This window comes from Dendrobium catenatum, unplaced genomic scaffold (assembly GCF_001605985.2).
Source record: "Dendrobium catenatum unplaced genomic scaffold, ASM160598v2 fragScaff_scaffold_1271, whole genome shotgun sequence".
Taxonomy (NCBI): domain Eukaryota; kingdom Viridiplantae; phylum Streptophyta; class Magnoliopsida; order Asparagales; family Orchidaceae; genus Dendrobium; species Dendrobium catenatum.
Genome location: NW_021319733.1, coordinates 392,691 through 511,304, shown reverse-complemented (window position 1 = coordinate 511,304; position 118,614 = coordinate 392,691). Strand labels below are relative to the sequence as shown.

The 118,614-nt window shown below is 35.8% G+C and overlaps 7 protein-coding genes across 11 annotated transcripts in view; 5 read left to right on the top strand and 2 right to left on the bottom strand.

Moving 5' to 3' along the window:
• Positions 1-12,084, top strand: part of LOC110100861 (kinesin-like protein KIN-14F) — a 24,818-nt gene extending 12,734 nt beyond the window's left edge. The window contains exons 14-19 of one of the 2 annotated variants that reach the window (XM_028699391.1): positions 3,868-4,121; positions 4,205-4,368; positions 4,474-4,662; positions 5,561-6,033; positions 6,737-6,868; positions 11,866-12,084. In XM_028699391.1, the coding sequence (XP_028555224.1) occupies positions 3,868-4,121; positions 4,205-4,368; positions 4,474-4,662; positions 5,561-6,033; positions 6,737-6,868; positions 11,866-11,875 (1,222 nt within the window). In that variant the 3' untranslated portion in view covers positions 11,876-12,084. Of the gene's footprint in view, positions 1-3,867; positions 4,122-4,204; positions 4,369-4,473; positions 4,663-5,560; positions 6,034-6,736; positions 6,876-11,865 lie in introns of both variants that reach the window. The other variant, XM_020828565.2, reaches the window with a different exon arrangement.
• Positions 12,085-13,415: 1,331 nt separating this feature from the next.
• On the bottom strand, positions 13,416-23,590 carry LOC110100850 (GTP-binding protein SAR1A). The gene is made up of 3 exons (XM_020828543.2): positions 23,320-23,590; positions 22,662-22,793; positions 13,416-13,954 (listed from the first exon to the last, which is right to left on the bottom strand). The coding sequence occupies exons 1-3, from the start codon at positions 23,446-23,448 to the stop codon at positions 13,634-13,636; spliced, it is 582 nt and encodes a 193-aa protein (XP_020684202.1). The 5' UTR covers positions 23,449-23,590; the 3' UTR covers positions 13,416-13,633.
• An 8,134-nt stretch (positions 23,591-31,724) lies between these two features.
• On the top strand, positions 31,725-39,833 carry LOC110100862 (NADH dehydrogenase [ubiquinone] iron-sulfur protein 5-B). 4 transcript variants are annotated; one of them, XR_003702354.1, is made up of 3 exons: positions 31,725-31,950; positions 35,590-35,760; positions 39,603-39,833. XR_003702354.1 is itself a non-coding variant. In XM_020828568.2 (2 exons), the coding sequence occupies exons 1-2, from the start codon at positions 31,801-31,803 to the stop codon at positions 35,695-35,697; spliced, it is 258 nt and encodes an 85-aa protein (XP_020684227.1). In that variant the 5' UTR covers positions 31,725-31,800; the 3' UTR covers positions 35,698-35,954. The 4 variants fall into 4 exon arrangements, 1 of the variants encoding a protein (XP_020684227.1); XR_003702353.1 differs by having other exon boundaries at positions 39,587-39,833; XR_003702352.1 differs by having other exon boundaries at positions 39,547-39,833.
• An 11,508-nt stretch (positions 39,834-51,341) lies between these two features.
• Positions 51,342-57,179, top strand: LOC110100884 (probable beta-D-xylosidase 2). Its single transcript, XM_020828595.2, has 6 exons — positions 51,342-51,894; positions 54,689-54,982; positions 55,056-55,225; positions 55,334-55,431; positions 55,619-55,969; positions 56,083-57,179. Exons 1-6 carry the CDS (start codon positions 51,478-51,480, stop codon positions 57,117-57,119), a joined length of 2,367 nt encoding a protein of 788 aa, XP_020684254.1. The 5' UTR covers positions 51,342-51,477; the 3' UTR covers positions 57,120-57,179.
• Positions 57,180-58,656: 1,477 nt separating this feature from the next.
• Positions 58,657-59,413, bottom strand: LOC110100881 (pectinesterase inhibitor-like). Its single transcript, XM_020828591.2, has one exon. It carries the CDS (start codon positions 59,411-59,413, stop codon positions 58,733-58,735), a length of 681 nt encoding a protein of 226 aa, XP_020684250.1. The 3' UTR covers positions 58,657-58,732.
• Positions 59,414-59,506: 93 nt separating this feature from the next.
• Positions 59,507-107,138, top strand: LOC110100859 (importin beta-like SAD2 homolog). The gene is made up of 20 exons (XM_020828563.2): positions 59,507-59,554; positions 69,253-69,423; positions 76,072-76,182; positions 76,261-76,338; positions 79,114-79,307; positions 79,395-79,455; positions 87,339-87,413; positions 87,701-87,778; positions 91,786-91,848; positions 91,932-92,015; positions 92,299-92,459; positions 92,615-92,654; positions 92,752-92,895; positions 96,050-96,169; positions 96,251-96,469; positions 100,740-100,916; positions 101,188-101,881; positions 102,043-102,239; positions 102,436-102,568; positions 106,787-107,138. Exons 1-20 carry the CDS (start codon positions 59,507-59,509, stop codon positions 106,942-106,944), a joined length of 3,006 nt encoding a protein of 1,001 aa, XP_020684222.2. The 3' UTR covers positions 106,945-107,138.
• Positions 107,139-108,960: 1,822 nt separating this feature from the next.
• LOC110100886 (universal stress protein PHOS32) lies at positions 108,961-113,098 on the top strand. Its single transcript, XM_020828599.2, has 4 exons — positions 108,961-109,273; positions 110,208-110,317; positions 110,397-110,515; positions 112,821-113,098. The coding sequence occupies exons 1-4, from the start codon at positions 109,096-109,098 to the stop codon at positions 112,906-112,908; spliced, it is 495 nt and encodes a 164-aa protein (XP_020684258.1). The 5' UTR covers positions 108,961-109,095; the 3' UTR covers positions 112,909-113,098.
• The last annotated feature ends 5,516 nt before the right edge of the window (positions 113,099-118,614 follow it).

Sequence of the window (118,614 nt, the reverse complement as noted above, 5' to 3'; positions counted from 1 at the left end):
GATCGTCTCTCTCTCTCTCTCTCTCTCTCTCTCTCGGTTTCTCTGGTTCGGACAAAGAAGAGGACGGGGTTGAGGTAGGGGTTCGGCTGGGCTTCGAGATGAAGAGGTGAGGGTCGGAGGTGCTCTGCAGGCGGAAGAAAGGAGGTGCGGCTCGAGCTCCTGCAGGCGACGGGATCTTGCGAACCTGTTGAGGATCGCAGCTTGGGGAGTTTGGCTTTGTGGAAGAAGGGATGAGTTCGGGAGTTGGGGGTCGTGCGGGTAGCGAATTGGAAGCAGCTACGGGAGTCGAGAGGGTAGCGAATGGGGAGAAGAGTCGTGGGCAGAAGCAGAAGCCTCGACCGGTATTTAACGAAGAGGATGGAGCTACGGATCGCATGATCCTCGCAGGAGTTCCGGGAAATGACGCAAACGGCGCCGATTTCAGCTGAATTCGCGGATCTAACGGTTTACAGGTATTATTTACGGGATTTTTACCTCTGTTTCTTCTGGATTTTATATAAAGGTCAACAAAAATATTCAAATTAGAGGTGTAAGTGAGCCGAGTCGGCTCGTGAGCCGGCTCGAACTCGACTTGATAACGAGCTCGCGAGCCGAGCTTATCGAGCCGCGAGCTCGAGCTCATTTGTTAAATGAGCTCGAGTTCGAGCTCAATGTCGATTCTAAATGACAAAGGCGGGGACATGGGCGGGAATTCCAAAAATCGGAAGCGGTAATTCAAAAAAATGAAAAAAAAAATTATATATATATATATATAACCAATGAAAACTGATTACAGCTGCTTTTTTTTTTGGGAAAAGTGAAAACTGATTACCAGCTTACTTTTCCTTCTTTTGTTGACAGCTGCTGACAACTCCTCTCTTCTCCCCATACAAAAAAAAAAAATATTATTTTATTTCAACGCTCAAGTTCTTCTCCGATGGGATCGAGCTCCACGCGGACTAGGAGGAAGACTCGCGCTCGAAGGCTGACCGGACCGCCCAGGCTCGTGAGCCGGCTCGAACTTGTTAACATTGGGACTGACGAACTGAGCTCGATAGTGTCAAAACTCGACTCGACTCGACTCGTTTACACCCCTAATTCAAATGGACATTAATGAATGAGTAACAAGTATCCAAATGCCATGATGATCATCATTGATTAATAGGAACACAATCTAATTACAAAATGATAAATAAGAATATTCCAACAAACATTACAACTCATATGCAAGTGATAATGACGTCCATATAAATCTTGCAAGTAGTTACACCACCAGGCAAATGAAGGAACTCCAATGCACAATAATTTATCTATGAGTGGTGCAATGATATGCTTGTGAGTGACGACAACATAGAGGTTGTGAATGTGACGATCTCTCTCCAGTCATTATCAACTTGCAAGTAAATTCATTAAACATCTGCAAGTGAGGAGAGACAACACATGGTGAATGCGATAGACTCTTGTAATAACTTCTACGCAGTCAAATGTACCAGCTCATCGGCAAACAAAACATTGTTTATGAACATATAACAAATACAATAATATCCTTATGATCAATGTCAACTAAGTTTGCAAGTAAACAAGTCAGTCCATTATAGACGATTGAGTTTGACGTGCAATGAATACAGTGTCGACATCAATGTAAGCAAAACAAGCAAGTTATGAAGCGGTTAATTTCCTTGCCATCCACGTCAGTTAATTGGCAAACGAACACATATTAGATTCTCGTAAATGACAAAGGCCAGTCTGCAATAGATGCGAAAGATAGGTGGTGAATGTGATCACACCTTGTCGTCCATGACAAAGTACAAGTAAATGTACTTGACCCTACAACGAAACATGGAAGGGATATATGAGGATGAAGCATGAAGGGTATCAACGAGTTGCAACGCACGTTGCATATTGCATACAAGCATGGTGCGATGGATCTTCTACAAGAATGGAATAGAATATTGTAGTGGATCCAAGCACTTACTGGCAATGATAGAAGATGCATCATATGCACAATAATAAATATGAGTCAATGGTGATCAATAATTCGTGGATGTTACAACGCCCCTACAATTAACCACTACTCAATGGTCGACATATACATCGATCCCGTGCGAGCGGAGATGGCGAGCGGAGATGGATAATGTGCAGCATATACAAGGTTATGCGAGCTGTCGTAGAAGATCAATCAAATATTCTAAAGAAAATGCCCCCACACATGCATTGTGATATGCATACACATAAACACATAAGTGCACATGCAAGTATATTAACTTGTATACATGCGAGAGTATACACCAGCATGGGCCCTAACGAGCGTGTTACGGGTATACGGGTGACGTTTAGGGATGCTGCGCTGGTCAAATGATAAACCCAAGTTCGAGTCCGATCTGCGAGTAGATAGGAGTCGACACAGCTCGAACTATCAAACAAATATATGGCCACAACGTCGTCTGAGATATTTATTTAAATACATTCATATTAGGACTTCAATGCCCATAACCAGGAAAACTCACTAATAAAAACATAAAGCCCATGAAGAGCATGATCCTCTGTCGACAAGTAGACAGAGTCGACAAGGTTCAATTAACAAGTAAAAATGCCCATAAATTCCCTGATGATGGCAGTGTTGAATTAGATATCAATCGGAGGTGTTAAGTACAAATACTCTACACCTTCAAATGCCCATAAAAGCTCAAAATTCCAAAAATGCTAAAATCAAAATATTTAGAATTAAAATTCAACCATCAAATACTTAAAGCAAAATTCATCCACAATCTGCATTAGTTTGTCGGGGTAGGCAAATTTCAATATTACTTCAGCTCACAAAGAGCTAATGTCTAGTCAAGAATATCATTAAAATTCATTTTCAAACAATCTCTTGCCAACAAGAATGTGGTATGTGTCATCTAACTGGCGATTTTGCCATCAAATGGCACCACAAGGAAACAATTATGATCCTGGCGCTCTGAACCCGCTGATTTGCCGCCAAATGGTACCACTAAATTACGGTCATAGTCAGAGCTCGTATGCCCCCAATGATACTAAATCCTTGAGATATAAATCAATATGATATGATCGATAAGGAACAAAGCCTTCTGTCAGCTAAGGTGGATTCAAATTTGTCCCCTTAGACAAATATTCATCATAGGTCTACAAGGCACCATTGGACGAAGCCGATAAGGATCCTTCTGTTAGGTTGGGTTAACTACCTCCTCTAACTAAGTAGACCATGGACCATGATGGGCCGGGACGACGAAACTATGAGATCTTGATTGGGTCCATCATCCATTCCCCCACCATTTGTTTTAAGTGCAAGATGGTGAAATTTCTAATCTCATGCTACTACTATATACCAGATACACATATCTCTATGTATCTGATTGACGACTAGCCTTAATCAAAAGTTCTCTCTCATTATCGGGAGGGGTAATTAAATATAGATGCTTTCTCCTATAGGAAATCAAAACTCAGATCATAAAGTCCTTGCAAAATGAGCGTGAAATCTCTGGGTAGTGACTTATCTTCAAACCCAATCTACCTTCTAAAAATTTACCCCACAATTTAATCCGTTAAAACTCCCCTGAAAGCGAGGGGAGGCCGGGGTGCGAATTTTTTGAGCCCACACATCCTTATCCCATTTCTTTTTTTAACTTCACTATCCAATAATTTATAATCTTCCCCAATATTTTTAGATTTTTCTCATTTCCCTTTAGTTATTATAAACAAATCATGTCTTTTCTACTAATTCTTGCGTACAAAAATTCTAAAACCATGGAAAAACTCTCTTGAGACTATGACAATCTGCAATTTGCGCTTTTAGTTTTCTCAGCCTGGAAACAAACTTCCCATGGTGAAACCATGACTCAATATTTGATACCGCCTAATTGTTTGCAGTTGCTTGACCATTCACGTGCAAGGAAAAGAATTGACATCTGGTTATGCGCTTCGAGGATGCATGCACCTTGTTGACTTGGCGGGCAGTGAAAGGGTTGATAAATCTGAGGTTAAAGGAGAGAGATTGAAGGAGGCTCAATATATTAACAAGTCACTCTCAGCTTTAGGAGATGTGATAGCTTCCCTTGCGCGGAAAAATGCTCATGTCCCATACCGAAATAGTAAACTCACACAATTGCTTCAAGATTCACTTGGTAAGATTCAACTCTGCATGGAAGTAATCAAAAGAAACTTTGATTTCTTGTATTGTTAGCTTGTTTTTATTTCTTATATGCAGGAGGACAAGCAAAAACTCTAATGTTTGTTCACATAAGTCCAGAAGTTGATGCTCTCGGGGAGACATTGAGCACACTCAAATTTGCCGAGCGAGTGGCCACTGTTGAGCTTGGGGCTGCTAAAATAAATAAAGACAACGGTGAAGCTAAAGATCTTAAGGAGCAGGTCTTCCCCCATCCCTCTTTTCTCCATCCGCTCCCTTTATCCATCTTGCAAGGAATGTACGTGTTCTTGCAGTTACTGATTTCTTCTTTCATAATTGCACATCAGGTAGCTTTTCTTAAAATGGAATCGGTAAGAAAAGGCGCAGGAGAACCTATAAGGCCTACAATGTTCAGTCCCGACTTATTAAGATTGAAGACGGATGCTGTTTGTTCTACATCATTAAATGATGAAGAAGATGAGTTGGACTATCCAACCAGCAACAGGCAGTCAATGGAGGAAGCCGACCACATTGAGGTAATTGTACTCTTTGACGATTTTAACTCAATCTTCTCCTTCGGCAAATAAACATGTGAAACTATACGGACTGCACTATTTCAGTGAATGTTTTAAATAAAGCTTCATTTATTAATGTGGAAACCAAACTTATTCTAGATTATATTCATGTTGCTCATCAAGTAATTCAAACTTTGATTTTTAGTGCTAAGATTTTAACAATATTTATGTTGCTGTAAGTAGGGAATGATCCAAGTCCTATGTATGGTTGGGCTTCAGTCTTCTCCTATGATTTTCAAGGATAAGAGCTACAAAGTTTTGATGTTCAAATCATAGCAAGACATCTCCAATCTTATATGATTCACACTTTTTGATGTACAGCTTTGTAAAGTAATATTTAATTGAATCAATGTCTGAGCTTGGAACAAAACATCTTTACGAACAATTTGGTATTTTTCTTTCACTTCATGATTATTTACAAATAGCAATTCTCAATTTATTGATAGAAATAATGATATCTGGCTTTACCTATAAATTTGTATTGTCAAAATTCTTAACAGCGTAAAGAATCTATCATAATGAAACTCCTTTTTGGATACAAAAGATTGCTATTTTCACAAAGCTTCAGAGACCAAAAAAATCTAGTTTTCCGTGCAAGTAAAATGTTGTAATTTGGCGAGAAATTTGTTAAAAGTTATAAAAGGACATTACATTGCTTTCCCAAGAAAATTTGTATTTGACTAATGTGCAAACAAGTTAGCAATGGATATCTGTGGCTGATGCTTACATTTTAATATTTTTTGTGAACCTTAATATTTTTTAAGAACCTGACATTGAAGTTACATGTCCATTGGCCGGCGTGTTTGACATGTAGTAATTTCATTTGATGTGAATTGTTCTTTTATATTTTTAACTGCAGGCTATAAGCAATGCAACAAGGCAAAATAAGCTAAATTACCATGATGAAGAATTGCAAGTCTCCATGGACTTACCTTGGCATGAGAGTTGCCCACGGCTAGATGAAAATAACCTGGAGAAAAGGTCAGGAGAGTGGGTTAACAAAGTGGTTGTGAACAACAGGAACAGAGCTACTTCTGGAGAAGAAGATGGGATACAAGAACAAGTTTTCTTCCAGAGATACTTAAATGAAATGAGAGTTTTCCCTGACCAGCAGGTGAACAGCAGTGCTGGTGGTAAGAAAGTAGAAAAACATGATTTGCAGCAGAACCGGTTGGATTCCGATTCAGATGATTTTGAAAATTCTGCAAGCGATTCATCAGAGGTAGAGCTGCTGAGTCATTTGAGTGTTTCAAAGATTCCTAGCATAGCCGATGTGGGCATGTCAAAACTTAGGAGACCACAAGCTAAGGGCATTAAGAGCGTGGATGGAAGGTAAAACGTTTTTTTTTCAGCTTGTTGGTGACATAATTTAGAACTATTCCATTTTATGTTAACTTAATGATTATTATTTTTTGTCATGCTAATAACTTAGATCATTTATTTATTTGCATTTTAGCATTCAAAGAACAATTGAAAGTTTAACCATAAGTACACATTGATGGAAATTATAAACAAGTTGTATCTTTACTTGAATGATCCTAGTACTAGTACAAACAAGATTATATAGGCAAGAGAATAGAACTATAAAAAAAGTATAATAAGTGAGAATATCTTCCCTAATTAGAATTGAGAATATATTACAATAATAAATATTATAAATTTCTAATAAATATTAAGCACATGTGATAATATTAAAATGATAACCTAATAATTCTTAACACCCTCTCACAAACTCATGATGGTACAACAAGGAGCATCAAGAATTTCTATAGTGCAAGAATCAATAAATCCAAGCCAAGAGCTATTTAATAGCTTTGCCAAATCATCGATTTAAGCCAATCGATACTAGAATGAGATGTTCTTCCGAGAACAACCAAGAGATTAACATAGGATATTTTAGCCAGTGAATTCCTGATATTATCGTCTTAATACTTGATTATGTGAGCCTCTAGCAACAAAATGTTTTATTATTCAATTAATTTGCTTCGTACAGTCTAATTAAACGTTAATTCTTTCTTCTGCTTGAACTAATCAGGAACTTGAGCCATGGAAATATCCCTTCTCCATCAAGAAAAATGTTGAATGGGCCAAGCCAGATACCCAACCGGACTGCAAGACAGCCGGGTTCAGGTGATGGGAAACGGTCTGGTATCAAGAGCAGTGGAAAGTAAGAGGTGATTATGTTGCTGTTATATTTTTCTTATATTGATCTTATTCTAGTTGCTTCTTTGGTGCTCGGCATTTAGAGAATTACACCTCATTATCTTTTAGCAGCAATAATCCTTTTTCTCGGTAAGATGTTGATCGACGAACGTTTTTTTATAAGCTGAGAGCTGGTAAAATTTATTTTATTTTTTTACACCAGAAAAGAAGGAAGAAATATAGAAGAAACAAAAAGGAGGAGATTTGGTTGTTTTCACTATGTTTTCATTGCCACATATGTAACTCGTACAGAATTTTAATTTTCTGCACAGATAATTTTTTTATTTGTCATTGATCTGTGTAATACTTACACTTAACATTGCAAATATTCAGTTTTAACAATGGACATATTAGAAACTGTATACCTGAATATGTCAATGACCTGAGTCAATCAAACTCAATCTAGACAAGAAAGGTTAAGGGTGCACTTGTTGAAGGCGATGAAGAACTTGCCAGGGACATAAGAATCACTTGTTACACGGCGAGAAGTACTCTCAATGTGAGTGTTCACTGTGTGAGTACTCGTTATATGAGTACTTGCCATGTGAACACTTGCCTATTGACAATCCACATGTTAATTGTTTGTGTATATTTATATTTTTCTAGCTACATATTGGGCTACATGCCTTTTGTAAATGAATATATTCTTTATATAGGTTTTGATGTATCCTCATAACCATATAAATAAAGAGTCATAGGACAATTTCAAGAGAAGGGGAAGTCATTTCAGAGCACTTGCCCTTTTTCTCATCTATCACTTTTCCCCCTTTTTCTATGTCTACTACTATGTTGTGAGAATTTTAGTCTTAGAAGTAATGTTTAGGTATCACCCACGAATATATTTGGATCCAACATTTTGAAAGATGCGGTGATCATGGACTGATATTACAGATCCGAAACTAAGCGTTGCAAGAAATAGAACAGTAGACCATAAAAGTTGCAAATACTCGAGGAACTCACCCTAGGAACTCAACAAGGACTTGTCAGGTGCACTCACCAAGGGTCAACAATCACTCATCACTCGATGGGTAAACAATCGTCACTCCTCACTTGATAGGTGAACACTCAGTAGAATCAAATAAAAAATTCCAGGCTTGCCTATCCTTATTCCAAGTAGCCATAACCACAAGATTCCAGGCTTGCCTATCCCTATTCCAAGTAGTCATAACCGCACACAACCTACAAACTCCAGGAAAACTCTCGTCCAAACTTCATTTATGACGATCAAATCCCGCTCACAGCCACAAACTCTAATCCAAACGTTTGATCCCTGCTCGAAACCTGTTGAAGCCGAACTCCCCTACCTTAATCGAACCAACCAATAGTTGTGTCCTATCCAACTCCAAGAACTACCACTTGACACCTGAGTTCCGTCCCCCTTTACAGTCGGCCAAATCCCCTCTTGTTCGAGTACAACTATACCCGAGCCCTCATATTCCTAACTTCACCCTAACAGCCACCACTTTACACCTCAGTTAAAAAAAAAAAGAAGAAAGAGAACAAAAAAAGTGAGTGAAAAAGAGAAGAAATGAAAAAAGAAAAGTATATGTACTTTGGTGCGTCAACCCTCATGCCACTAAAACTATTGTCGCCCTCGTCGCTAAGGTATAATGTCCCCAAACCCTAAAAACTCCAAATTCCGCTTTCAGTGCTCGCGAAGCGCCGGGGGGCCACGTATACACTCTCTTGTAGCATGGTGGAAGGAACCTGGAGCGATGCTTCCGGCAAGATGGGTAGGTTCTGTATAAGCTCTTGTAGCGTGGCGAGAACAACTTTAAGTACCCATGTACTTGCCTCAGTGCCTGCAGGGAAAATCTGCACATTTTAAACATATACCTCGAAGACCTATACACGCTCTCGTAGCGTGGTGGGATTGAAGAATCATGGCCGCGGTGTCACTCAACAACTACCATACACGCTCTCATAACGTGGTGGGAAGGCCCAGCTCCCCAAAATTCCCTTAAATAGGGGAGACGCAAAGAAGCTGCCGAAATTTTTAGTGAATAGATGACCTGAACTTAAACTAAATGACAAGGAAATGAACTTGCAAATTGGACCACATGGAACAGATCATGCAACTTAGATGACAGGGAATTGAACACTAAACCTTAACATGCATGGTTAAATTAAAAGTATAAATCCCAAATATGGTTCAAATCATTCAAATGAATATTAATGAATAACGAGGAGACTCGTGATAGACCAATTTCCAAGCATAAGCAATTTGTAGGCAACAACTTGTGATGAACAAAACTCCAAGCATGATTTCCTGCAAAAAATGATCAACAAGAACAAGAAAAGATGGTGACAATATAAATGCAGGCAATTGTGCACAATTCCCAACAGATAAATAACATAAATCTCACAATGCTCATGTCAATTAGCCTATAAGTAAGAAAATGAACATATGACACAATAATTCATCTGCTGGCGAAGGTTAAAGGCTCGTAATGAGCTTAGTTACTCTTCTACAATCACTACCAGTTAAATCTACAGACAAATACACTAACTCATCTACAGACGATGACATTGGATGCCATTCTACAAGTAACATCAGAAGGGTTCTAGTAAATGCAAATTCCTACAAGCAGCACAAGAAGACTTGCATTCAACACAGTTTGTCCACATATGATAGCGGAGAGCTTGTAATGCATACATCGATCATATCTATAAGCAACAATGGAGAATGTATCGCCAATATGACGGATCCTTTATATGCATGGGATAAAAGATCGTGGCAACTGGCAAATGCAAATGCCTGCCAACAATGACAGAAGAGTCGCAACGCTGAAGTACGATCTCGTAGGTCCATTGCAAGCAAAGGCAGTGAATGCTACAATAACCTTGCAGTCAATCACCATGCAAAGTAAGGCAAATATGCTGGTCCATTGCAAGCAAAGGCTAATGACAAGGAACAAGGCTAATGGCAAGCAGCAAATGCAGGCATCTACGAACTATTGCAATGATTCGTTAGTGCGCGATAATTTACATGTATAAAGCAGCAAATGATCTACAGCGCAACACTGTGATTCACATGTAAGCAAAATCTGTGAATCAGTAGTAAACACTAAGGGTCACTGATAAATTGAGACAAAAGATTTGTGATGCCAATCTACACTCCGGATAAATCAATTCACTTGCAAGTGAATGGTGGAAGGCTCCTGATGAGCCATACAACTTATTTGCAAGCTAAAGTATAATCCCACAGGCTGAATATTGAAGAAAATGACAGCAATGTATTGAGGATGGAATGAGCTAAATACATTGCTGATGTGTGATAAATAAATGTTGAATATGACATCAAAACATGTGAAAAAGGGCAAAATTGGTGAATCAAGTGACGCACGCGTTGGTGCGACAGTCACTTGAACGGTCAAACAACCTTTGATTGCCAAACGGACAACGTCATTGCAATCGGAGTGCCAAATTTTCCTTAGTGGGAACCCATCATGCTCAAATCAAGTGTAAATAGTCAAAGTGGACGACCAACACTCGAAATTAACACGCGATATTGCCCAAACAACGTCCGATCGTAAAACAGACATTGTTGTTGCATTTAGAGCATCATCAATACCCAAAAATGACTATAGAATTATTCAACGAAAGTCATACGAGGAGATTAGCATGGATCCCGAGGCAATGACATGCATATCAAGGAAATTGATATGCGGTGTCGCCCAAACGACTTCTGAGTTCTGATTGCAAAACGGACTTCGTCATTGCATTCAAAACGCGATGAATGTGACTTATTGAGTTGTGTTGGTTCATACCTATGCAATCAATATATATTTTCTGATTTTTGTACACTCATAACTACTTGTTGTTTTGTCATGTTCTGTGTTACGCCGGCCCAGGAGGGGCCAGCTGGACCGGTCCAGCTCGAACCGGTCCACTGTTACTCCAGGCGGAAAAAACAGAGGGGGAGCGGGATTTAGAGGAGGGCCACGTTGGCTTGGGTGATCTTAGGAGGGAAAAATTTGAATGTTGGGGGCTGTTTTAGGAAGTTTATTATTGTCCTTTGTGTTTATTTAGGGGATTGGGGGGGAATTGATTCCTAATGGGGAATTTGAATTACAATTTGAGATCTAGGGTTTCTTGCTTTGGGCTCTTGGCGTTGCCGGAGATTGGAGAGTTGTTTTTCCTCTCGGATTGAAGAACAAATTGTATCTTTACTATTTTATTCGTCTACTAGTAAAATACAAGTCTTTGCTTGCGTTTGCTCTCAGTTTTCCCGGATCTCTCACTGTTTTTTTGGGTAAAACTGCTGTCCACTGCTGAAAACAGCGGTTTTCTCCTGGTTCTACTCCAATTTTGGTTAGGAACTACTTGAAACCAAGTATTTCCTATCATTCTGATATGTAGTCATGCACTATAGTGTAGAGATTTTATTATATGCATAATTTTGATGATGACTGAAAAGAAATTTATTGATGACTTCATTTTTTAGCATTGGATGTTCATTAGTAGCTCTGTAGTCTTTTTTAAATAAAAGGAAATCTAAATAGTATCAAAAATTTTAATCTTGGATTTGGTATGTCACCATTCAACACAATGTAGCTTGTTATGTCTGTGTCATATTGAATTGGGTTGTAATTGCTCGCCAATCACGGATCTCTTTACTCTAGACTCATTAATAGACTCTCCTATACATACTAGTCTATAGGCACTTGGAGCTACTATTCTTCCCTCATGATATTATGTGGTAGGCATACTAATTTAGTATAGAAACAGCATTTATTTATTATGATGTATGTAACTGACAAAACATATTGATTTTATTGATTTACACTTTGATTAAGATTAATCATATATAGATTCACATTGTTTATAAATGTTATTGTTCATACTTATCTAGATTGAATGTTTTTATACATATTATTTCTATTATCATACATTGATAACAATAGCAGATTCTAATAGCACGCTAAACTTTTAGCTTACTCTGTGATTTTAATATTTCAGGTTTGGGTAGGGATCTTGATTTTGTTGTTTCAGATTTGGGTAAGGATTCACTGAAGTGAGGCTAATTTGATTTTAAAGTTTCATATTTATACTTCTATACATTTTTCTTTATTTTTGATAGTCAAGAGTACTGAAAGATAGTCTGATGTATTGATTGCACTTCTGGCTAGTGTAAATAAATTTTGGTAAATAATAATTATAGTGAAATATTTTAATGTGTATGATTGTTTCTGTTGTGTTTTATTAGATAAATGAATTTAGTAGTTCTAGTAAATTAATTAAAAGATAGAATAAATAATTCTTCGACTTTTAGGTCTTGAGAAATGACAGCAATTACAATTCCTTTTGGCTACTATATTCTTGTTGCTTTCTCACCATTTTAAAGAAACTTTTATAGTCGGAAGTTATTTTCTTATAACAAGAGTTGCTGATATAATAACTTTAAAAAAGCAGTTTGTTTTATTGAGGCCAAGTATAAAAAAACATATATTTATAATCTAGAAAAGTGCAAATATAAATGAGAGATTAGCAATGATGGCTTGTACTATTTTTGTCGTGATCATAGGCAGCATATTGAAAATAAGATATTGAGTTTTTACCCTTTGTTAATTTTTTTCATCTAAATATCAAACCAAATCAATTCGGTTTAAATTTTTCATGAAAAACCAATATCCTTGAGCTATTTCATAACCCATGAGGATGCATCTTTTCTGGGCTAACCCCACCTGTCCTCTAAACTCAAGCTACATCAAATAGACAAACCAGCCACAAATCTCTCCTCTTTAGAGAGCCCCTCAATGGATTAATTATTCTATGTAATCCATTCTATGTGGGCGCCAAATGTTATCCAGAGATCAGCCAAAAAAGTGCCACTTTGCTCAATACAGTAGCTCAATACTGCTCGGTACTGCTGACGTGACACATTCTAGTTGGCCTCCATATGACATTCTGTGTTCAATCTCCGCACAAAATAATTTCTCCCCTCGATGATAATATTTTTCAGAAAGACTTCTCCCTTCCATAGATCCTCAACAGTGACACATCTCAAACTTGGCTAGTACAATTTTATAATTATTGAATTAGCTTTGCAATGAGTATAATATATTAAATATTTTATTACACTCATCTTAAAATAAACCACTGACTAAAAAAACTAATCCTGCTTATATGAATCAGAACATTCTAACCCAAAAGTTCCCCTGTTCAATAAGCACAATCTTTTAGAGCAATTGCTTGGCAGACTTTTCTTTTACCAACTCGCATTTTATGATATAGATATGGAGTTCATAGATCATTCTTATTTCTCATATAAATACAGAGTGAGAAGAAAATTTTAAGTGATCACAGAAATAAAAAAGTAGAGAAAAATGTTGGAAAAGAAAAAAGATCAAGCTCCTATTTTAATTTAAAATTTGATCAAAAGAATTCTAATAAGAATCAAGTTTATTTTTGTATTACTATAATATAAATTTTAATTAATTAAAATTATATATTACACTGTTTTCAAATAAAACAAAAATCAGATAACTATAAAACTCATTCTGATCAAATTGAAGTCGTAATATCCTGAGCCAAATTTCCTCCCAAAATGTCTTTTGCAAATTACATCCATCTTTAAACTGTTTCCATTATTATCCCATCTATTAAATATGGTACCCATTAAATGCTTTTCGACATAAGGAATCAAAATCAAACAGAATTCTGAAACAAAACAAAACAAAAAAAAAGGTTCATTGCTGCAAACACTGAGTAAATAGAAAGATTTGATTTACTTGATGTACTGTGAAAGCCACTTGAAGCCATCACCATAGCCCATCTTGCGTACAATACTGCACATGAAGACTTCAAGAGGCCGGACATTGGATTCAGAAAGGTTGACCTTGCCCTTGCCTGTAGTAAAGTTGGTCAGGCCCAGGTAGTAGCGAAGCTCCTCCTCTGATGCTGCAGAAGGTATATCAATCTTGTTTCCCAGGATGAGGAATGGAACATTAGTCAGGGAATCATCAGAGAGCAGGGCATCCAGCTCCTTCTTCGACTCGGCAAATCGCTCCTTGTCATAGGCATCCACCAGGTACACCACTGCATCCACCTGTGCAATCAAACCAGATGAGCTGCAAAATTTTAATTCTGAAATCCAAATGGTTCTGAGATTGATTACTACAATATAATTTTTTTAATGATTTCCATTCATCTTAAAGTAAATACAACGGTTTTGAGATTGATCCTGATAGAAAACTTTTCCAACTGAAATGCTTCCATTCTTCCTCTCAAAGACGAGCCAGAAAATTAACCATTTTTTTCATTTCCCCGATGCAATAGATGGAATTATCCATAGTTGCTTCCTTTTTTTCTCTTTTCAAGCTGAGTGAATCAGCTATATAACAGAGAATTCTGTCTTTCAAAGTAAATAATTGACAAGGAAAAGGAGCAGAGAATCTGCATTGTTTACGACATGGCGAGTGCACATTTAGGCAAATGTAATAGAGCCACAAGCAACATTTATCCATGATTTTTATATCAATAGCAAGCCACCTTCACTTGAATATGGTTTGGAGAGCTTCGAAGTAGGAAATAAATGGCGAGGCTAAGACCAAAATAGTACCAAATGAACAAAAAATCTAAAAAATACCCCAAGCAACGCTAACAAGTAGATCAAATCATGTGCTGGTTTTAGTATCTTTCTAACTATAAAACATGGTAGAGTACATGCTAAAAAAATGTGCTGATAGCCCAAGATTAATATTCCTACGATAGCGTTAATCGATACCACAACAACATCAAGCATTTATCCCACTATGTGGGGTTAATCGATAAAGGGAAAAAATAATGAACAATAGAAAAATTAAAGGCAGTCGACAGACCAGCATAAAACTTATCAAATAATCATAACATGACTACTTTAATACGTTATGTTAATGCTAAGGCATTAATTAGAAGCGACGCATTGTATGGCCTGAATACAATGAGAATTACGCAAGGGGCCACTACATCAACTCTCGGGTACAATGTTAAATAAGCAAAAGTTTCCTTATCATTGACGAATGTGGGCAAAAAAAGTAGTCCATAAAACTAGATTTATGATAGTAACTTGAAATATATGTTCTTGTATAGGCAAATTAATATAATTAATAGATATTATAATTTATAGAAAGATAAATTTTCTACATATTTAGGAAATTAAATGGGTTGGAGAAATAGTTAAGGAGATTGATAGTTTAAGATTTAAGTTATGATATTTAAGTAGAAGTCGTAGAAATGATGTAGATGTGATTATAGATAAAAATTTGAAGATAATGTTGTAGAAATTAATAGAATTGAAGATATAATTATAGCTTTAAAGATTATTGTTAATGTTAAGATTATTAATATTATAAATATTTATGCTCCTCAAATAGGTTTGGATGTGTATTCAAAATTAAAATTTTGGAATGATTTAAAAATATAATACAAAAGATACCCCTTGAAGAAAGAGCTTTTATTAGAATGGTAGAAGATTTTAAAAGCATTTATGGTGGCTATGAATTTGGAGTGATTAATGAAGGTGACAACCATATTAGATTTTACTCTAACTTATGATTTTATAATTATTAATACCTTATTTAAGAAAATCGATGAGCATCTCATCATTTATAAAAATGAATATAGTAAAATTCAGATTAAATCTTTACTTATAAGAAAAATATATCGTATAAATTCCCAGGGAGAACCAAAATAGTGCATATAGTGAACAAGCTTAGTGTGTAAAATGACCTAGCATAATTTTTAAGTCTACCTCCTAGGGTTCTAGCCAGATCCAAGTTAATGCAAACAACATGCTGACTTAATTTTTAAGTTGGTTCCTTTGGAGATCAAACATGTGCATATAGCAACCCAACTTAGTCATGCATGCATCCGCCTTAATTTTCCAATAAACTCCTTAAGGAGGATCAAGCCAGCAGATATAGGACCCTGCTTAGTTAATGCATATAGTGGCCTAACTTAATTATTAGATCACCAGCTAAAGATGACTGAGCATGTTCATGTAATAACCCAATTTCAGCCCATACATACATTAATCTACCTTCAACTTTTTGGGAACATTAAGAGAGGATCGAGCCAATTTGTATATAATGAACTTGTCTTAGTATAAAAAACGAAATTATTTTTTATGTCAGCACCTTCGGAGGAACAAGTCAATACATACAAAAACCCATCTTAGTTAGTACATGCAAATACCTAAATTTTTTTTATTCTAGGTACGATCGAGCTAATGCATTTAGCGATCTAAAGTCTTTTCTTTATACCCTAGTCACATAAGACCTTAAATTCGAAAGCAATTTTCTGTCCACATAGTGACCTAATTTCAAGCAATACATCCAAATTCTTGTAAGAAAACTCAGGGAGGATTGAACTAATGTATATAATGGCTTGTTATAGTAGAACAAATTGACTTAATTTTAATGTTACTTCCTAGGGAGGATCAAGCCAGTGCATATAATGACCCGGCTGGGTCAATACCTATAAATACCTGAATCTTTTAGATCGACACCAAAGGAGGATCGAGCCAATAAATTTAGCAACCCAAAATAGTCGTTTCTTTATACTTATTTCGACCTTTCAAATTTTAAAGCAATTTCATGCTAGAAACAAAGCACATTGGAGCCGCAACTAGAAATCTTAATATAATTGTTTTTGCAATCATTTAATTGTAAATACATATTTATAACAATGAGTAAATCTTAAGTTGGACATTTTATCTTCTTGCTTGTGTCACTTAATATTTTTTTTCTCTCCATCAAATCTCAATAAGATCATCAAGATAAAAATGCCATTTTTAGACTATATAGAGAACCTATTGATTGAGATAAATCTTTGCATATTGAATACAAGAGATCCTTGGTTCCATTGAGATAAAATTCAAACTTTAAATAGAAGTCTATTATTTTAATGTTCTTCTTATACGTGAACAGTTATGTTGTCACCCACATATCCAAATAAGGATCAAATTCAACATATTTCGAATTATCACCGTTTCCTCTTAGGAAGTTCTGTGATATTTATTACCTCTCTTAAGATTCATCCACAAGACATGTTATAATTTAAAAAAAAATCTCTTGCCTATGCCTTTGCTATATCATGCCTTGAATATCATTTAGTAATTTTAAGTTCATTTCATGAAGATAGCACAATTTCAAAGAAAAAATTAGGCACATGTCCCGGTGATGTGTTATTTCCTGGCTAGATAGCGATGAATACATCAGCCCGAATGGCAAATCATATGGGTTGTTGATCAAGATTCAAGTTGTGATTAAATAAACTCTTGGATTCATGTGCAAATCTTGGTCGGCCCAATAACTTTCATATCAAATTTAAGGGATACATATCAATTCATTATTTCCCAAATTTCATGAGATGTGATGTGGGTTTATATAAGTTGAGCAATCTACAGGCATGACGCCTAAGGAGACTAAAGATCAAGGGCAATACCTAAAACTAACTACTTGGAAATGGGTCGAACCTAAGAACCTCTTGACAGACAGTACCACGATACATTCTAGCAAACATATAAGCACACGACATTCATTATAACATCAGCCTACTTACAAATCTCATAGATCACGGCCTAAAAATGACCAGAAACCTTAATGTATGATGCATGACATCTCCATCTAGCATTTATGGGAAAGAAGGGTGTATGATACCCCTCCTATCATCACAGTTCTACTCAATCAACAACCATCTCTCGAGGCCAACTGTTGAACACATGTCGCGTGGCCAACATCCCATACTGTCATTACATGGCCAATAAGTAAGCATGCCTCCTAGTCTTTTACTAACATAGAGGCGATAGAATAAATGGGATAAGAAATATCATTATTGAGAGGAAGCATCCAATAATATTACATGACTGTGGAGCCTTATCTGCAACAAAACCCAAAACCTCTAATAAGTAATCCCATTTAGCATTACATTTTTAGTCTTCTTGTCGCTTCGGGAACCCAAACCACACTTGAGAGAACCATGAGCATAAACCATAACAAAAAGAGCTAAAGTGTCCCCATTGTAACTTTTTTTTATCAGTAAAGAAAAAAGAAGAATTCAATGCTTCTCCTCTTGAAGTTTTTTGTTCTAGTTCACCTATCTCTTTCCCTCTCTCTTCACCATTCTACTCCTCCCAAATTCTATGTTCGATCAACACTACTCAAATTATTTCCTCAACCTAAAGAAATATATGACTCATATATGTTGATTTTTTTGTCTTCAGTGCTCTCATTGTAATATACTTAAAGAAAAAATATTAGACATTTGAGGCCCTCTGAAGACCTCACATGATAGATGACATATGTCACCTAACCACAGTTTGCACTTTGCATCAATGAAGTTGTACATTGCCAAGCTGACTCAATTGCTCCTTATGAGTCATGACAATTAGCCATTATCTACTGCTCATTGTTTAAAATTGCGCAATATGAGGCTCGCCTCAGTGCAATTCCAGTAAAAAAAGCCTCAAGGCTTACGCCTCAAGCTTTTTTAATGAGGCTTATGCCTCATCTTGGATGATCCCGGCCTTGAGGCATGCCTCGCCTCACTGGCATGAGGCATACGCCTTACTCTATTTATATATTTTTTTATTTAAAACTTACCTAAATCCTATACAAAAGCCCCAAAAATAATCATGCCTTCTTGCAGCCCAAAGCCGCATCAACTTTCTCTTAACAACCTTCACCATAGCCACCACCATCATAGCCACCGTAGGGGATCACTAGAAAGCCGCACGCAACCACCATCTCCTCTTAAAATTTTGAAGTATTATATATTTATATTTATGTTGATGACAAACATTTATGAATGATGAAGATAATTGAAATAAATGAAGAAGCATAAGCAGATTGAGAGGTATTGGACCCTACAGGATGAGAAAAGGAATAGACCAATTTGTTATGACAGTGACTCAAATAAAAATCCCCTTAGTAATAATAGTACAAATGATTTGAGTTGTGGTTGTGGTCAATTATTTTAGCTTTCTTTAGGAATTAATCGTAGATGAGTAGGCAACTGAGAAAGAAAAAATTTATAGTTGAACTTGATGTTATAAGATACTTTAATACAATTCATATATTTTGTGTTATTTTGTTCCAGTAATAGTTGGATTTCAATTCTATTTCACATAATTTATCACTTAACACTTTACATCTTATACAATTTTTTATTTCATATATATACAAATTTGTTACTTCATAGTTCAATAGAAAATTAATATGTCATCCTTTAACATATTATTTGGATGTTATATAAAAAATCAATTTTAACTTTTATTTTGATTTTACGTAATTTTTAGATTTTGAGGCTTACGTCTCAAAACGCATTGACGCTTATGCCTCGCCTCACAAAAAAAAAAAAACACCTCAATACCCAATTGCGCAATTTTAAACCTTGCTATTGCTAAAGCAAAAGATATGCTAAAAGGCCTCTCAAGCAACAAATGCTTATGGGAGAGAGAACACTCCATAGCACAGGGTAGATGAGTTTGAGGGAACCTACCTAGATACCTCTAAAGAAGTGACGCAAAAATGAGCAAAGTCAACAAGGGCTATAATACCCACATCTGCCTTCACGGCATAAATAATGAAAGAACTTGCGACAACAAAGTTCAAAGTTACTTAATTGAATTTTTCAAGAGAAAAAACCGACCCGAGGAAGCATCTTGTTGGCTTTGAAGCCATGATGGCCTTGTATGGTATCTAACGCGATCAGATATTGTGTAGTGCTTACTAATATAAAGGAATGCCGTATAATGGTGGTTCTCTAAGCTCCTGACAAGAAGTATCTCAACACCAAAGTTTTCAAGAGGCAGCTCATTGTCCACACTAATGCAGAGATGTCAAATGAAACTTAAATAACAAGAGGAGCATGAGTCCTTGACTACACATATCATAAGATTTACTAGGGAACCGTTGGAGGTCCAATATTGAGGCTGAATAGTTGCCACAATGGCCTCTGTTTAGGGTGCGAGAAATTGGGTAATCATGAAAAAAGTCAGCTGCAATAACTTTAACGTTGTTAGCCAATGACAGCAAATATCTTAACGTTGATAAGTTCATAAAATGAGAAGGGGGTGGGGGTTAAATTTCCCTTTTGATTGGCTCCATCAACAACCTTGGTTGACATGTGACCTCGATACTAAGTCTTCCACACTGGGGTTGCAAGAAGCAATTTACCAAGACACACAAAAAAAGCATTTACTCCTCAAGCACCCAAACTTCCAGCCTAATTACAATTTAAGAAAAGAGAGATCCCATCTCTTAATTGATCTCTCCCAATAGTTTTAATAGCCATTCAAAACCAAGATTATTTAAAGCGGTCCTGCAACTAGGTTATCTTCGAAGAAGAGGAATCGATTAAAACATTGCCTCAAATACCACGACTATAGCCATGGCATCAACAACTACAAGAACCTCAAAAACCTAAGAGGTGTAGTTAAATTTCCCTCCTCAGTGGCTCCACCAAAAAGCTTGGTTTTACTTGTGACCTCGAGACTAAGTCTTCTACACTGAGGGCATACAAAGCCATCTATCCAGGAACACAAAAGGGGCATTTCCTCTACGGGCACCCAAAGTTCCAAACCAAGAACAATTTATGAAATGAGAGACACGTCTCTTAATTGATATCCCCCAATGGTTTTAATTGTCATTCAACACAAAGATTATTTCAAGTGGTCCTGCAATTGTGATGCGGACATCCAACAGTAGACGTTACTCAATGGAAGAGACGAAGATTAATGGCCGAGATCACTCCTTTTTTATCTTAGTTTATTAATTGTATTTTGATTTAATTTTGCATTTCTCATCTTTACCCTTATTTAAGAGTCTTGTCTTATGTAAGCCCAAGGGGCAAAGTTGTATTTTTAATTTCTTTTGTTTTGAGGCCTATATACATAGAGGACCTTGCTCTTGTATGAGATCAATGATGAATTATTAATAAAAAAAGGTTAGCACTTGTGTTCTTTGGAGAGAACTTGGGTGAGATTTCTATGGGAGGGAATCGGAGCTTCCACCAGCCGCAGGATGGGTCCGGGCTCGTGGCTTGAAGTCCCTTGGAGAAGGGCAATGTATTACCCGTTAGCTGCAGGATGTGTCCGGGGTCATGGTTGCATCTTTCTTTCCTTAAATCCTTTTATCCTCCTCCCTTGACCGCCGGCCAAAATCCCTCACTTGCCACCGGCCGATTCTCCCACAAACCCCTCCAAAGCCACAAGCCCCCACTTTATCCATATCAACCGCCGGCCATAAACCCCTCCACCTCCATAGCCGGCCGACCTCCTTACCCCTAGCATCTTCCCTCCTTCATTCCCCTTCGTTTTCCTAAATTAGGTTAAAGATAATTTGAAAAGAATTTTGAATTCAAATTCAATTAGTTTGAAATTCAAAACCTTTCCTAAATTACTATATCTATTTTTAGAAAGTTCTTCAAATCAAATTCCAATCAATTTGGAATTGTATTTGATTAAATCTTTTCTCCCTTAATTGAAGATTTTGATTAATCTTTTTACCCTTTTCTCATTTAATTTAATTCCAATTTTCAAATTCCCCCCCACCCCATTCGTTCTACATCAAATTGTGTTAAAATGAAGAGAGAGATAGATTAATCGATTGCCTCAACCATCAAGACTACAACTATGACAACAACAACTGTAAGCACCTCAAAAACCTGATCAACCGGCTGGTAAAGGAGGATTATGGACACCAAACATTGGTGTTCTCGAGTCAAGAAGAAATTAACAATATGAAATACTTTTAAGTAGAGGAGATGAGAGAGAGAGAGGATGGATGAGCTTATAACTCTTTTCTTTTTATATTAAGGCTTCTGCAATAAATATTCAACCGAAGTCTATGAGACTCTCTTAAACAAGGTAACTAAAGGATGCTAATAAGGATCATGAGGTCAAAGAAAAAAAAATACCCTTTTAGTAATTAGATTGAGGTGCACTAACAAACCCTCAATAATTGAAATATATTGACAAGGTCTATCATCATCCCTCTCACCATCTCTTTGAGCATAAAGGCAACACTCAACATTAAAAAAGGTAAATGCAACAAGTCGAGCCAATATGGGAAACCATTACAATATAAAATTATTATAGAGCATTGCAACTATTCTCAATAAAGAGTTATCTCCTTTGATCGAGAAAGTTAGTTAACCATAAGGTTATACTCCTAAGAGAAACCTTGAACGAATAATATAAAGTCATGTATAAGAGAGAAATAATAACACTAAATCTGCCTCTTAAGGAATTGCATCTGGTAACTCTTAATTTAAGTCACCTCAGCATCATAGAAACAAAGAAAACAGTATAATTTTGTCATTAATAAAAAAAATAATGTATAAGCTAGAAGTGGCGGACACACATTATATATAAAGAATTCAAATTTTCTACTATGCTTCTCGAATCAGTCATTTAAGTTTTAAAGTAACTAAAAAATAAAAAAAGAAACTACCTTCATCAGGGAAACTCTATATAGATAACAGGTCCATTTAATATCTCACATACGTGTAGCTTTCTCTAAAAAAAATAAGGCATCTTACAATCGATATCAGATGTGATTCTACCAATTTCAAGAAGCGGCAAAATATCATATCAGAAACCAATACAAACAGAAGCTAGCATCAAGAATCCAAAATTTAGAATTTATAAGACAAAAAAATAGAAAAAGTAAAGAAACAATATTCACAGAAATGAAAAATGTAATATGAGTAGGGAAATGTTCAATATAAGAATCTCAAATGAAAAATTTAACCAGGAGAAAGGAATATAGGACCTTTGCATAGTAATCCTTCCACACCCGACGCGCAATCTGATGCCCTCCAAGATCAAACGCTTTGAACTTAATCTTTCCAATGCTGAGCTCCTCCGAAGTAGGGTACTGTGTCGGTTGATGCTGAACCAACCTCTGCCCAAGCATGACAACAAAGCAAGCTCGTAGAAAATGAGAATTTTCATATTACCAGGTCTGGACCAAATGGAAAGACCGAATGCCTCACAAAAATTCAAATCGATTTAAAGCATCAAGAAGTATAAATCCAACATTAAATAAGCTCTAAAGCCAACACATAACATTCGCCAATTTTACAACATTTTTTTAGGTAGTATCTAAAAATATCATCTAGGGAAAAAAGACGCAAGAAAAAAAAAATTACATTCATGAATTCCCCATTTCTCCCAACCAAAAAGCCAAATAACTTCAAAGCTGAAGTTGGATGCTTCTTCCAACCAGACTTGAACGAAATTATCCCAAAATCAATATCAAGAAGAAAAATGAAAGAGTTTCCAAGAAAATTTGAAGAAACGCCTCAATTCGGGTCAAATAAAACATAGATGTAGAGAAATCCAAAGCTAATCTCGCTAAACTTTTGCCCAATTAGAGGAAAGCCGAAATCTAAGAAACCGATCCACCGAAAACTTTATAGCCTACGCACCTCGTCCTTCAGCATGTGGAGGAGTGTCGTCTTCCCAGCGTTATCAAGACCCAGGAAGAGAATCTTGGCCTCCTTCTGCCATAGCCCCAGCGAGGCGAGGATGCCGTAGAACCAATCGACGAGGAACATAGCAGATCGTTGGTATTGGCCACTGAGATCAATCCGGCTGCCGCGGCTCCCGATTGCAATATAGCCGAGGCGAGCAGGAAGACCTAAGCGCGAGGGACTCGAACGTGACGAAGGTACGACTAGTAAATGCCGAACACGTAATCTGATGGAAAAAAAAAAAGAAGGGAAGGTTTCGCCTTTCGGGTCAAATTTAGTTGAATTCGGGTCAACTTAAGTGATTTTATATATATATATATATATATATATATATAGATATAGATATTTGGAAAGAATTTGAGTTAGAATTTTAAAATATATATACGTATTTTTTTATCACTCTCAAAGCTGTTTTAAGAAGCGATAAAAAAGCTGTTCAAAGTAAGCCTTTAAGTTAAAATATCAGTAAATATATGCATATGAATTTTGTCTTGTTTGAATTCGGGTCAGCTTAAATTTATGTTGTTGTCACGTATAAGTTTAAGAATTGATCATGTGGTTGATACTCTCAAAATCATATTATTATGACTTATCGGTGCAATAAAGGTTTACTTTTGGCATGTAAACACTATTAATAATTAAATGAATTGTTGAATTCATTTTATAAAAAGAACTTTTTATGAATATTAGTTAAGCCAAACAATAAAACTCATTATTTATTTTTTACTACTTTTTAAATTATAAATATTGAATTTCTTAGTAGGTTTTGGATATCTTATCGAGGTAAGTGGTTTGCTCACTCTGTGAATTCAAATGTTTTTTAAGGAAAGGATAAAGCCTGAGCTGGGTAGAAAAAGGGAGTTGATAAGGTTAAAATTTGAAGAATAGATATGTTACTACTATTAATGTATTTTTGGAAATCCAATTTCTTTATGGTTTTTTGAGATCTTATGAGAACAAAAAGTATACTCGATTATGGTATATGATTCTTTTGAGAAAAATGAATAGCAATATATGTCTTTATATTTATTGTATTTTGGTGAAATTATTTGGTTGTGGGTGTTAATTATCAATGAATTTAATTAGAATTAGGAATAATTCTTCAAAATATATTATGGGGTGAAATAGTATGTAACAATTAAATAATGCATTGCTTAATATTTCTCTATGTATAGACTTTCCTATAGCCCTTCTAATCTGATAAATAATTGTTAAAAAGCATTTTTTATATCTTTTATGTTATTTTCAAAGTTCATGCAGTTATGTGAATTCCAAAACTCAGTTCACTCACTTATTTTTTTTATCTTCTCTATATTTGTCTTGTTTACCTAGTTAGACTGACCAATAGTGTCAAGGTGTCGCTCACAAACAAAATTGGATCTAACAATCACATAGATGTGGTGAGCATGGATTAATGTAAGTGTTCATAAGTAAAACAATGCATGAAACATGGCAACCAGATAATGAGAGGTCAATGAACATGGAACCAAAACTTTATGAACCATCAATGATTTGATAAGAGATGTAGGAAAGACTTGTGAGAATGTTGAATGTTGAAATGAGTCCAAAGAGAGGTCCTTAAAGGCAAACATGGCAGAAGGATCCTTATACTTAGTAATCCAAAGATGATGTCATAGGCAAACAATCGAGACCCACTACAATACCAACATTGAAGAATTAACTCCACCACATACATGAGTGATGCAGAAGGTACCATGGCTAACCTTTGTGTTCTCTAAGGAGATCACGAAAGCAAAGCCACCAATGAGGTTTGACATGCTTAATCTTGAGTCACACCAAAGAAGATCAAACCCCACCAGCTATATTGTGTTATTTAAGTCGATAACCTTGTTGATTAACATCAATAATGCATTGAAGTGTTGGTTGTTCAAAATCCAGCTTTTCCTCTTTTTCCCTTTCTCTTTTTCTCTCCTCAAATCAGATATTTTATTTAAAAATGATTTTCTCTCACATCAAAACGATCAGATTTTCATATATCATTTGTCTGATCGGCCCGGCCGATCGCCAAATCGTCCCGGGACGATCAGACCAGAAAAATCGTCCTGGATGGTTCCCAGAAATATCCTCAGGCCGATATTTTCTACAGTGCCGATCGGCCTGGAAGATCTAAAATCGTCCTGGACAATCCTGAGAGGAAAATTCAAATCATAGAGGAACAGTAAGGGAACGAGGTCTCACAACCTTTAGGTGTTATCACACCCTTCTCCTTGTTCAAAAGAATGTTCATCTCATAGTTTGCGAGCGCATAATTAAATACCTTTGAAGAATTTGCAAGATCTCCTGAAAAATGAGGCAGAAGCATATTGAGTCTCTGAGAATTTTCATTGTCAAGTCCCAATAGGAAAAGCTAGAGCTTAAAGACCTAGTGCCAACCCCAAGCAGCTCAAACCTAAGGCATAAGGGTCATTCAAGTATGTTATTAGGTATCAAAACATAGGGCCTTTGGTGAAGTTGCTAAAGCTTAGCGATAGCCACAACAATACTATGGAGTACAATATCATGGCTAAGTCAAAGTGCACTACTCAGCCTAGAGACCTACTCGTGAGGGACAATCATTGAGCAGAGGCAGCAACCTCTCATTAAGACTATTTAAGTTCATCTTAGGCAGATAACTCATATCACTTATGTCAAAATATATCCCTTTTTTCTACAACCTTTCATTGAGTGGGGCATGAGTCCCTCTTATCTACCGAGTCTAAACGGATGCCCCCATATTCAAGTCTAGCAAAAGGCAATTCTATACATAGAGTTCGAAAAAATTCAACATGATAATTAGGTAAAATTATTTCTTTCTAAGATATTTTTTATTTAATGCTTGTTTCATAGTTAAAACTTGACTATGTAGGAAATGGGTAGAAAAACTTAAGCTTAGGATTGTGGCCATCTTAGATTAGACTCGGGTCCTAATGTTGCTTGACTACTTCCCACATGTGAGTTGAATTCTCCAAATAAAAGACCTGTAAGAGAACCAAGGCTCATAGGTAGGATACTTTGCACTTATCGAAGTTGCCCTTAACACCATAAAGAGCAAGAATTCACCCAAAAAAAAAACAACTTATATGTTTTAATCAAAATATAACACCATCAACCACAAAACAATTGAGAACATAAGTATGTTTCAACAAAAGTGTATGCACACACACATGCATACATAAATACATTATACATACATACATACTTTTGTATGAACATATTTCCTTTCAAGGTTGAAAATTTAGTATAGTGTATCAACTAAAAAGAAAAATAAATTATGTAATAAAATAATATTTACATCATCATATTAATATTAAGATTTACAGTATGGTTAACACCTTTGTGGTACAAGGGAGACATAGTTGACCATGAAGTTGGCCCAAATAACATGCATAACTCATCCTCCTTCAATGAGTTTTAATAATCACCCTCTAAAGGTGCACGAACCATAACTCATTGCTTATATCAAATTCTACTTGTAGTCGCGTAATATTGTACCCCACAAATAATGAAGGGTCGTGCAATTCAAAACTTAAGAACTTGTTAGTACAACATGAGATGTCACTCAGAACGTTGCTCAAACTTTAGATAAATCAAGTCAATTAAAATGGACATACTAAGTGAAAAATAACAAAATAATGAAGAAAGTGACCTCGTCAAAATTTATAATATAGACCTCAAAAAATAAAGTGTGGTGTGGAAAAAATGTTAAATGAACATTAATGTATCACATATTTCAATAGATTTGAAGTGGCATCATCATCAGCACACATAAATGAACTTCTCTTCAAAAGTCACAAATCACTCATTTCCAATCGAAACAATCAATAAAATGATGGGTTTATAACACCATAAGATCAATTTGGGAAGAATTTTCTATTTTATCTATAATTGATCTACTGAGTATAATAATCTATCAAGATAATTTAGTCCAACGGAATCAACTAATAATCATATACATTGAAATATAAACTATGCAAATTTCTTAAAAATCATGTATAATAAGCAAGAGTTCCATTAATATATCAATTTATCTATATTTCTACTACTGATTACAAAAGAATCAAATAAAATACATAAACAAACGAGAACTCCGAATCTAGATCTTGTCCCCTTCTTGAAAAATATGTAAAACCATGGAATGAGGTAACTGCTCAGCAAGTTACCAGAACCTAACACTAAAATTAATGCAAGTAGAAACAATATGCATGCAATCATTCAATCAATATCAATATGTACATGTAACTTTAAAAGCATATAGTAGTCACTATAAACACTATCAAGTTATATGAGAAATAACAATACATATAATTTTATATATCATGAGTAGTGAGCAATAACAAAAAAAATGACCCAATATATTCTATAAGTTTTATACCTATCAACTACAGAATAGTTTAATTCATAAATTTGCTTAGAAAAATTATACACATATTATTATAATATGTATGTCATATAGTGTCTATTTTATTTATGCATATCATGTGTCGCATCCAATATAGTCTACCCAATATCAATGCAACATATTATGTATATCACATAATTTATAACATGTGATTCATATATACTGTAATATCAAAATCTGCTCCAGGATCGTCCAGGACGATCTGTGATCGTCCTGGGACGATCAGTTGAGAATTTGCTCCAGAATTTGCCCAGATTTGCTCCAGGTGTTTTTCTGTAGGCATCGTCCAGGCCGATTGAGGCATCGGCTAGGCCGATGTGCACTGTTCAAAATATCGGCCGAAGATTAGTCCTGGGAACCGTCCAGGACGATCAAAATTGGTCTGATCGTCCCGGGATGATATGGCGATCGGCCGGGCCGATCTGAGTTTTATAAAGCTGAAATCAGTCGTTTTGAACAGAGAGAAAATTTTATAAAAACGAAAATATCTTTTGAGGAGAGAGAAAGTCGAGGAATCTTTTGGAAAAGTTGATTTTCGGGCGACGCGGAGCTGTTTTCGTCCGACGAGACTGTTCAGGAAATTGATGTACGCAAGGTAAGGCACATTCCGCCTTTCTCAATTTTCAGAACCGTCGTGTTTGGCGGTATTTTCTGTCCGGATTTTGTTTCCGTTAGTGATTTTCGTCCGTATCTTTTGATTGGTTCAGTTTTTACCGCGTAACTTTTTGTATATTATTGCCGTGCCGGGTGTGCACGTTTTGACTATATTTCGAAGATTTTTGTCCGGATATTTTTGATTCGATGGAGTTTTTAGTCGACTGGATTTTTCTGTGAAATTGAAAATTATCTGGCAGTAGAATAGATATTCTGAAATGTTATTATCTATGTTCTATGCAAATTTGATAAATTGTGATTTTGATTTGATATGTCCGTATCTGTTCTGATTTGATCTATTTTATTATGAACTGTCCAATTATGATTTCTGTACGAAGATTCTGATATCTGTCTGATTCTGTTTTGGTTTCTGATTTGGATTTGGGTCTGATGTGTTTGGTTTTGGATTCTGAGAGTTTTGATTGTAGGTTTGTTGCTTTGCTGAGCTGTTGAGCTCACTCTCGTTTTCTGGTGGTTTTCAGGTTCTGGGAAAGGGAAGGAAGTCCAGGACTAGAGTTCAGAGTCCGATCTGTGATAGGTACTTTTGTACTTTTGATTTTTGTACGGTCATGACTTTTCTTCTATATTTCTTCTGTTAGCCATGTACCGTATTTGTAGATGATTGTTTTGAGGAAAAGAAAGAAAAATATAGATGATTTGTTCCGCTGCATTTGATGATTCATAGTAGCTCTGTGTTTGTGTGTCTGTTTGAGTTAAATTATTTGGAAGATTTAGTTCAGTAAGCAAATTCCAAAGCCAGATCCTGGTCAATCAGTTTGTTCGTTTCCGTGCCGCGACCCGGTGCGAGCGGGATCCATCCCGGATCGAGTCGGGTCGTGACATATACATACCATATGCCCTTTGTTGATCTCATTTTATAACATGTGATTCTATAATTTTTATACCTATCAACTACATAATATTTTAATTCATATTTTTTCTTAGAAAAATTATACACATATTATTATCATATGCATGTCATATAGTGTCTATGTTATTTATGCATATCATGTGTGTCACATCCAATGTAGTCTACTCAATATCAATGCAAAATATTATTTATATCATATAATTTATAGCATGTGATTCATATATACATACCATATGCCCTTTTTTTATATCATTTTTATATGAGGTTAACTAAATCCACAAACCAAATCCAAAATCTATATAAAAAAAAAATCAAGACAAAAAACCTATGTCTCATAACCCTTTTTTGAATAATTTTACATCACCTCAGAATCAAATCAAATGACCTTTGATTCATAATCCGTCAGTTGCTTTGGCAAAAAATATGGTTGGCCAAATCAATCATACACCAAATCAAAGTCAAAGTCAATACTTCAAGCAATTTCAAACCAAAATGATCAGTCAAAATCATTCAATTGAATATTCCAAGCATGTCTAATATTATCCTAAGTCAAATCACCATTGATTTGACTTAGTATTCATTATGAGGGATCAAATTCATGGATGTGGTTTGGCTCCCATCCAAACTCGTCAACCATTGGGTCCAAACTCTTAGAATCACTCTCTGCAGTATGTGTGACTCCCCAATACCTCATTCTAGTCACCATGACTGGTTTAACAATCAAAAATTCAAAAAACCCTTTTAAAGCACAAAAATATGGTCAAATTGTTAACAATGTTTAGCCAATGCATTCCCATTCAGGTTTCCCTATATAAACCTATTCAAAGCAGAGCCTGCAATGGGTATGGATGGGTATGGGTACACTCATGGCCTTATGGATGGGTATGGGTGGGTACTCAACATCGGGGATAAATCGATTTACATTGTTAGTTATTGTATATCTTATATTACTGCAATCATCACTAAGTATTGTGCAGCACTTAACTACGCTGCGACTATGATAAATTCTGCAGTTTGAAAGTTTGCAATCATAGTAAAGGGCAACAAGCCTCAAGGCCATCAGTACATGGCAGACTGCAGTCAAAAAGTATGGAAAGTGGGTGCGTATATGTGGGTACGACATCTTGAAAGTCATCATGGGTGGGCGAAGCCCGTCCGAGTAAAGCATGGGTATCCAACTAGGGCCCCATATAGGGCTTTGGTTCAAAACCACCTAAAAAGCTTTAAATCAACTAAAAACAAGCATCTAAGCCAAGCCCAAGTAATGGTCTAGCCAAATGGGGCAAAGATGGCCTCCCCATCACATGAGCCAAAACCCAAGCCACTCACAAAGCTCCTGCCATTTCTCTAGCCGCTAACCACCTAGGACAGGTGTCAAATATCAAAAAAAATGCTCTAATCATTTCCATCCATCCATTCAAATCCTAGGGGTTCAACTGGCCTATAGCATGCAAAAAACCCTCATTTTACCATTTCAAACTCTCTAAGCTGTCTCTAGCCCCCAACTTCTTTTCCTTAATTTCTCCAAGAATTTATCTAGATTCCCTAACCATTTCCCCACCATTCTACAACTTCCAAAGCCTTTAAAAGAGAGGGAAATAGAGAGAGAAAGAGGATATTTGAAGACAACATTTAATCCAATTAGAACTAGGTTTTTGAGTCTTTAGAAAAGTTGTAGAGGATTTTCTTAGGAGCAAAACGAGCCTAAGAACTTCAAAATTCATCCACACCTGAAATATATTGTGAATATGAGACATATGATTTGATAGAAATAGTATATAAGTAGACTTACCAATTCATTTAATTACTTCAAACGTTCCAATGTATCGAGGTCATAACTTACTATCTTTCTCAAATCAGCTTATATTAAAAGTTGCTTTAGAAAGTAATAAAACAGTTGTCTCATACAAAACCCGAGTAAAGATAATATGAATTAAAATCAAACAAAAAAGTTAAGTAATATAAATTCAATAGCTTATATAATATTTACACATTGTTTAAAATAAATAAATACATTGAGAATTTTTTATTTTGACAAAAACATTAGAGATGCTGATGGGGATGATCATGCAAAAATTTTAAAATGAAAATAAAGCACATATATCAATAACAAGAGAGAATAAAACTACTTAATTTAAAAACTACAAAATATAAATGGGATATTTACATACATATCATAAAATTTATATGTATATATCTAATATTTAAAATTGAGTGCATGAAATAAAATATTAAAATTTATAAGATGATATAGATGATAAGAATGAAATATAATAGTCATATATTTTATATTAAAATTTTATATGAATGATAATAATGTAATATTAAAATTTAAGATGTTAGTTAGGTAAATAGCAGCAAATAAAATGATACGGATGTAAATTCTCCTTTTTATTTTTATTTTTGAGCAAAAAGATAAATACAAAGAATGATCGAGTCCAAGAAATAGGGCACGAATCGCAAGGTAAGCTGTAGAAGAAGAGCCAGGGAAAGGAGGCAAAGACAGAAAGCTATGGCGTCAGGTTGGGGGATTACAGGGAACAAGGGGCGGTGCTACGACTTCTGGATGGACTTCAGTGAGTGCATGTCGCGTTGCCGGGAGCCCAAAGACTGCGCCTTACTCCGCGAGGACTACTTCGAGTGTCTCCACCACGCGAAAGAGGTCAGCGCACACTCATTCTAAATCCCTGGCTCCTTTCTTATCAAATAACGCAGCAATTCTGTGCTTTATTTTTGCTTGGTCCCATTACCATCTGTGATTTGCTATCCTATGAGGATTACGGGCAATCTGGATTTTATGGGCTTTTAAATGTTTGAACTGTTGGGGATTTTCGCGTGTTTCTTGTAGAGGTTTTGTAGGTTGTTTCTCGTCGTTTGCAGGTTTTTGAAGGATTTTCTTGGTTTTAGTTTATACCAAAGATTTTTGCTCCTACATCTTCTGTTTATTTGGATGCAACTATAATTTAAGAAACATTTTTCAGTAAGTTTTGTTAATCCGGATTTATTAAGTCCCCAGGTTATTGAATCTTTAAAACTATTTGGATCTCTAAATTTAATCCGAGTTAAACCTAAGAATTATTTGTCTGCAAGTAAGAGGATTAGTGGATTTGGATTAAATTCATATTGTGATTTTATTTAATAAGCCAATTATTTAACGAGAATTAATTCGATTTGTGATTAATTTGGATTTTGACTTAGTTAATTGAATTTATTAGGAATTAATAATATTCTAATTAGTGTCTTAAAGATAATATTAATATTTATACTGGTTAAATTCTAATAATTTGGCAGATTAATTAGAGTTTGTCATATTTCATAAATTTATATTAGTTAATTTTAATTTAATTAATTATATATTTTATAACTAATTAATAGTTAGGTGATAACTATGGGATTCAGGCTATGACTATGGTTCAATCATTCTGCTTGGTATTTAATTAGAGTAACTATGGTATACATAGGATCTAATTAGGCTAAAGCTCATAAATGAACTAGCTATGGATTATTAGGTTTAGTTAGTTAATTAAATGTAATCAATTATTTAATTAGTTAATTATTCAACTGAATTAAGAGAAGATAAGATCTTATTTATTGAGGGTTATAATGATTATAAGATAGCGAGAAGTATTACCAAAAAGTTGTGGGGAAAACAATGTATAATTTTTTATGATTTATATAGTAAACTTGTTATTAAGGATGAAGAATTTGAGATATGAAAAGAGCCAAAGTAGAAGTTAAGGGATCTTGAGATTTTAATTAAGTTTTAATATTTTAGTTCACCTTAAAGATATAAAGGAAAAATGGAAAGAAAACATTGTAGACGAGCACAGTCAACAAAAAATAGGAAGGTAATATTATAGATTGTTCCAAAATAGAGAAAGAAAGCCAGTTCTAAAGAAGATGGATAAAGTTGAAGCTTTAGGTCCAAGTAAGGCATATATTGTTTCGGGCTAGTTAAGATATATTTTGCCAGTAGAGCTATATGTGATATTACTGTGGTTTGTTTAACCAATCTTTCAATGAAAATCTGAAACCTTAGAGGAAGACTAATGATTGCAATGAAAAATTTTGACACTAATATTTACAAAATAAAGCAGATGTTCGTGATTGTAATAATTATCCAATGACTAAAAAAATGAATGGAACATAAACTTTTGACTTATAAGAATTACATTGGTTTCATGCTAGGAATATCATCATGGAATTGATTTTTGTGGTAAGACAACTTATAGAAGAGTATGAAAAGAATTAAAAAAATTCTTTATATGATATTTATTGATATTGAAGATTCATATGGATGAGTATAAACAGAATTGTGTGTGTTAAAGAAAAAACGAATAGTATATTAAAATTATTAAATATATGTATGATGATGCATTCCTATATTCGAAATAGTTATGGAATGCTTGAAGAGTTTCTTTATAGTAGGGTATTCAAGTATTAGTCATGTAGATGTTTACAAAGGATATTCAAGTAAAGTACCTTAGCGTGTGCTTATCACACTTTTTACAAATCACTTGATTTTTGACAACAAGGCATCTACTAAAATAAGTGAGTTGGAATAATAGAGAAAATATTTAAAAAATAAAATAATTAGCATGACCGGAACACCAACTTAATTTATGATGTATAATTTTAGCGGTTGTGATATATACAATTTTTAGTTAGTATTATTAGAAGATAAAGCAAAACTTATGTGCAAATGTTTTAATATCGTGGATCTATTATACATAAGAATAATGATAAAACTTTAAGAATTACAACTATGCAGTTAATTTGAGAAGTGCCTAGAGAGTATATTTGATAAGAGGATATAATGGTTGCTTAAATGTAAAGTTTGTGGAACTTTAATTAGTCCGACAATTTTTTATAGATTTGAGTGTCATGCAAAATAGCAATTTTTTATTGATAAATATAGCTCATAAAAGAGAGAATTTTAAGATGGATGTATGGAAAAATTAAAAAAAACAAATGAAATAATGAGTATATTTGAGTATTGTGTACCATGATGCACACCATTTGGATGAGACTCCTTGCAGGCCCGATGGAATTGATGTTGGGACATTATTGGAGTTATAGGACTGTAGGCCGTCTTACTGAACAATGTATGCATGGTTTTTTATTAGATTTCTTATTGTGTTATTTTGTCTTTCATAGCTATCTTTTGTTACTGTTAATGTTCTTTTTACTGTTAATATTTATGTCATGGTTATTATGGATATTATTTATATTCTCATCAGTATTTTAGTTATTTGGTATTGCATTTCTTATTCTATAATCTTGATTCCTTGCGAATTGCGATTATAGGTTTCAGTTTTTGAGATGATTGTGATGGCAAATCTACTATCATTATGCTGCTTCTTCTGTCTCTCTTTATCGAAGTTCCTCGTTTCTCTTTCTCACTTTCTCTTTCCCTCCTCTTCATTCTTCTCTTTTATTTTTCTTTTATCTCTTTGACCTTTTTCTTTCCATTTATTCTCATCTGAAAGCCTAACCTTTCTTCTTTTTCTTTTCTCTAAAACCAAGTTAAAGCTGTACCTACCTCTGCTGCGCGGAGCTTTCCTGACTCTCTTTTCTTTTTACACGTTGGAAACAACCCACAGATGACCCTAAATCCACTCATTCTGACCAGGATGCAGATATAGTAAATTACACCAAAGCCCACCTTCAACTCACAAGACCTTTTCAGTCCTGCCAAAATGCTGCAAATCCTTGCTGTAATCTTAAAATAATTAAAAAAACAAAAACAAAAACAAAAAAACAGTAAGCTTTTTTTTTTTGGGACATATAAAAAAAAAAACAGTAAGCTTTTGAAACAGCAAACTCTTCACTTCCCGACTTTTCCTGTAACCATTCCCTTATTGTATGCTGCATCACATGTTATCATGCCTCATGGGTACGATACTTTCCTTTCGGTGCAGTGCTGTTAAACCTTTGTTAGTGGTATGAGTTGGCTCCAAAAGAATCAGTTCGTGTTGTGAACTGACATGGTGTTCAAGTTTGCACGAGCATTCAAACTGTGAAGCTGGAGAGGAAAGATGCTTAACTAGCTTTCTAGTGCATGAAATTCTTCCCAATTTTTAACTGTCTTTGCGTTGCATGGTTTTGACTTGAACTGGAATTTCATATTGTTTTTGAGGTAATGCTGTGTAGAATTATATCACTCGCAATCAAGTTATATTTATCCCATGAAGCCAAATCTTCATTGGGCATCCTTACGTTGTTAAGGTTCATGTATTCTTAGTTTGCAGAAAAAATTGAGAACATATTAACAATATCTGTTAATTTTACATGACTGCAGTTCCGAAGGAGAAACCAAGTCTACAAAGAAGAGCAGCGTCAAATAAGAGCAGCTGCTAGGAAGGCCAAGGAAGATACTGAAGGTGGTGATGGAGACCATCACCACTAATTTGATTTATAATAGTCCTCTCTGAAGTGATCATCTGAAAGTGAGAGGAGAAAAACTTCGGCAGTAAGTTCATGTTTTGTTTGAAATGCCCTCTTGGCGTGGAAGAACGCTGGTTATTCTTCATCTGGTCTTACTGTTTTAAAACTTAAATGGATGCAAAAACCTGTCAATAATTCCCTTTTGCTTAACTATATAATCCTTTCAATGAATTCATTTAAATTACTATCAAATTTGGAATTCTAGGTTGATGATTTTCATTCTTGATTGTTAGCTCATCATTTGTATCTCTTGTTTGAAGTATTATTTTTTGTTTAAACTTCTACGGCAGCATCAAAATATGTCAATTAATTTCATAACTCAAAAGTAAGGTTTTCTTGCACGATGCTAGTTGTACATGAGAAAAGAATATGATAAAGATGTGCATGTGAGCCTTTTATCGGGACCCTTTCTAAGGTGCATCGACTGTCTCCAATCAAGTCTACTCATCAATCTCATATTCGAGAGTTATTATTGTGCTCAGATTACTTCTAGGCCAATCGCTTTGCTTTGTTGAACATCGCTAGGGAGGTATTAAGTAACAGAGTACACTCTGACTTAAAACACTGAAATCCAAGTCTAGTCAATGACAATTGATAGCACGATTTCAATTTAGAATTTGATAGCCCCCTGGTTGGCAAACCATTGTCAACATTTTTAGAGCATGACTAGTTGTCACATTTGAGATTCTCAATAACTGTTACGCAGTCGCTCTATCCTACCAACCTTTCAATGACCAACATATGACCACTCCACCCTGTAGTACACTCCCAATTTGATTACAATGGAAGGTGGTGGGGTGGAATTATTACAGGCGATGTCCTATGCATAAGATAGCAATCATACTTTTATTTACAAATATCTCTTATAGAAAATTATCTATTAAAGATGTTTTGTCTTCCTATAAATTAAAGCTGCTCATCAAAGAAGTGAGTGGGAGAGACACTCATAGTTATTAGCTCCAAGTGTATTGGCCGATCAAGGAATACAAAGAATATCAATCTTTTTTTTCCAGGAAATTAAGTATTTTAGTTTCGATCTTCCATCTACTATACTCTCCTCCTATTCTTGTTTAAAATCTCCATTCTTGAAGTAACCTCTGTCGTCAAAATCTACATACACGTCAAACTAAATCTAATGTCAACTATCTTTTGGTGCTTTTATTTGAGATATGACTTATAATAAAAAGAGGGTCGGGGACCCTGAAGAACACTTTCTGTTGTGATAAATGATATTTAGGATTGTGATCAACTTTTATTGAGTTAGCATTGAGTGGCTAAATAAGATATGAAGTTATGTGAAACTGGTTAAAAAGGGGGTTAATGAGCTAGGAAGATTGATCTCAGACTCCACTGTTTGAAATCTAAAGCAAAAATTATTGCAAAGAAGTTTATAAGTTTTTTTTTTCATTGGTTAGCTAAATGATTACAAAATTGTTTACACAAGGTACATCTAAATTATAATGTTGACAAAGTCCTAGCAAGCCAAGTCATCGTTATTATTATCTCGATGGTTCTGGTCTTGTCCTTCTTAATCATAATTGTCTTCTTAATCATAATTGTCTTCTTAATCAAGCATTGCATACCTTTCAACAACAATGTCTATGATCTCATCCAATTAGTGCAAATAATTTGTCACTTTTTGTGACCGATAATGATGTTGGGTTAGCAAACCCCATATTATGTACTAAAAGGATTTCTTGCTCTATTCCACTTACTTATACCCATACATGCGCATGTGGGTAAAATGCAAGTGTTTAAGTAGATTCCTATATACAAGACTTTGGCCAGAAGAGCGCGTGGTGAAAGTTATGCTCATCCAAATGAAATCTCACTGTGCAATGTAAACACTAGCATTAGTCTGTGAGCAAGTAGTTGTGCACCCCTCCAAAGAAAACTCATCTTTGGGGGATCATATCAAAGATACTCATTCTTTACAGGTTTATCTAAAGAAATCTCCTAGACTAATCTATGCCTTGAGGGGCACTTGCCCCTATAAAACTTGCTCACCCATAGTAGTTGTCCACAATAAAGGCCACCCAACTTCCATAGATATCCCCGATCAAGCTTCAAGAAGCATACACCTATAAAGCTACGATTGCAACTCTACTAACTCAAGTTGTTCTTGGCTTACAACCACTTCCACCTAGGGGGTTGTGATGAGGACATCGAAGATCAACGGCTACGATCGTGTCTATTTATCTTGATGTATTTGATTTGTTATTTGTACTTTTCCCTTTCTACCCTCACTTGAGGGCTTTGCCTTATGTTTGCCCTAGAGGCAATAGTGTCTTTTATTTTCCTTCATGTATTTGGCTATTTAAGCCTTCCCCTTCCTCTTGGAAAGGATGATGATTGCTAATGAAATTTTTGGTTTTGGATCTCTTTGTGAGTTCTAGAGTTCTCTTTGTGAGTTCTCAAGTGAGGAAAGCCTAGGAGAGGCTCAAAGCAATACCCAACAACCCCTTGGTGGAGCTCTTGGTTCCTATCTTTTTCTTCTTCTAATTCTTCCCTTCTTCCCTAGCCGCCGGAGTCCCCACCTGCAAGTCGCCCAAGCCACCGACCTCCTCCAACCCCAACCATTTCCCCTCCACCTCAAGAGAAAACATTCAAGCTCTTGGCCGGAAGAACCTGACCCCTGCCCCTTTTGCCGCCGCCCACCTTGAGTTTCAGCCGCCGGCCACTTCCCCACCACCGGCCGGCCATCTTGCCCTCGGCCTCTCGCCATACGCCCACCACCCCTCTCTCCGCTAGCCTTTGAATTTGAATTTGATTTCAAATTCTTTCCAAATTAGGAAATCCAATTTAAGTTTTTATGATTAAATTCAATTTAAAATTAAATCAAATTGGATTCAAACAATTCTCTTTCCAAGTCATCACCACCTAATTGGAAACTCCTCCTCATTCTCCCCAAATCCCCTCCCTCCTTGATGCCGCCGGCCCTTGAGGGAATCTCCCTATTGATTGCTCATTTAATGCCCCACCCTATTTGAAATTGAAATTAATTTCAAATATTTTTTCTCTCCTAAAATTTCAAATTCTGAAATTTATTTCAGAATTGGTTTTGAAACTCCCCTCTCCCTTCCAAAGCTCCAGGAAAACTGCTGCCCAACATCTCAATTTTCTGTTTGGAAATTCCTGCAGCAGCCCACCGACGTTCAGCCATCCCGGGAGCGACAATTGCTGTCCAGATCTGAGGGACAGCCCTTCTTCCTGACTAGAAGTTTTCCTGAGCTCAATAGGTTGCTATCCTGTTGACCACAGCAAACTAGGGTGCTGTCCAGCCGTCCAGAGCCAGTCCTAGCTGCTGTCCTGAGGAGATCTAGTGTCGTCCAGCCGCCTGAAGAGACTCTCATTGCTGCTGAGTGGTTCCAGAAGTTTGAAGGCTGCTGCCCCTTCATTCCAGCCATCGTCATAGCTTCATAACTCCTTTTTTTTGGGTAAACTCTTTACTCACTCTTTATCTTTTGAGTTTACTCTACTCGTGGTTATAATTTGATTCACAAAGCGCATGTTTTATCGCCTCCGCTAAACCTAGTATTTGAATGAGTTGTGAGAGAGGCCCATCATAATACTAATCTTATTGTTAGCATTGGAATTTCTCGTTGAAACCACTCATGTATGCAAAGTAAGACTTAGTTGACTATTTAATGATCTCAACCTCTTGCATGTGTTTAGACCTAAGCTATTTTATCACCTTAATGTTATCTTATCGTTTACATCAATAGAGGATTTTGCTTAACATTGCTCTCTAAAATTTACAAGTGCAAACTTCCTTAAGCAAGTCATTTTCGCATGTATTGTTTCACATCAGGTTGACTATTCGCTCTTGAGGACTCCCTTCTTATTCTTAGGAACTCACCTTCGCAGACTCAATACCAGTTCTCACAAACTTGCCTAAAGCGCTCGCCTTGGGTACTGCCAAAGGACCACATCAGAGGTAGAGGTCACGTGTGAACCATCCAGCTCAGCCTAGGTGTCAGTATCAATTTGTACTTATTGCATCTTATATGATTTTTTTCATTATATTTTAGGTGCAACATTCATTGTATCCCTCTTGACCCTATAAATAATGGATGAAGAGGCATATTTTGAACTTCATGCTATTTGGACTATTCAGAAAGATATCGGAATTTCTCACTTACTCTTCATACTTACTAGTTTTCTCATTTGGTTCTCCAATTGTAACTTGCGAAGACTTGTTAGTAGGGTAAGATGTCGCCTACAAACAAAATTGGATCCAATAACTAACATAACATTGGTTGATGATCATCTCATTCACAATATCTTCTGTTACATCAATTTCAAAAGGATTCTACAAGACTCCTCATTCTTTAGTCAGCTGCTTGTAAATAATATTCTAGCTCTTGATGATGGCCCAAAGTTCAACCTCGTCTTGTTTTTGGGCCATTTGAGGTGTAGCAGGGCTACTCTATCACTTAATGTGTTTAAATTGGATCCCAAAGCTCTTTTTTCATAAGAAACATCCACCTGGAGGGCCATACATGAGCATCCAATCACCAAGGATATAAATATTTAGCTTACGAAAGCTTTCAATATCGAGTAAGGTGACCTTCAAAGTTAATGCTTTAATAAGCTAAACTTAAAGAGCTGAAGTTCTCCTACAGCCCAACTTCTTGTATCAAGATAGCATGAAGGTTGAATGCCATAAACCTAAATATGATTAAGTTTCTGGCAAATTTTCTTGCTTAACAAGTTGTAAGAATTGTCACATGAAAATGACACTTGCTTCACAAGTTTTGATATAGTTGTATATCTATATGCTTATGTAAGTAACTCGAAAATATCGAAATAGGTTCATCTCCATGTGACTTGGCTAGAGGGAGCACATAGTTGGAGTAACGCTCGCCCAAAGAAAGCCTCACCCTGTATGATAAGCGCTAGCACCAGCCCATGAGTAAGCGGTCACTCACCTAAGTCGACATTGCAATATATGAGCTTGCCCCTGGGGATCAGATTGAAGATGTGCTCATTTTCGGGGATTCATCTAAAGGACTCACCCATATAGGTCTTTACCCTGAGGGGTACTTATCCTAAGAGAATTCGTTGTACCACAGTTATTATTCACAATCAAGGCCACACGCCTTCTGCAGATACCCTCGATCAAGCTACAAGAAGCGCACAACTATAAAGCCTACAACTACAACTTAATTGATTGAACCTTTCCTTGGCTCACATCTACTTCTACCCAAAAATCTACTTCCACCCATGTGTCTTGATATTCACTCTTGAGGACTTGCCTCTCATTTCTAAGGATTCACCTTTACAGACTCGCCCAAAGCACTTGCCCCCAAAACTTTACCCTGAGTATCCACTGGAGTGCCAGGCTAAAGGAAAAGGGTCATGTGTGCGCCGCCTCTTTGTCTATGTGTCTTTGACAATCTGTACATATTACATAATGTATTATTTTATTTTATTTTATTCTAGACGTAGCCTTTCATGTAGCCCTCTTAACCTTATAATTAATAAGTGAATGGGCATATTTCAAAGATATTGTTGTTTGGATTTTTTATAGAGATATTAGATATTCTCTTTTACTTTTCATACTTTTCCTTGATTCTATAGCTCTAATATATTAAGACCCCTATTAGTAGGTTTGGGTGTCATCAACAGTCAAATTTGAATTCAACATTCTTTAAGGTGTGATAAGCATGGATTGACGACAATGACTTGATAAGAAGACAAGCATTGCATGATGAGCAGTAGAACCAGGTATCGTAGCGAATATGGAGAATCAAAACTTTACTACCTATCGTAGCTTGATGGAGATAAAGGAGAGAATCACTAAGATGATTTATGACGCACTAGGGCAAGTTCATAGGAACGCCTTGGGAGAGAGAACCCCTGAATGATCATTTGACTTTGGAATTCGCTAGGGAAGGCACGAGACTAGGGCGGTACCTTCAACACCTATCTTCGATTACAACCACAATCACACCAACGATGAAGAATACAACCCTCCATTTAGTTGAGGGAGGGAGCAAATGCTAGCCAACGCATTTTCAAGGGATTTGTGAAGGCAAAGCCACCTATAAAGTTAAAAAATTTCCCACCCTGCTAAATACATAGCATACGTTGAGTTGGCTACATCATTGATGGATGTCAATGACACATTGATGTGTCAATTGTTATTTACCATTGTCAAAGAGTCCGCCATTCGGTGGTTATTTTGCATGCTAACCTAAGTTTAAGAAGTTGTTCATTACATACTTTTCGATCGCTCAAAGGCCGCTGAAGAGTTCTTAAGCTCTTCTGATGATGAGGTAGGAACCAGGCAAGTTGTCGAGAAGTTTCATCATCAGGGTACAGATAGAGATGCTGGATGTTAAGGATCGGAAGCTGATAGTCGCGCAAGCCGCTCTAATCTAAGGGCTGCGGGAAGGCTCATTTAGATGTGCTCTTGGTCTTCAATAGTTGAGAACATTGGCCGAGTTGTTAGAACTTGCTAACAATTACATAAATGTGGAAGAGCATGATAGTGTGGTTGAGTCCTCCTCGACTACTTGCCCCAAGGAATTACTAGCAAGGCTAGTTGGCACCAAAGTCACAAGTGCGATAGGGGTTGCTTGAGGGGTCATAGGGTAGAGAGAATACAACACACGCCACAGTATTGTCACCATCAAGACCAACAAAAGGTAACCCCTGCTGGCAAGACCACTCAGAATCGTGGGACCGCCTACTCTGTGAGTAGAACAAGCAACACGCGCAACTCACCCATACAAAGATAATGGGGCGCACCTTTCTCACCCACACCCAATTGTCACTCCCCTATTTGTTTCCATGATTGAGTTGGTGCAGGTTATCCAAAATAAGGTGTTATTTAAATGCCCAACACGTAGGAAGGCGGGTGCTCCCCCTAAGGACACCTCAAAATTTTCCGCATTCCACAAGAATTATGGGTATGACACAAATGAATATATGTACATCGTAAGCATTCTGGAGGATTTGATAAAAGTGGGATAGTTCCAAGTAAACGGGCAAGCACAGCATTTGCAAAAGACTAAGGAAACAAGCCTATTCCCGCGTACACCATCCATATCGCTAGGGTTTTGCTCGCCATTTTTGGAGGGGACGAAGCAAAGATGTCTCCGAAGAGAGTCTAAAGAGGTCTCACACATGAGAAGTCAACTTGGTGACCACGTTGTACATGCCAATAACCAAAGTAATCCTAATTGCCTTCACCGAAGTAGATGAATTGGCAAGTGGGAAACCCTTTAATGATGTTGTGGTGGTCATTGTGCTATTCGTCAACTACCATATCGACAACATACTCACTAATACAAGGAGTTATGTTAAAATAAAATTTAAACATGTTTTCAATAAAATGAACTTGCTTCCCAACTCACCTCCATCACAAGTCTACTCTATGATTTATTGGGCAAGAGGCAAGAGACCGTAGATGATTGCTCTTCCCATAACCTGGGGTGAGGGCGAGCACAAGTACACAACAATCATCAACTTCATAATGGTGGATGCACTTGCCACATACAACGTGAACTTTAGGCGAGCACTCCTAAGTAATTTCATGGCGGTCAACTCCACTTATCACGTGGCAGTCAAGTTCCTATGGGAAGCCAGGAAATTATGGGGAGAGGTGACTTAACATAATTGCAAACTTTCTACTTGATAGCCATAGGGAAGGTGGCAAGCTCGCCCAAGAAAGTGTTACAAGCTGAGAAAAAGGGGATCGACCTGGGTTGGAGAACATTGAACTAATGGAGAAGGTCCCAACAATGGAAGATAACCCAGAGCTAACTCACAATTAAGCTTGTTTTTCATCCGAGCACACTAAGGTGAGCTCATCCAAGCTCTCATGGATGCCTCAATGTCTTTGATTGGACGGCATTGGTTAACATCCACACATCTGTCAAATCAGTGCGAGCGAAGTCGACAAAAGTGACAATCGATGAGCTTGATTTTTGGCAAGTGCGACACTTTACTTAAGTACTCAAATGACTTTCAATCGCCGAACGGATCGCGCTGGTGCAATCAGAGCGTCAAATTTTGCTAAGGGAGGACCTATCGCAATTGAATTCAACGAAGGTGGTCGAAATTAGTAAAATATAGGCACAATGACACATGACGTTGTTTGAATGACGTCAATTCGCAAAACGGATTTCGTCGTTTCATCCAAAATGTCGAAAATATCTAAAAATGAATTCCATATTGCATAGGTCATCCGATCGAGCAAAAATGTGAATTTTGCACGAGCTTCAAGGCTATGAAGACACAAATTTCAAGGAGTCCGACATCAACTCGTAGAAGAAGCCTTTGCCTTTGAACTTGCTGTCAAACTTGGAGGCAACTGACTTCTGCAGGCAATACTCAATCCCCTTGTCATACTTCTTGCAGAGGATCTTCTAGTACTGTGGAGATTCAAAGAAGGTCACCCACTTCTCATATTTCACCTTAAATTCAATGGCTTATCAGGCTAGTTATTCAACAATTTCATCGACTCAACTTCCTTCAAGGTGTCCTTCCTTGATTGCGCCTTCTGGTTGGCTCCATCCCTCTTATCCAACTAGGCTTCTAAAGACTCCACCTTCTCATCTGCCCATCTAAGGGAAAACTCCTCGTTAAGGATCGACTTTATCTTCCTCATCTCCTCCCTCAAGCTAGCAAGTGCCAGATTACCTGTTGATGTTTATGCGCCAATACATATGTACTTTGCCAACTTATAATATATAAATTCATCACGATAAAGCCATTCTTGTTAGTAGGGACCTTCTTCAAGTAATTTTCCCTCGTAAGGGGTGAAGACAGTTCCCTATGTCAAATGCTTTCCTGGATAGGTGGATAGGGCCTACTTTTTCCTCAGAGCCTTCAAAAGACACATTAGCCTCCACATTCTCCTCCTCCTACCCATCCTCTTCGGACTATGACTCACCTTCAAATATGGGAATGATACTTTTGCCTTTACCATCAACAAGCTTGGGGTTTAACGCCTCCTCTGCTCTCTTTTATGCGTAGTCTTCATTAATAATCATCCACGGACATGCGCTGAAAGGGGAACAACAATGATAGATAAGGTGATGAGGACATCGCTAGGAGATTCCGACATACATACCAGCGACGGAATCGTAGATCGACGGCTACAATTCAGAGTCTTTACTTTGGATGTATTTTATGTTTTATTTATTTTGCATTTCAGTTTTCCTAGTTTACCCCTATGGGGAGTAAATTCTTATTGTATCCCTGAGGGCATTTGAGTACTTTTCTTTTCTTTGTGATTGAGATCTATATATAGCGGTCTTATGCTTTGTAAAAGGTTAATGAATGATTGAATGAAATTTGATGTTTGTCTTTTTCTTTTTCTTTTTCTTGTGTGTGCACTAGAGAGAAGAGAGAGCCCGAGGTGATGGCAAGAGCAATACCCACCAGTCATTGGAAGAGTCAGTGGCTTGTGGTTCATCTCCTTCTTCCCCGTTTCTTTTCTTCCCCACCGGTCGACCACCATTTACCCCCCAAGCCGCCTGCCACAACCCCCCTTTGCCCCAAACCGCCGGCCACCTTCACACTATCATCAAATCCCTTGACTCCAAGCCCTTCCCCATCACAATCGCCGGCCAAACTCCTTTTCCCAAGCTCCACCGCTGGCCCACCCCTTAACCACCTCCATTATGATGATCTCATTCATCATAATTGCTTTCCTAAATTAACTCAAGTAAGAAAGGAAAGGAATCATTATTATTTGAAATTTAAATTTGAATTTCAAATACTTTCTTTATTTATAAATTCCTAATTTAGGAAAGTGCATAAATCATGGTCTAATTTAAAATTGAATTAGATTTGATTTATTAATACCTTTCTTAAATTACATGGCTTGTTTAGGAAGCTTTTAAATCCCTCCTTCTCCCTTAATGTCGCCGGCCCCCTTCCATGGCCCACCTCCATTGATTTCCCCCTTTAAGCCTTAATCCTAATTTGAATTTGAAATTAAATTTCAAACCAAATTCCCTCCCAATTTACTTAAATCTGAATTTAATTTCAGATTTATTGATAGCACCTCATCCAAACCCTAAATCTAATTTAGCCCTCAATCCTCCCCTCTCTCTTTGGTTTCCCCCTTCCTCTCCCCTTATCCCTTGGAAAACCTAGATCTCTCATGAGTTTTGGAGCCAAGGAAAGAAGACAAACTCCTCCTTCTACCATCGGTGCATGGCCGACCCTGAGGTAGACCACGATTCACCTACAACGCTCAAGGAGAAATCGACATCTTTCTTTCTCCTTTCTACGATCCGGATTGGGACTACGAAGATTCAGTGGAAAGCTACGTCAACCGTATACTCTATTTCCTTGCCGAGACGACAGAAGGGCAACAGCCCACGGGACCTTGGCAAATCGTCGACCGACCAACAACCTCTCTTCCTCAGGCTACTTCTCCGGCAAGCAAGACCCTACGCGTCACTTTTCTATGGTGGCATCACTAGGGTTGCTTTTATCCTTTCTCCGCTAAGCCCAACTTCAAGATCGAGAGTGAAGGAACTCATGATGAACACTTCTTGATGTTACGCCGTGGATTTTTGTTTCGTTGCTATTAATTTTGCTATATTATTTTTGTTGTTACTTGCAATTGTCTTGTTATACTCCTTTGTAATCGCTTGTTATTACTTAATTTTCTAACGGAAAAATTCTAAGAATCCGACTTAGCGAAACATGAGTTTTAATTAGCAAAGTTATAGTTCAAGTTATTGATTAATTTCTAAAAGAATTTCTCGTTCACTTGTACACATCATAAGGTTGGGGGTTCAATAGGCTACTAGCCAGCAATAGGCTTACCAGGCCTCTTCTAGGATGTTGTTAGGGCATGGCTCGCAGGAGGATGAGGTGTGCAGTGGATTTGAACTACCTTTATTAGGAGGCAAACAAGAGGCGCCTTCATTGCCTTGGGGCACTTCTTTGGAGAGCTCGCATGCCTACCTCTTCTTCTCCCACTCCTCTTCCGTTGAAGAGGTTAGTGACGAGGAACTCTAATATAGCAAGATTCTCATGATAGACATTATTAGGCATCTCGCTGGCAATCATGCCCACAGGAAGCCTCTAAGAGAAAAAAAAAAAGACTTAACCAAATTTCCACGAGGTGATAGGTAATTTAATTTAAAAAGTGTCATGTATGTTGCCCAATCCAATGTAGTTGCAGACTAGTTGAGACAACCCTCAAGCGATCAAAGGCTCAAGGCGCGAGCCTTTTCATTTAACTCGGAGGCCAACACCTTGTCCTTGGTGTAGGTGATTGGGGCTGTCAACAGTCAACACAACCAGCCAACTTGCAACTTGACTAAGATGAACTTTGTCTTCCCATCCTTGATGTTATTCTCCATTCGACTCCTCCAGTAAAGAGTAGAGGAATGGATATTGTTGCCTCGAAAGCTTTTACGGTGAAGATGCGACAGAACAAGATCAATCTCTACTTGATGTCCTCTCACCGTAAATGTGTGAGAAAGGTGACTATGTTAGCTGTTGCATTCGACATGATTTGCACCAGTATGATCCATAAGAAATTGAGGATCTTGGCTAACTTTGGGTAGAATAGTAGATGTTGATCGAGCAGGAAGTGGTCATAAGGAATGCACAACTTGTCCTCATAAATTGTGCTAAGATGCTCGTCATTAGAAGGCATTAGGATCACCATATTGGCATCATTATAGCAATAATCGAACTAAATTATGTGAACATCTTAGTCGCACGCGAAGTATGATAATATTCAAACTCGATAAGTGCCTTATGGCACATCCCCAAAGCTATTATCTTGAGAAAACAGACTTGCGCTAGCTATGGAGGGGGAGATTGAAAAGAGAGCACTAAAGGAGAAAGCATCTCATCTAAGGGGTGAGGGTGTACTTATCAAGAAATCATAGGCCTAAATTTCAATGCTCTAGGCTCATTTGCCATTAACGCACCAAATCTTTTCCATCTCTGTCATCATGATCTACTCTCTTTCCTCTCATTTGCCCTATCCAGAGCGGCCCTCATACAAAGAATAAAACAGTGCGCATAATAAGCAAATTGAGAGTCATACTCGACTCGCCTTACTAGGAGCCAACCTCAATTGATTATCAAAAAGTATATTTCAAACTAAAACACAATTTCATCCTCGATTGAAATTACAATAGTCGCTTTCACGTGACAAGCTAAAAAGATTTTAAAAAAATGGAATAAAAAGGCAAAAAGTTTCCACAAATGAAATAAGAAACAAAACAAAGAAAAGAAGTGATTTACAATCATAAATAAAAATAGTATGCTACATTTAGAAATTTTATTACTGAACTTTCTTTTTACATACATATCATCTTTATGAATTGCATTACACACGAGCGAGCCTACTCACTCCTCAGAAATAACCTATATAATGGATTTAACAAAAGTTCAACAAGTTTTACTCCTTTCTATACTAGATTTTATAGGATGAAGCAATCGCTAGCCAAGAATTGACTTCACTGTGATGATTTTATGAGTCGGCGAATCGCCATCACTTCAGGTCTCAACTCTGACAGCTTTCTAAATGTGGTGGTTCCTTCCCTTGTTGATCTCGCCTTTTCCAATGCTTAAATCCTTTTTTTCGGAGTCGGATTGAACAAGATCAAGCTCCTCCTGTAAGGCATGACTCATTGGGTGAGGGCATCCGAGGAGGAGGATGTTAAAATAGGGATCTTAGTATCCTAGCCACTAGCCAGAGGGGAGGGCTCACTAGCCGTTAGAGTCATGCGGGGAAGGCAATGGAGAGCTTCTGTACTGGGGATGGATTTACCTGCTCCCCTATATGCTCAGCCTCTACAACCTCTCAACTGCCATCTTCGCATGATGGGCTTTTGTAGAGGTCAGTGTGTGTTGGCCCGTTGTATTCTACACCAATGGAGCCCCTATGGTATAGAGAGAAGGAACGAGAGGAGGCAACTCCTTATCCAATAAACAAAGGGAGATCTTGAGCAGCCTACTGTAGAGATCAACAGTCCTTGTGTTTGAGCTAGGTACTCATTGAGTTAATGTAAGCACCTCGAACTCTTAATTGTTTAAGGTTGGCGACACTCGACCCCAAAACATAACTCGTTCAAAAATTAGAAAAGAATACTTTTTACCTCCACTAGTTGCCTTTAAATGCTCAACCTCCTCCAGTGTGGGTTATGGTTGCTAGTGAGTTCCACCATAGTGAATTGACGCTACTTTCAAAGTAGGAGTTGTCGTCTCAAGAATAACGCTCACCACAACCAATGCCTGAAGAGCTTCCTATAATGTAGAGGGCCAGAGGCTCACCTCGCATGTCTTTTAGTGAGTGGCACATTGTTAAAATTCGAGGAGAGTACGACCCTTGCATTGCTCTTCACGACCGCCACCACCTTACTACTCATTATCTGTGGGTTCACCTAAAGGAATTACCTAGACAGGTCTTTGCGTTGAGGGGCACTCGCCGCAGGAGAAATTTTCTCCCACAATAGTTGTTTGCAAGGCCAATCGCCTTTCATAAATGTCCCCGGTCAAATTATAAGAAGTACAAACCTATTAAGTCTTTAGCCATGATTTCACTGGCCATATATGTCCCTAACTCACAGTTACTTCCACCACCTAGATGAATGGCCATTCACTATGAGGACTCGCCTCTCATTTTTAGAGATTAATAATTGCAAATTCACCCAAAGCACTTGCCCCAAAGGCTAGCCTTAGGTATCCGTCTAAGAATCCTATCAGAGGTAGAGGGCCACACGTGTGTTACTCAGCTTAGTCCATGTATTTGCGAATATATACTTATCAAATCAAGTTTTTTTGTTTTTTTTTTCATTTTATTGTAGGTGTAGCTCAATCCAAAATAGCTCAATCCATGTGTAACCCTCTTAACTCTATAAATAAGGTATGAAGATGCATATTTCGGACTTCATGCTATCCAGATTATTTAAAAAAGGTATTAGAACTTCATACTTACTCTCCATATTTATTCATCTTCTCAATCAGTTCTCTAGCTCTAACCTGCTAAGACATTAGTAGGGTGGGGTGTCACCCATGAACAAATTTGAATCTAATGTAATTATAAATTTCTCAAACTTTCTAGGTTGGCAAACTTAAGCATCCCATATCAAATGTCTTCTCAAGCTGCAACTTCACAATCCTAAGATAGAATCGAAGAAGTTACATTAACTCAAAAAGCTACAAAACATATTTTATTTAGATTTAATATGCTAAGCCATTGAATTTATATCCTTCAACTAGTGAGGTGAAGCATGCCGACCCCATGTAGTGGGACAAAGGCTTGATGTTGTTGTTATTGTAACGAGTGAGGTGAAGCATGAAGCATATGATCGAAGAAAAAAACTTATAATCCGTGCAAGCTTGCGATTGAATTAAAGAATTTCATAATCAATGCACATGCTTTTATCAAGTTTTTGTATGTTCCCATTCTCCTAATTCCTCGATGGAGCTATTTCTTGGCTAGTATCCCTCATCGATTCCACTAAAACATGATGGATGTATCATATTGAAGGGCCCTTTTTATCCTCTACAACCCGGGCAATGCCCATCATTAGTTGATGTCGTTCTTGATCATATTGTATGAGTTCTCTCCTAAAATTTATATTTGATTGAAACCTTTTTATTCTGGATGCCAACCTGTGCGTAATAACATATTTGATTGAAACCTTTTTATAATATTAGCACATCTCTTCTAAAACTTTCTACTAGAGCATTTTGAGATATGAAATTTACATTAAAATTTATGTTTAATAAAATAAATTTTGTGATTGCATATCAATAAAGGTGGAGCCCAACCATCATGACATGAACAAGTTGATCTACATTGCACTGAAGGCATAATAGTATAGTTGTAATAAGTCTTTTAGTCAAAAGAATGTGCATTTTGAAGCAGAGTGGTTGCCATAATGCCATGAAATGGCGTCGTTTGCCAGCTATTATTATTATTATTAATCTGTATATTTGCTTGTGAATTATATGTAATTTGCAGCAGCACAAAAACATTTATATTGATTGATATGAAGAAAATGGTTACGCAATTAATTAGGAATAGAAGCTTTAATTTGTATTATTGCATGGCTGAGGATAGTGATGGCTCAACAAACATTTATAAATGTGTTGTTGCGTGGGTGTTAAAACAAACAAACTTATCCCTTAACCTTCTTCGCACATATGATGGGGAAACACAAGCATTTAGAAAATCTCTCTGATCATAAACATTTTCAAGGAGAATTAGAAAGAATTGTTCACATAAAGTCATGAAAAGATTCTATTATCCATACTTGTTTCACATTCTCCTACTGGTTTTTTTTACATCTATTCCATCAGCATCATTAATTTAATTACAAGTGTTTTTCTCCCCCCTAAACCCTCAAAGGTCAAAAATCCTATTAATTTTCTTTGACTAGAACAAAACACTTGGAGAATTACTTGGTAATCTGACGCTCTGTTGCGTGAACAGATCCATGCAGCTAAATTTTAATGAATTTATTATAAGTTGAAGTTGATGCTGTAAACATCCTCAGCACGCATTCCCCTGTAAACACAAATTTTGCTCATTTCTTGTACAATATTTGAAATATAAACTATATTATCCAAACGGAAAAGTTGAGAGCAGAGAGAATTACAGGGAATCTTCATATCAAGTCCATTTTTAGATTACAGCGAAAGATGAATGAATCACGACCGTTCATCTGCACCAGTATATCTTATAAATAACTGCTTTGGTGGCCGCCATTTCCACTGGAGCCATTTTAGACGTTAATAAATGCTCAAAATGGCAAATACCCGACCTCAACGCCGCCGCCGCCTTCTCCTCGTCGCCTTCCTCCTCGTCACTTTGATCGCCGCCGTCGAATCTTCTCGACCGGCGTTCGCCTGTGGGGGGCCGGAAGCAGCGGGGATGCGGTTCTGCAATCGAGATCTCCCGATCAAGGTCCGCGTTCGAGATCTCATCGGGCGACTGGAGACGGAGGAGAAGATCCGGCTGCTGGTTAACAATGCGGCGCCGGTTCCACGGCTGGGGATCGGCGGGTACGAGTGGTGGTCGGAGGCTCTCCACGGCATATCCGATACTGGACCAGGAGTAAAATTCGGCGGCGATTTCCCCGGCGCTACGAGCTTCCCTCAGGTCATCTTAGCTGCCGCCTCCTTCAATGCCTCGCTCTGGGAGCGAATCGGAAGGGTATGCTCCAACTCTTCGCTTATACTAGTACTATACTAGATTACTAGATTACTAGTACTAGTAAATTTCTCCCTCTCTCCCTCCCTCTTCTTCCATTTGATTGGTTTTTATTTTATTTTTTTATGGAAGGAATGTGATTATTAGAAATTAAATTTGATTGATTTTTAAAGTATTTTGAGTTATAAATTAAAAAAAAATCATTAGCTACGGCCGGTTTTTTGCTTCTATCTATTACCAATACTTAATTCTTAGTAATAGATTGAACGCAGCTTCGAAAAGCTTTTGATATATTTTTTTGATAATTTATGCATTTATATACAGTCGTAATGTACATATTAGCTGTTTGAGAAACTGAATTATTGATTAGATGCTAAACTAAATTATTAGTGCGCGTGCTTGCTGCCAACTATATTACCAATTTTAAATCTGTTGTCACAGTTCTCCGATTAAATTTTGTTTAGACACTCAAATTATTAATTTTTTTTAAAGGCTAAAATCTTTTTGATAAAAATTCTGTGCGGATAAATTGAAGAGTAGTAAAATTGCTCTTTGTATGTATATAAAGAATTAAATTGTAAATTAATATCTGTGGCAGTTCAATTAATTAAATAACAAAACTATTTGTAAATTTCCTAATTTGAAAAGTTCCATATTTGCTCCCATTGGATTGGATAAAAGGGCCAAAAATATTTGTAACGCATCTTATAGGGCTAGAGTCATACTCATGCGGCGTAATCCAAAGAAAGCTCCTCTTTTCTTTATCAGTTGGTAGGCAGAGGGTCCCACTTCTGCATATGGCTGACATTGCTGAGTGACTCTATTTTCGTGTAACAATTCAATTTATCATTTTAAAATATTTTTATTTTCATAATTTAAAATTATTTTTTTATTCTTCTTCTTACATTTTATTATAACAATAACTTTTGAATTAAAATTATCTATTTAATCCGCTTATGAGCCAACTCGAAATCATAGAATTTATGGAATTCATACCCCAATGAAATGTGCTACGTCTGGTATTGAGCTTATACCGAGTGATGCTCGGTATCGCTCGATATCTGAGCGTAAATTAGACGGTTCTTCCGTCTGGTGTCTGCACATAATAATCTCTCTAGATCTGAGCATCATTCTTTGAACTCAAACATAATTAATTAAGTTTACAGCCTGTGGATGCTCATATAGTATATTATTTTCCTCATCATAATTCGTCTCTAGATCAACCAAGCTCAAAAAGTTGAAAGAGACAAATTTGTAGCTCAGTTGGTAGGTTTGTGAGATTGTACGCTCAGACGAAATATATTAATCTATAATGATATCTAAAAAATATTATAATTTAAGAGTTTAATCATAATTTATAGGATAAAAAACTTACAAAAATAAGTCCTCTGATCCATTTACTATTTCAATCTTTTATTTTTCATTCTTTTCTAGATTTTGTTTTTCATCCTGCTCATTTTACTCAAAATTACCGACCAAATTAATTTCATTTGAACTTAAATCTTATTTATTTTATCAAATTCAAACGCATATTAAATTAAAGCGAATAGCTCTTGACTCAACAAATTTACACCTCTACTTATAATTTATAATTATCTAATATTATAAAGGATTGATTTTTTTTATATTTTTGGGAAATTTCTTAGGATATCATATATTGAATTTCTAATTAATTAAAAATGAAGTGTCATTAGGAATGAATAAAATATTTAGCATTATAAAAAATAAAATTTCCTTTCTAAGAGTGGCATCTGCCGACTATGATATAAATTATTATATTGAAAATACCATAAGCTTTTAAGCTTTTCATCATGTCATGCCACTCACTTTCATTAAATAGTAGGATGGCAATGCCACCAACCATCAGCTTCAATTGGTGGACAGCCTGTACTGCTCAGCGGCTTTTTAGATTTTTGCCAAACAGTTTGGCCATAGAAATGAACAGGAGCGCTATATTTTTTACATTTGATATTTTATTAATTTTTGTTTAGGACTAATTTTTTTGTTGCTTCTTAAAGCAATGTTTTAGTATAAAATTATTAATTTTTTAAATAAAAAATGCTTTTATATAGAAGAAAAAAAAAATTATCCCTTTAGTCTCAATCGAATATGGTGGGAGAAAGCGATTTGAATTATGCCATTATTAATTAATATATAAGAGCATATGAAATGCTTGCTGATAGCTAGTGATCACATGGATAGAGGAATCTCGCCTACCTTTTTTCTGCATGGAGAGCTATATTATTATTATTATTATTATTTTAAGATACTATGTTTTTAATATGATCAAAATTATAATTTAATAGTAATTTGATCACTGATTAAGTTTGTTTTAAATTATTCTCCACATAATAATGTCTTATAATGAAAGAAATATAATATGTCTACAAAAATTTAAAATAATTTTAAATACCTTCTTATGTTTATTGAAAATTTTTCATGTGATTTTAAGTCATTTGAAATTTAAAAAATTATATTTATGTGAGCTAAAGCTAAGTATATATATCATTATCAAACATATGGTTTTACTAGACGTCACCCACTCAGTTAAAAAAAAAAGTTTGAATATAAAAAAGAGAAAAATTAGAATACTTTTTATATGTATTTTAAACACTATTTATTCAATGTTAAATGTAATTAATCAACTCTTTTATATATTATACTTAACTCCAAACAATATAAAGAGTTTTAATATTCATCAGCACCTTTTTCTATTAAAAAGCACACGCAGATTTCAGGCTTGAATATTCGTGCATGCTAGTCAAGATCTAACCTAACCAACATGATATACATGTAGGTTGTGTCTGATGAGGGACGGGCTATGTATAACGGCGGGCGGGCGGGCCTTACATTTTGGAGCCCGAATGTAAACATATATCGTGATCCTCGTTGGGGTCGAGGGCAAGAGACTCCAGGAGAGGACCCAATTCTAGCCGGAAAATACGCAGCCCATTATGTCCGCGGACTCCAACAAGCCACCGGCGGTCGCAGCGGCCATCTCCACCTCAAAGTCGCTGCTTGCTGCAAGCACTACACTGCCTATGATCTCGACAACTGGCATGGCGTCGACCGCTTCCACTTTAATGCCAAGGTACATATAAAACTTGATCTTCTAAAAAAAATTAAATTTTGTTGTCTAGCTAATTTGATTTGTATTATTTCAGGTGAGCAAGCAGGATCTGGATGACACATTTGAAGTGCCTTTCAAGGCTTGTGTGATGGAAGGCAAGGCTGCAAGCATCATGTGCTCTTACAATCAAGTCAATGGGATCCCCACCTGTGCCAATCCAAATCTCCTTCTTAACACTGTTCGGACCCAATGGGGACTAAACGGGTCAATTATTATAACACCCATCATACATACAATTTTAAATATTCATTACATCTGCATCGAGATATATATTAAAAAAAATCACATTATCTTTTAATTCATATGTGTTAGGTACATCGTAACGGATTGTGATTCTATAGCCGTCTTCTATAACGATCAACATTACACTGCTACGCCGGAAGACGCTGTCGCCGTAGCATTGAAGTCTGGTTGGTTTTGAGATATTTATAGGCCAATTTTTTTTTTTTTTTTTTAAGTGATGAGCAGCTTTTCATAATAAAATTTTTTGTTCACTTTATTTAAAAAAAAAAATTCAAAGCTAACAGTGAATTCGAGAAAATAAAAAAAAAAATTATCATTAAATTGATTAAAAAAAAAAATTTGTTTTTGTACTAGGATTGGACCTGGACTGCGGCCCATTTCTAGCCCAGTACACGGGCAGCGCGATCCAGCAAGGCAAGGTCAGCATATCCGACGTGGACAACGCATTGGCGAACACATTGACCGTACAAATGAGGCTCGGAATGTTCAACGGTGATCCGGCTACTCAGCCGTATGGTAATCTTGGACCCAAAGACGTTTGCAGCCCGGCCCACCAATCCCTTGCCCTCGAAGCCGCCCGTCAAGGCATCGTCCTCCTCAAAAACCACCGCCGCGCCCTTCCCCTCCGCCCCTCCACTCTCCGCTCCGTCGCCGTCATCGGCCCTAACTCCGACGTCACCACCACCATGATCGGAAACTATGCTGGTAAAATTATAAAAACAAAAACTTCAATCTTTTTACAAATTAACACACACAAAAAAAAAGTTACCAAAGCCCTGGCCTTAATATAACTAACCGAACATTAACAATCGCTCCAGGAAATCCTTGCGGTTACATAACGCCGTTACAAGGTATCAATCGCTACGTCAGAACTGTTCATCAATCGGGCTGCATCAATGTATCCTGTTTCGGCCCGAATCAGCCCATCGATTCGGCCGTGAATGCCGCCAGCCAAGCAGACGCCGTCATCATCTTAGTTGGGCTCGATCAGTCGCTGGAGGCGGAGACGATAGATCGCGACAATCTACTCCTCCCCGGCCGGCAAGCGGAGCTCGTTCAGAAGGCAGCTGCCGCCTCTTCCCGCGGCCCGGTCGTCCTTGCTCTCATTTCCGGCGGCTCGTTAGATATTTCCTTTGCTCGGGATGACCCACGGGTGTCCGCAATTGTTTGGGCCGGCTATCCGGGTCAATCGGGCGGCCAAGCCATCGCCGACGTCCTGTTTGGAGCTTATAATCCAGGTGGAAGATTGCCGATGACATGGTATCCCCAGGCGTTTGCAGATCAAGTCCCGATGACTGAAATGGGAATGCGGTCCGATCCAGCCCGAGGATACCCCGGTCGGTCCTACAGATTCTACAACGGACCAGTGGTTTACCCGTTCGGTCATGGCCTCAGCTACTCCAAATTTTCTTATTCCATCGCCCAAGCTCCGGCCATCTTCGCCGTCAGACTTAACGTCGGCAGCCAGGCCGCCGCTGCGAACTCCACCGGGTCCGCCCGGACGGTACGGGTCAACCATACCCAGTGCGATGACTTAATCATGCCCGTCCACGTGGACGTCACAAACTTGGGAGAATTAGACGGGGTCCATTCCGTCCTCGTGTATTCAAGGCCACCAATTGGTAGTGAGAGATGGGTCCCACAGAGGCAGCTCGTTGCGTTTGAAAAGGTCCACGTGGCTTCCGGAAAAACTATTCGTGTGAAGTTGGGCGTGGACGTGTGCGCGAGTTTGAGCGTCGCGGATAACCATGGCACCAAAAGGATTTTGATCGGCGATCATAACTTTGAAATCGGCGATCTGGCACACACGGTTTCGGTCCAGGTCCAGAGAGAAATGATACCGGACCCCGTGTAGACTTTAGGGATTAAAAATGAATTAATAAATTTTAATAATTAAAATAGACCATTAATTAAGTAGTAGGTCAACAACATCATCTAATAAAATTTATAATAATAATAAAAAAAAAGAACATGGAGTCTTTAGAAAAAAGTTTAAAAGGATATGAAATTGGAGCATTCTTTGTGCATGTAATGGTATGATTTAATATATTTTTATGCTCCCAAATGCAAAGATATATAAAAAATGCTTTTCATTGTATGAATCTTTGAAACATATTTGTAGCCATAAATTCATAAAAGTTGAATTTTTAATTATTAGTAAATTATACTAACATTTCATTATAGAAATAAATTCAAAAAACAAAATTATTAATATATATAGAGAGAGAAAGATTCTCTCTATTTAAAAGAGAGAATTAAATGAGAGAGAATAGTTTGGAGAAGGTAGAGAAATCTCTCCCTTTTGAGAGAGAGGATAAAAAGAAACAAAAAGGTTCTCCCAATCTAGATGAAAAAGTAAAAGATAATATTATATGAGTTATTTGCAGATTGCAATAGTACTTGAGGAAGATGAGCAGAATTATACATCTCACCTTAATTAGTCTGCTGGTTGAGAGCTTAGGCTTCCAACTAAGAGGTCTTGGATTCTAGTCTTTGCATATGTGTTATATGTGTGAGTTTGCCTTAAATGATCTAAATGTCCCAAAAAGATAAGCAGAATTTACCTTAAATCATTTTCAAAATAGCAAAAATAATAGTTTTTAGTCTTACAGACTCAAGTTTTTTTTTCTTCCCTGATTTATCATAGGTATGGGACTTACCAATTTTGAGTTTTGGATGGATTTAAGTACTTAAATTTGTAAATCTTAGAAGCATCAATTCTATTTCATACATCATTATTATCATAACCCAACATAACTCAACTCTTATATCAAATGGGTCTCGTCATATTAGATGCGTGATAAATAATAGTAAAAAACTTATTGGAATGGTTTTTTTTTTTTTTTTTTTTCATTTCATATTCATATGATAATGATAAAATAGAACCACTCACATTATCAAAACCCTATAATTAAAATCCTTTGCATATATCTTTTAAATTTAGATTATGTGACCGTAAAATTAGAAATATTCATTTACAACAATCATGATATATCGCTCAATCACCATCATATAATATATACCTCATGAGTGCAAAAGTAACAACTAACAAAACTTAAAGCTATGGACTGGAATATGTCACCTCTATATCTGTACTTAACTTGCTCATTTTCCTTTCCTTGTCATGAAATTTACAAACATAAACAGATCAAATGAGAATGAGAATGAAAGCTGCAGGTTGATTAATTTAATCGTTTCTACCATTGTATATCTTTTAATTAATATATATTTGTTCCAAAATTAAACCATTTATAGTTATTTTGTTTAAGGGTACATTTAATAATTAAGAACAACTAAAACAACACAAACATGACAGCCACGTTAATTTGCTGCTGTCCATTAATTTCCTCTCCCTCCTCAGTAGATAAACGGAACATTAATATCTAGATCTAGAAAACAGTATGTATGAAGAGTGCTTAATCAACAAAAATTATATATAATAAAATAAAAAATATTCATTCTTGATTTTCAGTAATCATCATGAATCCTGTTCATGTTGATGATGGCAAGACAATTGTCAGTCATGCTCTGCAATGTCTCGGACCAATCCTCCAAAGGGGATTTGATGCTGAACTCTGCGAACCCATCCTCGCAAGTGCCGAAATTGCTGATCATGGCGCTCAACATCGAGTCTCGCGTGCCGATATCTCCAACCCTGATAGCCTCTTTGGCGGCTTCGAGATTGTCGAGAGCATCGTCGTAGACGTCGATGCAATCGTGCAGCAGTTCGCGAGTCTTGGCGTCAAAATGGGGATCGGCGGAGAGGTTTTGTGCAAAGGAGCGGGCGTCGTGGGTCTTGACGTCGACCGCTTTCATGAGGGCGGCGAGAACGGTGGAGTTGGTGGGTGATTTGAGGACGGCGGAAGAATTTTTGAGGGATTTGAGACAGAGGTCTGAGAAGTCGGTGTGGTTGCAGAAGAATTCGATGAGGTGGGACGCGTAATTAGTAAGGGAAGGATCAGTGGGAGGGGAGGGGCGGCCGGGTAGATGAGAAGGAGGAGGGGTACTGGAAGTGGCGGGAGGGGGAGGAGGAGGGCTGGTGGTGGAGCCGCGGGGGAGGCAGATGGAGGCGGAGGGGTGGAGGACGGAGAGGATGAAGAGGAGGAGGAGGAGGAGGAGGTGGAGGGAGGAAGAGGTGGCTGGCGGCATATTGTTGAATTAGGGGGGCTAAGAGAGGAGAGGACAGGTTGGAAAGGCGGAGGGAAAAGATGTTTTATAATTGAGGGTGGCCGTTTAAGTCGGATGGAAGCAAAGGATGTAGCCGTTGGCGCGCAACGGATTATTTTTCAGGTGTTTTTTGGTTTTATCTTTTCCCGCGTTTTAATTCGATTTTAGTTTCTCTCCATCTTATCTCTCTCTCTCTCTATATATATATATTTATTAAGTGATAAAAAAATTCAAAAAATTAAAATATTCTTTGAAGAAAATTTAGCCAGAATATGTTCCTGAAAGAAAAAAAATCCAATTATTTTTTTTTTGGGAAAATGAAAATCCAATTATTTGACCAAGACAAAATTTTGGCTCATGTCCCAACTCATTTTGCATGATAGGAATAAAAAATAGATTCAATTTGTAAGAGATTTATGAGTTAAAATCTCACCCCTAAGTCTAGGTTCCTCCCACCATATCATTAATTAAAGAAATGAAGTACATCAAATAGCTCCAATTAAGATTTTATTTATGAAAGCTTTCTTAATACTTTTTAAAGACAAAATGTTTTTAAACTAAAAATTTTGTATTAAAAAGCTATTTTTAAAAGCAGTAATAAAGTTGTCCCAAATGAAGCTCGAAGTTTAAGAATTCGTTTGGGTGTTTATTTTTTTTTAATTGTTTTAGAGTAAATTTTTAAAACAGTCGTAAAAAAGCAACTTAATAGTACAATTTTTCTTTTAAATTCCTATTCATTCAACTTCATGTGGAACCGAGAAATGGAAATGAAAAAATAAAAAAAAATGTGAGGAGAAAAAAAAGAAAAGTTATATTTGGAGGTCGTTGAGCAATTTTTATATGTCAATCATATTGAGAGATATGCTCGTCTCGCTGTAAGGAAAGTACCTTTATCCTATTTTTTATTTCAATTGTTTCATATTTTAAGTATTTTTTTTTATCAAATTTTGTTTTCATTACCGAAAAATGAGGATTATTGTATTGGTAAAAATTTCATCGTATTACTTTTATATGTTATAGAGATTGAAATTATAAACGTTTTATGTATTTATTTAAAATTTTTTGTTTTATAATTTTGAAAAATAGTAAATATTACATATTCAAAAAATTATTTTAACATCTAAAAATACTATATAGTTCAATTAAAACTTTAAAATGTTATTTTATACGATCTATAATAATTTAGTTTATTTTTAAAAATATGATTTTTTTTGCTCAATAGAAATTTTGTTGCCTATCGTTAGGTCATTTTAATATTTTATAAATTATGCCTTATTATGTTTTATTACTGAAATACATTAAAAATTAAGGAGTGTGGATATGTGGTTGAGCAATAGATGGTTTATATATTACTATTATAGTATTATGTTAATAATATGCGTGTGAGAAAAAATAAATAAAGACTCATTATTCAATGGTGTTTGATAGAAACAGTGACATGTACAGAATGATGAGTTGACAGACTTTCCTTTAAATATGTGCTTTAGTATTATCCTTGATTGATTCACATGATACACTGTTTAGAAGTTATAAGTAGATGATTATTTTACGGATAGACAAAGAGAGATGACTCTACTTACCGAGCTAACGGTTACTAACACTGATATAATACTAGAAAAACACTGATTAAGCCATGACTTTTTATTTGTTTTGTGTGACATATTAAGCATGTGATTAAGATATTGATTTGATATTGCTATAGAATAATCGGATAGTATGTATAAATAGTTATATGAATTTATTACATTGATATGATTTCAATAGTCTTTATTGATGCTTTGGTTTTACCTTTTTATTCCATTTCTTTACGGATTAATATTATTAATATGATGATTACTTTATCGATATGACACCGTAATGATTTATTGGATTTTGTACCTCACATTTGTTCAACAATTTAAATTACACTACGGGAAAATCTTCTATTACAGTCAAACTTTTCGGTGGAATTAAATGCACTAGTAAAAGCGGCAAAAGAACATGCGGATATTTTGTCGGTATTTTATGGCAGAATTTTCTGTGTATTTTCTTTCACTAATTTACCAACATACATTACACTGGATAATTCACCGATTTTTATAATATTGCGGCTCATTTTTCGTTGAAAATCAACAACTACTGTGAAAATTGTGCCGGTATACTTAAACCCTTCGAAACTTTTCCAACGTATTTTCCGCCAGTATTGTTGCCGTAAAAAACTCTGCCATAAAATTCGACAGAGAAAGCCCTATTTCCCCCTCTATGTCGTCTTTCTTCTTATTTTATTTCTTCCTCATTTTGGTTCACTATGCTCGTATCAGACACCTACATTGAACGTTGCCGCCATCAAGACTGGTTTGTTGCTAACGTTCGCCGCTAACCTTGCCCATGTTCGTTGCCATCCTTATCAAAGTTTGTTGCCTTCATTGTTGACGTTCATCGTCTTATTTGCTAGAAATACGCCATAAGCTTTTTTTTTCCCCCTTTTATCATGGATGATTTTAGTAGATATTTGCAAGAGATTGTAGCATGGTGTATATATTTGTTGATGACATTCTTCTTGTTGATGAGTTTAGAGAGCTAGGGAGTTGATGAGTACATTTTTAGTTAAGATTAGAATGCTCTTATGTAATGAGATTACAGAGAGCGATATTGAGAGATGTGTATACTATTAGTTAAAAGATTAGAATGCTCAATGCTCTTACATAATTTACTCTAAGAGATAAGATGTAAAATAAGCATATACGTGAAAATGTTGGAGAAGCTCTTATGGAATATAATATTGTAGAGAATGAGAGATTTGCATTATATGGTTTGCAGATATTAGAATACTTATGAGTGGCTAGTTTTACTCTTAGAGATAAGATACAAAATAATCATATACGTGAAAATGTGGGAGAAGCTCTTACGGAAGATAATATTAGAGAGAGCGAGACATTCTTCTTAGATGGTATTGTCTTGTAAATGATGTTTTGACACATTAAGAAAATCTACAAATCCACCGAAAATATCTCCAGTGCAAACTACATTTTCACATAGGTATCCCCTTGAAGATATATACACGTATTTCTTAATTTGGTAGGATTGAAGACCATGGTCTTCTTGATGTGGCGGCCAAGTTAAGACTATTTGTATTCCTCCTAAACAAGGGAGACGCCTGGAGATTGCCAGATTCTTTATTGACAATAGACCTCTGTGAAATAACACTATTTGTTTACAAATACAATTAAAATCCATCTATTTTCTTTCAATAGATGTTACAACAATATCTAATATATTTATATTATATGTGGGTTATATTATGCATATCTAAAATCAAATAAGTTTGATATATAATTGATTGACGCAATGACGAAAGACATTAATAGATAAATTCATTAAAGCGGTGAATTTTTTCATTCAGAAAGCTTCTCAACTGCCCAACATTATCTCGGATAAAAATTTTTGATGCATGTATTCTAAACATAAAAATCAAGTGCACATAAACCTATATGATACAACTATTGATATATATTGTAGAGGGTTCATGCAAAAATATTAGTGTTGAACTTCTCGTAGTGAGTATGAGCTGCATTTCAATTCTCGATATTGCCCATCTACAAGTTCTAATATAGTTGAGGAATAAAATATCCAATCTAATCTTGAGGATTTTATTCATGATGCAATTGGGGAACAATTTAAACAGTATACATAAGAGTCTTCTAATAAGGAGGTATAAATTTTTTATGATTTGTTGTGTAACATCCCAGATATCAATAGTGAAAGGATTCATCTGATATTCTTCTTTTTCGTATTTTTTTTTTATTTTTTTTTTTCGTCTCTTTCTCGTTCGGATCAATATAGACATCCAGAGATAATTTCATTAAAGAAAAGAAATACAACAACTACTATAATTCACATTTTAACATATATACAGTCAAAAGGAGCGTCCAAAAGAATATATACAATAGCCATTCGTCTACAAAACAAATGCCTGCCAAAGGCTACAAAAAACAAAACTACACTAGTGACCGAAGAAGCTTCATGCGGGAGGCTCTGCACCTGAAATCATTAACCACATATAATGAGCTTAAATAGTCCAACAGGTCACCAAATCCTACAACTGAAATCAAAGCACGATAGAAGCAATATGCATGTCAATCAAATCAAGTCAAATTAATCAGTCGCACATGATCAATGAGTCGATGCAGATATGGAAATTAATACATAATAGAAATCAATAAAATCATCAATCGGCATAGAATCCCATAAAACGATCAAATCAATACATCGTAAGAGCAGTTGAAATTAAATCAATATAATCGGCAAATACAATTGAAATCAATCAATGCAATAAAATCATATACAACAATCAAATCAATAAATCAATAAGCAATCAACCCAATCAATCAATCAATGGTCGGTACTATGAATCAATGTATCAGTGGATCAATTGTATTATCAATAGTATCCCTGAATCAATATAATCAATCAATGTCAGTGTTGATATCCATGCATCCCTATAGTCTCCATATCAATCCATAACAGTATCAGTATCAGCTCAGTGACATAATGTGAATATCAATGAAATCGTACAATAACAGTAAACCCGGCACTCCGTCAGCAAATCCATAATCGATAGCAATAAATCAATTCACTACAATAAATCCGTCGATGAAATCTATCGATATCCATAACTCTATAAATCCAAACGAGATCAACAGGCCAAAACCGCTCATATGCAATTCCATACAATAGTCTTACTGAACAAGTACATCGCTGGCTATTAAGGCATTTTTCAAGTCGATAATCCATAATGCTGTTGTAGAAATCCATAGCGCTGTTATAGATATCTATCCGTTGGTTCAATAAGAGTCGTCACTCTGTGCCCGTCGGCATAGTAATCTCCTTATGACTCTCAATCTTTATATCAATGATTAATAGAGGATAACACCAAACCCTTTTTAAAGGAAAGCCCGTCGGCCCACCATCCTGTACAGGTCAAGTCGATCTCCAACCAACGGTTCAACCAATCTTCACTTGTCTTTCAGTAATAATAATCAGATAGTCACATTCGTATGCATTCAAATCATCAATTTCAGAAAATCGGAAATCGTATGAAAAATCAGCGGCATAACGGCAGTATACGGAATTTATACAAAAATTCCTAAAATCAGGATTTACCAAATTAGTACAGAACGTGTACACCAACAATATAAGACTTTTATTCTACTGAAGCAACATCAATCAACATCCTGATATTTATCTATTCGATTAAAATCGTACATAACCCAAAATAAATGGTAGAATCGTTACAGAAAATACTCAAAAAGTGTAGAAAAATTTTATCAATAACATATCAAAAGTTGTGCGGTGAAAGTTTCGTCAATACAAAATGTGGCGCACTTTTCGGTAACAAAAACACAAATCTGTGCACAAAACGATCAAAACTCAACATCTTCGAAAACAGAAATAGGATTCAGAGTCCTTACAGCGAGACAAACAAATCTTCGAACAGCGACGACTGACAAAAATCGCTCCGCGAGCCCCGAAATCCAGCTTTTTCTTTTGATTCCTTCTCTTCCTCTCTCATCGGGATATTTTTTTTTTTTATAAAAACTAATTTTTCTCTCTCATCAAATCGAGCTGATTTTCTTTTAATACAACACGTATCGGCCCGGCCGATCGTCCTATCGTCCAGGACGATATGAATAAAATCCAATCGTCCAGGACGATATCTCAGGACGATAATTAATTTTTCTCATACGATAAAAACCCTTGCTCACTGACTTTTGCCATGCACTGATCGTCCCAGGACGATCCAAAATCGTCCCGGACGATCCTGGAAGGAAATCAAAGAAACGAGCTCTCACATGTTGCATGCTTCCCAACAACTAATATGAAAGGGATGCACCACTCACTCAGTATTATCCGTTATTGTAAATATGTTAAGTATCAAGGCATAATATAATTCATTGGTCAATTCATTGATATGCTTAATGAAAGCAACCTGAAATATAACATAATTTCTACAAATTTATATCAAACTAAGAAGTTAGTTTTCAAACTTGATTTGACATACATAAAAATAGATTATTGTGTTAATTGATGCATGATATACTTTAAAGATAATTTATTAAAGATTGTATGCTGTCATTGTAATGCACTAAGATTTAAACAAAATTTTGGGACGAAAAGAAAGCTGAAGGAAATACTTATTAATATGATGTTTTACTTATTTATAATTCATAGTGTAATAGTTATATGCATCCATCAGATATACTACACGTATGTGATGACATAATAAACACATTTTATAAGAAGATGTTATTACACATCCACCAGAAGCAAATGTTTGTAAACACTTTGATCGTACATATCACACCTTCGCCATAGAATTAAAAAATGAAATATTAAGTTTATGCTCAGATGGTATTACTCTATTTAGCCAGTATGTTTCACCTTACTTATGTTGGTCAATAATACCCATCCTTTATAATATTCCCTCAGAGTTATATATAACTACTCATTATATATATATATATATATATATGTTTCCAACGCTTATTATTTCATGATCATATGATTCAAAAGTAAATATTAATGTATTCTTACTATTATTAATTGATAATTTAAATTTATTATGAAAAGAGAGAGTAAGTACATGTAATATATATATATCAAACAAAACTTCAGAATGATGGTAATATTACTTTGGACAATTAGTGACTTTCTTCCGTACGGTATGCTCTCATGTTAGAATACTTTTGACTAGTTAGTTTGTCCATATTATATGGAACATAAAAAGTCACTCAGTTTAAAGTATGCTGGTAAGAACACTTGATTTGATTATCACCGTATGTTTTTATATACAAGTCATCCTTTCAAGCAAAATAAAGATGACTTTACTAAAAATAAAATGATGATGTCATAACTTTCTTATAGATTAACTAGCGAATAAATATTTAAAAGAGTAAGGTTCATGCCCACAATAGAGGATTCTCCAAATAGGGTATGTTGTCAATCACAATTGGATCAATAAAATTATTTTTTGGTCATTATCATATTGTAGGACAAACTTGATTATATATAATTTGGATGTGATGTATATAGAGAAAAATATTTTTGATAATATTTTCAATATAATCATGAACATCAAAGACAAATCTAAATATAATATAAAAGTAATGATGAATTTAGAGGAGTTTTGTGTGAGAAAAAGTATTATAATTGAATGATGGTAGAAATAGAAACTTTCTTAAATTAAAGGCTCCTTACACCTTGACTTTAGAGCATAGACGAGTAATTTGTGAATGGGTGAAGTTTCTATGGGTACCTAATAGATATTCTTTCAATTTACATAGATGTGTTGACATAAGATTGGGGAGATTATTTGAATTAAAAAGTCACGATTGTCATATCTTCATGTAATACTCACTACTAACTGCCTTTAATTTTTTTGTCATATCAAATTTTAAATCACTTGATCGGTTTAAGTGTCTTCTTCAAATATTTGTGCTCTTCAAAACTAAAAGCAGAGCACTTGATTTTTATAGAGCATCATATTCCTTTCATTATGTGTAAACTTGAGAAATATTACCTCCAATTTTTTTTACTATATTGAGCATCTAGCTATGCATTTACCATATGAGGCTACAATAGGTGGACATGTTTAGTATCGGTGGATGTAACTTTTTTTAGAGGTATTTATATAAACTTAAGAAGAATATTAAGAATAAAGTGCATCTTAAAGGCTCAATTTGTGAGGCATAATTAATGTACGGGATAACCTAATTTTGCTTATATTAATTTGAAACAACGTCATAATCATGTAGGAGTAATGCACCTCAAAATGTGTGAAATCCTTATTTTCCTTTGCTAGACGTCACGCATAGTACTTTCTTATACCCTTATTACCCACCTCCACCTTTTCATGACTGCCCTCCTACTTATTCATATACACAATATGTCCCACCATACTATTCCCCCACCCCCTCAGTCTGTTATAGATGGTCCATCCACCCCAACTAGAGAAGAGCAGGCGATAGATGGTTATATTTTGATTGAACTTGATAGCGACACTTATGTACTTATTATATTGTTAACATATAACTAAAATTAAATAAATATTTTTCTCACCTAACATATTTTTTATAGGTTTTACCTGTCAAAATAACCAACACATAAAATACGGAGCATATATGATGCTCCTTATATTTATCAGAAGAAAGTTTCAAAATAAGTGCAGGACATATTATTTAAAGAGTTTAAGATAATTTATTATATAAATATATTTTGTATTAAATATGTTCTACTTAAGCTAATAAAAATGTATGTTTTATATTATATATTTTTAAATGCAAAACAAAAATTTATAGGCTGCCTCAACACAATGCTAAAATTTTTTTTAAAAAATTGAGAAGCATGCGTCAACCCGCATGCGAGATATGTTAACAAATATTAAAAAGTCAGACGAGTAACCACTCTGGATTGATGATAGTGTATGGGCTGATTTGAACAATGCTTGGGGTAGCCTAGAATATATTAGGATGAGGGGCAAGGATATACATAATAAAGCTTATGATGTTGGGGGCATGGGTAGTTCTCTTTATACTGATGGTTGAGTTCTACACACTTAACACATGGGGATGTTTGGTAAGGAATTTTAAAAGATTTTAATAATTTACTTTAATATGAATAATAATGTAAGTCTATAATAGAATAAGGTGTTGGGTAAAAAATCGACCATTATTGAATTGCATAGTCATACTCACATGCGACATGAGGACCATCAATGATGAGCAAACAATGAAAACCTATGTAAGTATATAAGTTTAATATTTTTTATGTCATATCAAAATTGCTTAAATTTTTATTAACTTTCATATGAGGAGTATACACGATTTTGAGAGGGCGAGGCTGTAACATGTGAGGATTTTTAATGGATCAACAAAATATTCTGACTACCGTATTTGGTCGCAAGGGTAGGAGGAATGCAATATAATAGGGTTTATGGTTTAGGCTTGGTCAATGCATACAAGGGGCATCCATATGTGTTTTAATATATATATATATATATATATATATATATATATATTTCCCTTTTCATTTTTTGTTGATAAAACTTGGTAAGTTTAAAAAAATGTCCTTTATCATGTTCACTGGTTTGCTTGGTAAGGATTGGATTTCAAGGATTAATTTTACATTTTTTTCAATATTTAGTACATTTGATATTATTTAAATGATTGTTTTATATTTATAAATAGAGAGGACTACTTGATACTTTTAAACATTCAAGTTTAAACCCTTATGTAGGGCAAATTATTAGGTCCGGTCATCTGACAGAGAGATACATCCGGATTTCTCTTTGTCTACAGTAAAAGCGCAACTGCTACAGTAGCTGCGCTTTGATTGTGCCTTGATTGCGTTTTTACTGTAGACAGAGAGAAATTCGGATGTATCTCTGTATCAGGTGACCGGACCTAATAATTTCCCCTTATGTAGACAGTTAGACACGTAAGTTACAACATTTGGAAGGAGAGGGCCTTGGATTCGGGGACTAAAGAGAAGTTCTATCTTGGATACTCGAGTCACTATTTTGGATACTCGAGTCACTATTTTGGATACTCGAGTCACTATTTTAGTTCAATTATTCTTCAATGCTTCAATTTAACAATCATGCAACTTTCCTTTTTTAATTTCGTTTCCCTTGAGGGTGGGTCCTTATATTTCTTTCATTTAAGATATGGTTTCTTCCTGTTTCCATATATTGTTATTTTGATCCTTTAGTTACCTGCTTATTTGAGTGTACTTCTTTGAGCTACCAACATCTTTTAATTTTATTCTCTCATATTTTAATGCAGTTTCGTGTGATCATTACCAGTGATTTTGTGAAGGAGAACAGCTGGCCTGACCTTATTCCTGAACTTAAATCAGTTATTCAAAGCAGCAAACTTATCAGTCAGTCTCCGTGTTCTCAATGGAGCACAATTAATGCTCTTATTGTCTTGCAAACAACCATTAGACCTTTCCAGGTAATATATTGATGAACAAAATGCTCTAAATTCTCAGATACTTTGAATGTTAATGCACAGAGGATGTGTTGGGTTTATATATTGGATTAATTTAAAGTGCTACTTTACTTACTATTTAGGTTAAGTGAACATCATCCCACTTTTTGGATAAAAAATATTTTGCTAAAATGTTCTTTCACACTTTTCACACCAAATATAGCTGAAACTGACTCAAGGCAGAATTATATGAGGGCTAGAGTTGGTAAGATAAGTTCATGATGATTATCAAAGATGCCTCAGATACCTTATTTAGCACATCTGTAAGGCTAATTTTATCAAATTGTAAACCTCTGTCTTAGTTCTTTATATTTCCCTCAGCTAGGTGGTCTGAAAGCTTAATAACAATTCAACATTGCTAATGGGGCAGGTTCATTGTGTGACTCTATAGGCTAGAACTGCTTGATACACTTTACCATGTAATTGCATCTGGCCACAGCATGCATAAAATTGATGTGCTCTAGATTAAGTCTTTATTAACTCTGTTTGCTCCTCAAATCTGGCCACTTCAAGGAGTTCTCAAATGGAATATTGCTCTTCCCAAGAGAACAATTTATCTGCTCCTTGATGATTTATTAGGTAGCATTCCGCCCTTCAATTATGGGAACCTGGAGATGGATAGGTTGGAAAGAATGGCTTAACACAATCATTTTATCAAGAGCAGTTAAGCAACATGACAATTGTAATATGAAGGCTTTTTGAATGGGTCCTGGTATTGAAATGGTGGAAGAAAAGGTTTAAGATGCAACCAGGATCCAACTGATGGTTCAATTGTGATGATTTAAATATTATTAAATTTATTTAAATGATGTCTTATTTTAATAATAATGACAAATAAATGATTGCATACATATGACACATCAGATCAACACCCGATCTGTGGAAAAAGAATTGTAGCTGCTTGAGATATAGTCTAGTTGCCCTTGTCTCCTGAAGCTATGCAAGTGCCCAACCCAAGAAAAAGGAGAACTGAACATAGACAATGCAGATGCACCTCTCTAGTTCTTCCTTTGCTTCTGATTTATTGACCTTTGTCTTTACCTCTGTCTCTTCTAGATGTATTAGGTTGCATTTTATAGTACATCCCTTCAAAGTACTAATGTGGGCTGATGTGTATCATCTTATGTTGATGAGTATCAAATAGGATGTTAGAATATAACCGATATGTTCCATTTTAATAATGTTTATTCCAATAGTCAAATCTATGTTGGACATACTTATTACAATGGTACTAGCAATATCTTTTATTCTATATCTCTGTGATGAGGACATCTGTCCGAGATTTCGACCTGTATACTGCAGTCAGAGTCGTAGATCGACGGCTACGATCCAGAGTCTGTACTTTTAATATATTTTGTATTTTCTTTTTCTATTTTTCCTAGTTTACCCTTGTGAGTAGTGAGTCGCTATTGTAGCCCCGAGGGCATTCATGTCTTTCTGGTTTTCTTTCATTTGGTCCTATTTATAGGGGGTCCTTGCATTGTAATGGTTAATGATGATTTTGATGAATGAAGTTTGCTTTGTTTTTAGTGATATATTTGTGAGTTCATGAGAGACGAGAAGCCTAGGAGTGGCCAAGGAAATACCCAACAGTTCATCTACAAGCGAGCTCTTGGTTTTTTTACTTTTGTTTTCATCTTGGATTCTCATCCTCCCACCTTTCCTCTCCATACTGCCGGCAACCCTTAACCCCTCTCCCTCCCCCACCCGATGGTTTTCCCTTCCTCTTGATCCCCTTCCCGCCGCCTCCCACCACCCCACACCGCCGGCCACTACTGCAAACCGGTGGCCGACCTCCCCCTCCCCACTCCCTGTCGCCCCCAAGCCCAGCTCGCCAACCACCTTGCTCCTAATTTTGATTTTCAAAATTCTTTGGGGTCATTGATCACTTTTCTAAAATAACTCCAAGTAATTAGGAAAGTTACCTAATTGGATTTCAATTAAAATTTGAGATTCAAATGCTTTCCTAATGCTAGAACTTAAATTGGGAAACTTCTCCTTAAGAAAAATCTGAAATTCAATTCAGATTTTGTCTTAACTCCCTAATTATTTCTTGGGGTCCACATAATTAAAACAAACCTCTCTCCTAGCTCTTTACATGGCTAGCCCCTTCCCTTGCTCCTTCTCTCTCCAATTTCATTAATAACTCCCAATTAATACTCCCTAATCACCTCATCATATCGCCCCCCTTCTCCCTCAATTCCTCTCTTCCACTTTAATTCTCTCAATTCGAATTTGAAAACAAATTCAAATTCTCCCCTCCAATTTCACTTAATATGAATTTAATTTCAGATTTTTGTTATTGTCCTAATTGCTCCCCTAATCCAACCGCCCCCTTCTCCACCTCCAATCCGAGCCCATCCACCTCTCTCCTCTTCCTCTTGGCCACTCCTCCCAAGTGGCGGCTGTTGACCTCGATTTTGGCCAAGTCTCTTGGACCAAGGGGTTGACTTGGTCAAATTGACCAAGCCAGGACTCAAGACCCCTCCCACTCAGTTCAATGGGTCGATCCGAGTCTGTTGAGCCCAGGCTCAGGCCTTGGGTCAACCTGGTTGACCAGGTCAACCCGGGTTGACCCAATTGGCCTTAATGGGCCTAATTCAATTTCTAGTCCATTTCAAAGCCTCATGGGCCCAACCCACCTCCTCTTTGGCCTAAGTGACTGGTTTGACTAGGTCAAACTTTGACTCGGTCAAACCAAGTCATTAATAGGTCAAATTATGACTTATTAAGGCCCTTTAACACCCCATCAATTGCATTTATGGCCTCTAATCAATTTGAATTCGAATCCACGGCCTATCCCTGAGATTTTCCCTTCTAATTGGCGTGTGATTCGATCCCAACCGTCAATGTTAGGTTTAGAGCCTTTAAATATCGAAAATTGAGTCCAATTAAGGATTTTTTTGCTCTTTCTCCTTCTCCAAGCCTCCTCAAACTCTGAAATTTCATGTGAGAGTCCTTGGAGTGTTTCTGACCTTCCCCCACTCAAAACCGACGAGGTCAGGCCGCCGCCGGCGAGTTCCGGTGAACTCGAGGTCTAGGACGTTCAAGGCTTCAATCCGTCCAATCGGGAGCTCGTTCGATCGTGGTTTCAAGAGGAGAATTGTTTGTGCGGATCCCACGAGTTCAACAAGCCCAAGAACGCAAAAATCTAATGATTAGATCTCTCAAAAACTCTTAGAATAAGTCACAACACATAGGATAAAATAGCTTTCTGAAAAGCTATTTTTAAGTCAAACAAACACTTCCGCATGAATGCTCTTTATGTATAGAGCCTAAGTTTCAAATTTCATGGCGTTTCGTTGAGTATTTTTGGAGAACGAGGCAAAAAACCATTCTAGGGTTTTGGTTCGTTCCTTTTGAACTGCATGAAATCACAGCTGTTGATCTTTAGATCAACGCCTGTGATATCGCTGTTCTGTGTTTGGGCTAAACAACAGATCCAACTCTCTGCCTACGTGGATAAGTGGCTCATGATTGCGGCATGATTGCCGCAATCATTGGCGGCGGCGCCAATGATTGGTACGAACCGCGAAGCCAATCTGAGGAGGCCACGTGTCCCTGCCATATTTAAAAATATATTTTTGGTATTAAAATTTCATTAATTCATCAAAAATTTATTTTTGATCCGTTTTTCGTGTATAATATATCGAATCATTCGTATTTTCGTCCACTTTAATTTAAAATTATTTTCAGTTAAAAATATTTTGTATATTTTAAATTATTATTAAAAAAGTAAAAAAACCATTTTTTAATTATATTATTATTTTATTTTTTAATAGGGAAGATCTACTGGTCATTCTAACGAGATTTCAAAAAAAAAAAAGATTTTTGAAAATAATCTTTAATTTTAAAATAATTATAAATATAAATAATACTAAAAATACTTAAAAATAATAACATAAAGCAGAAGTCTGTCCAAACAGTCAGAATCAGTCTATGCAAGTAATTTTAAAATAAAGTTTATAATTTTTTGAAAAGATCGAGGGATCGCACGCTGAAATCCGATTTAAAATGAAATAGTTATGATTTCTTGAAGCTTAAATGATTAAAAGCTATTTTAAAATAATTTTAAAGTAAATAATATTAAAAAAATTATTATTATTAAAGAAAATTAACTTAAAACAGTAAAGCTTCTGAAATTTATAATTTAAAATATACAGAATATTTTTAATTGAAAATAATTTTAAATTAAAGAGGACGAAAATATGAATGAATACACGAAAGCGGATCAAAAATGATTTTTTGATGAATTAATAAAGTTTTAATACCAAAAATAGATTTTTAAATACGGCAGGGATACGTGGCCTCCTCGGATTGGCTCTGGGGTTCGTGCCAATCATTGGCGTCGCCGCTAATGATTGCGGCATTCATGCCGCAATCATGAGCCACTTATCCACCTAGGCAGAGAGTTTGATCTGCTGTTTGGCCCAAACACAGAACAGTGAGATCTTAGCCGCTGCGATTTCGTGCAGTTCAAAAGGAACGAACCAAAAACCTAGAATGGTTTTTTGCCTCGTTCTCCAAAAATACTCAATGAAACGCTATGAAATTTGAAACGTAGGCTCTATACATGAAGAGCATTCATGGGGAGTGTTTGTTTGGCTTAAAAGCAGCTTTTTAGAAAGCTATTTTACCCTATGTGTTGTGACCTATTCTAAGGATTTTTGAGAGATCTAACCGTTGGATTTTCGCATTCTTGGGCTTGTTGAACTCATGGGATCTGCACGAAGAATTCTCATCTTGAAACCACGATCGAACGAGCTCCCGATTGGACGGATCGAAGCCTTAAACGTCCAAGGCCTCGAGTTCGCCGGGATCTCGCCGGCGGCGGCCTGACCTTGTCGGTTTTGAGTGGGGGAAGGTCGGGAAACACTCCAAGGACTTTCACACGAAATTTCAAAGCTTGAGGAGTCTTGGAGAAGTAGAAAGAGCAAAAAAGTCCTTAATTGGACTCAATTTTTGATATTTAAAGGTTCTAAACCTAACATTGACGGTTGGGATCGAATCACATGCGAATTAGGAGGGAAAATCTCAGGGATAGGCCGTGGATTCGAATTCAAAATGATTAGAGGTCTTAAATGCAATTGATGGGGTGTTAAAGGGCCTTAATAAGTCATAATTTGATCTATTAATGACTTGGTTTGACCGAGTCAATATTTGACCTGGTCAAACCAGTCACTTCGGCCAAAGAGGAGGTGGGTTGGGCCCTTGAGGCTTTGAAATGGACTAGAAATTGAATTAGGCTCATTAAGGCCAATTGGGTCAACCCGGGTTGACCCAAGGCCTGAGCCTGGGTTCAACAGACTTAGATCAACCCATTGAACTGAGTGGGAGAGGTCTTGAATCCTGGCTTGGTCAATTTGACCAAGTCAACCCCTTGGTCCAAGAGACTTGGCCAAAATCGAGGTCAACAACGGCTTCCCCACCCCAACACCACTACAACACTCCAAGTCCTTCCATGATCATGTATGGCCGATCCAGAAGTTGATCACGATCTTATTCTCAATTCTCAATGGGAGATTGACATCATCCGTTCACCTTCTTTCACCCTAGATTTGGAATGGGAGCCGAATGCACCGTCAAGAAATACGTGGATCGGATCGTCCCCCATTTAGTGGAAGTCATCGACGAACAAAAATCTCTTGAAGAGTGGACAATCACCGGACGACTACCCGCTCCTTCAACTCCGGCTCCTTCCCCGGCGACTATCCCCATTGGCATCACGTGTCTACTAGTGGCATCCTTAAGTTTGTTTGTAATCTTCTTCCACTAAGCCAATCAATATCGAGAGTGCATGCGAGGGATCCCAATGTGAAGGATCTAAATTTTAAAATGTGGGTTTTGTTATGTGCCATTTGCACTACTCATTTATTTAATGATGTAATTTTGCAAGTTCCTATTAATCTCTATCGTAATAACTTGTCATTACTTAGCCCTTCCTTGAAATTTCTTCATATCTAACTTGAATACTCATCCGTTTATGTTTAGTCAAGCAAAATTTATTTTTTTATTAATTTCATAATTGCAATTCTTGTTTCATCTCCATGGTTTCACATCACTCTGATTCTTGTTCATCTGATTAAATATAGGAATACAACTTATAAAACTCGAGCAACCATTTGAATTTAACAACGTTTATTTACTTGCATATCTTTTATATTCATGCAAATTTTTTGCATTAAGCATAGCAGCAATTGTTTGTTTGGGTGGGGATGATGCGATTAAATTTGTTGCATTGTTGTTCTCCATTGATCTCTGTTAACATATCCACGTTCAGCTATGTTACCTCCGGCACAACAGTTCGCTCACAAAACTTTAAATAAAGCGAGTTATAGTAAACTGGAGATTCCTAAAAATATAAAATTTCATCACATCAAATATGAGTCTTCCTCTTCCATTGTCAGTTGTTCATTTTATTCTTAATTCCATATGGTCCTACCTATTTGAATATCAATATTTGAGCATTATATGGTATGTCCTGGATATGATTATCTTAGTATTCTGCTTTATAATTTCAAGCTATTTTTTTTTCCTTTCGAGTTCACTGTAAAGCTACTGCAATGTTTGTGTTTAGATTTTTCCAAGCTGACTTCTTTCTCATTTTCACAGTACTTCTTGAATCCCAAAGTTCCAAAGGAACCTGTACCATTACAATTGGAGTTAATAGTAGAAGTCATTCTCGTTCCTTTACAAGCAACATTCCATTTCTTTGTTGATAAGGTCGTGTGATCATACTTACCTTACCTTTATTTTTCAGTGATGTTTTCTCATTTATTCTTATTCGGGGACTAATGACAGGCTTTATCATGTCCAGAAAGATTGGAAATGGAAACTGAAGAAGTTCTTCTTACTATATGCAAGTGCGTATACTTTAGTGTAAGTTCTACTAAAAACATAGTTGCTTTAAATGCCAATTCATTGTCAAAACTATAAGTATTCTATGCCTTATATTTATGCTTTCTTACGACAGACTCTTGAATTTGAGATTGCAAACCTATAACTTAACTATTTTATCAAGCTTCATCATCATTATTTGTTTGCAACTAGACGTCACTTGCACTTAGAAAGTGGCCTGAAAATTAAGAATGAACAGAAGATAAAATTATTCTCAATACATGATTAAAGAAACAAAGCATGAACTACTCGATGGCCCATGATCACCCTGCGCCACATATTACATTCAACCCACTTCCCTTCCCTTATCTCCATATTGATTGTCTTTATGAAGTGGGTACCTATTGTCTTGATTGGTGTCATGCATGAATATTCTTCCCAACTCAAGGCTTTAGTTGCACCAGAATAAGGATACAATTATAATACACCATATCTACTTTTAGATGCATCTAAAGTTTTGAGCATTATTGTTTATTGTATTTGAATAATCCTTAACTTATTTATTTATTTTGTGTAACTGTTTGCATGCATTAGTATGTTTTTAGCATGTGCAAATGTGCAGATAGATTTATGGTTGCAAAAAAGTAATTTTTTTTTTGTCATGGCCCAACCCGAGTACTTGCAATGCCAAGTCTGGAATAGTAGTCGGAGTAATTTATTGCGTGGGAGTAATTTATTTCTTTCAGCAATAACTAAACAATCAAATAAATCACACCAAATTATTAGAAAGAGACACTAATTATCAATTGCCAGTTTGAACAAATATAACATAATTAATACTTATTTTCATTTGAACCTTTTCATCAATACATGAAGCCTTCTCGGTCAGTTATTTACTCAATTGGAGATTTACCTGACGTATTTAATTTAATTGAGTTAAGTTTCTATCATCAAACTTATGGTTGATTACAGTTTTATAATATAGTACAACAACAATAACATCGAGCTTTTATCCCACTACGCGGGGTCGGCTACATGAATCTTTTTCTCCATTATGTCATGTTAAGAGTCGAATTCTCATTTATATATAATAAAGAAAGGTCATTTCTAATATTTTCTAACCAAGTCTTTTTAGGTCTACCTCTACCTCCTTTCTTAACATAAGTCCCATCTAATACATCCACTTTCTTAACTTGGTTATCGAAAGCCCGCCATTTTATGCTACCAAACAATCTAAGGCGACTCTCTCTAATCTTATCTGCCACTGGAGCTACTCCAACCTTTTCACGTATATGCTCGTTTTGTATCCTATCTCTAAGAGTAAAACAGTAAAGCAACTCATCCACTTGAGCATCCTCATCTCAGCAATACTTAACTAAATATTATGCTTTTCTTTTAATGACCAACATTCTGCTCCATAAAATTGCAGTTCTAACCACCATCTTATAGAATTTTTCCTTAAATTTGAGTTGTACTTTTCTATCACACAACAAAGCTCGATGCATTCCTCCACTTCAACCATCCAACTTGAAATCTACTAATAATATCTCCATCTATTTTCAACTTTTAATTTTCAAAAAGTCATTTATTTCATAAGCATCGTCTAAGTTTTTTTAGATTAAGGTACAATAGTTTTCATTTTCATTTCCAACCCTTTTATTTTTCATGCACGGGTATTTTGCTTCCTCAACCACTATTATATGGACGTGAACTCATGCATTTGCATACAAATGCCTTTTCATTTTATTACATTCTTTTAATATCATGATTTATTCTTTCCATTAACACATACATATGAATCTTAATATGTTATTATCACTTTTTATGTCTAACACATGTTATTTGATTCATCATTTTAATGTAATAAAGTGTTATTAATTTTGCAGTTATATTTATCAGATGTTGTATCCGTAAATGTATTGAATTAATAATTGAACTGTAATTTCTATAAAATAAAATTGTAATTACCCAGCTCACCTGTTGAAAGTCGAACCTCCCACTTTAATGTTTCTCAAATTCTTAATCATCATTCCTTAATGTACCATCTACCATTAAGTACATGGTTAAGCCAAATTATGCAATCAGTTTAGAAATCTCTAGGCATTAAATTTTCCAATTAAATTTGTCAATACCATGTTAAACTGTTACATAAGTTTTCGAGAACTTGCTTGCTTTCAATGCTTTGCCTCAATTATGTTGCTCAGTTCTATTACTGCCTACATTAACAGTGTTAACGTAAAAATTAAAATCAGAGGTGTCGAGCTTTGTCAAGGACAATATTGAACGCATTGAACGTTGTCATTGACAACGTTGAATGTGCCGTTATAGATCTCATTGTGTAACAGATCTTATGTTGTGTCCGTGCTTTTTATATAGTTAAGAGCTGTTGTTGATCATTTAATATTTGTTGCTTTGCTCAATGATTGCGGAGCGGAGGATAAGTATAACTAGAAAATTTTGTGTTTAGAACATGTCCGTCTCGGTAATATAACTGTTTGAGTGCTAAAAAGACAACTGAACTCTAATTGCATCTTTGATCAATCTTGGGTGTAAATTGCTTTTATATTTTCAATTTGATTTTGTACTTGTAGATTATTTCCAGAAATATTTATCTTCATGCATCATGTATGTCATTAGTGGTTTGTAATGTAGTTGCAAGCATATAACGTTGTTAAGATTCACTCGTCTTTTACTTTCACATTCCTCCGTGGGATGCCACAGTGAAACTGCATCTACTTCCTCTTGGTCTGCTTTTACAATTTCGAATAAGATCTTTGTTTCATTTTTTTGAAAATTTATCATGAATTGGCTTTATAGGTGAGGTCATATATGCCGTCTGCATTAAGATGTGCTCTGCCCGCCTTTTGTAATGACTGGTTTCGGATTCTGGATTCGTTGAGCTTAGGCAGTGCTCTTTCTGGAGATGGACATTTGTTGCGCTTGAAGATAGTGAAGAGAATTCTAATCATATTTAGTGCTTTGGTCACTCGCCATCGAAAGCATTGTGACAAGTAACTTTTTTTCTCATAAGAAAAAGTCTTTAATTTACAATTTAAATCTCCGTTATAAATGTTATCATACCACTTCTTCATTCTCAGGTTGATGCCTAACATCATAAAATGTGCTATCAAAATAGTCAAGCAGAATGCTAATATTATTGTAAGTTCACACCAATGTACTTACTAAAAGCTGATTCATGACATTCTGCATTCAACGCATGTTTTGCCTACAATAGAATTGTATTTGTTCCATATTTATTTGTTTGTTTATCTTTTGGCCCCGTATTATGAACTCCTTTGAAAATCAATACGATGACATATTTATTAAAAAGCACTTTGAAGTTAGAATAGCTAGCATAGGGGTTTGAAAAGACTTTAAAGATGAAGGGAACATTCAAGGTCATGGTGAAAGATTTGATGTAACAAAGTCTATGAAATATTTTATCAGCAAAACAAAGTTAATTTAAATATTCGAACAAAGCTAGAAAATGATATGATATGCGTAATAGATAAGTAGTGGAAAATAGATGCTAATTTAGGATTGTCTTTTAAATATGCTTTTGTTAGACAATATTAAAGAGGAAGCAATTCTTTAGCTTATCTATACTACATTTCATGATTTTTGGACCGTAAACTTCTTCACAAAATTTGATGGTTGTTGGACTGCAAACTTCTTGATAATACCATTTTGATTTTTGGCTTGGTGCTCAAGGAATAAGCTTGGACTGTTTTTCTGCTGTTGTAAAACTTAGAGTTGATTAAACCATTCACAGGACTAGATGCCGTTTATATGATCGAACTGGTTTGGCCATGGCCTAATCAATAAGATAAGGAATGTCATTAACATCATTATGATTGTTATTTTCCTTATCCCGACTATTTGTGGTTGGCTTTAAGAGTGTTAAACTAGATAAGGTGTAAAACTATTTTGAACATGTTGGTGGGATTTTTGCTATCTTCAATGGATTGAAATATTTTATGATTGAGTACGATAAAAAATGATATATCATTTCAAATGATAAAAATATTATTTCACTATGGACTCAATAAATTTTTTTTTTATATTTTTTATTTAATCATAGATTTTTCTCTATCCAATATGCTTGATTGAATATGATTTATTTTATTCTGGGATACATGTTCTCTATAAGATTAAGCCCCTAGAGTTAATTACATCCTATGAATATCTCTTGAGAAATTTTTTGATTAAATAATTGTTTGCGTATTTTCATCATAATATTAAAATAATATGAGGCATTCATTTCTACATGCGATTTATCGGGCTATGATATGATGTTCATTAGCTTTACATATTAGTTTTGATGCTGATTTGAAAACACACTCTTATAGATAAGTGCTTAGTTAAATATTAAGTTGTAAATTGTTGTTCTATAAGAAGTCTCCAATTTTTTTAGGTTTGAAATAGTTGACTTATTTTTGATAAGTTATGAATTTTTTGTTTGAAAAATTTTATTCTATAATTGATTTTAGAATGCTTATGTTTTAAGTAATAGAAAATTTATTTTTTCTTAGGAGCTTATCACATAGCAAGAGACAAAATCTAAAATAAAGCATGTATTTTTGATGCGCACTCAAAATAAACAATGCATTAAATTTATATGAATAAACCATGGACTAATAGTACATATATTTTATTATTACAACCATGAAAAAAAAATGCAGTTGAGTTGTCTATCTTATACATCCCAGTTGAAATTACAAACTCGGCTTGTTAGTCATCAAACTTTGGCTTATGGTGCAGCCAGAGTTTCACTTTGGGGTTCATTCTTTTGGTTCATCATTCTTATAGCTGTGTCTCACAAGCTTATATGACTTTTTAATATATAAATTACATGAAAGTAAAAAAGACGGCCCGATTCTGCAACACAAATGTTAGAAAGCATATGCATAAAAACATCACACCGATTACTCGACACTTGTTATTCCAAGCTAGCTTCTATCCTATTGACCATGCATATTTAGGGCTTTTAAATAGTGTCTGCAAGGAAATTTGTTAGATGATAATGATTTAATTTTTTTGCCTCTTCTGGGCATTATCATTAGCATAGGTATATATCTTTAACTTTGCACAAGACTAAGCGTCGATAACACAATTAGGGGTGTAAACGAGTCAATTTGAGCTTGAATCTTGCCTAAACTCAAGCTCGGCTTGCCAAGAAAATTGCAAGCTTGAGCTTGAGTCCAAAGGGTGTCCTCGAGCTCGGCTTGCGACAATAAAGGCTTGAACTGCCATTTTTTTCCTTGAAATGTGGCATTTGCTTTATACATATAAGTACGTGGTGTAGAATTTGAAGATCTCACGCTGTCGATCTTAGATCCTGGTGAGATGGTTTGAAATCGAAGACCTTACGCCGTCGACCTTAGGTCTGGGTAGGAAGAATTACGACAGTGCCGTCCCGATTTCTCCCTCGGTGGGGAGGAGATGCCGGGAGGCTGTCGAAATTTCGAGAAAATTATTGAACTTTTGGAACAATTATAGAACAATTAAATGTAAATCTTTGATTAATTAAATAATCGAAGTTAATTTAATTAATTGAATTTTTGAAAGTTTTTAAAATTGAGAGCATTTAATATATATATATATATATATATATATTGATAGAGAGTTTTAAAAATTAGAGAACTTTATAATTTAAATAATTTTTAATTGATTTATCAATCAATTAAGCAATAATAAAAAAATGCATAAAAGAAAAAAGGGAAAGAAAAGTTTCCACTAAATAATATATACAGTGTTGCTTTTTCAACTCTCCAAAACTCTCAATTTGAACTCTACAAACTGCTCTCCAAAGCCCTCATGTACAAACTTCTATGGCTACTTGTGGACTCTATCTCCCAATTTGAACTCTACACCTGCAAACAAGCAAATGAAAAGTCAGTATATCATAAATAAATCGAATGAATGCTAATAAAATCTAAGCTACTGCAGGTAGTATAGAGTACTGAAAAGCAAGAAATGCCATGTAAAAAAAAACTAGTAAAGCAACAGTGCTAAAAGACGGGTAGGGTAGTGGACTACTGTAGTGGAAACAAGCTACAAGCACAGAATAACTAAATACTAATGCAAGTGTCAAACCTCTCAAAACACTGATATCAAACTCAACGAGCGAACAATCAAAATCAAAACCTTGGGCAGCCTGATTTATGAGAATTAGGTTGTAAGACCCACTACCCGGCAACTTTTGTAGGAAAGCAGTAAGCCCGATCTTAGGGGAAAGTTTTAGGTAAAATTGACCTAACTTCTAAACCCCAATTAAAACCTCCGGCCACTTCTAATAGAAGCAGTAAGTCCGACCTTTGAGGGAAACATTTAGGTGATAACACAAACCTAGACTCCTCACACTGGCATCCTAGTCTAAAAGGATTAGATTGTAAGACCCTCAACTCGGGCCGCTTAGCTTACAGGGCTAGGTCGTAAGACCCCACCGTTAGGCAACTTCTAAGGAAGCCATAAGACCTATCCAACTGAAATTTTTTGGGCTAACTCCTAATTGGAGCCGTAAGCCCCAAACTAAACAAACTATCCGGGCAACTCCTAATTGGAGCCGTAAGCCCCAAACTAAACAAAATATCGGGCAACTTCTAATTGAAGTCGTGAGCCCCAACATTTTAGGAAAATTACTAAATAAATTTATAATGAACATAAACCTCAAACAATCAAATTTAAACCTATGGGCATCTTAGTCTAAATGATTAAGTTGTAAGACCCGCTTTTCAGGCTACTTCCTAAGGGAAGCCATAAGTCCTACTCAAATAATTAAAACCTCTGGGCAGCCTCACTATAGAGTTAGGTTGTAAGACCCATCATTGGGCCACTCATAAATAGAGTAATAAGCCCCAATTCCAAATTCAAATCTCCGGACTACTTTCTACGAAAGTTGTAAGTCCCAAACTAAGTCTAAATCCATGGGTTACTTTCTACAAAAGTCGTAAATCCCAATCTAAATTCAAACTCCTGGGCAACTTCTAATGAAGCCATAAGCCCCTACCTAAATCAAATAAACTAACGGGCAACTCCTAAATAGAGCCGTAAGCGCCAAACTAAATAAATAAAAGGGCAACTTTTAAGAAAGTCATAAGCCCCGACCTAAATTAAATCAAACTAAAATTCAAAGCTATGTGCATCTTAGTCTAAAAATGATTAAGTTGTAAGACCCACTTTTCAGGCTACTTCCTTAGGGAAGCCATTAGTCCTACCCAAATAATTTAAAACCTCCGGGCAGCCTCACTATAGAGTTAGGTTGTAAGACCCATCCTTGGGCAACTCATAAATAGAGTAATAAGCCCCAATTCTAAATTAAATCCTCGGGCTACTTTCTACGAAAGTCATAAGTCCCAATCCAAATCTAAATCCCTGGGCTACTTCCAGAAGAAGCCATAAGACCCAGTCCAAACCAACTTCCTGGGTATTCCAATAGATGTAAACCCCAAACCCCAAATAATAAAAAAAAAATTAAATTTAAACTAAATCAACATCTAACAACTTCAGTCTACTCAGGATCCCTGAGAGGAGGCAACTCTTGGTTGCTAATCAGATTCCCTGGACACTACGGTCAATGATTATTAGTGTTGGTAGACTGAAATCTACGGTATACCCGGGACGACGGAACCATGGGATCTTGATCGGGTTTACCTCCACCTTCCCACAATTGAGACTAAAAAATATCTAAAATTTATTCATCCTTAATCGAGAGTTCTCTCTTACGTAGTAAGATGGGTAATTAACTATGGGCGCTTGCGCTCATAGGAAGTAAGAACCTCAGATCTATAAACCCTGACACTACCCTCAGGGGAAATCTGGTCAATTTCAATCTGACTTAAGGGAAGTAGAATCCTACGACTGCAAAGCGGGATTCGTGCATTCGTGCCATTTTTTTTGAGACAACAACTCATTGTCAATTCGAGTTCAAATCTGCTTAGTTACACCTCTAAACATAACAACCAATCAATCATCACAATTATATGTGCATAAAAGAAAAGAATCTAGAATGAGGTCCCTTTTACCCCACATGAAGTTACCGGTAATATAACATGTTATAAATATTATTTACTAATTTGATATTCAGTAGACTTTACATATTTGTAACTCATACTTATTCATCTGGTTAATCACATTCATAACAACATATCTATTATACTATTTGCATAAAGAGACTCTATATGCAATATGTATAGAATTGTATTTCTTTTCAAAATGTTACCAACTGAGAGCAAGGCTTCAAATAAACATGGTTTATCTTTTTTCTACTTGTAATTCTTCACATGGATATATAGTTGCTGAATGTTCATGAATATTAAGATATATGTTCATATTTCATAATTGGAATTATCTTAACACAATTAACCTTTTTAATGAGTCAACTGATATTGTATGCATTTAGATTTTGTAATATTTACTTTTGAAATTTATAATTGCATCACTTTCCTCTTTGATGAACTGTCACTTCCAATTCTACACCGCGTACTCTTTTACTTTGATAAATTATCTCAAAACCTCATTTCTGCATATACAACACAATTAAGGATATTCTTCTTTAGAAATTTTATTACTGTTTGTATTATTTTTATTAATAACAACTGAATAAAACCAAATAAAAAAAATAAAAAATAAAAAAAAACTGAATAAAACCAAATCACTTACCTCAATTCGTTCTGTTCTTTCAATTCTCTATTATTCCCTTTTGCTGGAATTCTTTACTGAAAATCCCACTCTCAAATCTTGCGGTAGAAATCAACCGATCTTTGCAATACATCCAAATAATTCCTTGCCAATCTTGCTGAAATTAAACAGTGATGTAGAACAGGTAGGAGGATTGAATCTATGGGTCTTGAAGATCAAATTCAGAAGTCTAAACAGCAGCTTTGACAGCAGGGACAGCAGTTTTGCCTATATTTCATCATCCTCATCAGCAATAAAGATTCCATTGACCCGGGCCCAACCCTTGGGGATACGGCAATACGTCTAAGAAATTCTTCCATCTGACGTACTCTCCCCTCGATCCGGGAATAGCGACATGAACTAAATGTCCTGTCCAAGCCAAAGTCTGGACAGCCACCTGGGTTGACTAGGGAATGCTGGGCAGTGGTTAGAGCCTTCTGGATAGGAGTTGCGGTGCAGGGAAGCCAGCAGGAATTTGTATACAGCAATCTGGCCTTTCTGAATCAGCAATTTGGCAAGGTAGTCGGGCTGGACTCTCAGGAAAACCTCTGGATGGAAAACAGGGATTCGGTGGGCAGCTGTCTTGAAAGAAAGAACGGCGAGCTGGAGGAAAATATGGTGTTTAAATTTCAGATTTGGTATGGGAAGAGAAGAAATATTTGAAGTTTGGAAATCCCTTATTTTGGGGAATTAATGGGACTGCAAGCATTAAAAGGGAGACGTGTGATTGAGGCCTTAACGGGAAAGGCAAGGAAAGGGGGGCAATGGCTTGATGAGGTGGAGGGGATTTAATGAGAGCAAATCAGGATTCCTGATTTATGGTTTTAGGTTTAGAAAAGATTTAATTAAATCCTCTTGAATTTAAAATTCAAAATAGATCTAAATCAAATACTTTCCTAAAATCGATGAGCTCATTTAGGAAATATTTTGAATTCAAATTTGAATGAATTTGAATTTCAAATTACTTCCAATTGATCCCAACCTAAATTAGGAAACAAAATAAGAGAATCGAAGAGAGTGGGGCCGGCGGCCAAGAGGGTGGGATCGGGTGAAGGTGAATCTGGTGGCCAAACGAAGATGGGGAGGAGGAAGAAGATGAAGATAACAGCGAAGAGCAATAAGAAGGAACAAAAGCAAATAAACAAAATATCAAAGATACAATCGCGAGCCCGGACACATCCTGCGGCTGACGGGTACTACGTTGCCCTTCTCCAAGGGACTTCACGCCACGAGCTCGGACCCATCCTGCGGCTGGTGGAAACTCCGACTCCCTCCCATAGGGATTTCGCTAACGTTCTTCCTAAAGAACCCAAGTGCAAAACACAAATTTTTTTATTAATAATCCATCATCCAAATACAAGAGAAGGGGCCTCTATATATATGCCTCAAGAGAAATTAAAAGACACATTCGCCCCTTGGGCTTACATAAGACAAGAGGGTAAAAAAGGGAAATTGCAAAACTAAATTAAAATACACTTAATAAACGAAAATAAAATAAAGTGATCTCGGTCGTCGATCTTCAGCTCCTCGGATTAGCATGGACGGTTGGATGTCCGCATCAAGCAGTCACTTACCTAGCCCTGTCCGCCTCTTCTCTGCACTGTGCAGAACAAGTCAACAGTCTCTCTGCACTGTACCGAACAAGGTAACCTGCACTGTGAATTGCTACATTTTCCCCATAATTTCCTTCAGCCGTTGCCTGTAATGTGCTGAATACTTCTCCAATCCCGCAACTGCACTTCTTCCAGTGCCTTATGCTTGCATGAAATTCCAAACAAGGAATTCTTGTTAGTCACTGTGTCGTGAAATCAAACCCAATGAATAATAGGAATTCTTCACACAGCTACTGGCTTAACATCCAATCTACAGTTGACAACCCGCCACTATCCATGCTTCTCCAATCGTCTGCATTGCTTGCGTGAAAAAGAAATAGTAGGGAATGGATAAGAGGCCGACTATAACTGCCATCATACACTCACGTCCAAAGGAAACATCTCTTCAGGAATATATGAATAAATAATTTCATTTAATACTTTACTTAATAATAATACTAAATTCACTTAACAGCAATTAACTGTTGAGTAATTATTAATTTATTTAAGAGTTTATTATAAATAAAAATATTAATTAAACTTATTTAACTTTAAAAGAATTGACTTTTGAATTTTCATTACCTGTAAATTTGGATATTGCAATTTAGAAGGACAATAATGTCACTTTACAGGCATTATCACCACACATGGGTTTTCTTGATGACTTTCTCAATACAATAAGCATCCTTTTTGTCAATATTTTCTATACTTGCTGGTTTTCTATCATGTGTTTCCTTTATGTATGGTTTTAAGACATTTGTGGTCGTGCAGATGTTGGATGCTTTTCCAGAGCGGATTGTTTCTCTGGCGTTTGATGTAATTTCACATGTACTTGAAACAGGCCCCGTAAGTTTTTCTTGGTTTTCCATCATAAAATTTCTCCATTTTTCCTAGATTACTATTCCTACTAGATCTATTTTTGCTCTAGAATGCTTTATGTGCTGGTTCCATTAAAAGTATCATTTGTGAGGATCTATTTTGTCGTTCTATTAATGATGCTTTATTTGAGGAAGAAATCTTACTTCATGAATATTTATTACTTCTATTTAACGTGGCAAACAATGCTTAACTTTTGTTATTGAAAAATTGGATTATGATATATTGTTATATCTTGTAACTGTTAATTTTTACAGGGGTGGAGATTGGTATCACCACATTTTTCTTCTCTATTAGATTCAGCAATCTTCCCTGCAGTAGCATTGCATCAGAAAGTGAGTTATATTCTCATCCTTCTTGACCTGCTTCAGACCTTTTTGTGTTTATGTGACATTTAGTTTCATCATAGGTGCTTATTTGTGTCTTTTTTTCAATTGGTGAAGTTTTGAAGTTAGTAATGGGAAAATATGATTGGATTAAAAACAATGCCGACCAAAGTTTACATTTTATAATTTGGTATTGTAGATGAAGACCCTATTGGTCCAAATTTATGTGCAATTGCACTTGAGAATGAGTGCGCTTCTTTATCAGTCATTGCTGTCATTTGATATCAGAATCTCTATAGTTATCAACGGGACTTTAGAGCAAGGTTGATAATAAGAGTTTATAAATGTGTTAAAAAATATTTGGTTTTCATGGAAACCCCAACAACTATGCACTACTTTTTGCCCTAGTGCACTGCTGTATTCTCTCTCTCTCAATCTCGTGTGCGCTTGCTCACTCAAACTCTCACCCCAGTGCTAATCCTTGTTATCTCTCCCCTACCACAATATCTAGTATCTGGCTTCTCTTGAACTCCAACTCACGTGTGCTTTTGTCTTTCACTTTCTCACGTGAAATCAACTCGCAACACGTCACTATCTCTGAACTGCAGCACACGTGAAATCCTGCATCTCATATGTAGTGCTCCCACATGCCTCTTTCAGCATTTTCCGAACCCGCAGACCTCTTCTTTCTCCTGCAATGGACATAATAAGGATATGGATGCTTTCATTCTTAATAAGAGTCTTATTTCCTTTATATATAGTACCTTATGTATGTGAGTTCATTATTGGTTATGGATTCTATGTTGACTTCAATAAAAATTTTCTTTAGCACTTGTTGTTGCTTCCTAGTTGTCACGACCCGCCCCGGTTAGCTCGTCAATTCGAGGCGGGAACGAAGTCGGACGATCAAAACAATTTAATGATCATATTTCATACATAACAATTCTAAAAGACTTTAAAAGAAACATAAAAGCGCCTCTAAACTTTTTCCAAAACATGTATTTAACATTCAAACCATTACAAAAAGGAAGTTCATATACAAGGTGGTTATAAACTTAATCTGTTCAATCATGATAAAACCACTCAAAAATTTATAACTAGGAAAAACAAGTAAGAACCTGTCACCCGTTACGCGACGACTATAAGTAAACCTCGGGTGTTCAGCCATCACTTATGAGTAGGTTCTCTTGAAAATTTTCCCAAAGCTAGGGAGTGAGCTACGCTCAGCAATTGACATATTTCAATCTAAAATTTATACAATGAAAAAGAATTTGATATGCAAGATAACATCATATATCTATGTAAGGTTAATGTCATATGTAAGATTTGATGCCATATGTAATGTTCCTTCTTACCTATCATATGTTTATCTCCTATAACTCTTACATGATATAGTTCTCATATAGTATACACCCGTACCGGAGTACCCGTATTGTACTGATCAGGTACAAATTCATAATTGGCCATTTATCATCATATTGCTCTAAGAGCCTTATTGTTCCAAAGAACCTTATCCATATTTGGTACTCCGCAGTTCAGCATACACAAACTTGTATTCCATAATCATAACAATAAGATTATTTACATCATAACGTAAGGGATTTCATAAAATCAGATGATGTGCCACATGTATGTGAATGCTTGTACTAGGCATGAAAGTAAAATATATTATCATGAACATTACATGAAGATACCATATGCAACATAAAGAACATAATACAAGATTTGAGATTTGTGCTAACATCCAAAATTAAACATAAGAAAAACATAAGAGAATTTAATGAGGCTAAGAAACATAGGCAATACATAAGGAAATTCTATGAATTTTAGAATGCAATGTGTCACTTACCCTAAAACCTTTCTTCGCTAAACTACCTCGCACTCCTTACCACTTTCCCTTATTCAACCTAAGGGAAAAGAAATTTCAAAATTAAACATACGCATTCAAATCTCCAAAATCATTAATTTCATTTAAAATTAAATTGTTATTTTCGGATTTAAATAAAACCCCAAAATTTAGCATTTCAATATTTATTATTTTCATCACCTAATCATAAAAAAAAAAACATTCCTTTCATCTAGTTAATAAATTATATTAATAATTTTCGGATTAATTAATTAATAAATTAGGGAAAAATATTTTTTTAATCAAAATTTCATTTTCTTTTTTATTAGAGGCCTCCTAAACTGTTAGGAACAACATTTGTGAACATGCAAGATCAAAATCCTAATTTTTGAAAAAGCCCTAGTTTAAAACTCTAAAATTTTGTTAAGGAAAACTTAAAATCTTATTTCAATTATGCTTGTAAATCATTCCTAACACCAATCCTTATTTAAAGTAAAATGTTTTATTAAACCCTAATTTTTGAAACTTAAAAATTTAGGAAAAACACCTAATTTCTTCACATAAAAGCCATCCCTCAACTTCCTACACTCTTTTCCTTTACAAGCTTCAAAAATTTCTAAAACTCTAAAATTTCTCCAAGCAAAAATCTCACAAAAGAGGGAAGTTTCTTTCATACTACACTTACCTCTCTTCTTCCTTAGCCTTTTTCCTTCGTTTCCCCCCTAATTCCATCGCCGGAGAGCCGCCGTTTGAGCCCTCCCGTCGCCTCCTTCCTCTTCTGCCCGCTCCTCTCTCACGGCCGAACAAAAACACAAGGGACCGAAATGTTCGGTCCCTTAGGCGTGAGAATGGCTTAAGGAGAGATATGAAGGGAAGTTATGCATGTGCCCCTCATCCTATCACTCTCTCTAATAAGCCTTGAGGGGTAAAATGGGGAGAATGGCTAAAAGTTACTTAAACAAACTTCGACGAATTTTAATTTCAAATCCGTGCGAAATTGGATATAAATCCTTTATATCGTTTCGATCGAAATTTCGTGACGAATTTAATAAAATTTATTTCGTAAAATTTCGACGACATCTAAATTTCACTTAAGTTCGTCGCGACGCATCGAAATGCGTGTGACGCATCGAAATGCGTGCGACGCACTCAAATGACGAATTTCGGGTTTTACACTAGTTTTCTAGCCTTGCAATTCGACAATATAATATCTTGAGGATTTGACATTAAGAGCTTGAAGATTTGATGCGAAGACCTTTGAGGATTCATTGTTTTTTCATCTTGCCTTTCTTGCTTTCTATTTCCTATTGATTTGCATTACGTCCACCACCTATCTAGCATTACACAGCGCAACACACATATCGTGCATGCATGCACACACACATTTGCGCGCGCACGCATACACATGTAAACTTCAAAAGAAAATAGTTCCCCAACTATTAATATATAGCCGATTTAGTTTGAGATTATTATGTTGCTCTAATTTAATCTTTAGACTTACAAATTTGATCCAAAATGATTTTTTTGGGATTAAATTGTTATCAATTTTATATCATGATTATAATGTGAGGGACTATTTTAGATCAATTTTATATTGTTGGGGGGTTAAATTGGAGCAACATGATATTTTGGGATTAAATTAGCCACACTCAAATAAGTTGGAAAATAGTTATTTATGCTTCAAACTATCATATTATTACTGCAGAAATGCATATTATTATGATTGAAATATATTGAACCTAGTGTAACACTGTAACTAACCCAATCATGAGTACATCTTCCTTCTGGATTTCAAAATGTTTTGATCAACTATATGTACTTTGGCACAGTTTATTAGATAAAGATATAAGTTATCCACTTATTGCTACTCTTTTCCGTGGATGATTGCCCTTGCCGTCTCATCTGAAGGACAAGAGCAATGCGTTAGGTGATACTCATTGTCTCTTTTGTTCTTGTTGCCATGTAATTTTTTTTCGTTGGTATTTGAACCCTTGCCATCTCTTCCGAAGGATGAGAGCAATGTGATGGATTCTACTACTCATTGTCTCTTATTCCATATTGATACCATGTAGCTCAAAGGCGAAACAATGATCTTAATTTAAACTATTTTCAATGAATGTTCAATACATGATTTTATTAATCATATAATTCATTTTTTTGTTTTCTCAAGGATGCATCGGAGTGGGAAGAGGATGCCGATGAGTACTTAAGGAAGAACCTACCATCTAACCTTGTATGGTGTTTGATTTATTATTTTTTTAATGTTTTTGTTGTTTTTGGTGCTTTTTTAAAGAAGTTGATAATTTCCTTCTGCAGGATGACACTTCAGGGTTGATTGAGGATCTATTTACGGCAAGGAAAAGTGCAATCAATTTGCTTGGTGTGATTGCAATGTCGAAGGTCATTTTCATGAAGCAGCTTAAGCTTTACTGTTTGTTACACATCATTTTTTTTTCCAGATTTTTTAATTTCTCTCTGGTATTACTACGCAGTTTTATTGTTGGATATGTTTTGATGAAACAAATTTCAATTTTGTTTTTAAATTTTTGAAAGTTCTTTGTTTCCTTTAACCTTTCTCCCCCATTTGCTCCTGCTTGTCGTTGCCGCTTGCACATCTTTGAAAATTTTATTTTTTAAACTTTATTTCTTCTTTTGATAATATATATTTTGAATATTTTTTTAGGGTCCACCTGTTGTATCTACTGCTTCTAAATGCAAAAAACGTGACAGAAATAAAAAAAAAGAGGGTCACAGCTCTGTCGGAGAACTATTAGTGGTACCATTCCTATCAAAGTTTCCCATACCCTGTGGTGCAGAAGAGTCTTCATCAAAGTTTTTGAAAGAGTGAGTTAAATTGAATGAAACTTTATCACGCTCATTATTAAGCGCTGTATCATAAGAAAGTCCTCTTCATAGGTGCTTTTGCTATTTGCAAGGCTTAATTTCATTTTTCACTAACTAGAAGTTTGTTTGGCATGTTTCATTGTCCTAATTGGCAGTTATTATGGTGTTTTGATGGCATATGGAGGTCTCCAAGATGTAAGCATCTACAATTAATTTTCCCCATTTAAAACCAGGCGTTATAAATGCTATGACAAAGACTGATTCCAGAATGATTTAAATTTTGTTTTTGCAGTTCTTTAAAGGGAGAAGTTCTGAGTACATATATACATTGCTTCAAAATCGAGTACTTCCAATTTTTTCCTTGTGTCCTTGTTCTCCATATTTGGTTTCGACTGCCAGCTGGTTACTTGGAGAGCTTGCTTGCTGCCTTCCTCAGGTAATTTTTTGTATGTTGTATATAGGGAAAGGTTGATAGCAAAATATGGTGATACGCACCAAATGTAAATGTAAGGCAAAATTACAAGAGATTTACCAACTTCATTTTCTGATGTAAATATATAATTCTGAAGGTCCCTTTTTAACTTAATCAGTGAATGATATTGCTTTCACTGATATTGTTTTTGCATGTTGGTTTAAATTATGAAAGAAACTAAAGGAAATTTGTAAGGTGTGGAGAAGTGATAAGACGTCTACTTGAGAGATGCTTTTTGTTGCATGCAAGATATGCCTCATGTGTTGGGATACTCGGTGACCGGTGTATGTGTTCTTATCACACGGTCTTTCACCACCATCCTAATAAACCAAGAAAGCAATTTAGATTTACTTCAAGGGTGTTTTCCAATGGGAGAACTTTGACTGAAGTCAAGCTTTGTGAGACGAAGGTCCAGTTTGGCATAATCGAAATGGCAAACTCTTATTGGGTCCACCACTTGACTGATTTTTTTTACTCTACATATTTAAAATGTGGATACTGACGCTAAGCCCCTTTTATAGCCTAAGAAGTGTTTTATTTATTAGAAAAGTTAGTTGTTGAAGCCATTATTCTAGTCACAATGGTTGTACGATGCTGTCTTAATACTCATGCTATGTTGATTACATTTGACACTTTAGGATTAAAATGTAGGACCTCATGAGTTAATGTTTGTTAGAAACACCATATTGAACCTGAGGGGCATGAGCTTTTTTCAATAATTGATGGGCTATTTATTTGAGCATGTTGTTTATTTTATCACCATATCATCATTGGGATTCCTACAAGATTTCGTTGTTCATGGGCACGGATTTTGAGATAGCTGATCTGGCTATTGTGTTTGAATTAGGTTAAATTGAACTAGAAAATTGTTAGACCGGTCCAATGGACTGGTCCAGCTGGTCTAGTCGTGGAACTCTTCCGCCTCCCGGAATAGCCGCTCGTTTCTACGAGCTCAAAGGAACCGAATAGGAAGGATTTTGAAGGGAGTTTAGGAGGGAAATTGAATGTAGGGACTGTTTAGGGATTTCCTTTTGATTTGTATGCATTAAATAGTTTGTTTCCTAAGGTTAGAGCATCTTGAATTTAGCTGAAATTTGAGATCTCATAGATTTAGGTTTTCCTTTGGGCTCTAGCGGCGTCTAGAGATTGGGAGAGATCAATCCTCCTCTAGAATAGATGATCAATTATATCTTGGCATTTTTCGCTTCCTTTTCATCAAATAATATTAAATTAATTCATTTGTAAAATTATTATTAGACTTGTTATGCTATGTAGATTTGTTTGTTGGTCATTAAAGAGGTTGTTAGGGTTGTAAAAGACTCGAGCCGAGCTTGAGTTATGCTTATCTGGAGCTTGGCTCGCCGGCCAAATCGGGAGCTCGAACTCGAGCTTGAGTCGAGCTCAAAGGGCGTGCTCGATCTTGGCTTGTACAATAAAGGCATGCTCGCGAGCCAGCTCACGAGCTCACTGCAAAAGAACTGATCAATCATTGATGCGGTGATAGTTGGAGAAGAAGACGACGTTGTTTTTTCTTGTGGAGAGTAGACGCGATCACAGCCGTGGAAGAAGCTTGCTATTGTATTTTTTCCTTATAGGGAAAAAACCTTGAATTAATTAATTGGAGCAATTAATGGCTGCAATTTTTCTTTGGGAATATATCCTTAATGTTTTATATATTTTTTTAGATGCTGCTATAGCTCTAGTAATTATTATTGCTGCAACATTTATTTGGCTGCGGCTTTAGTTATTAAATTTAATAAAAACAGTAATTATTAAAAAAAATTCTAACAGTCATTCGAGCGCTTATTTAAAAGGTGAGCTTGATTTTAAGATTGGTAGATATAATTGATGTGAAATGATTAGTAATAAAATTGGACCAAATGTGGAATTGCTGAAAGGTGTACAAAATGATTTGGAAAAATGAAGTTAAAACCTCTCATAACATGGCAGGAATGCATGGAGAAGAATGATTCAAACAGTTCATGGATAAGCCTAATATGACTATGATGATTTCAAATTAGGTTGGACTCTTTTAGTGGCCTATGTTTTTTTTTTTGTCAAAAAACTATTTCATGGCATGGTGTTTACAGGGTCGATGGAATGCACCTAGCTTTTAGAAACCAGAACTTTTTGTTACAGTTGTTACAATGATCAAATCTATGCTAATTTTCTCTTTTGTTCTGAACATCATTTGAATATGTTATATAAAAGGCTCAAACATTGATGCTAGGGGTGTCAATATTTGATCCGACCCAAAAACCCGACCCGAACTGGGTCGGGTTCGGGTTAGGGATTTCGACCCGTTTGTAAAATCGGGTTGGGTTCGGGTTGGCCCGGAAACCGGAAATCAACCCGGTTTGACCTGTTTTTAATTAATTTAGGAGGATTTTAATGGATTTTTATGAAATAAGTAAGTGATATTTCAAAAAATTATAAACATTATTGCCCAAATTAAATTAATCTTGATTTATTTTAAATTAATTGAAATAAATCTTACCTTAATTTGATTTAGATTTAAATGAATTGAATTAAATAAAAAAATTTAATAAAATATACTCTAATCGGGTCGGTTCGGGTTGACCTGGACCTGAAGCGGGTCGGATTTGGGTTCAGAAAACTGACCCTTTTGCAAAAAAATGGGTTGGGTTCGGGTCGGGTTGGACAATGTCGGGTCAATTTCGGGTTGGACCCGACCCGTGACCCAGTTTTGACAGCCCTAATTGATGCATTTTGTAAGTACTTCTGACCTAGCCATTGACAAAACCTTTAAAGAGATGATAAGCTAGTTTATTTTATGATGCTTCTAGTTTATAAGCTTTCTAACGGTTTGATTATGCACTTATCTTGATGACATGCTACTCAAAACACTTGCTTTGTCACAAGAACTTCTGAAAGCTTATCAAGCTTTATTGCAGGCAAGTGTTTTCAGAAACAGTCTAATTGTTTTTTTCAATTGATAGATAGGATACTTAAAGATTGACCAAACTATCTGAATGCTCAACTCTATAAAAGGAGAATGTGAGTTCATTTTAACATCTTGAGGGTAATGCTTTACTGATAAAATGATGAGGCATTGTTTTATTGATGCAATTAACGCGTTTGCTTTGTCTCCTTGTAGGCTATGAGTGCAAATATCTATAGTTTACTGACTAAGGCATTGACCTGGTCTGATGATGGAGGTTTCAATTATTATCCAGTTCGTGCTGCTGCTGCCGGAGCCATTACAGAACTTATTAACGTAAGAATTACATGAAACCTGCAGGTTTTTCTTTTATTGTGAAAAACAACCATCAATTTTTTACTCTGTTCAATTTGGCAGAATGAATATTTTCCACCTGACTGGACATCCCTCTTGCAAGTTCTGGTTAACAGGATGGGTATTGGAGATGAAAATGAATCTCGTCTCTTTTTCAATTTTCTTAGCACTGTGCTTGAGGCTGGGCAGGATAAGGTTGCGATTCACATCCCTGTAGTTGTCTCCAATATAGCTAGTGTTATTTTGAGGGAAATACCATCTATGCGAGAACCTTGGCCTCAGGTATGCTCACTGTCTGCTTGATTTCAAAATTTTCCATAATTTAACTGTTAAAAGCCTATGATTTTAGAAGTGAAACTGGTTCCATTGCTGAATTTTTTTATCATGGTGTACATGTTATACCTGAAATACTACATAGGCCTTCAAGCATTGTGAATAGGTGGGATTCTAAAGCGCCAAGCAATGTCAACCTAATTTTAAGAGAGCAATCTATTATGGATATATTTTTTTTAATACACAAATGGAAACATTTCTCTATGTTAAGCCTATTGGAATTTTCTAAAGATTATGCAAATGATCTTAAAAATACTTATTCTAATTATTCTTTGATAAGTTTGCAACTCTTTAACATCAGTTCGATTAAAAATATTAAGTTATATATGCTTTTAGAAGGTCTTTTTATGTTTAAGTTTTGAATTACATAATCTATATTATTATTACTATATAAAAGTGGCTTATAATACTTCCCAAATACAATCCTAATCTTATATTTTATGATTTACATCATATATATATATATATATATACTTCTAATAGATATTAGTATTCAATGTTATTATTAACTTATTTGATAACCATACATCTAATAGATATTAGTTTTCAGTGTTATTATTAACTTATTTGATGTTATTATTAGCTTATTCTGTATACTAGATTATTGTTATTATTATTGCATTTAATATTATCTCTTAAAATTAAAAACTTTGTCACAACCTTGGTTTTCCAGTACTGCATTGTTACCATAATTGCATCCAATTGGAGGAAAAGCCAAACGTTCTGATATCACTGTACCCTTAATTTGACTTTAATTCCATTTATTCCAAATTCCCATCCGATTACATATCTCTAATTACTATATTTCTTCTCCGCATTTAGTTAGAGTTTTATTGTCTAATTTTTGTTTTTCTTCTCTATCTTCAATTAGACTTTTATTGCCTTTATTTTTCTAATGAAAATATATATGAAATTTGAAATTTCACATGAGATTTTTTCTTAGCATTCATCATTTTTTTTATTTTTAATGCGTGTATTAATCAAAAGCTATTTATTAATAGATTTATAGGTGACATTATGATTTCAACTGCAATGTTGGTATATTATAGTTGTCACACCCCATTTTGACTCTTTTTAGTCAACCTGAAGTGTAACGGAGGTGGATAATTCATTTAGATATATTTTTCACTAACACCAATCCTTAACTACAATCATGATCGAGTGAGTAGAAAATTAATCTACTTAGACAGGATTCAACATAAAAGATCAAGAAACCATCAATATGCATATTGATTTTTTGAATTAATGCAAGAGTCATATGTGGAACTATATCATGCATTAGTTTTAAAAGAGAGAAGCTTTGAAAGAAAAGTTCATAAGCAGTGCACATATGAAAGTCTAAAAGAGAGAGAATCGTTGAACAAATACACAGTCGTAGCACCGACTGGAGTATTTATTGTTATACGTTCATATTAGGCCTTTAACGTCTCTTACAAAGAAAATTCACACATCAAAATAAACATTGGTTCCGATATCCGCACAATAATTCCATTAATTAGGAGCTCGACTTGATCCTTTGTTTGCAAGCAAATAGAGTTTACAAGGTCCAATTAATTAAATGATTATATCCATAAATCCACGATGGTGGTCATGTTGATAGAAAATCTCAACTGAAAGGGACCCTAAACATTTAAATGCCTCCCAAATTTTTATAAAATACAAGCATGTAAATTGACTTTGACATAACCCCAATGATGGCCATGTTGAATGTTTATCGCAACCGATGGGGACTACATTTTCAAACGCCTCCAAACGCCTATGAAATACAAATATTTTCAAATGACTTTAAAATTTCTAATGTAGCTGTGTTGAATGTTTATCTCAATTAGAGGGGACTCTACATTTCCAAATGCCTCTAAATGCTTCTGAAATATAAGTATTTTCAAATGACTTTAAAATTCCTGATGATAGCCGTGTTGATAGAAAATCTCAATTGGAGGGGACCCAAAACTTTTAAAATGTCTCCCATACTCATTAAATATGAGCATTTAAGGTAACAATAAAGTCATCCCGATGATGACAGTGTTGAAAGCTAATATCAAGCGGAGGGGTTAACCTTTAAATTATACCAAAAGCTTCAAAACTCTATATATATTAAAAAATTTGAAATTAATTATCTAACACTTAAAGAAAAATACCTATGCACCCTTCGCAATAATTTGCCTAGGTAGATAAGATTGAAAATCACTTTAGTTTATAAAGAGCAAATGCATGGTCGAGAATATCATTAAGATTAATTCTCAAATTATCTCTTGCTAGTAAGGACGTGGTATGTGTCTTATGATAAGTGGTTTTGTCGCCAAATGCCGCCACAAGTAAATTTAGAAGGTAGATTGGGTTTATTACTTCTTCTGACTAAGTAGACTAAGGACCACGATGACCCAGGATGACAAAATCATGGGATTTTGATCGGGTTCATCATTATTCCCCCCACCATCCGCTTTAAGTATACGGTATTAAATTTTAATTTTCAATATCAAAATATGTTGCTATTATACCCGGATATCGTGTATCTTTTTGACGACTAGTCTTAATCGAAAGTTCTCTCTCGTTATTTCGGGGGGGGGGGATAATCTATAGGGACTTGCGTCTATAGGAAACCTAAACTTAGATCATAAAGTCTTTACAAAATGAGGGTGAAATCTCTGGGTAATGTCTTATTTAAAACCCAATCTATCTTTTGAAAATTTGCCTCGAAACTTAAACGTTAAAACTCTCCTCACCGATCCAAAAAAGAAAGAGGGTCATGGAGAGGTCGGGATGTGAATTTTTGGAGCCCACGGAATGATCCTTGACGGCAGCTTAGTCTACTAGGGTATTTTGTAGACTTGTGGTGCATGTTTGTCTCATGGATGAATTCCACCATTTTATTTTGAAGTCTAAAACTAATAAGCGATGCTTGGTACATAAATTTTATAAACTTTCACTTAGAATGAATTTATGATCTTTGCAATATAATTTTTAATCATGTCATCTAAGAAATATTTTTATTGTTGTTTGATATAATATAACAATAACACCAAGCCTTCATCCCACTATGTTGTCAGCTACTTGAATCCTTTTTCTCCATTGTGTCATGTTAAAAGTTAATTCTCATTTAAATCTAATAAAGAAATGTCCTTTCTAATATTTTCTAACTAAGTCTTTGTATGTCTATCTCTACCTTTCTCAATATAAGTCAAATCTAATACATCCACTTTCCTAACCGGGTCATCGAAAGGCTGCCGTTTTATGTGACCAAACCATCTAATGCGACTCTGTCTAATCTTATCTTCCGCTAGACTACTCAACTTTTTCATGTAAATGCTCATTTCTTATCCTGTCTCTAAGAGTAAAACCACTCATCCACCTGAGCATCCTCATCTATGCAACTCTTAACTTAATATTATGCTTCTCTTTTAATGGCCAACATTCTGCACCATAAAGCATTACAGGTTTAACCCCCGTCTTATAGATTTTTTCCGTAAGATTGAGGGAGACTTTTCTATTACACAAGCCCGATGCATTCCTCCACTTCAATCATCCAACTTGAATTCTACTAATAATATCCCCATCTATTTCACCGTTACTCTGAACAATAGACCCAAGATGTTGTTTGATATAATAAGATGATAATTATCATATTTATTTATAAAAAAATTATTAAATTATGAGAAGTGTGGCAAAATAAATGCTTGACTGCCACATTTTGTAGAAGTATGAGTGAAAATAGATATTTACTCACTCTTTATTAGAAGCAACTTATGAATAACGATGTGTGCAATCATTAATCTAAAATTTGGGTATGGATATTTTTAACCCCTTCTTTTTAATAAACATTATTAACTTGTTTAATATTGCAGCAAAGATATTGTAGATTTTTATTTTTAAATTTTTATTCACACACACTTGATGTACGAGCAAGTATGCTAGTATTAAAAGCAATATAACAATCATTTTTTCGTGATTTGTATTCTTCTGCCTGTACTTCCGTTTCTAGGAAATTTCAATAATTTAAACACATTTTATAAACACTGTAGTTCCATGTGCATAGCGCTGCGACTTCTATTGTACTTCAAATGGGATCTTAAATTAGGAACTATGATTGTCAGCATACCATTGAATGGATAAGAACATATTTTAATTTCTCTTCTAATGTTGATTTAATTCCGATTGTTTTCAGTTATCACTTAGAAACTGGGATTTCGTTATCATAAATAAATTTGCTTTGTTTATTTAGGTGCTTGAACGTGGGTTTGCTGCATTAGCTGAAGTAGCACATATTTGGGAAAGTTCTCTACCAGATAATATCCAACATCTAGAAAACGGGGAATGGAGATCTGGTTGGGCCTCCATTGCTAGCTTATTCTCGAATTTATTACAGAAGGCTTGGCTTATGCCTGTTTTTGAGAATGTGGTATGGTTTTCTTTGAGTTACTATGATTTATTATGAATCAAGCATCATTGATAACCCCACTATATTGAAAACAACTGCATTGGCTTGTCATTATCTTATCTGGCACTTATTATAATGCTTTCTGTAAGCGGGTATTTATTTGAAGTTCTGATGTTAGCTGGTTTCCTAATTATTATTCTTGATAATATCAATTCCCTGAGAAAATTTATGTATTAAGAAAGATTAACCAAGGCACGGCAAATGATTTTTTTATTCATCTTCCTCCACATAGGATGATCATAAATTTGCTGTTTCTGGAGCATTACCATCATCATCATGCATTGATGATGCCTCTACGTTGCTTGGCTTTATCATGAGGTTCATTACCAAAAGGGATGAAGTGGATAGCTTAAAGATTATTGATTTGTTAGCAGTGTGGTCTACCCTAATTGCTGAGTGGGATTTATGGGAAGAGATGGAGGACCAATCAATTTTCAATTCTATTCAGGAAGCTGTTAATTTGCAAAGAAAATGTGATCTTCAAATACTTTTCACCAGAAGATTACCATTAGGAAATTCTTCTCCTGGCTCAATGCTTTCAATTTTTGAAGGCATTTGCATTTTTGTGAGTGATGCTATTAAAACATATCCAGCAGCTGTTTGGCGGGCTTGTCTGTGCATACATGCATTGCTACATGTGCCAAGCTCCTCGTCTGATGCTGATGCTATAAAGCATGCGATGGCAACAACCTTCTCAAGAACAGCATTCTCTCGTTTCAGGGACATACATGAGAAGCCTATTGGACTGTGGAAGCCTCTTTTGTTGGTTATATCTTCATGCTATATTTTTTATCCTGAGGATATTGAACAAGTTCTTGATAAAGAAGCTGATAAGGGTTTCATAATTTGGGCAAGTGCTCTGGCCCATATCTCAACAAGTTCTTTTACACCTGGTCTTTCAACTGAATCTGAGTTGGTATTATCTGGTAAAATTAGTTGGCTCCATTCACTGTCTTATGCCTCTAGAGCAACATTTCTCTTATTCACTGGTTCACTGATATCAAGCATAAATGTTCTTTTGTTACTGCATCAAGTTTCTTTTCTTTTTTTGGTTGGTTCAGTATTAATTCCTTGAAATATCTTTTAGTGGTAACATTAACGAGGGTGGTTGAGCGACTGCTTATATCATTGTTAGATAGAGGTGAAGTCTTAAGGGTCAGCTTTATGGCATTGCTGGATGCATTTACTCGTTTGAAAGAACTTCAGGAGGGCAATGAAGAGACTGAAGATTCTGATGAAGAGGATAGTGATGATAATGATGATGAGGACGACGATTCTGACGAGGTAAATCAGTCCGTAATGAGAAATTCTGCTACTTTTTTTTTTGTTTATTCTGATCTCACATTCAAGTAACCGTTGGTGGTTTTTTATTTACAATGTCATGGTCCTTTTTTATAGTCGACATGCCTTTTCCCACAACCTGCAGCCCAGGTAGAATGCGGAAATGATGTCATACAATGTGATTTATTTAATTTTTCAGGATTCTGAGGATGAACAGCTTGAAGAAACTGAAGATGAATTTTTGGAACGGTATGCAAAAGCAGCCGCTGACTTGGAGAATGAGATGGTTGAAGAAGTAGATATAGATGATGATGATCAAGAGCTTGAGTTGGGTAAGTTAGATCAGTGCAAGGACATTCCTATATCTTCTTTAAAGCAATTGCTATTTCTGTTTTTTCAAAATTTTGAGCTATACAGCCCACCTTATATGAAGTTTTTGCTTGCAACCTTTTTTTTTTTTTTTCATATTTTTGTAAGAATTTGGGCTCCATAATAATCGGCTTTGAAATTTGGGGGCATTTTGCAAACATAGTTTCCTCTAGATTGAGGTATTTGATTGATTTTATTTTCCTTCTTTGAATCTTGTCCACTCTACTTGTTTGCTAACAAATGATTGATGTTGTAGATTAGCTTTGGGAGTTGTTGTTGACCTCAATATTAGTTTCGGGGTCGGGTCGACCGCGTACAGTGAATTTCAAAAGCAAAAGAGCGCGACGCCGTGCGTAACTCACCCTACGCTCGTTGACCGAAAACCCAAGTGCGGGCTCTGAAAAATTCCATTTTGTATGATCCCTGTCTCTCCACGCCATCCGTCTATTTTTTTTTTTTTTAAATGTTTGTGTGACAATAACGATAGAGAGTTTTAACAAGATTAGGTTCCAGGGGAATTTTCAGAAGGCAGATTGGGTTTTAAATAAGACACTACCCAGAGATTTTGCCCTCATTTTGTGAGGACTTTTTGATCTGAGTTCTGATTTCCTATAGGCGCAAGCCCCTATAGTATATATCTTATATATAATATATAATATTATATCTTATATAACATAATATATATCTTATATATAATATATATCTTATATAATATATAACAGAGGAAGGAGAGGGATCGGGAAGAAGCCCGATCGGGCGGCTAGGGCACGGACACGGGAGCAATCGCGGCGGTTGGAGTCGGCCGGAGCAGGAGGTCGTGGGGCTTGGGGTCTGCCGGCGACTTCGACGTCGGGCTGGCGTTGACCGGTTGATTTGGTCGGAGTTGGTGGAGAAGAACAAAAGCCGGTGTGGTCGAGGTCAGAGGGCTTGGTGGTCGGCGGGTATGGTGAGTCGACGGAAGCTAGAGGCCGGAACAAGCAGTGAAGGTTGGCGGCAGTCGACTAGGGCAGTAATGAAAGAGGCCGATCGGAAGTCGCGTGCGGCTAGGCCTTCGTTCGTCTGAGGCGAGTCTTCCGAAAATCTTCCTTCTCTCTTTCGTTGCTCTGTTCCTATGCGCGATTCTGAGAGCGTGAATGAGCGAATAGAGGTGGGTGTTTTGTGCTGTGAGAGGAGGTCGTGGGGAGCAGTTGCGGAAACGTGGGATGAGCAGTTGTGTCGGTTTGATCGTGGCTGAGGTGGACTTGGTCATGTTTGTATATTGGGTCCTGTTCACTACTTACAGGTCAACACCAAGTTGTCGAAATGGTCTCCAAAGCAACGGAAAACAGTTAAGATCACACGAACGACGACGATGATTTTACTGTGATGTCGAGGCACAATTATAAAATTTTTCATATCATATATATTTTTAAAAAATAAAAATAAGAGAGTGAGAGAAAGAGAGATTAAAAAAAAAAATCTAAATAAATAGATTCCTAAAATATCCCCCCCTCACGTAATAACCCCTCATACTCTCCCTCTCACTCCAAAACTCACAACACTCACACCCTCTCTCCCTCTTTGAGGGTGATCACCCAATATGCGGGATCATGCCCTACATGAATCTCTTAATCATAAGCATACATTCGAGGATAATGAATGAATAGCTTGGCGTATATATCTCCATCCACCAGCATCTCCTGATGCCGCGATATATGCTCACGAACATAAGCAGAAAGGGAAGAATCATAGTTGTCTATTTCCTCCCAAATATGATCTTATGAAGGTCCGTATCAGGCATCGAGCGAGGCTTGATCCAATCAAACGTCATGACCTAAAAAAAAAGATAACAAAAATAAAATATTCAGCAATTTGCAACTAATTCATTGTCCGAAAATACACACCGAATTCGTTGGGAGGTAATTTGTTGAAATTTAAATTAAACTAAAAAAGAAAAAAAAAAGGAGTTGCACGTCGACACGTCATTAACCCTTGATCTGATTTGTATAAAACAATGAAGAAAATGAACAAACAGGTAGACACTCACTTACAATCAGTTTCCAGTGCAGAGTTCTCGAATGTTTCCCAGCTCTCGTGAATCTTCGACGATTCCTGCAATACCAAGATCGACCTTGCACACACCTATTTGCTCCTGTTCACAAACCCAACTCTGAATGACACCTCCTGTTCTCTACCCCAACTCCTTGTCTCGACCGAATGGTACCTCCTGCCTCCTTCCACAGGCGGATCCTTTCTCCCGTATTCCTTATACGCACGTCAGTCTGAGCTGACCACTTCGCCTCCCTCTGTGTCCCCTCCTACGCGACTCCCGAGCATGAGCCGGACCAGAGCCACTCGCGACCTCCGCCTGCCGCACTCAACCCGCTATGATCGACTCCAATCCGAAGTCACGCGGGTGGATCCCGACCGCTTTGCCTCCTCAAGCCTGATCCAGTCGTTCGACCCTATCTTGAGTACCGACTCTCGCGCTCAGTTGCTCTCTCCTCTATGAAACGTGAGCATAAGTAGGGAAGAGAGGATTATGTGTGTAATTATAATTATAATATTTATAATTACAATTATGAATTTATTTTTTAGTCAATTTTGTTGTTTCAGATGCATTGTCACAATCCGTTTTGCTAAACAGGCAGCACCCGATCGAGTGATTTCAATTATGATTTAGGCATTTTGCACTCAATTTGCAAAGCATCATGCTTACAATCAGTTTTCAGTGTAGAGTTCTCGCTCGTTTACCAAGATTGACCTTGCACGTGCCTATTAGCTCCTGTTCGCGAACTTTGAATGGCACCTCATGTTCTCTGCCCTGACTCCTTGTCTCGACCGAATGGCACCTCCTGCCTCCTTTCACAAGCGGATCCTTTCTCCCGTCTTCCCTATACGCACGTCAGTCTGAGCTGACCACTTCGCCTCCCTCCGTGTCCCCTCCTACGTGACTCCCGTGCATGACCCAAAGCCGCACGTGAACTTTCGCCAGCTCCCAGCAAGGAAAAATGAAGGCTTCGGTTGACAAGGTTCTATTGTTTTAAAGCGCTAACCAGTGCTGTAATAATTTAAATGCAGTAACTAGTGCAATTACCTAAGTACCCACGCTCCTATGCACTGCATGCCGTGGTAATTGCCCTTGCTATAGTATTCTGTATTTTTAAACAGTGAATATAGTTTGTTAGCTTAGGAAAAATACAATTGTGATTTAATTCCCTAACTTCCAATCCTTCATAATTTGACAACTAGTTCTATATATTGAGTTGCTCTATTTAATGAGTAGAATACAATGATATTAAATTTCCTGAATTCCGTGAAAGTTGAGATTTTGGGATTCTCAAATGGAGTCAAATGCGGCTCATACCTAATCAAATGTAGATTTTAAATGATTAAACACAGCCATGCACTTGCATCGTTCGTAAGCCAATGACATCCAAGCCACCAATCTCTTCAACCTCTCTTGCTCGAGGCAATCCCTCTCTCACTCATTGGTCTCACTCTCTTCTTTCTCTCTCTTTCTCTCTCTCTCTCTCTCTCTCTCTCTCTCTCTCTCTTTGTTCTTGCTCATCCTCCAAGATAGCTCTCTTACTTGTGTAGACTACATAAAACGTTGAAAAGTTGATCAAAGAAGATATATTGAAATAGTTTCTTGTTGAATATTGTGAAGTCAAACAATCCGAAGAACAACAGTCTGCCGCACTTAAAGGATTAATCAAAATCCTTATTTAAAATTGTTCACCCGTTCCATCACTTTCCTGATGAGCATTTGTCGTCATTTAGGAATTGTCTACAATGATAATTTTTGTCTTTGGCAATATCAAAATTATTTGAGTTTTCTGCATTGCTTTTGACCTGAAGAGTTCTGAGAACTTTTTCTTCAATCTCGCTCAAAGAAATGGATTGAATTCTAGGAAAACTTTCAACCATCTGATAAACATCTTGTTGGTTCCTCACGAGAGATGCAGCTCGGATATTTCTTATCGAACTATCCGAGTCGTTAGCCTGATGTGCAGATTATTATTCATTACCACGTTAATAATGCATATTGCAATGCATGGTAGTATATGTGCTTATTATCTGATTTCAGTTGTTGGACTTCAAATAGTCATATTGGCAGATTAACTGGAAATGCTTTATTTTTTGTTTTAGTTATGTTACTATAGATAAACATTGAGGTTTTTAATGATCATGTGATGCAGGTGTATTCAATGAAATCAATTTAGAGAGTTCTGTGCTTCGGTTGATTGAGAGTCATGGCCAAGAATTAATGAAAGGGCAAACATTACCATCAAGTATTGTACAAGGATTAATGAGCAGTTTCCCGAAGCACACACATTTATTCCAGATTCCCTGCTAAAATATTTGTTTTCTTTTCATTTCATTGCTTCTTCACTTGTACTAGCAGTAATCATGCGATACCTTTTTAATTATTTACCTCTGTTTTATATGGCAGTGTTTGTATCATACAAATTTGTGTATATCATCAAAATAATTAGTATTGATGCCCAAATTAACGATCTTGTCAGAAAATCTTTTAATAATTACACTTTATAGGCGGCCATTTATTTTGTGCGTACACCTGATCGTTCGTAGGCAAATTAGAATACGCAATGTCACTCGATATATAGCGATACATTGCAAATAGATGATGTGATGCGTTCTAATTTGTCTCCGGATATTGTCTATTTTCACAGAATAATTTCACCGTTCTTTGTAGGCGGCCACATTTAGTTCATTTTTGATCAAATTGCACTACTTAATATTCTTTTGTTTATTTATTATGAGTTATGGATGACAAATTAGGTTGCCTATTAATCTCAAACCATTTTATTTTTAATTTTTCAGTTGATTGATTGATGTGATGTATCTCTGAAGCTTGTTTTTTCCGTTGACTTTAAGGAAATGGGGAGCAAAAAACCAACTCCAATTTTTCCCAAAAAAAAAAAAAAAAACTCCAAAAAAAAAAAAAAAAAACCAACTCCAAAAGTTAAGAGCAATGCTCAAGAAAGAGAAGCTAAAGCTGGTTGTAAAACAGCCATTACATGAAAATGGAAAAACCAAGCAAAATATAATCAAAAGCTTGGGCTTCAATACATACTAAAAGAGGCACCAATCATATTTAATATTTAAAATTTGATAGGTATTTATATCATATTAAAATTTATAAATATAAATAAAATTATATTAAATTTTAAATGATTTAGGTATTAGATGGTATATGTTATGACTATAAATACCCCCACCCCACATCTTTTCAAAAATGAAAAATATTTTTGTAAGATAATGGAAGTGTTAATTATTTAATGTTATCTCATAGTATGCTCTGGTATGCACATATTTTCTAGTAAAAAATAAACTTCAGCTGCTTTTTGTAGAAATTCTGAAGGTTCCATTGCTGTATTCGCTCAATCCAAATCAATTGTGAATGTTGCATACAAAATTATATGGACAAGCTTTGGCTCGGCCCCTTTACTGGAACTTTTATTTTATCCAGTGAACGTAAGCAGAGGAACGTTCGGTTTTAGGCAAAAAAAGCGCCTGTACCGAGTACCTAGGTGTACCGAGTTTTTTCAAAAAACTCGGTACAGGCGTTTTTTTGCCTAAAATCGAACGTTCCTCTGCGTACAGATATAATAAAAGTTTCCTTTACTGGCTCTGTTGTTGGGGGAAATTATTGGGTTTGGACATCGGACAACATACGGAGCCTAATAAAAATGAGCCACATCATCCTTTATTTGGTATTGAGTTCGGTACTACTCAGTACTGAGTTCAGTACTGCTCGGTACTGTGGAATATCAAACTCAATACTTCATAATAACGAGTTCAACATTACTCTGTGTTGTAAAGTATCGAATGGTAAACTATGACCGGTGTTCGAACCCAATAATCTCTCCATTGTTTGAGGCTGAATTATTATGGAATGAATTAAACTCTCATGAGTTATTTAGATTAAAAAGTTTCACTCCACCAAATTTGGTATATATTAGATTTAAAAAGCACAGCTAATTTTCCTGTTAGTCATTCTATACAAAAAATAACATATTTAATTATGTTGCCGAATCAATGTTGATTTTGAACACAACATATATTATTGTCTTGTCTCGCTGAGTAAATGACCAATACATATAAGTTATTTAGCTAATAATGTGTCACATCCTGTATTAAAAAATTATAACATAACTATAATTTTGACATATATTAGGATGTGTATTAAATAAACAACATGGCACTTAACATGTGAAAATTCCAATTCCTTAATTCCGGGTTTTTTTTTTTTTTAATTTTGTTTTTATCGGGGAAAAGAACCCTTTTTTTTTTTTTTTCACGGCTTTCTTTCCGTCACCCCGCTTTAGTCCAAATTCCATTCTTTTTTTCTTTCTGTTTTAAAATTCCTGATCACTCTTTGTAAAAGGCTGGCTTTTTTTCTCAGCAATCATCTTTGAAGAACTGCCTTCGACTTTCTCTTCTACTGTGCTTTGACGTCTGAGATCGCAGATCTGGGAAGGAGATGACGGGAGATCGAAGGGTAGGGGTGGCGATGGACTTCTCGCCGTGCAGCAAGGCTGCGCTGCGCTGGGCGACGGAGAACTTGGTGAAGGACGGCGATCATCTCATCATCGTCAACGTCCAAAAGGAGGTCTCCTATGAAGGCGGCGAGACGCAGCTCTGGGTGGCTACTGGTTCCCGTCTGTAAAATTAAAACTTTACCCTTTTTTTTAATTCCCTTTTAGTCTGCTCAAATCGTTCTTTTGCTATTGTCTTCTGTTTGGTCTGCTACTGGAAGCAATTGAATGTAGCACAACGGAAAAACGAATTTTAGATCCATGGTTGGGATAAAAGTCGGATTTTTAGCTTTTTTTTTTTAAATAAAAAATACTTTATCAAGGGACACAAACCTTCGTTTAGATATCTTCTTTTTGTTCATTGACAACTTTTTCTGGTTGCGGGTCGAACGAATTCGAGAAGGATTGTGTTTATCTAGCAGGATTAGTTAGGATTGGGAAGATAAAATTTTCATGCAATGAGATAATTTAAATCCATTTTTAATTAAAAATTCGAACTTTGGACATTGTTTTTGGCGTATATGAGATTAATTCATGGTGTCTAATTTTTAGCTTTCTTTATAGACGGTTGTCAAACTTCTGTTTGTCTATAATTTTCTTGTAGCTTTTTAAAACTTATGTGATTAAAATGAGTTTTTCACAATTAGATATGTTAGATTTGATAGTTATGAGAAAGCTGTTATTCAACTTTTTTTTTTTTTTAGATTAGGTAAAATATCTATGATATCCAAAATAGTCTTTGGAAACTAATATTTTCTCACAATAGTCCCACAACTAATTTTATGGGACCAACGCATGTTCTCGTCCATAATTTTAGTTTAACTGTAGTTCTGCTGATTAGAAGACTTGAGATATGAAATATGTATGCATTTTATCAGTATCAAACAGAACATGCGGTTTATTTAGATAGAAAGTTCCATAGGGCGTCAGCTTGAAAGACGTGAGCCATTCACTTTCTTTAACATGGCGTTGCTGCCTCTGCTTCAATAGTGATGGGATATATTATCTTTTTCTTCAAACATTTTCTTGTTGTTGATGCTTTTCATCTTTTTCGCAGCATTAATCCCTTTATCTGAGATATCAGATCCTACCGTTATGAAGAAATATGGGGTTAAAACTGATGCTGAGGCCCTGGACATCCTCAACACAGTTGCTAGGCAGAAGCAGGTGATGTGAACTACTCTTTTTTTTTCTTTCTTTTTTTGTATTTGTTATCAGTATTTTGATTGTACTGTCAGCCATGTAGGCTATAGTTGTCATGAAGATTTACTGGGGAGATGCCCGTGAGAAGATATGCGAAGCCATTGATAACATTCCTTTGAGCTGTCTCATCATTGGTAATAGAGGACTCAGCAAAATAAAGAGGTAATTGTGTGCTTCTCTTGTTAATATTGTGTGAATTATCACCCGGTGCTGAAAATGTTTGGTCGCATGATTTATTCTCAAATTTTATTGAATTTAACAACTTACAGAGCATAAAACATGTTATCTGTTATGATGTGCGACAAACGCATTGTAGGACATCATATTAGACATGTTTTTTTGCATGTATTTTTTTATTAATTTCTTAAATAATAATTATGATTCATCTTAGATAGTTTTGATGTCATTTGTTATGTTGTATGACGAACTAGGCACTGGCATGCTTTAGGACATCATATTAGACACACGTTTTGACCACTCTTATTATTTTTAACTTCTTAAAAAAAAAAAAAGAAGAGATTATGAAACTTCTTAGATAATTTTTAGACATGATAAGGACTTGTGACGGACGCATTATATTATATTAACACTGGGATTAGCACTTAGAGTGTTACTCGAAATTTCAACTAAAAGGTCTTTTTAGAAGTCAAGCATTGTGGAGAAGAGTAAAGAAGAGCAGATATTAGGGAAAGATAGTTACGGGTGGTTACAGGTAAATGATTTGTGTAGGATAAGATGATTATGAAACTTTGTCCAATATACCTTGCAGCTTGTATTGTTTGTTTACCATAATTCATGAACCCAATAATCATAGGTAACATATTTTATATATCCATGAATAAAATTTATGTTTATTTCTCTTGGTTGAGATAAGTTATGAATATATAATATTTATTATTTTTTTCTATTAATCTCTTATTTTTTTTATCATATTTACTACTCTTAGAGATAACTAGGGTTTTAAGAGGTGAAAAGTTGTTCTTCATTGTTCTCCTATTTATTGCTGCAGGCAAAGTTTCTCTCCAAAATATTGTTGTTGTGCCTATCATGACTTTTTCTCTTTCTATAATTTTTTGTTGAATCGATTATTATTGATAAGATAACAACTAGCATAATTGGCTAACAATGCTTCATGGTCTAATGAATGCTCTTCAACCTACCAATGATGCATGGATGTCCCTTGAAGAGTTGTAACACATCTCCTCTAATTTGTTCTTGTTGGACATTCTCCATAGAAGAAATATTACTTAGGAGGTGCGCCATTTTAGAAAATCCATCATCATCGATATCCGGCACATCGCTATATTCGCATATAAAATCTTGTTTAAAATAACATTATTTCAGTAATTAGTGTATTTACAAAAAATATTTCACTAGAAGAAATTTTCTATAAATATTTATCTTTTATGAAAGATCTACCATTATTTTTTTATTGTCCTTTGATTAGTTTCCCTTTTTTATATCCCTTGTTGACAAAAAGCTCTATTTATAAATAGAGGATGCTACTGTGCTAAAAATCACACTCATAAATATTACAATGATTTGAAAGCAAGCTGGCTCTCTCTTTGACTTCTTTCTAGTGCCTATCAACCCCCCCTCCCCCCTCCACTCTAAGGCTAAGCCACTCTCCTTCCTCTATGCTACAAGGAATCTCACTCTACTAGCCTCCTTTACTTGCTTAAAGCAACTCAATTGTAATGCAACCTAACTCTCTCATCACATCAAGGCCAAGCTCTTTGTATAAAGGGGACTTGGTTTTTCAACATTCTCTTATTTCTTCAACATTCCCATCAGATTGTCACACGAGAAAAGATTGCCAATATGATTTTTCATCACCAATTTTCATTGAGTTGTCCTCCCTGGACTCAATGATATTCCTCAGGTGCCCTAGACTTTCTGATTCTAGGTGCTCACTTGAAGAACCGAATGGTGGGCCATAGATTGCCTGAGCACCATTCAAACTATTGAATTTCAGGCAAACACTTGATGGTGGATATGTATCTTGAAAAGGAGGCCAATTCCATAACCCAACATTTGACACAAATAATTCATTGTCTTGAATATCACAATATTGTTTCCGCTTGAGAATTATAAGTCATCTTTTGTACCTCTAAGATACTCTTAGTTAATAAGTGGCTGTTTAATTTGAAGTGAATATTAAGTATTCATTTTATAGGAGTTTTGAAAATATTAGTGTTTGGTTGGAGGAAAAAATAATGCAGTGTAAATAAGTGGCTGTTTAATTTGAAAATGTATAATTTTTTTGCCATTCAAAAAATCCACAGGATGGGATTTATTATAGTATAGGCGACGTAACAAAATCATCTAGGACTTATCAGATTGTTTTATTGTGATGCAATTGCAAAAAAATGGTTCAAAGTGTTAAAAGAAACTCCTAAGTTGGGGGCTTCAAATAGTTTTCTGATTTAATATTCTATACTGAACATCTTTTGTTATTCTTTTGCAGGGTTTTCATGGGCAGTGTGAGTAACTTTGTTGTAAATAATGGCACCTGCCCGGTAACAGTTGTGAAGAGTGCTGAACATGAAGCTTAGAGTCCCATTCTATTTCCATTATATGCATCTCTTCATATTTCTTCTATGAAAACTATTTCCTGGCAAGCTAAGAAACATTGGCTATGTGAGCTTCTATTGTTCTAAAGATGTTTTGTAAAACTGAGAGCTATTTTATGTTTGCAGTTTCTGTATTGAGTATATAATGAATCTGTTACTTAGCACTACATTTTTGCTCTAAGATTTTAGAACTATTTTGTCTGCTGAGCAAATCAAAGGCTGCTCATCATCCATGGTGATATTTATTATGCATTTTCAACAACTAAGCAGAATATAATTTTGATTTATATATGAAGCATCTTGTCGAATATTTCTTACTGTGGCTGTTTTGCCACATCAAATACATCATAAAAAGAACTTCATTCCCTTACAAATGGATTTAACTTCTATAAAGTATCCCCACAAAGCAGATTTTATCTTCCTGCTTTTCCTAGGCTATATGTCAATAATGCTAGTTTCAATAACATATTGATCAATAGGCTAAGAGGTAGTTTGAGAACTATTATCCCTATTTTGTATAACCACTACTTTTGGTTCACCAGTTGATATTGATTGAATTTTAGAATTCTCCAACAATGGCATGGGAATGAAATAAAAATAAAAGCAAATATCACATGAGATGTTACTAACAATCTTAATCTTTGAACATAAATAAAATCTATACCACAATTAAACACATTATAATTAGATCACCAATACACTAATAAACAAGCAAGTTATTTGCTTTAATCAATGAAAAAGTTAGCTAAATGAATTTTTATCCCATAGAGTCATAGATCATAGTAAATATATTATAATAAATATGCAGATTTGAGGCAAACTGAAATATGTGTAGAAAATAACAAAATAATAGATTTGAAACATGCATGAATGCACCTCACCAGCCAACTTAAACATTACAAAACTTTTATGAAAAAAAAAACACTAACTAAATATCAATAATTATAAGCCATAATAACAAAATACTAGTAAATGTAATTAAGAAAAAAAATACTCAGAGCTAAACACAAAGGCTTTGTTTGGGACGGCTTTCTTACTGCTTCTTAAAGCTGTTTTCTAGTATAAAAATTTTAATTTTCACACTAAAAAACTACTTTAAGAAGCAATAAGAAAGCCGTCCCAAACAAATCCTAAATAGTAAGTAGAATTATAAATCATAAGAAAATAGCATATGAAATTCATAACTCTTACGTAGGAAAAACATGATAAGTATGTCTTAGAATTATTATCTTATATATGTTAGTATTAAGGGTTTAATACATTAACAATGTATTAAATATAATAATTAGAATTATTATCTTATATTTTGTATATATGTTGGTAGGCTAAGCCGTCTTAGCTTATGATGGATATTAAAAAGGTGAGATTTTGTGATATTTAATGCATTCTATTCCCTCCATCTTATATCTTCTCTATTACTATTCTTTCAGGACTATCTATATATTTATTATTTTTTTATTACCTTGTTATGATGTGTTTTTTTTTTTTTTATTTTATTATCTTTCTAAACACTTACTTTAGGCTCTCCAAAAAACATTTTAACATACTAAAAGACTTAATAAAATATTTTATAAACTGCTCATATTCTTAGCTATGAGTCTACTGATAACTTTAAAAAGGATTTATAACCTAAGGTTTTTGCCTACTATTTAAGCCTATGTCCTATAATCATGATCGTTGCTTAGATCAGACCCTCTTTATGCTGAATGAAGAACTTGAAGAATCATCCTCAATTAAGAATATTCTTATATGTTACATTTGTTCAATTAAGAACTGAAGCTACATACACTACCTGGCCGAAGTCCCCTTGCCCGTCTCCTCCATATCGTGCGAATCACAACAAGCCGCAAACCCCCAGCTCACGGAGCAATTATTAGGTCCTTTCACTGGATGTAGAGGAAGGTTCGGTTTTAGCCAAAAATAGCCCTCTCAGCCGACCATAATCTCCTCTTCTCTACTCTACCCGAGCCCCTCAATCAACCAACCCACCTCGTACTCTGTGTTCCAGAAACCTGTATCTCTCCCCTCATAGCTACGAGAGATTATTCTGTGTGGACACTGGATGAGAGAACTGTCCGGTTACACTCGTCGGTACCGAGCGCGGTACATTTTTGTGATGATGTGGAGCATTTTTATTGGTCTCCGGATGACATCCGGAGTCCGCACAAAATAATTTGCCCAAAATTATAGCTGAACCCAATCCCTCTCTGATCCTTCTTCCCTCTACTATTATTGTTGTTAATTATTTTTATCAATAATTATTATTAATAATATTTAGTAATATTATTATTATTTAAAAAAGAAAGATAAAAATGATTAAAAAAAAAGGAAAAAGAGATTTAAAAAAAAGGAAAAAGATAGTTAAAAAAGAAGTAAAAGAGAAGAATTTTTTTTGTTTCGTGATCATCACCATCGTCATTGCTCCGACACCACCAAAGTTGTCGCTTGTCACGAAGGTAAAATGATTTTCAAACTCAAAAATCTCCAAAATCTCGTCGCTACGAAATCACATATACAGTCTTTCCTTAGGGAGGTGGGAGGAAACCCGGTGCAGTGCTTGCACCGAGGCGGGTAGGCCCTATACATACTTTTCTTAGCATGATAGGGACAATTTTGAGTACCTGTGCACATGCTTTTATTTCTAGGAGAAAAAATATGCATTTCAAACATGTACCCCGAAGACCCATACACACTTTTCTTAGCATTATGGGATTGAAGACCACGGCCATGGTGTTGCTCAGCACCTACTACTATATATGCTTGTCTAGTATAATTAATGGGAAGATCCAGCTCTCCAAATTTCTCCTAAACAAGGGAGACGTTGAGAGACTGTCAAAATTAAGACTGAAATGCACATAACTTAAATAAATAACAATGGATCAAACTTGAACAAATGTAGGAATCAAATTTGAACTGAATAGCAGAGAACTGAACCTTAAACTCTAAAATGTGCAACCAAATAAAAAAAGCAAATGTTAAATAAATGTGCCTGCAAATGGTGATATTCATTGCAAACATACACAAGTAGCGTGTGACAAATGCCAGGGCTTTCATAAAGTTAATGGCAATTAAGCTTTCAACAAATACATTGATTCCTTGTAAGCAAATGAAGATAATATGCAATGAATGCAAGTACCAGCGAGTCGCTATAGAAGACTCTTCGTGTGTACTAACATACTATATGTGAGAAAATACATAAGAACTTCAGCAAATATAGACACTTGTGAGTCGTTGTAGGAGACTCGTCATGTACACGATATGCTATCCATAAGTAAATACAAAAGAGACGTGATAAATGCAAGCATCTGCGAACCACTACGGGAGATTCATCATTGAATGATAGGTTGCTTTCAAGAAACTGCGAGTGACTAATAGTGTAACGCTATGATTCACTTGTAAGAAAAAGTAGGGAAATAGTAGTAAAAATTATGGGCCACTCATGAAATGAGGTAGTAAATTTGCAACGCCAAACTGTCATATTAGATAAATTGGTTCACTTGCAAGTGATGGGTGAAAGACTCCTAGTGCATTGTACAATGTATTTGCCATCAAAAGTACATTCATGTGATTTGAATGTTGAAGAAAAATGAGAACATACGGGAGAAGAAAATAAATGAACCACATTGCCAGTGCATGACAGATGAAGTCCAATGCACTACTGAATAATGCCACCGGATATGCAACACTCGTACATGCGACAGAAGACGTTTCTCAAGCTTCAAATGAAACTTTGTGCAAACTTTAAATGACGATCACTTAGCACAAATAATTATATTTATATATTTAAATGCCCCTTTCATGCATTAAAATATGATTACCAGCATGGGCCCTGACAAGCGCGATGTGTGCATACACGTGATGTTTGAGAATACTGCACGGGTCAAGAAATGAACTTCAATCCAAGACCGATCCTTCTATGTGGATAGATAAGAGTTAACATTGTTCAAACCATCAAAGAAATATACGGTCGCGACATCGACCGGGATATTTATTTTATACATTCATATTAAGCCTTCAATTAAGATCTATAACAAAGAAAATTCACTAATAAAAGCATAAAGCCAACGGTGAGTCTGATCCTATGTCGACGAGTAGACATAGTCTACAATGTTCAACCAACAAAATGAATTGCCCATAAGTATAACCTGATGATAGCAGTGTTGATAGAAAATATCAACCGAATGGGACTTCAAATATTTTAGCATGGCTCCCAAATTCTCATGAAAACTAAATTTTACAAAATTATAAAAATAAAAAATATTTAAAATTAAAATAAATAACCATAATACTTAAAATAAAATACTCATCCACCTTCCATAATATTTTGTCGAGGTGGATAAATCTGAAAGTTACTACAACTCATAAAGAGTAAATGTCTGGTCGAGAATATCATTATGATTCATTCTCAAATTATTTTTTATTAGTAAGGATGTGATACATGTTCTCTAACTAGTGGTTTCATCGCTAAATGACATCACAAGTAAACTTTTATCATTAGGTGGTTCTGCCAAATTGCACCTTTAAATTACACTAATGCTCAAAGCTCATATGTTTCCCAACAGTGCTAAATCATTGAGTGATGAATCAATAGGCTATAACTGATAGGGTACAAAGCCATATGTCAGCTAAGGTGGATTTTATCATACCCCAACTCAATCAGGATAGGTCATATTGTGTTGAGCCATATCAGAAAAATATCAAGATCTAGTTTTCGATTGTTCATATTATCTTATAATATTTATTTCAAATAACAACATTAGGGGGGTGTAAGTGAGCCGAGCCGGCTCAAGCTGGACTCGTTTATGAGCTCGCGAGCCGAGCTTATCGAGCTCGAGCTCGAGCTTGAGCCGGCTCGCCCGAGCTGGTTCGCCCGAGCCGGTGTGGGCTACGAAAATTCGGCCTCGGCCTCCGCTCGCTGTGCTTTTTCTTTTTGTTCGGCGAGGGAGTTTTAACTGAATATGTTCAGAGGTAAATTTTGGAAGGCAGATGGGTTTGTAGATAAGACACTACCCAGAGGTTTCGCCCTCATTTGGTGAGGACTTTATGATCTGAGTTTTGGGTTCCTATAGGCGCAAGCCCCTATAGTTAATTACCCCTCCCGATCATGAGAGAGAACTTTCGATTAAGACTAGTCGTCAATCAGATAAATAGAATATACGTGTTATCTGGCATATAGCATGAAATTTCACCATCTTACACTTAAAGCGGATGGTGGGGGAACGGATGATAGGCCCGTTCAAGATCCCATGGTTCCGTCGTCCCGGGCCATCGTGGTCCCTGGTCTACTTAGTCAGAGGAGGTAGTCGACCCAACCTGACAGAAGAATCCTTGTCGGCAGCCATGGGTTGCTTCGTCCAAGGGGACCTTATAGACCGGAGTTGAATGTTTGTCTAAGGGGACAAATTTGAATCCACCTTAGCTAACAAAGGGAGGCTTTGTGCCATATCGATCATATCCTATTGATTCATATCTCAAGGATTTAACGCCATGAATGAGCGTATTTGTAATATCAAAATCTGCTACAGGATCATCCAGGACGATCTGGATCGTCCTGGGACGATCAGTGGAAATTTTGGTCCAGAATGTGCCCAGTTTTGCTCCAGGTGATTTTCTGTACTATCGTCTAGACATTTGCAAGAGGATGTACCTTGGTGTATGCTTTTTGCTGATGATATTCTTCTTGTTGAT

Coding starts and splice junctions, on each gene's coding strand:
- LOC110100884 (XM_020828595.2), top strand. CDS start 51,478: ATGCTCAAAATGGCAAATACCCGACCTCAACGCCGCCGCCGCCTTCTC. Junction 55,226..55,333: donor ACCCAATGGGGACTAAACGG/GTCAATTATTAT, acceptor CATATGTGTTAG/GTACATCGTAACGGATTGTG. Junction 55,432..55,618: donor CGCCGTAGCATTGAAGTCTG/GTTGGTTTTGAG, acceptor TTTTTGTACTAG/GATTGGACCTGGACTGCGGC.
- LOC110100859 (XM_020828563.2), top strand. CDS start 59,507: ATGGAAGCAAAGGATGTAGCCGTTGGCGCGCAACGGATTATTTTTCAG. Junction 87,414..87,700: donor ATGTACTTGAAACAGGCCCC/GTAAGTTTTTCT, acceptor TAATTTTTACAG/GGGTGGAGATTGGTATCACC. Junction 96,470..100,739: donor TGCGAGAACCTTGGCCTCAG/GTATGCTCACTG, acceptor TTGTTTATTTAG/GTGCTTGAACGTGGGTTTGC.
- LOC110100881 (XM_020828591.2), bottom strand. CDS start 59,413: ATGCCGCCAGCCACCTCTTCCTCCCTCCACCTCCTCCTCCTCCTCCTC.
- LOC110100886 (XM_020828599.2), top strand. CDS start 109,096: ATGACGGGAGATCGAAGGGTAGGGGTGGCGATGGACTTCTCGCCGTGC. Junction 110,318..110,396: donor CAGTTGCTAGGCAGAAGCAG/GTGATGTGAACT, acceptor TCAGCCATGTAG/GCTATAGTTGTCATGAAGAT. Junction 110,516..112,820: donor GGACTCAGCAAAATAAAGAG/GTAATTGTGTGC, acceptor ATTCTTTTGCAG/GGTTTTCATGGGCAGTGTGA.
- LOC110100850 (XM_020828543.2), bottom strand. CDS start 23,448: ATGTTCCTCGTCGATTGGTTCTACGGCATCCTCGCCTCGCTGGGGCTA. Junction 22,794..23,319: donor TCCACATGCTGAAGGACGAG/GTGCGTAGGCTA, acceptor ATGCTTGGGCAG/AGGTTGGTTCAGCATCAACC. Junction 13,955..22,661: donor GGAAGGATTACTATGCAAAG/GTCCTATATTCC, acceptor TTGATTGCACAG/GTGGATGCAGTGGTGTACCT.
- LOC110100862 (XM_020828568.2), top strand. CDS start 31,801: ATGGCGTCAGGTTGGGGGATTACAGGGAACAAGGGGCGGTGCTACGAC. Junction 31,951..35,589: donor GTCTCCACCACGCGAAAGAG/GTCAGCGCACAC, acceptor ACATGACTGCAG/TTCCGAAGGAGAAACCAAGT.